The sequence below is a fragment of the Chenopodium quinoa genome, unplaced genomic scaffold (assembly GCF_001683475.1).
Source record: "Chenopodium quinoa cultivar QQ74 unplaced genomic scaffold, ASM168347v1, whole genome shotgun sequence".
Classification (NCBI taxonomy): Eukaryota; Viridiplantae; Streptophyta; class Magnoliopsida; order Caryophyllales; family Amaranthaceae; genus Chenopodium; species Chenopodium quinoa.
The window spans coordinates 623,843-768,021 of NW_018742598.1; the positions used below are offsets into that span (position 1 = coordinate 623,843).

The 144,179-nt window shown below is 36.5% G+C and overlaps 5 protein-coding genes and 1 pseudogene across 8 annotated transcripts; all 6 read left to right on the top strand.

Moving 5' to 3' along the window:
* The first annotated feature begins 13,384 nt into the window (after positions 1-13,384).
* LOC110721177 lies at positions 13,385-31,145 on the top strand. Of its 4 annotated transcripts, none has more exons than XM_021900309.1 (5): positions 13,385-14,281; positions 16,947-17,244; positions 17,421-17,537; positions 17,916-18,328; positions 25,980-31,145. In XM_021900309.1, exon 5 carries the CDS (start codon positions 29,078-29,080, stop codon positions 30,227-30,229), a length of 1,152 nt encoding a protein of 383 aa, XP_021756001.1. In that variant the 5' UTR covers positions 13,385-14,281; positions 16,947-17,244; positions 17,421-17,537; positions 17,916-18,328; positions 25,980-29,077; the 3' UTR covers positions 30,230-31,145. The 4 variants fall into 4 exon arrangements, with proteins under 4 accessions (XP_021756001.1, XP_021756002.1, XP_021756004.1 ...); XM_021900310.1 differs by having other exon boundaries at positions 17,421-17,531; XM_021900312.1 differs by lacking the exon at positions 25,980-31,145 and having other exon boundaries at positions 13,881-14,281; positions 17,421-17,531; positions 17,916-18,579.
* Positions 20,903-21,568, top strand: LOC110721146. Its single transcript, XM_021900278.1, has 2 exons — positions 20,903-21,152; positions 21,318-21,568. Exons 1-2 carry the CDS (start codon positions 20,903-20,905, stop codon positions 21,566-21,568), a joined length of 501 nt encoding a protein of 166 aa, XP_021755970.1.
* A 1,056-nt stretch (positions 31,146-32,201) lies between the features above and the next one.
* LOC110721147 lies at positions 32,202-37,807 on the top strand (annotated as a pseudogene).
* A 72,673-nt stretch (positions 37,808-110,480) lies between these two features.
* Positions 110,481-112,222, top strand: LOC110721158. Its single transcript, XM_021900288.1, has 2 exons — positions 110,481-111,085; positions 111,490-112,222. Exons 1-2 carry the CDS (start codon positions 110,977-110,979, stop codon positions 112,026-112,028), a joined length of 648 nt encoding a protein of 215 aa, XP_021755980.1. The 5' UTR covers positions 110,481-110,976; the 3' UTR covers positions 112,029-112,222.
* A 559-nt stretch (positions 112,223-112,781) lies between these two features.
* LOC110721148 lies at positions 112,782-117,068 on the top strand. The gene is made up of 6 exons (XM_021900280.1): positions 112,782-113,324; positions 113,877-114,147; positions 114,289-115,334; positions 116,097-116,178; positions 116,305-116,432; positions 116,595-117,068. Exons 1-6 carry the CDS (start codon positions 112,782-112,784, stop codon positions 117,066-117,068), a joined length of 2,544 nt encoding a protein of 847 aa, XP_021755972.1.
* Positions 117,069-140,188: 23,120 nt separating this feature from the next.
* Positions 140,189-141,682, top strand: LOC110721178 (dehydrin HIRD11-like). Its single transcript, XM_021900313.1, has 2 exons — positions 140,189-140,671; positions 141,396-141,682. Exon 1 carries the CDS (start codon positions 140,318-140,320, stop codon positions 140,639-140,641), a length of 324 nt encoding a protein of 107 aa, XP_021756005.1. The 5' UTR covers positions 140,189-140,317; the 3' UTR covers positions 140,642-140,671; positions 141,396-141,682.
* The last annotated feature ends 2,497 nt before the right edge of the window (positions 141,683-144,179 follow it).

Here is a 144,179-nt window from a genome sequence, read left to right on the forward strand (position 1 = left end):
CCTTAGCATGCTTTATCCTAGAATCAACCAAACATACTCTCAAACCGTGCACACCATTACCATTTAAGAAGAATAGCATTCAATTATACAAGTCCAAATGTTATTATGTCCAAAGCAAGAATAAAACAAAACACAATGCAAATTTGCCTTGATAGAAAGAAAAATCTTTTTGGAATTTTTCAAATATAAGAACATGGAAAAGCATATACAAATGTGCATAGAATATAAGAATCAACATCCCACCAAACATGATAGCATACCCTCCGATCCCCCAAGCTTGAATGAGACAATACACTCAAACATAAATCAAATAATACATAGGAGGGGAAAACAAGGAGATCAATCCAACAAACAACCATATGTCCAACATGGCATCAACCATTAGAGTAAGAGCAAGGAAGGATATTACCGGATATTAGGTGGGTATAAATACCAACAAATGACCCAATTAAACCTTTCAAGGCTAACAACCTCTAATTTTTAATTTTGCCTTCCATATGCTAGCAATTGTGGCGCCAATCTTCCTTGATTCTTGATCCGAACCAATGCACCAAAGTATATCAAGTCATGTACCTAGAAAAAGGCACACAAACATTTCCATGAGAGAAAATCTATTCTAAATAGAAAAGAAAATGAAAGCAATAAAACACAGGTTACTTCCCGAGAAAGGCTTGCTTAAGGTCCAAGCTTGACCGCTCTAGTAAAATAATATTGTAACGATTGCAAGATCTTGTCAAATGCACTTCTAATCATTTCATAAGATAAAAGGTAGGCAAATGACGGGCTAAGAACGTACAACAAGATTGTTGCACACAAGTGAGGATGGAGGTGCCAAAAGAAAGAAGAAGAAGGATCAAAAGAAAAAACAAGAAAATAAGAAGAAGAAGAAGGGGGAATAAAAGAATGGAAAGAAAAAGAAAAAGGCAAATCCTTCTCACTAAAATATTTTTGGGTGGAAACATCACCCTTTTCCTCAACAATAAACGAATGATGGACATTATGATCATCATAGACAAGGGGGTCCCCAATAGGCTCTTTGAGATAGGATGGGATAAAAATAGGGCAAGAAGGATGTGGTCAAACCTTTGAGAAGAAGGGGTATGAGAAATAGGCAAAGGGGTAGCTACTCCCTCAACAAAAGGTCTCACATTGCCAATGAGGGCATGAAATCAATCATAGGGTCCTTAAATGAAGATTTCTCACAATCTACATCTCCCTCAAGCTCAAAAACTCCAAGGGAATCAACCTCATCCTCCTTTTCACCACAATAAACAACCTTTCCTTCAACTAACTCAAAACCTAAGTCCTCAAAACCGTACATGAGTGGAGGTAGAGTCATCGTAAACTCATCAAAATCCCAAAAAGCTTTGTCGATGAACTCATCCAAAAATCTATAAATCTTCATATGACTCTCACAAAACAAATGGGACATTACCTCAAAAGAGTCTATGTATTCATAGATTGAAGGGTCACAAGCATACACTTGAGGCTCATTATGACAGGAAAGAAGGTTAGGATTTTCAAATTCAACTCTCTCTTCGTCCTCAACTCCTTCACCATCACTCATATGCTCATCAAAGGTATCCTCACACTCTCTTGGTTGCTCAAAATCACCATCATCATCCTCAACACGCACATTGGATTTGTAATTTTCACACACAAGCATCAAAGATGACAATTGACTTTCTAGCTCTTCACTTCTCCTTCTTCTCGATCTCCTCAAGTTGCTGCTCACTCTTTTTCATCACCTTCAATTGAATTCTCATAGAATTAAGAATCGACTCCTTTTTAGGCCCAAGATCATCACTAAGCTCAATATGCCTAATTTGATTTTCCAAAGTAGCAATAAGAGATTCAAAAGGTGTAGAAGATTGAGGCTCAACAAGAGAAGAAGAAGTACAACCAAGATTGGAAGAATCAACATTGAAATAATGAGCATATACATCACATTGGGGAGTGGGGGCACAACGTAACATGTGAGATTTGTCAACTTGAACATGCACCTTATTATCATGACCAAAAGAGGAAATAGAATTGGAAGCATTTGTTCTAGGTTCAACTATGGGATCATGTGACAAATCATGGGAAATCATGCTAACATTAGAAGAATCAACACATTGCACATCAAAATTAGAAACATGATTACCCCTATTATGAACATCCCGAGCAAATCAAACATAGAATTCCCAAGCATCATCAATTGAAAATGCTCTAAATCTACCATTATGCATGCATTCAATTTCATTTTTAAGTTTGTTCATTCAAACCAAGGTAACAAATCTCACAAGCCTCCCAAAGACTACAACAATGATAGTTAAGAAATCCCTCAAGTCTATGGGAATATTCATAAAAAGGCTCATTATCATATTGAGGAAAAGATAGACATGCCAGTTTTTACAAAGAAAACAAAAATCAAAAAAAAGAAAAATATATACAAAGACCTAGACTCAAGCAATAAAAAACACTCAAACATAGATATTGTTCCCCGGCAACGACACCATTTTGACGAAGGGTGAACTAGGTCGTTGACTAATCCTCCCTAAGCCAAACAAAATTTATAATCACTCAACTAACCTAAATACAAGTATTGAGGTAAGTTAAGGGTCGAACCACTAGAACCGGTTATATTCAAGTTCTCTCGATTAGTGCCTAAGCTAGGTCGAAGTCTAGGTATAAAGAGGTGACACTAACAACTTCTACAACGAAGAAACCAAACAAATAAGTACTAGGGAATGGGATTACAAGTAATCATGACAATTATACCAACTCGAAAATACATGCAAATCAATGGTTGCGAAGACTAATGGCAAGCTCAATCAAAAGAGTATGTCAAGATAATCTCCTAGAGGTCAAACTAGCGTCAACTACGAGAGACTCTAGCTAGGAACCTCGCAAACCAACTCAATCGAAAAATGCAAGCCACAAATCAATGGTCCGTATCAATGTGAACTTACAATGCAATCTAGTGTGAATAACTAGGTTGATCACTCCTAAATCAAACACACACATGCAAACTTCCATTAATCAATTTAATCTCAACAATCAATCAACACATTTCCCAATATTAAGCACAATCAATCAATCATACAAGTTTCACCCTATCCCTAGCCAAACAACTACTCAAACATCATCATCTATCAACACACAACTAAAAAAAATCAAGAATCAACAATCTATGAAGAACAATTACACTAATCAAAGATCAAACAACAAAATCAAAATAAAATCAAACCAACCAAACATGAATATTAAACAAAGCAATAAATGAGATAGAGTTTAGAAATGCTCATTGATAATAGAGAAGATCTCCAACACAATTGTCACCATTGAATCTTTAATATCGCAATCACCATTGAAACTCCTCACTTTCTCTCTCTAAAATCTACTCCTAAACTAACCCTAAAACTAGAGAGAGAAGCTCTCAACTAAGCTAAGAATATGATCAAAATTTGATATGAAACTTGCTTCCAAAATCGGGGTTACAAAGGTATTTAAAGAGGGCGCGAAAACAAAAACTGACAAGCAAATACCTAGGGGAGGCGAGCCCGCGCCAGCAGGTGGCGCGCCCACGCCCGCGTCTATCTGGGTTTCTTCGATCTTCTCGCGGCTTCGTGCGTTTGCTAAGGTCTTCGAGTGGAAGCACGATATGATGATGATGAACACTAATAGTGGCAATAGCTAATGCTCTTGACAATGGGTTCAACACCACTTCTTCATGGTAGCACGACATGAGAGCGCAAGAGCTAGGACTTTGGAAATCCACTTCCTTGCACCTTGAGCTTTCCAAATGCCATGAGCTTGCTCCAAAAGCTTCCTCCACCTTAGTAAATCACCAATATCAAGACCCGAACCCCGTAAAATACGTAAAACCACGAAAATGGATCAAATAAAGGAGAAAAGACTAAAAAACCAACGAAATGCACAAAAGCTACAAAATAAGAGAGGAAAGGTAAAACTAAGCAACAAAGCATAAAACTAAGCATTTATTAAGCATAAAAGTCATAAAAGGAAAGTGAAAACTATCTAAATGCTCATCAAATGGGTGCCATTAATGACACCTATTAGTACCCCATCACCCCCTCGATCTAGATGGTATAGGACCATGTTGGGTTGGAAAGTATGGGTAGTTAACCGGGGGAGTGATTTCTCCCCGGTTAACACCCGCATCATAAAGGTGTTGTTGTTGGAGAAACATACCTTGTTGCATCTCTGAAATGCCTCTCATTTGAGATTAGATAGTCTCGTAATCTTGATCATATATCCCTTCAAATCGAATTTGCATCCCCCTCTAATCGGTGTTGTTGTTCTTGATGTTGTTGTTGTGGTTGTTGTTCTTGATGTTGTTGTTATGGTTGTTGTTGTTGTTGTTGTTTTTGTTGACGTTGTTGTTTTTGTTGTGGTTGTTGTTGTTGTTATTGTTGTTCTTCATCATCATCATCTTCTTCTTCTCCTTCACCCATCTCTTTATCATCATCATCAAAGGGGCAGCGGCGACTCAAGGGAACATGCCACACATGAGGCACATTCTCACATTGGATAGAAGTCAAGGAGGGGTTAGGGAGATAGCACCAATGTTTGTTATCCCTAAGCCATTCGAACACCTCATCATCCTCGTTCTTCGCCAAAAAATGCACTTGTTTTAATTGTTTGATGTCGAGGTAGATGGTGTCAAGATCTCCCACCGGAATACAAGAGGGAAAATAGTGGTCGAGTTCAAGGTTGGTCGCGAGCCTCGTGACCATAATACCACACGAGATCTCGCCGGACTCCCTACTTTGCAACCCCTTACAATATCTTCCAAACATGAACCCTAAGTTCAAACGGCCTCGGTATTCTCCTCTAGTAGCTAACCATAGAATTTGAAACTCCAATTGACTAATTTTACCCAATTCTTGCTTTGGAATTACCGAATACCCCAAAAGTTGATGCAGAACTCTCAAACATGGTTGGAAAATCTTGCTAATCAAAGCATACTGAGTGATGAAGTCTTCTTCCCCCGATTTATCATCCCACCAAGAGTTTTGATCATATTCGTTGTTGAAGAAGAATTTGGGGTCCAAAATATCCTCCCTCAGATCAAAGTCAAGAGCCGCATTGAATTCTTCAAGATAAAGATCAAGATGATTGTTGAAAATTTGAAACTTAACCCGGTAGTTGCCACCCTCAACAGCCTCATAAGAAAACGTAGCCAAAAATTCCAAATCGGCTCAACGTAAGTACGTAATCTATGGTTCACAAATGTGTCCATGCGAAGATTGCTAAACAATTCCCTTAAATCCTCAGCAATTCCCAATTTAATCATATCTTGTTGAAAATAATGCCGGGAGGGTTTTGGGGAACAATACTTTTTTAGCTTGGCATATCGAGCACTTTGGATCAGTTCGGTGATTTTTGTTTATGGACAAGGAGTGGGTTGTCGTGGTTGGGAAATAGAAGGGTTAGAAGAGGGTTCCTCAATTGTGAAGTCTGTCTTGCGTTTTTTAGAGGAGAAACCTCGATTGAGAAGGTTCTTCAATTTTTTAGACATGGTGCTTCCTCAAAATTTATCAACTCAAATTCTAATCAAACACACCACTAATCACCACAATAAAACCAAAAAACACTCCCAGTTACCAATATCACACCTCCTTAGCCAAAATCACCAATCACACAATCAACACCTTACTACCAAAATCAATATTCTCAACCTTTCACATTCAGCATCAATTCAACCCAAATGTGCTTCACAATCATTTAACAACACAATATGAGCAAAAATTCAACACTTGGTTCAACCAATCAACTCCAATCACAACTAATACTACCAAAAACCAACTTCCACAATTCACAACAATTTTTCACAATTTTGCTACAAAAATATCAAACAACACAATGTGAGGCAAAAATAATCAACAATCAACACAAATAATAAACCAAAAATCAATTTCAATCAACAAAATCATCAAAACACATACTACCACTATTCACAACCATAAACAATCAAATTCTTGCAACAATATGATATAATTATGTAAATAAGAGTTAAGGAAGATGATTATACCATACTAGAAGCAAGATTGAACCACAATTAGCCACCAATTCTCACCGAAATGAAAAGCCCAAATTTTATTGTTCAATGGAAGAGAGAGATTAGAGATTGAAATGGAGGAAAGTAGTATGATTTTTGTTGAAAATGATGAATTTGTGGAAGGAATTTGATGATTTTTGATTGGATGATGGGAACTGATGGAAATAAGGTTAGGGTTTGGTGTGGTTTCTAGAGTGTGAATGAAGAGGTGCGTGCAAGGATGAGGGTGAAGAGGAAATGAGGGAAAGAAAGGAGAAAGAAAGAAGAAGAAGCCTCGACACAACTAGGCGCGCGGCCGCGCAACCTGGGAGCGTGCTCGCGCCAGCATCACGCTCGCTCGCGCCTCTGCCTAGCGCACCCACGCTAGTGCATTTTTCCCCTTCCTTGAATTCTCTTGGTGAGTTCACTTGTGGGATTATCGTCCAATATCATCCCGGTACTATTGAACCCACCAAATATTGTAGTTTCAAAACATGTTGACAGTGGGTTCAACATCCCAAAATAATGAGAGCACCACAATGAACCCACAAAGTTCAAACTTACTTCAAATTTTAGCATAACTTTCCCTAACTTACCTCACTAAAATTCCTTGCCCGTTTACCTCAAAATTCGATAAAAACGAACATAATCTCATCAAAAACTGCTAAACACCTTTCCATTGCTCATGCTTCACTTAAAATAATCCAACTCCCATGAATTCAACCTATCAATCCAAAAGTAAACAAGTCAAAAGAAAGGAAAAACAAAAGAAAGAAAATTAAGAAAAATAGAAATAAAAAGAAAAGGGTTAGAAAACCGGGTTGCCTCTCGGGAAGCGCTTGCTTAAGGTCCTTAGCTTGACCCTTCCTCCAAATCATGGAGGGTCAAAGAACACCACCTTGTTCAAAGTGGCGGATGGAACAAACTCTTCTTCATTTTTTAGCAACTTCACATTGGTGCTTGATTAAACATCCTTTGATTGAACTTCAAAAGCAAGCCTCTCTTACTTCAACTTCATTATTATCTTTCTAGAAGCTCTCGCCTTCTTCTTTGCCTTGTTCCTTCTAGAAGACGGTTTCTCAGCATCCACATCCTTGGGATCATCCTCCTCCTCTTGAGGGAAAATCCAAACTAATGAGGAATGTCAATCACCTCCTTGTCCATGGGCTTTGAAAACTCCTTTTTATCTTCACTAACTTTCATGCAATCAAAACTCAAAAGCACATCATCATAATTCTCAAGAACATCGTTAGTTGAAGAATCAATCATACAAACATTATCAATGGAGCGAGGGGAATTAGCACTCATCATTCCATTAACAAGGGACAAGGATTCATGCATCACTTTTAGCTCAAAACTTGCCTTATTACTACCAACTCTCAAAGTGATTAGGCCTCCCTTAACATCAATCAAAGCTCCCGAAGTAGCTAAGAAAGGTCTCCCTAGAATGATGGGTATGTGGTCATCTTCTTTAATTTCAAGCACAATAAAATCTACGAGAATTGTAAAACCACCTATCTTAAGGGGAATATCCTTAACTCTTCCTTTGGGAAACTTAATGGATATATCGGCCAATTGTAAAGTCATGTTGGTAGGAAGAAGCTCTTTTAGCTTAAGCTTTTAAAACACTGAATAAGGCATGATACTAACGCTAGCACTAAGGTCACACAATGCATTTTCAAACAATTTTCCCTTGATCTTGCAAGGAATGGAGAAATTGCCCGGATCTTTCATTTTTTTGGGTAAGTCATTGTGAATCAAAGCACTACAACACTCCCCAACCTCTACCAAATCTATCTCATTGCACTCTCTCTTGCCACTCAAGATATCCTTAAGGAAATTGGAGTATCTAGGCATTTGGGTCATGGCTTCGGTCAGAGGGATTGAAAGATAGACCTCCTTCAACATATCAAGGAACCTCCCAAATTGTTCATCCAATTTATTCCTCATAAACTTTTGGGGGTACGGAAGTTAGGTTTTCTCACTTCCTCATGCACTTTTTCAACGCTCTTCTTTTCTCTTGAACTTCCTCTTTGCTCACACACTTTGACACATTTTCCTCTTTTTCCTCACTTGAGTCACTCCTCTTCTCATCCTCCTCTCTCTTCCTAGAAACTCTCTCTTCGAGAACTTTCCCACTCCTTGGGAAATAGAATAAACGGGTTTCTAAGGATTAAATCCTTGATAAGGTAATGAAGAAATGCTAGCACAATCTTTCAAGGTGTTGGCTAGTTGAGTGATTTGGGTTTCAAGCATTTTGTTATGTGTCATCAACTCATTGAACTTCTTGTCACTCACCGCCATGTATGTGTTCAAAATTTCCGTTTGGTTCTCCATCATCTCTTCCAAGTTAGTCTTAGATGATGAGGTTGATAATAGGAATTGTCACCATTGCCTCGAGGTCTTAGAGAACATCCTGGTGGGGGGTCCCCTTTGATTATTTTTAATATTGCCCCTATTTTGGTTGCTCCAATTACCTCGGCCTTAATTGTTGCCATAATTTTGGTATTGGCCACCAAAGCCTTGAGATTGTCTTTGATTTCTATACCCTTGGCCTTCTTTTTTATTACTAAATCCCTGATTATTATAGTTACCTCGGAAACCTAACCACCATTTTTGTAGTTATCAAAACTCCCTTTTTGGTGAGAATTTCTATTCCCAAAATTCCTTGGACCTTCAAATCTTTGTCCATTGTTGTTGTTAGAAACAAAATTCAAATGTTCACAATCATTATCCTCAACATCATCACAATTATCTAATGCATGTGAACAACTAGAAGCACCATGGTCATATGACCCACAAACATCATAAAATACAAATCCATTTGGCATATTATTTGAAGTAGAGTTAGATGGTGTACCTCTCCCCTTAATGTAGGAGGGATGACTCGGTGCATTAGAAGGTGCACTCTCAAGATTAGCCTTAATTGATGTCATCTCCTTCCCCAAATTTGAGATTTGAGAGGACAAGTTTTTGATTACATTAAGATGGTCAACCGAGTAGACTGTTGAGCCACTTTTGCTTGTAGACTCTCTCGCTCCCTCTTGTCAATCCATGTAATGGCAAACTACATCCTCTATGATATCCACAACTTCTTCCTCGGTCTTGTTCATTATCGGGCCTCCGACTCCGGCATCAAGACATGACTTTCCTTAAGGACTTAATCCTCCATAAAAGATTTGGATGATTTGGTAGGTCGGGATTCCATGGTGAGGACATTCTTTTTTATACTCCTTATATCTTTCCTAAGCATCATACAAACTCTCGCTAGGCTTTTGCTTGAAACTTTCTAATAGAGTTCTTGCCTCGGTGGTCTTCTTTTGAGGGTAAAAGCGGGAAAGAAACTCTTTGGTGACCTCATCCCAAGTTCTCAAGGAATTAGGCTTCACTTCCTTATCAAGTCACTCCAAAGCTCCACCAATTAGAGAAAACGGGAATAGCTTGAGCCTTATTTATTCTTGAGAAACCCCATTGACCTTGATTGTGTTGCAATATTTTTAGAACTCTTTGAGATGATTTAGTGGGATTTCGTGCTTGGCACCACTAAATTGCCTTCTCTCAATCATGGTTATCATCGCCGGTCTTATCTCAAAGTCATTAGCCAGTGTTGTTGGTGGAGCAATCCCACTCTCAAATCGATAGGCACCGGGAGTTCCCAACTCTTTTAAAGCAACCCTTGGAACTTCTCCCATGCTTCCTTGTTCTTATTCTTGGAATTCTTCTTCACTTGAAGAGCTAGAACTCAATTAACGTCTACCAACTCTTATCCTTGCGATTGTTCTCTCAATCTCCGGATCAAAAGGCACTAAAGTCCTTCCTCTTGTCCTATGCATACAATCTCAAAGAAATAATATAATTAGTAGCACAGCTACAAGTGTAGCCTAAAAGAGAATTTTTTTTTTTGTATTTTTAAATTAGAATGAAATAGATTCAACAACAATAGCAAAAAACTACACCGTTCCCCAACAACGGCGCCATTTTAACGGAGGGTGGATTATAGGTCGTTGAAACTAAAATCTCTCCGATCAAACAAAATTTATATCACTTAACAAACATAAATACAACTATAGAGGTAGGTCAAGGGTCGAATCACTAGGAATGGGAGATTCTTGCTATGGCTAGAGTTAAGCTACTTCAAAGGGGTGAAATAGAGATGTATGTTATCTAAATCAACTAATCAAACAAGGTAAAATCAATATAACATGGCACTAGGGATTTAGGATACACGTATACTTGCAATGGACACACAAGCTAATCGGGTTGGGAAATGATTGATTCGACCGATGCGAGGGAAGATAGATAATGCAATCAAAAGAGCTTAAAAAGCTATCTCTTAGAGGTCTAACTAGATCCAACTACAGAAGACTCTAACTAGGATCATCACTAAACATGCTCAATCGACAAATGTGAGCTACAAATCAATGGTCTATATCAATGTAAGCACACAATGCAATCTAGTATGACAATTAAAGTTAGCTACTCTTTAACTATTCACACACATGCACAAAATCAATCAACCAATTTAATCACAATGCTAAATCAATCAAAAACCCCAATTAACTATGATACATCACTCATACATGCTTCACCACATCCCTAGCAAGTAAACTAATCACAATCCATGGAATAAATCAAGATCAAAACTAAGCAAATCAACAAATTCATCATCATCATATCAATCAAGCTAAATTCAATCAACTAATCAATTAAACTTGAACAATCAACAAAACAATTGAAATAAAAAAACTAAAGATTGCATTAAAGTAAAAGAAATCCTTACAAACTTGCTTCAAATCAAAGAAAATGTGCTTAGAATCAACAATCATCAATCATGAATTTCTCTCTCTACAACAAGTGTTTCTCTCTCTAATTTTTTATCTAAAATTCTACAATATGAATTCTCTCTCTAAAAATAGAAGAAAAATCTATATATAGTAAAACTAACAAAGAGAAAATAGTTAGATCGTCCAAAGAAGACTCGTACAGGCGTGATCATCTTCAAGAAAATGCGCGGCCGCGCAAAGGAGGGTACGAAACACGGACCTCGAGGCATGCGGCCGCGCCACCAGGCTGCGCGCCCGGGCCTGGGAATAGGGCAGCCACCATTACTTTCATGTTGATGCTCCTTATGCGCTCCACTTGATGTGCTTGATGAACACGGGACATGGCAGATTCCAAGAGGCCTCTATGGTGGGTACAATATCAAGACTGGTGCCCCCATGACTTGAATGCACACCCAAAAGAAACTTGGAACTTGCACATCTCCATTCTTGAGCTTAAAATGGAAGGCACTAGGCATCCTAATCAATGCAAAACTCGGGAAGGAACCTCGAGAATCCTTGGATAACGATCCTCACCTGAAAATAAAAGAAAACAAGCAAATAAAAAGGGAAAATAGCAAAATAAACCTAGAAATACATGAAAATAGAAAATCAACTAAGGAAATGCAAACTAAATAAATATAGAGTAATACTAAGGAAAAATGAGTAAAAAGAGCTATAAAAGAGAATGAAATTCACCCTAAAAGAGAAGAAATGAGTGTCATAAATGAAACTCATCAAATTCCCCCAAGTTAAACTTTTGCTTGTCCTCGAGCAAAACTAAGAAAGCAAGAATAAGGATTTTTGAAGCAATTTTTCGTGTACGTGAAAATTCATACAGAGTGATTAGTCAAATGTGTGAAGCATAAAAAATCATCAAAATTTGAAGAATGACCATTGTATCATTTAACTAACTAGCTTTTTTTAGTAATAGAGTATTAATTATTGTCAATTGGGAGAGACATGTTTGTGATGAGTGGCATTTATGCGACTCTTTTATCCTTTTTGTCTAAGGATTATCCCCTCATTTGCACTTGTTTGAGCCTTTTCCAAGAACTTTGTTGTAGTTTTTTCTATGTTTTGTTCTTTCTTGTGTTTTCCCTTCTTTTCCTTTCTTTTTGCCTTGATTTATCGCTTTTCTTCTCTATTTTGCTTATGTTTGTGTATGATTATTTGATTAGGTTGAATGGAGAGCTTGCGTAATCTTTCTCGAGGCTTCGTTCATCCTTTGGAATGCATTAGAATAGGTGAAGAGAGGAGCATGGACTAAATGAAGAATCTGGAGCATGCATGAGAAGCGGCCGCTCACCCTGATAGGAGCGGTCGCACCATTTGGTGCCTGTCATCCCCTTTTCACAGACTAATGGAGCGGCCGCTCACCCCTAGAGGAGCGCCCGCTCCTGTCTGAGGGAGCGTCCGCTCCCCTTTGGTCGATGTTTTTTGTTATACCCTCTAGAGCAATCGCTCCCCCTTGATTGAGCGGCCGCTCCCGTGGGTATTTCCTTGCATTCTTAATCTCTTTTTAGGGTAATGTGAGGGGCATATAAACACCCCTAGGATTGTAATGAGATGATTATATACATTTTAGCCCTAATCTTACAGAGAGAAAGTGTAGTATTACTCAACTTTCCTTCATTGTATTCAACTTTGTTCAAGTTTATCTTCAATCAATCAAGCAACACTTCAAGTTTTCATCTTTCATTTTTTCCTCTTTAGTAATCTCTAATCCTTTCTCTTAGTTTTATTTATTTGCCTTTTTGTTGCTTATTTTCATTAATCTTATTAGTTCATCTATCATTATTGTTTTCATTGTTCTTAATCATGTTTTGTTTTGTATTTCTTGAGTTTATATCTAATTTTGCTACTATGTTTAACCCCCCTTCGCTAGGCTAATTTCTTAGCTAGGGGAAGGGGGTGGAAAATATGTGTTGATATTGGATGAATGATGATGGTTGGATTGAACTCATACCATAAATTGATGAAAGACATGATTTTTGATAGCTTGAGACTATTGTTGCACTTTATTTGATGTTCTCTAGTTTAAATGCATGAAAGTGATTTGAACTAGTATAAGATCATCTCTATTTTAATGATTGCATGAGAATGAGTTGTTAAAGTGGATTTTGATGGATTATGCTTCTTTATTCTCTTTATTTTCTTGTAACTAATGAGATGCATGAGAATGATCCTAATTAGTATAGACCTATTTCATTGATTTGCCTAGACTATTGCATGAGAATGAATTGTTTAGGTAGAATCTTGTGTTCTTTTGCATGTTCATCATGATAACCATTATTGTTCCCCTCTTTCTAATCATGTTTGACACCCCCGTACCTCTAGTGTCGTTCTCTCCTTATTTTAATCATCTTTATCTTTGCTTATTTGTAGTCTTAGTACTTTTTATCTAAAAACCAACAAAAAATTCCCCATTTTACTCTTTCATTAGTGATATTGATGTTGAATGAGCGAGCTTCCTTAGTGGTTCGACCCTTTACATGCCCCATACTTGTATTAGGGTAGTTTAGGATTATAAATGATTAATTTGATTAGGTTAGTATTCTAACGAACTATCTAATCCCGACCAAATTTTGGGGCCGTTGCCGGAGAAGCGGCTTGTTTAGCGTCTATTTTTTTTTTTGTTAGAGTGATTTTAATTATTTTTTTTGTTTTTCTTATTCTATCATACTTGTCATTGCTAATTGTTTGCTTAGCTTTGGTGAATGCATAGAAGATCTCAAGGACCACCCACACATCAAATTGACCAAGAGATCAACCGACCTCTAAGACAAGTCCGTAGACTTTTTCAAGAAGAAGGAAGAGGTCTTGGTGCCACTACAAGAAAAAGGTGAATTATCAACGGATTTTTGCGGCTACCATAATAATTAGTTGCAAAAATAAATTTAGCGACTGAAATAGACGAGTAGTCGCAAATTTTGCAACCGAATTTGCAGTAGTTGCTATGCAGTCGTTAATTAGCGACTGATTTTTGCGACTACAATAATAATAAATTGCAAAAAATATTTTTGCTATAGAAAAAGACGAATAGTCATAAAATTTGCAACCGAATTTATAATAGTTGCTATGCGGTCGCTAATCTGCGACGCTCTTATAATAATTTGCAACTAACACGATAGTTGCTACTATTATTTTTAATATTTATTAAAAAGAAATAAAAAAACCCTTAGTATAATAAAAAAAATAACCCTTATTCCTAATAAAAAAAAAAGGTTATTGCCGCAAAAAAAAACAAGAATTATCAATCAGTCTTATACTCTTATTCACTGTCAAAAACAAGAACTATCATACTCTTCCTGAAAAAAAAAAAAAAAAAAAAAAAAAGGTTCAGAACTTCAAATCAAGCATCACCGTCGTCTTCCTCTGCTGCCGTTGCGCCACCACTACTTCACCCAGATTAGTACGCGTTCTTCCCCTTCCTACCTTCCATTCAATCTTTCTCTTACTACATTATGTCAATTGCGAATTTTAGGGTTATCTTTGAGTTTTTTGTCCAATTTTTCATTTTAATTTGGTTTCTATTGCGAGTTGATATTAATCTGATTATTGATTGAATTGTGAATTGGTTTTAATATGATAATATCACAGAAGCGAGAATTATTTCTTGAAACTAGAATTAGGAATTATTATTTCTCGATTATGTTTATGGGTTATAAGGTATTATTCTTGAAAATAATATGTAGTAAGTAACTAGAATTAGGAATTGCGAATTAAGGTTATCATTGAGTTTTTTTTGTTCAAACTTTTATTTAAATTTGGTTTCTATTGCCAATTGCGAATCCTGAAACATAGTTTTTTGTTTTTTTTTTACATACTGTCTTCACATAAGAATTACAATTAAGCTTAGAGATTCATCAGTGTTCTCACCTCTTTCTTAAAACTTCAAGGAAAACAACCCTTACTAGCATACTATTTGTTTCTGTGGGAACATGAATCAAAATATGTCACATTGTTATCAGCATTCCTAGTTGTTATCTTCCATACTTTAGTGGTTGGTATTGGTTGAAGCTTTACTAAAATGGAAGGATTGGGCATTTGGGAACCAATTTATTGCTCGGTCTTAGCATTTTTTTTATGCAAGCTGGGGATTAGATTAAAAATAAAAAGATTTAAAGGTTTACAGAGTAGTTAGGGAGGTCTCTCCTCCAATAAAACATCATCTAGAAAGTTAGGACAAGAGTTTAAAGACAGCAGGTTACAATCATTAGTCGCACTAACTCTACAGTTCTTAGCCAAAAGATCAGCTGCCTTGTTACATCTTCTAGGTTCATGGCTGATCTAGACACTAGGTAGCACCTCAAGCAGGTCCCTGCATTGTTTGGCAAGTAACATGTTAGCACCTCTAATTGAATCTTCTTGCTTCACTCTATCAATACCAAATTGAGAATCTGAGCAAATCTGAATGTTAGTCCATCATTATTTCTCAGTCTTAGCATTTTTTGTCGTTGCAGTCTTTGTATTTGTCTGTTCTTCAGTAGCTTGAGTTGTCTAATTCAGTTCAGCTCTCCTACTCTCAATGGCCTGTGTACGTCAGGAACAATGTAGATATTGGTTCATAGATGTAGCAGTAAAGATACTAAAGATAACACATCTCCTGCTACTTCAAATAAAAAACCAAAAGTCTACATAAATTAATTTTAATACATATAACAACTTATGTTTCAAAATTTAGGCTTTTAAATAGGCAACAGAATTTAGGCTTTTAAATAGTCTACATAGATTATTTTCTAATATTTTCCCTTAACACTAGATATCCTATTCTCATATATATGTTGCTTCATATTTTGATTTATGTAGTTTCTGGCTTTCTGTTATTCTGAAATTTTGTTTCTAGATTTGGTAAAATATATTGAGTTGTACCTATCATTGTTTTGTTCTTCTTGTTTCACTATAAGCATATGCAAATCGTGGATATCATACACTGATGCATTAAGTATCATTTTTTTTTGTTCCTATTAAGTTTCTTTTTTGGTTTTCTCTCTATTTATGTTGTCCCACCTAATGAATTGAACACTTCTTTTTCCATTGTTTCAAAAATAAAGAAAAAGGATTGTGTATACACTATATGACTTAATTGCTGCACCTTTTCTTGCTTAAATTTCTTTTGTCTTCTAAGTAATTGCCTAAATAACTAAGTAACGTATATAATAAGAATAAATTACATACATAAGAAGGCTATATAACATATGTGTGTATGATTAACAATGTCGTTTAATAGTTAGGATCATGGATAAATTGAATCGAAAATGGATGTATGAGAGATTAGAAGGTCGACTACTAAGAAAAGAGTTCACAATTGGCGTGCGAGGGTTTATTGAGTTTGCTAAACAACGTCGTGATTTTCAAGAATCTTTGTTCAAAGTGTAAAAATGTTCCTTTTTTAGATGTTGAAAGTGTAAGAGATCATTTGTACAAAAAAGGATTTCTTAGTAACTAATATGAATGGGTTTGTCATGGAGAGGATTTTGATTCTTTAAAAGCATCAGATGAGCCATCGAATTCGTATGTTGACATGATTATTGATGCATTTGGTCAAGTTGATGGTGATCCAATGCATGAAGATATTTGGAATGTTAAAGAAGAACCTAATCCACAAGTGAAGAAGTATTGGGTGGTTGGGGTGTACCTGAGTATTGCAGAAATTGCATGCACCAATCAAGGGATGTTTGCTTTCCTTGGTTGAAACACTTGTATTTTCTTGATTTTTTACTTGTTAAAGTCAGTTTTTTGATTTGTTGAGCTTTTATCGGTAACGGAGGCAAAGTTATTTGACAATTTTCGTTAACTAATAAATAAATGATGCTGTAAATATCAACTGTCGTCTATTCAGAACTAGTGATATACTATGAAAATAATCTGAAGTTGGGATGCTTTTTGTTAAATAAATTAAAAAATAAAAGGTTCTTAGGTCCAATTTCATTATATATACAAGCATACTACAAAAGGTAATACAATCCTAAATTGCATTAATGATAGTACTTGTAAAAAAAAGTTAGAGATTTATTTTATGTATAATATTCTATTTTGAGTTAAAATCATAAACTTTACATGTTAATTATATGCAGCGCACATATACTTGGAGACCCGAGTTTGATGCTAAGGCTAGGAGAGAATTTGATAAAAAAAGCTGGGGACTGACGTAGAGGCACATTGAATGAAGTTTACAAAATGGCTCTCCATAAGCAAGTTAGTTTCATGACTAACATTGTTCGAGCTGAATTCATAAATAAGCGTAAGCATCCTGATTTTTTGAAACGTTCTAACCAAGCGAGAGATAATCGGTTATCTGGCCAAACATTGGAGAATTTTGACCCTGGCCATCGCCAAGGTAGCGTATCTACTTCTCAAGTGGTTAAACAAATGGTAAGTGTATGATTTTAGCAGCAAACTTATGATTTATAATATAAGATAGAAGCAAGTAGAAACTTTTTAGCCACTAATAGAGATGACTAAAACTGGTCTTTATTACAATTGCTCTGTAGTCTATGTCCCCCTATTTTTTGATTTTTTTTAGTGCTAACATTTTCTTCTAATACAAGGCAAAGAAAAAGGATGGAATTTTACCAACTGCTGCTGAAGTCTATGAGAGCACTCATTCTGTTTGTGTGGGCAATGATGAAGTTGAATTGATGGGTGACAAGTCTCAAAAGGTCATGGTATGAGTATACTTCTATATTTTGCTAAGATTACAAAAAAATATGTGGTGGTTAATGTTTGGAGATATTATGGATTGTTTATTTGTTTGTGTGATTGAGTTGGAGGATGAGAATGATTTGCCGGCGTTAGTCATATGATTAATGTGGTATGGCATAATGTGAATTGAAACAGATTTATTTTGAAGCCATACCCTATAGGAGGGAATTCTTCAATTTACAAAGGAGACTCTGTCAAAATTTTTACTAATAACTGCTTACATAAATTATTTTGCTATAAGTATTGCATTTTTTATTTTAACCTTTTTTTAACAAAATGTATTTAGTTTATTTAAGTTTTAACATTTGAGATCATAGTTACTAATACATATCTTAATGCAGGGAGAATATATGGAAAAACTTGAGGAATATAAGAACAAAGAAATTGAGATAAACCTCGACAAAGTCTACTTGGATGTTGTAGGTTGGCAAAAGAAAATGGAAAAGTCTACAGTTTAGGGAGTGCTTCACAAATGTATTACAAGAGTGATCCTACTTCTCAATCTACTGCATCATCTTCCACTCCTTCCATGATTTCTCAATAAGCTCTCAAGTTGAAGAACTAAAGAAGATGGCGGAAGAAAACCATAACAAGGTAGAAGAAAGCTAAAAAATAGCGGCAGAGAGCTTAAAATATGCTAAGAAATTCGTTGAAAATCATGAGATCGAAAAAGCTACATGGAAGAAGGAAAAATTAGCTATGCAGAAAACATTGCAGGAAATGGCATCACTTGTCAAACAATGTTACCGTCCTTGTAAGCCTCCTACGCCTACAGTCACCCGCTCTCGTGATACAACTAAGTGATTTTTATTTTCTTGGTGGTAATTTTATGAACAACTGGTCTTTTACATTGTCATTAGTTCTTATTTGAAGTAGCTTTTTTTATATGGGAGGTGACTTTTTAAGCAATTAGTCATATGAGTTAAATATTGTTTTTTAATACATTGATACAAAATTGATGATATTTTGGATATATGAATAAAATTAACATTTTGGTTATTTGAATTTATGCGAGGGTATCTTTTTTTTTTTGTGATAAATATTGGTCGTCGCTTAATTATGGTCTCAAATATTGATAGTCAGTCGCAAATATTTAGTGACAGCAAATTTGGTTTAGAGACTAATTGGTTAGTTGCAAAATCATTGGTCTTTGTAGTCCCTAATCTGTCACAAATAATTAGTTTTGTAGTCGCAAAAATTGGTCCCGTATGTAGTTGCTATTCCGTCGCAAAAACCATTAGTCTCAATAGTCGCAAATCCGTCACAATATTACTAGTCTCCGTAGTCACAAAAGTTTAGTCTCGTAGTCGCAAAAGTTTGGTCTTGTAGTCGCTAATCCGTTGCAAAAGTAGTCTTAAAACATTCATCTCTGTAGTTTCTAATTTGTTGCAAATATATTACGACGGACAAAAATTTAGTTGCTAAAATTTGAAATTTATTCGCTAAATGGTAGTTGCAAAGGCATTGCAAATCTGTCGCTAAATTTGCGACTGTTCAAAAATTAGTTGCAAAAATGGATTTGTGACGAGGTCTTTGGAAACGAACCAAAGTAGTTGCAAATCCGTCGCAAATCCGTCGTTGCGACGGATTTGCGACTACTTTGGTCGTCGCTAATTACCCTTTTTCTTGTACTTTTTCTTATAGTGTGCTATAGTTGATAGTGGGAGTGATTCTTACTCTTCAAGTTCTCAAAGTGAGTCAATGGCGAGACAAGAAGATGATGTTTTTTTTACTGAGTTCGGAAATTCGAAGGATTATGAGCTCACGGGAGGGATTTTGCTACCCGTCACGGAAACCAACTTCACAATTCATCCCCAATATACAAGAATGGTCCAATCGGAACAATTTTCGGGTTCTCCAAGTGAAGACCCCATCGAGGACCTTGATAGATTCCTTGAGTTGTGTGCCATGATAAAAACCAATCAAGTTTCTCAAGACTACATCCGAATGCATCTTTTTTTACAATCTCTTTCGGGTAGAGCAAAGAAATGGCTAAAGCAAGTGAAGCCTAACTCTCTCACGACATGGAGGGAGGTAGTCAAGGCATTCTTGAAGAGGTTCATTTCCAAGGAAAAGACCTCCAAAATGAGAAGGAAGATTGCATCATTTGAACAAGAAGCGGATGAGAGTCTTAGTGAAGCTTGGGAGAGGTTCAAAGAATTGGTACAAGCGTGTCCTCGCCATGAATACAATCAAAGTTTGCTCATGCGGTTTTTCTATGATGGATTGGAGCCCATGTCTAAAGCTAACTTGGATGCGGGGGCGGGTGGACAATTGATCAAGATCTCCCAAAATCAAGTGGAAGCAACAATTGAGGAGGTAGCGAAGAACTACGCTTGGGGTGGTAGAAGAAGGAATGCACCAAAGAAAGGTGGAATTTATGAATTGGAGAAGTTTGATCAATTACAACATCAAATTGAGCAACTAACATAAGGGATTTCCAAGTTGAACACGAGTGTGAATGTAAGTGCAAGTAGTGGAGCAAGCTCTTCTCAAGTTAACTCTTTCTGTTGTCAAAATTGTGGAGGAACGAACCATGATACATCCTACTGTGGAGGTTTGAGCCCAGAGCATGTAGTGGCATACAACACAAGGCAAGATGGATTTAGAGGAGGCGGCGGTGGAGTAGCTGGAGACAACCACCACCCGGGTTTGCATCTCAACCTCAACAATGGAACCAACAAGCTTAACCTTCCTACAATTCCAACCCTTAATACAAAAATCCACCTCCATCTCAACACCAAAACCCAAGAGGAATCTACCCAAGGAACAACCAATATAATAACCAAAACCAATACAACAATCAAGCCCAAGTGCCTCAAAGAAATCAAGAGCAAGAATCTCAAGCGGAGCTAACACAAACTCAATTCCTTCAAGCCAACATTCACAAATGCAAACTTTTGGGCAACAAATGCAAGAAATAAGAGCTCACAACAAGATGATTGATTCACAACTAGCTCAATTGGCCGAGACAACCCCTTTCAATTCACCATCTACTCTACACGGACAACCACAACCTAACCCTTCTCATAACCCAAAAGTCGATACATGCAAGGCAATTACATTGAGGTCGGGGACTTCCTATGAAGGTCCAAATGAGGGGAATAGTGAGGTAAAGAAGGGAGGAGAAGAGAGTGTAAATGAAGACAAGAGAGGTGAAAAAGAGAAGGTTGATGAGGTAGAAGGAGGTTCGGAGAAGAAGAAGCTTGACAATGAGAAGATAACTTCAATTCCTAGTGAGGCTAGGAATCTTGATGGATCGGTTCCTTTTCCCGGTTGACTTGCGGAGAGGAAGTTGAATGACAAGTTTGCAAAATTTCTTAGTGTAATGAAGAATTTGCACATCAATCTCCCTTTCATTGAAGTTGTGACACAAATGCCATCCTACTCTAAGTTCCTCAAGGATATTCTCACCAACAAAAGGAATCTCAATGATGAGCTTATCACCCTTCCACATCAAGTGAGTGCTCTTATCCAACATAAGATGCCCAAGAAGGAAATAGACTCGGGGAGTTTCACTTTGCCTGTAAAAATTGGGAACATGGAAGCTAGGGGTGCATTGGCCGATCTTGGAGCAAGTGTTAGTTTAATCCCTCTATCCATAGCTCACAAACTCAAAATAGAGATGATCCCTACAAGAAAGACAATTCAATAGGCCGACCGCTCGGTGAAATTACCTTGTGGAGAGCTTGAGGATGTTCCAATTTAAGTGGGACACATCTATGTGCCTTGTGACTTTTTAGTGATGGATAAGGAGGAAGATGTTGACACTCCTTTGATCTTGGGTCGTGAAGCTCTTAAAAATTTGGGGGCGGTCATCAATTGCAAGAACAACACCATCACATGTGAGGTGGCCGATGAGAAGATTGTCTTCGAGTTTTCTAAGTTGCTCAAGACCCCCATGGTTGAAAAATGCTATAGGGTTGACATTATGAATGAGGAAATAGACCGATTAGGGAGGGTCATAATGAAGCCTCGAGATCCAATGGAATAAGCTCTTACATACATACAAAGAAGAGTTCCACTCTCAAGAGGCCAAAGAATTTGTCATGGCAATGGAGGAAACCTCAAAGGAGGAGGTTGAACAACAAGTTGAGATCGAGCTTGAGTCTAAGGAGGGAAATTAGAGGAGATTTCTAAGCCTCCTCCCAAGGTAGAACTTAAGCCCCTTACCCCTTCTTTTAAATATGCTTATCTTGATAAAGGGGGAAAATACCCTATTATTGTCAATGCTACCCTAGATGGTCTTGATTTGGAAAAATTACTTGATGTTTTGAGAAAATATAAGGATGTGATAGGGTATAGCATTGATGATATCAAGGGTATTAGCCCTTCTTTATGCATGCATCGTATTCATCTTGAAGATGATCATTCCACCTCCATTGAACCTCAAAGGTGGTTGAACCCCAACCTCCAAGAGTTTGTCAAGAAAGAAATTTTGAAACTACGTGAGGCGGGCATCATCTATGCTATCTCCGATAGCAAGTGGTTTAGCCCGGTTCATGTAGTCCCAAAATGGGTAGGATGACCATAATCAAAGATGAAAGAGGAGAGGAAATCTCCACCCGGACGGTGACTGGGTGGAGAATGTTTATTGATTATAGGAGGTTGAACAAAAATACAAAGAAAGATCATTTTCCTCTCCCATTCATGGACCAAATGCTTGAGAGACTCCCTCACCATGCTTTCTTTTGTTTCTTGGATGGGTACTCCATATTTTTCCAAATCCCTATCCATCTAAGCAATCAAGAGAAAACTACTTTCACATGTCCATATAGGACATTTGCATACCGAAGAATGCCATTCGGATTATACAATGTTCCCTCTACTTTTCAAAGATGCATGACCTCCATTTTCTTCGAAATGCTTGAAAAGAAATTAAAGTTTTCGTGGACAATTTTAGTGTTGGTGGCTCGTCTTTTGACACTTGTCTTTTTAACCTTGAAAAAGTTTTGAAAAGGTGTCAAGAGACGAGTTTGGTTTTAAATTAGAAAAAGTGCCACTTTATGGTCGAGGAGGGTATTGTCCTCGGACATAAAGATTCAAAAAATGGCATTGAAGTTGATCCGGACAAAGTTTCGGTGATTGAAAAGTTGCCCCCTCCTACTACTATCACGAGAGTACGAGCTTTTCTTGGGCATGCCGATTTCTAACTGAGATTTATCAAATATTTTTCATCAATCGCCAATCCCTTGACTGAATTACTCAAAAGGATGTTGTTTTTAGCTTCAATGAGGCTTGCATTGAGGCATTTCATAAGCTCAAGAAATCTCTCATTTCCTCTCCCGTTGTGCAAGCTCCGGATTGGAGCTTGCCTTTTGAGCTAATGTGCGATGCGAGTGATTTTGCAGTGGGTGTCGTGCTTAAATAAAAGAAAGAAGGAAAATCATGTGTCATCTACTATGAAAGTATGACTCTCAATGAAGCTCAAAAGAATTATACAACAACGGAGAAGGAAATGCTAGCGCTTGTGTTTGCCTTTGATAAGTTTCGGTCCTATCTTATTTGCTCTAAGGTTATTGTGTACACGGATCATATCGCGGTGTGATATCTCATAACTAAGAAGGAAGCAAAGCCTCGCCTAATCCATTGGGTTCTCTCTCTTCAAGACTTGCACATGGAAATGAGGGACAAAAAGGGAGCGGAGAACTATGTTGCGGATTATTTATCTAGGCTACCTTTTGAGAACAAAGAGGATGTACCAATAAATGATGAGATAGGATTCGAAACTCTCATGGCTATGGCTTCAACATCTAGCCCTTGGTATGCGGACATCGCCAACTATCTTGCTTGTGGAGTCGTTCCCCCGGAGTTTTCTGCTCAACAAAAGAAGAGGTATTTCAAGGAAGTGAGGAGATACTTTTGGAATGACCCATATTTGTTCAAACAATGTGGAGATGGCCTTTTTTAAAAATGTGTTCTGGATCATGAAATCGAAGGTGTTCTTGAGCATTGCCACTCACTACCATGTGGAGGACATGGGGGTGTTGATGAGACGGTGGCAAAAATTTATCAATCTCTATTGTGGTGGCCGACGATGCATAAGGATGCCCACAAGTTCGTTTCTCAATGTGATAGGTGTCAAAGAAGTTGTTGCATAACCAAAAGAGATGAAATGCCTCAACAAAGTGTTTTGGAAGTTAAGCCCTTTGATGTTTGGGGGGTGGACTTTATGGGGCTAATTAATTATCTTGGTAGCGGTTGATTATGTGACAAAATAGATTGAAGCAATACCCTCTCCTACCAATGATCACAAGGTTGTGCTTAAGCTTCTAAGAAGATAATTTTTCCTAGATTTGGGGTTCAAAGGGTGTTAATTAGTGATGGAGGCTTCCATTTCACCAAAAAACAATTTGAAGCTCTTCTCAAGAGATATGTCGTTCATCACAAGGTTGGTCTACCTTACCACCCTCAAACTCAAGGACAAGTGGAGGTCTCGAATCATGAAATCAAGAATCTACTTGAAAGGATGGTGAACAAATAAAGGTAAGATTGGTCTATGAAGCTCGATGACACACTATGGGCTCTTAGGACGGCGTATAAGACTCCAATCTGCACGACCCCCTACATGTTGGTCTACGGGAAGGCTTGTCATTTGCCGGTTGAGTTAGAGTATAAAGCTTGGTGGGCTATCAAGGAACTCAATATGGATTTATCTTTGGCCGCTGAGAAGAGATTGTTGAAGCTCAATGAACTTGAAGAGCTTAGGAATGATGCTTATGAGAGCTTAAGAGTGTATAAGGAGAAGACCAAAAAGTGGCATGACCAACATATACGAAACAAGAGCTTTAAGTTTGGAGATAAGGTTTTGCTTTTCAACTCAAGGATTTGTTTGTTTCTGGGTAAACTCAAGTCCAAGTGGTCGGGGCCTTTTGTGGTATCGAAGACTACTCCTTATGGTTCTTTTAAGTTAGATGCGGATGGTAACAAGTTTATGGTCAATGGTAATCCTTTGAAGCATTACTTTTGCAAGGAAGAAGTTGGTCTCATTGAATGTTTAAGGCTTGATCCTTGGGATCCCAAGCCCCCTCCTTGAATGAAAATTTTCTCATGGTCAAGCTAATGACCTTATAAAGAAGCGCTTCTCGGGAGGCAACCCGAGTTTCTCTTTATTTTTAATTTTTCATTTTATTGGTTTGGATTAATTTGGATGTTTGGTTGTTTGAATTTTATGTTGTTTGATGTTGTAGGGTGGGAGTGGAGTCGATAAATGTGGATAAGTGAAGGAAAAGAGCAAAAATTCCATGATTTTAAAGAGCTAAAGAAGAAAAATGGTGCGGTCGCACCACTCACAAGGAGCGCCCGCTCCAGGGGTGGAGCGTCTGCTTCCTACAGAGAAGCGCCCACACCATTCAGGTAAATTAGAGGTAAAATCAGAGGAATGGAGCGGCCGCTCCACCCTATAGGAGCGCCCGCCCCTACCTGATGGAGCGTCCGCTCCCATCAGTGGAGCGCCCGCTCCATTCGACTTTTCAGAAAAAAAATTGGGTTATTAACCCCGATTTTTCCCCCAATTCATCACTCTCCTCATTTCCTCCTTTACTCAAACCCTAAATCTTTCCTCCTAATCTCATCCCCATCAATCCCCTTCACAAATCACTCACACACATAAATCAAAACACTAATTTCAATCCTTATTTCACCTCAAATTTGATTTTTTCCTCCATTTGTGACGAGATCGGTAAATTTTCATCCGTTTGGGTCTGTTCTTTGATTTATTTTGGAGAAATTTGGTATGATTTTCTTACTCTACTGCACTTAACTGTTGATTTTGTAAGTATAATTAGCCGTATTGTTGTTTAATTTGTGAATTGAGGACTCCAATTTCATGAATTGCATGACAACTTTCTAGTTCATGTACTACTAGTTGATAATGTTTGATTGAAGCTAAATTTGAGTAGTATGTGATTAGTATTGTCATGTTTGAGCTACATTGTTTATTTGGATGATGTTTGTAATTAATTTCCCTTGCAAATTTTCATACTTGTATCATGGGATAATTTTTGTTCATACTAGCATAGTGCTTGATTTATGATGTTTGATTTAAGCTCCTTTGCAATTTCTTATGCTAGTATTGTTTGGTATGATATGAAATTGGTATTTGTATGATTTTTGTCAAGGTGAATTGTTTTGATGGAGGATTAATCTATTTGGTTGGTTAATTTTGGTTTAGCATGCTAGATTGGCATCTAGATGGTGTTACAATGTTTCTATCACTTTGATTTTGAATATAGAAATTTTTAGAAGTGGTATTGAACCTCCTCCTATGTCCTTAATTTTTCTTAATATTGCTCATGGAGTGGTTTTTATTTCACCATGTAATGCCTATTTAGCTAGTTGATTTGATTGTGGATAATTGAAATTGTGAGATGAATTTTTGAAGTTGGATTTTTGGTTGTTTGTAGGTACTTATACCGTACCGGAGTGTGTGTGTTGTTGCCATTCGTTTGTCAAAGCCATGTCTCGCCGATTTAGGGATTTGTTGTCAGGGTCTTCTTCCCGAAAATCTCAGAAGGGTTCTTCTTCCCAAGCCCCATCATGTACTACTGCGGTGCCCACCCTTCCTCAACCATACAGGGTGGAATTTGCATCAGCTTATCAAGAGAAATGCTATGGCGAACTTTCGAAGCGCCATATTCGCTCCACAAGGTTCTATGATAAGTCTTGCTGTCAAGCCTTGGGTATCGACTCAGATGTCTGAGATATGGCCAAGTTTTTAGGGTAGGAAACATTCCTTAACATCACGGTCCCTTTAAAGTGGACCAACAACCCTTCGGCCAACCCAAAGCCTCCTTGCACCTACCGAGAGCTCACTCTGTAGTTCCTCTCGTCTTTTAGCCTTCATTCAACTGAAAGGCGGGGTGTGAAAGAGCTTGAACTCCACTTCCGGATGTTCAACAAGCAAAAAAAGGTGACATTGAGGGAGCTCAATCAAATGTTTGGGTGGGACCCGGATAGCCCCGTCCATAGGGTTTTCGATAATGAAAGGATATGGCAAGGGTACGATGAGCAAGAGTGGTGGAGCACCATCACCCAAGGGAACACAAAGTTCAAGTCAAGGTCCGCGAAGGCGTCGGAAATCATCCATCCGGCCCTTCGGTACTTCCTTAGGATGATGGTCTACGCCCTGTTCTCCCGTCAAGAGCTCGGGAAGATTAACCAAGAGGAGCTCACTTTGCTGTGGTTGACCACCGATGGATATATCAACTATGATCACGGTGTCAACTTCTGGGGCCTCCTCGCAGATCACTTCCACGAGACATAGTTAGGTACCTCCCTCAGTGGTGACATCCAATGCGGGAGCATGATCACTTGTATTGCCTACAAGCTCGGGTTTGGAGCGGAGTTGGCTAAGCTTACCCCGGTCGATGAGCTCCCCTATTCATCACTGCTCTCAAGACAGTCGGGATGCTACGCGAGGTGCCTACTCGTATGGGGTTTGATGAGCGGATTTGGATGGTCCGCGATGCTTCATGGTGCCAACTCCCCAACGACTTCATCTCTAACCCGCGTGAAGATGGGAACCAATGGCACATTCCCCGCTTTACTCTTGAGGAGGGTAGCTTGTCGATTAGGGAGAGAGCTCCCTGAGCCCAAGCCAAAGGAAACAACAGCAACAACAACAACAAGAATGTCATCAACACCATTTCGAGCATCAACATTTCCATTATGGGGAAGGTTCGCAATCTTTGCACGTCCCACCCTTTAGTGAGGGAGGTATGGCTTCTTCCTCTTCCTCTTTTAACATTGAAAGTGACGGGTGCATGGAACTTAGTGGAAGACGTGCCACGTGTCGTGACACGAAGTCGGGCCAAGCTCCTTGGAGGTCACCTTTCTGGGCTAACCATCATCACACTTGAAGACAAGAAGCTTATCAATATATGATGCAACTACTTCATTCAGCCATATCTCCTTCATTACAAGTAATTTTTAGGTGATTCAAGTTGGAGGTGAAATTAGAGTTCAAAATCTTTCCAACGACTGGTCACATGCCAAATTTGAGCAAGAAACGAAGAAGTTATGAACGTTTGAAGTTAAGCTGTCCAGGAGTAAGGACGTTCGACCGAACCAAAGCTGGTTCGCCCGAACCTTCCAGGCAGTTTCAAACCTGATACTTGCATCTTTGCAGGAGTGGCCGAACTCCAAAAGTTCGACCGCACCTACCCACAAGTTCGACCGAAATTACCCTAAGTTCAGCCGAACCTTTTCCCTTTTTTCTGTCAGTTTATGCGCACTATTTAAGTTGTTTTTAAGGAGTTTTGCAAGAATTAATGTTGAACTTTGCTTGATTGTAATCAAAGAGACTTTCTCTCTCTACCATAATCTTTGTGATTATTTAGCTTTCTTTGTGATTGCTACCTTGTAATCTTTGTGGTTACACCTTAATCTTAGCTTTACTTGGTGTTAGCTTTGATTAAGACCCCTATTTCATATTTCTTGGTGATTTTGAGATAGGTTTACCTTATCTATTGCATTGAAATTTGTGCTTATTTGAAAGCTTTCCCCTTTTACCTGTCTTTCCTTTGTTATTTCATATCATTTGGTATCAAGAGCCTAGGTTATTAGCCTAGAAAAATCCTACCTTTTTGAATTTCTCTTTCCCCCTCTCAAAAGATCTCTTCTTTTCCTACAAAAAATTTGAAATTTCTCTCAAAAATACAAGCTTTCTATCTTGAAACATGGGTGATAGATACTATTATGAAGATGATGAAGGTTACAATGAGCACTCTAGATTGGATGCTCTAGAAAGGAAGTTTGATAGACTTCTTGAGGTATTGGAGAATAGAAGAAGTCCTAGAAGGAGGAGGAGCCCTAGTGAAGAAGATGACTCTCACTCTCCTCACCGGAGAAGGGAACACCGCCAACGAAACCATGAGGACAATTGTGACTGAGATATCAAGTTGGAATTTCCGGACTTTGAAGGTAATCTTGATCCTAATGAATTTCTTCATTGGGTTAGGAGTATGGAGAATGTGTTTGAATATAAGGGTTATAATGATGAAAAACGTTTCAAATTGGCCATCCTTAAACTCAAAAAACATGCTTCTTTGTGGTGTGAGAACTTAAAGAATCGTAGGAAAAAAGATGGAAAATCAAAAATCACATCTTGGGAGAAATTGAAGAAACATATGAACAAGGCCTTTGTGCCTAAAGATTATTTGCAAGATGCTTATCTTAAATTGAACTCTCTTAAGCAAGGAGCTATGTCGGTAGAGAAGTATACTAGGGAGTTTGAGAAACTTTCTATCATGAGTGGAATTGAAGAAGCACCGGAGCATAAGATTTCTAGGTATATTTGTGGTCTTGAAAGAAAGCTTGGGAAAAAGGTTGATGTGCATGCCCATGGAAGTTTTGATCAAGTGGTGTAAAAAGTTTTGAAGTTTGAGAAGTATGACAAGGTGAGTAGTGCTAGTGGGTATACTAAGCCTACTTCAAGAGTTCTTTTGCTCCAAAGGGTGAGACAAGCAAGCCCATTGCCAAGGATGACAAAGGCAAGGCTCCCATGCACTCTTCCAGCAAAGATGGTCACAAAAAGATGAGAAATCGGAAGACTTGCTACAAGTGTAGGGATTATGGACATTTTGCTAATAAGTGTCCAAATAGTAGAGCTATGATAATTCGTGAAATGGATGATGATGAGTACGAAGATGAGAAGAGGGATTTTGGAGACCCTATTTGTAATCAAATCCTTGTTGTGAGGAGGGCACTTCTATCCATTTCTACCCCTTTGGCGGAAGAGGAAAGGGAAAACATCTTCAAAACTCGTTGCACCATCAAGGATCGAGTTTGCAACCTTATCATTGATAGTGGCTCTTGCACTAATGTGGCTTTAACAAAATTGGTGAGCAAGCTCAATCTTGAAACTACCGATCATCCTACTCCCTACAAGCTTCAATGGCTTAACAATCACAATGAGGTGAAGGTAACGAAACAAACTCTTCTTTCTTTCTCAATTGGCAAGCTATATAAGGATGAGGTGCGTTGTGATGTATTGCCTATGGATGCTTGTCATGTATTGCTTGGTAGACCTTGGCAATTTTATAGAGATGTAATGCATGATGGAAGAATGAACACTTATTCATTCATGATAGATAAGAAGAAGATTGTACTCAACCCCTTGTCCCCCACCATCAAACACAAAGAACCCTTAGGTACGGGAAACACAATCAAAGAGAACCTTCTCATTGGGGAAAATGAGATGGGAAAGGAGATAAATCAAGGACACCTTGTCTTTATTTGTCTTCTTAGGAAAACACAAGAGAGTGAGCGAGAGAACCTAATCCACCCCCTTGTCAAGGATGTATTGGTTGAGTACCATGACATTTTTCCCGATGATCTCCCACCCGGTTTGCCACCTATTAGGGGAATTGAACATCAAATCGATCTTATTCCCGGATCACAACTCCCTAATAGACCGGCTTATAGGTGTATCCCCGATGAAGCAAGAGAGCTTCAAAGACAAGTTGGTGAGTTGATTGAAAGAGGATTTGTGAGGGAATCCCTTAGCCCTTGTTCGGTTCCGGCTCTTTTGGTTCCGAAAAAGGATGGTACATGGAGAATGTGTGTGGATAGTAGGGCCATCAATAACATCACCATCAAGTATCGCTTCCCTATTCCCCGACTTGATGATATGCTTGATGAGTTACATGGGTGACCCAAAATATAACTAAAACAAGCCTTTTATTTTTAAGGAAGATTATGAGTAATAGATATTTTATACATATCATATTTAGACTCACTCTTTGTACCACATATTATTTTAAGCCTCTGCATCCAAGCAATGATTTTTTTTTTTTTTTTTTTTGACGGGATCCAAGCAATGATTTTTATTAATTAATTAATATTAATGTTATTATTCACAATACGTCACATAAACTTTCAATTTAAAATAATTTTTTTTAATCCAATCTAACTTAATTATTTGTAGGATTTATGTCAAACGGTAAATTTTCTTCTTCTTTTGATATAGCTTGGTTGTCAATTAATATGATTAAATTTCTATTACTTTTGGTAAAAATGATCCATAATAACACGTACTATGCATTCTCTTTAAATACTTTTATTGTGCATGCACATACTTATTAATAAGAACCTTAATAATTAGAAAAGATATTAATAATTACTTTTTAATGCAAATTAGATTTTACATTACATTTTTTAATTAATACAATTTTAATATTTAATTTTAAAGTTGAAATTTTTATTAATGATTACAGTTGGTTGATGCGCGACTAGAGCTGTCAATTCGGGTAAACGGGTCGGGTTTGAGTCGGGTTAGTTTGAGTCGGGTCATCTCGGGTCAGGTCAATACGGGTTAATATCATAACATATGCGGGTCGGGTTCGGGTTGGGACATGCTTGACTCGGGTCACGTCGGATCATACATCTTATCGAGTTTGGGTCGGGTTTAGGTCGGGTTAGTAAAAGGTCGGGTTACATTCGGGTCGGGTGAAAAATAGGTCGGGTTAAATTCGAGTCTTTACTGGTTTAAACGAGTTAGGGTCGTTCTCGGGTTCGAGTCGGGTTCGGTTAAAGTTAATTATTTACGGGTTATAATCAGGTTGGGTCATTCTCGGGTCCAAGTCGGGTTCGGTTCAAGTCAATAATTTGCGGGTTATAATCAAGTCGGGTCATTTCCATGTTGGGTCATTCTCGGGTTCGGTTCAAGTCAATAATTTGCTGAAAACATGTTTCGTCCCTGAAATTCGTCCCTAAAAACATGTTGTGAAACTAACCTCTTAAAATTCAAAGTGAAACATTGAAGGAATAGAGTTAGGATTCAATTTTCGTTCCAATACCAACATGAGATAACGACTTATACATATTGATTCAATAACAAGTTGGGTTGAATTTGGGTCGGGTCAATAAAAAGTCAGGTTGATTTGGGTCGGGTTTGTAACAGGTCGGGTGAAATTCGAGTCGGGTTTGTAGCAGGTCGGGTTAAATTAGGGTCGGATTAGGAACAGGTCGGGTTGAATTCGGGTTGGGTTAGGAACAAGTTGGGTTGAATTTGGGTTTTAATGGGTTAAAACGGGCTTGGGTCAATTTCTGTTAAGGTCGGGTTCGATTCAGGTCAATAATTTACGGGTTACATTCGGGTCGGGTCATTTCTAGGTCGGTTAATGTTCGGGTTCAGGTCTCAAATACTCGGGTCTAGGGTTGAATTCAGGTCGAGTTAGGTCGGGTTCTGGTCACCATTTTTTTCGGGTTCAGACGGGTCGGTTAATAGGTCGGGTTAGGGTTGATATTTCGGGTTGGGATAACTTTTGACAGCTCTATGCGCGACCCAACTAGTATCCAATACCAAAATAAACAAAAAAAATAAAAAATTTACCAACGCTATAAGGCCTGCAACGCATTTATTTACTGTTACTTTAACAGTTGAACTCTAGAAGATTTTGTCAAAAAAAATAATAATAAATAAAAAATCTATAGTAATATTTAAAGAGAAAGAGCTTTTTGTTCAAACTTTAATTTGCTAAAATCGGAAAATTTGCAAATTGCAGCCATTTAAAGTTCGTATTTTGCAAATTACAGCCATTAATTTTTTTTTTTTTGCAAATTGCAGCTCAAAAGTTCTTATAAATTGTAAATTGCAGCCTGATTCAATTTTTTCATCGGTTTACATGTTGAAAATTTTCGGTTAAGATTTTAAGGATTATTTTAGCCCTTACGGGTCCGAATTGAGCTCGGAATTAGTAAAAAAATAACGTAAGTGTCTCATATTTACAGTTTCCCATAAATTGATACACTTTTGTTACGCAAAACGGGATACTTGCGTTATTACACTTTTGCCTCGCCAACAAGCTTATTGGTCTGTGGATGACCTCCCAAGAATGGTGGCCTTTACTTTGCACCAAGGCTCTACTGTTACAAGCATGGATTTCCATCCTTCTCATCCCACATTGCTGCTTGGTATGAAGGCTATATAATAATTCATCTATTGTAGTACTTTGTTTTCATATCTTGTGCTAACTTTGATGTTTGGATTAGTTGGTTCATCTAGTGCGGAAATTACCCTTTGGGAGGTTGCGTCTTGTGAGAAATTGGTGTCAAAGCCTTTCAAAGTTTGGGAAATGACCTCATGCTCTTTACAATTCCAGGTTAAGCTATCACCTTGTAGTAATTTTCTTGTTATTAATTTGTGTCTCTCTCTCTCTTGGACTACTCTTTTTCTGGATTTAGAACACTTGTTACTGCGGGCTCCTATAGCTGAACAGCCCAGTTTGTAGGCCTAATGATTGTGAGTTTTACAGGCTGCCTATGTCAAAGATGTTATATCAGTCAGCCGAGTCGCATGGAGTCCTGATGGAAATTACCTGGGTATGTCTGCTAGCTTATATTTGTGTTTGTAAAAAATTATTTCTTGCTGCTGCTGCTTCTATTTCTTATTTAATTATTTTTTCCCTTGTATCCATCATATATGATCTTCATTGTTGCAGGAGCTGCCTTTAGTAAGCACCTGATCCATTTATATGCTTATTCTGGACCAAATGATCTTCGACAACAGTTGGAGGTGAATGAGTATTATCTTGCTTGTTCAAGTTGAACTCTGAACATCAAAGTGACTTGTATATCCTTATGCTTGCAGATTGATGCCCATGCTGGTGGGGTGAATGATCTAGCTTTTGCTTATCCTAACAAGCAATTTTGTGTCCTAACATGTGGAGATGATAAACTTATTAAGGTTAGAATGGAGTAGGTTTTTGATATTCAGGTTCAATTTCACATGGTGGTGATGATTTTTGTGTACTCTTTCTTACTAAAACTCTGCTATCACATAGGTTTGGGACTTATCAGGAAGAAAGTTGTTCAATCTTGAAGGCCATGAAGCACCTGTTTACTCAATATGCTCTCATCAGAAGGAGAACATTTAGGTATCTAGTCAATATCCCTTAAATTGGCAATTGTGATACATATAGTAGACATGATGTTTGGGTTTAAAACTGTGCTCTCTTTTCTATTATAATTTTTGAATTGATCTGACTGATGATGAGTTGTGAACTATGCTCATGCTTCTTAGTAGATTATGAAATCTTGAAAATCTGGAAGACACTATCCTGCTTCCGGTTCTTGTAACACTATGCTCATTTGCTTCCTTTCCTTCTCAATTCATTCTTTCAGCTGCATTTGATAGGAAGATTAAAGCTTGGCTTTATGATAATACGGGTTCTAAAGTTGACTATGATGCTCCTGGACGTTGGTGTACTACAATGCTTTACAGTGCTGATGGAACTAGGTATGGTTAAGATTGTGAAAATTGTCTTTTAAAAAGTATTTTCAATCCATTAGGATTTCTAAATTTAAGATCCCAGAGGAGTTCTGCATTAAAGTGGAAGCTAGCATAACATAGTATTGATGCCATGTGATGGTTTTACCTAAACCTGCCTTTTTGTATTGCAGATTATTTTCATGTGGAACTAGTAAAGATGCAGAATCTGTCCTGGTTGAGTGGAATGAGAGTGAAGGGACAATAAAAAGGACATACACTGGATTTAGAAGGAAATCAAACATCATTGTGCAATTTGACACAACACAAAATCATTTTCTAGCTACAGGGGAAGATCAACATATCAAGTTTTGGGACATGGATAATGTCAGTGTATTCGCTCAAACAGATGCAGACGCAGGGCTTCCGGTTAGCATATTTGGATTTATCTATATATCATGGAAAAGATCAACATATCAAGTTTTGGGACATGGATGTAGTGTTGTTGCTTACGTTATGTTTTGAAATGTGTTTCAGAATCTTCCGCGTTTGAGATTCAACAAGGAAGGGAACCTTCTTGCAGTTTCCACTGCAGATTATGGATTCAAAATTCTCGCAACTGCAACTGGTCTTCGATTATTGAGGACTGTAGAAGCCCCACAATTTGAAGCATTGAGGACACCTATTGAAGCTGCTGCTATCAAGGTAACCTTTCAATGATTCAAATTTATTAAACTTGCCAAGCATATAAGATTAGCTATGTTTGTTTCTGTGCTTGTCCTCCTAACTCTCATATGTTCTTGTCTGAACTCTCTGCAATGATCCATGGACATTTTGTTCAATAGTGGTGAGGGCTTATTGGAATTTTTGGTTTTTGATGTGGCATGTGCTACTGAGAACAATTGTGTATGAGAAACCTTGGACAAAGAAATGAACCATTGTACTTTCCTTTGTAAAGAAAGCCCTCCCATTTCATCGTACTTGGACTATCTTTTCTATACATGTACCTTTGCATTATTGTATTTAACTTAGTTTTGGATTCCCTTTTTCTTCAGAATGGAAAAATGGAAAAGGGTAGGATGGCCGAAGTTGCAATTGAGACTAAAATAAAGCCTTGGCAGTTGACTGAAATCGTGGAGCCTGTTTAGTGTAGGCTGGTGACTTCACCAGAAAGCATGGACAGTTTCAGCAAGGTTTGTTGATTGACTCTTAAGAATCATATGCTATTTACAGAATTTCTTTTATTATCTGAATGTTTTATGCCTCTAGGTTGCTCGACTTCTTTACACCAATATTGGTATTCTGGCGCTTGGTTGAAATGGTATCCTGAAGTTTTGGAGGTGGAGGTGCAGTGAGAAAAACCCTAGCGGGAAGGTAATGGATTAGTAGAAGTTTCTGTTTTCATTAAATATGTTTGTGAATGAACTGCTGTTAAAATTTTGAGTTTCAATTTTCAATAGGCCAGTGTGGTTCCGCAACATTGACAACCAAGCAGCTGTCTTTGCATGACTATTGATGTCCCAGGTGTCAATGCTGAAGAAGTTGTACCATGTTTAGCACTTTCAAAATTTGATGTATACTCTATGTCGGCTGCTGGTAAAAAGGTGTCATTGTTTAACGTGATGGCATACAAGGTATTATATTTATAATTATGTAAAGTATGCCTGTTGTTCTATAGTTTAGCTTTATTATGGCCTTCATGGGCAACTGATCATTTTGCAATTTCAGGTCATGACAACATTCATGCCTCCTGCGCCTGCCTCAACCTTCTTGGAATTCCATCCTTATGACACCGACGTCGTAGAATTGGAAAGGAGGATTCAACCATTCACATTTACAGTATTGGAGTTAATAAGGTAATTATTTTCAAACACACAATAACTTCTTCCTTGTGTTTTCTTATAATAGTATGCCATCTATTTATGGTTTTTTCAACCTCTTAATTTCAGGTTATATCAAGATTGATAGGTCACGTGAAGCGTATAACTGGTTTAGCATTTTCAACCAGTCTTAATATCCTGGTATCATCTGGTGCTGATGCTCAGGTAGGCGTTATTCGTCCTCTTTGGGAAGTTAATAAAATCTTTTGAGGTTGCATTTTGTAGTTTTGGAAATGATATATTGATTTAGACTTTAGAGTGTTTACAAATGAAGTGGCCAGGTCACCAATGAAAAATATTTACTTGGGTTGTATGGTCTAGTCGTTCCTTAGAATTTTTATATCTTTATGTTATCCTTTCTGATGGATTAGACGGCAGTGGCTCTGTATAGGAAGTTTGGAGAACGATTACTCGTTATAACCAAGAATGTTTCTCCATCCTAGTACAATTAAATACCAGTGTGTTGAAATTTTATTTACTTATTTTTTAAATACTCTATTTATGGAATTTATGAAGCATTTAGAGGCATTCAATCTCTCTGTATACGAGGTTTAATTGCTTGCAGATGACAATATATTAACATGATCCTGTTGATGTATGCTATAAATTATATAATAGTGTCTTTTTCACTATTATAATGGTGGATATATATCTACAGCTGTGTGTCTGGGAACTTGAAACCTTTTTGAAGATGCAGACTGTCACAATACAACTTCCAGCTGGTAATGCTGCTACTGGTGATACTCAATTCCAGTTTCACTATGACCATACCCATTTGCTAGTGTTCCATGAAACCCAGCTAGCAATATATGATGCCTCTAAAATGGAATGCATTAGACAGGTATAACAAAATGGCTTAACTTTATTTTGCTTTGAGGTTAGGATTATGGAAGTTCAGTTGTGATTCTTCTATGCCTTCTTAAACTGCAGTGGGTCCCCCAGGATGCATTGTCTGCACCAATATCCTATGCAGCATACTCGTGCAATTGTATGATAGTTTATGCTTCCTTTTGTGATGGCAACATTGGAGTATTTAATGCGGACACTTTGAAACTTTGATGCCCTGTGGGCCCTTCAGCATACCTTTCTCAGCCTCAATTGAATGGGTGAGTTAAAGACTTTACAATATGTGATGTTGAATATTATATTTAGTTATATTGATATGATGAATGTATTATTTTATTTTAGTAAAAATATAATCCATATAGTCAAATTTTGCCTTTAACAATTTTCTTTATTTGTACCTGAACTTCATTGTATGTAACATCTTGTGAGGGTCAATATCACAATGAAGTCCTGAAGTTTTACTTCGCTTTGTAGCCTGTTGTGCACTAGAGTTTATTTTGTTTCTTGGGCATGTGTAATTTTTCTAAATTATACAGTAAAGAAATACCAAGTATCTGAGACATTGACATATGCAATGCTGCTTTGTTTTGAGTTGCTGACCACAAGGGTTATGTGTGTGATGTAGATTCTGTACTTATATTAGTCTCATCATCTAATTTATCTGTACCTTGTGTAAGGAGCCATGTTGTTTATGCCTTAGCGGTAGCTGTTCACCCAGAAGAACCCTTCAAATTTGCTGTAGGGTTGAGTGATGGAACTGTTAAAGTGATAGAGCCTGCCGAGTCAGAAGGCAAGTGGGGTGTCTCCACCTGCTTATAATGGGTTTCTAAATGGCAGAATGGCCTCAATATCTGCACAAGCAGCCACACTCCTGATCAAATGCAAAGATGAAGCTCTCTAGAAAAATCTGTCCATACGGTGTTGAAATTCTTTATTTAGTGTACTAGTCTACTACAGTTTAGTGAGTAGACTCTATGAGATCATTGACCAGCGAGATATCACAAGTTGTGTATGAAACATATTGCGTAAGAAATGCGTCAATTTGCAGGATTATGTTTAAAATAGAAATTTTATTTCTCTTATTTAATTATGGTTTTGGGAATTAAATAAAATGTCCAAAATAATTATGGATTGATGAATGAAATGCCACAGCTGAACAAAATTCATATATTTTTTTTAGGAAAAATACACTTTAATAATCCCAACTATTACCAATTTACCTACAACAATCCCAACTAAAGTTTATTTTTTAACAATCCTAACTATGCACCTAGTTTTCCTCTAGCAGTCCCAAAAACCAGTTGCCTGCTGAAAGGGTAAATTTTTTTTTTGTTTTTTAAATGCCACATGTCATCACATGATTGGCTTAATTTAAAAAAAAAAAAAAAAGAGAGAAATCGATCAGCTTAAAAAAAAAAGAAATTGAATCAACCAACCCAGCCAGGCAGCCACCCCCTCCTCCCTTCACCCACCGTGAAACCCTAAGACAACCCTCAAAACCACCAGCCCCCGGCTGGCTACCTCCCTAACCCCTCTAAAATGGCCGGTCGGTTCTCCCAACCCCCCAAGAACACACATTCGAACCATCTCATCCCCCTAAACCATTCTCCTCCCTTCGCTCCCCTTTCGCCGGAAAAAAAAAAAAAAAAAAAAAACAACCAATGTCGCTCCTCCTCCTTTTCTACACCCTCGAAAGTCGAAACCGCCTAGGGGGCGAATTCGGGGGTTGGGGAAGGGAGGACGATCATTTTTTATGGTGGGAAGGTTGTTTTCAAGGGTCGATTTTAGTGGTTTGGGAATGAGAGTTTTTAGAGGTCGAATTCGGTGGTTTGGGGGTGGGAATGGGCCGGCGACGGTGATTTTTGTGGTTGGGAAGGGCCGGCCGGCCATTTTGGAGGGTCGGGGGAGATGGTCGGCCATTTTTCGACGGGCTGGGGGTTGCCTCTTGTGTTTCATAGTGGCGTAAGGGAGGGGTGGTGGCTGTGAGGATTTTATTTTATTTTATTTTTATTTTTTTAATTTTTTAATTTAGACCAATCACGTGCTGACACGTGTATTGGTTACCTGTTACAACAAGTCATTGACTTGGTGTTGACCGGATGGGTCTGTTGGAGGAAAACTGGGTGCATAGTTAGGATTGTTAAAAAATAAACCTTAGTTGGGATTGTTGTAGGTAAATCGGCAATAGTTGGGTTATTAAAGTGTATTTTTCCTATTTTTTAAGGTCTTAGTTTGAAATCATGAAAGTGGACATAAATGATTTCAACAAACTGACTAGTATGTAAGGTTTATTGGATAACGCAGTTTCATAGGCTATAGGGGCATAGTGATGCTCATTCAATCACTTGGATATGCATGAATGATGCACAATTGAATTACTGTCCTACTTTGAATTTCAAGTATAGAGCTTCCAGGTATATTAGTGAATTCCTTTGACATGAGTGGGACATTGATTCTATTCAATGATTGACTTAACTATGGTACATTCAAACGCCTACCCGTAACTGGAGATTATAAAGGATCGGATGTTTTCTGATTTCTTCAAAAGTTGAGTGGGAGCTTTGGTTGCTACAAGATTGGATTGAGTCTACCTATTAAATTAGGGAATGTTTCATGGCCGCTTGAAGAGGGAGAATTTAGAAAATACGTGGCCGCAGTCAAATGCATTACTTGTTTAGATTTCAAGAAATGATTTGTAGATTAACATGATCTTGACATGTGATGCAATCAAATTATCAAATCAACACATATTGACTTAAGCAATTTGAATATTGCACACTTGTCTCAAAACAGTGGGAGGTTGAATGGTTTAGGTCTTCATCATGTGCAATTACTAGATATATAAATGGTTCAAATCAAAGTTATCAGAATCGGGATTCCACTTTGAATCGGTGAGTAGGAATCGAATCGGTAAAATTGAATAGTAGAATCGTACGATTCTACCAAATTGTAAAATTGGACTTCAAAATGTAACAAATGACTACATACATAATTTTATAACAATGAGAATGATAATAATATATATTGTTAATAACATAATATCGACAATACAAACATAAAATAGTTTTTGAAGTAATTTAGTACGCGCATAACTCAAACAATACACTATAAATTATAAAGTCGGATTATTGATACACATTCTTAACCATGAGAGTACACGACAGTTGTTAAATTATGGAAAAAATAACGTTGTTGACTTGTAAAGTTGTTTCCCTTAGACCCAGCATAATAAAAAAAAACCAGTAATAATAGAAAACTAAGTGTCAATTCAAGTTAGTTCATTTAACGAGATAACTAAAGAATGACAACTACAACAAACTCATGTTATAAAAGTGTTTTTTATATGCCCAAAGTTGAGTGCTTAAGACTCATGAATATATTTTTATGCCCACAAAATTTAAATGGTTAGATAAAATCTTAAAAGTTATTTAAATTGATGTTTCATAAGCTTTATTATGATTTAGATTGAGTAATATATAAGTCATTGACTAAAGTTAGGTTTGACTATGATACCCTTACACTCTTTAGTCTATAGCATAAAATATGTAAATGATATGAGTACGTAACCAATTATATTAGAAAGGAGACTTTAAGAGATTTCCAATGATATATTATAAGCCTAATTCCGACTTCGGAATCAAAAGTTATGGGTTTCGAAAAATCAGGTTTTTTGCAGGAGTGTCAATTCAAGTTAGTTCATTTAACGAGATAACGAAAGAATGATAAGTACAAAAAACTCATGTTATAATAGTGTTTTTTATATGCCCAAAGTTGAGTGCATAAGACCCATGAATATATTTTTATGCCCACAAAATTTAAATGGTTAGATAAAATCTTAAAAGTTATTTGAATTGATGTTTCATAAGCTTTATTATGATTTAGATTGAATAATATATAAGTCATTGACTAAAGTTAGGTTTAACTATGATACCCTTACACTCTTTAGTCTATAACATAAAATATGTAAATGATATGGGTGCGAAACCAACTATATTAGAAAGGAGACTTAAAGAGTTTCCAATGATATATTATAAGCCTAATCCCGACTTCGGATTAAAAAATTATGGGTTTCAAAAAATCAGGTTTTTTGCAGGAGTGGAATCGGTATAGAATCGCAGAATCGGTACCGATTCCACCGATTTTGCCGATTCTCTGACCGATTCTACAACATAATGATTCTACCAACGATTTACATCATTTAGGTAGATTAGGATCGTAGAATCGTACGATTTTACGATCCGAATCGCGATTTTAATAACATTGGTTCAAATTATGGAGATAATTAAGTTTGTACATTTGGGTCGTCGTTATATCTTAGCTAGAGGTACTAATGATCTTTGGGTTTGTAAAATAGACCAAAGCCCAATTGGACGGATCCTATAAGGTCACACAAAGGGCCTATATCGAGCGTGAGAGGACGAGGCCCATCATGGGCCTCAACCCCTATGATGGCCGACCTTATGAAGGGTTTGGAGAGGTTTTGTGTTTTCTAACCCTAGTCAAATTATAATATTATTTTGAGTAGACTAATTTCCTAGGTAATTCTAAAGAACAATTTTACTGTTGAGTAGAAACCCTAATAAGCAAACACGAAACTAGCTTCTTTCAAACCCCTCTCTCACTCTCACGGCTCTCTCTCTTCCCTTGCGCCGGTTGTGGTAGTTCGTGGTGGTGTGTGGTTTGTGGTGGTCAGCTTTGTCCATTATAGGCGGTGATCATTGTTTTCCTCCATAAATAGACCAATCTAGTATCGGTGAACGACTCATTCGAATCCCGTAGACTAAGTAGAGGAGCAACGCTTGGGGCTGTATTCTCTCCCTAATTTGCCGATCGAATAGTTTCATGGAATTCACGCTTCAAAGGTATGGTTATATGTCTTGTGAGTTATGCATGCGATCCTAGTTTAGGTGCTTATGAATATGATTCATGTTTTCCGCATATAGTATCTTATAAATTCCTACATGAATTTGTTCAACTTTCATTTAAATAACAAAGCTTTGTTTGAAAGTGCTTGGCTTTAATTTAATTCAATTAGCTCTATTGAATGCATTTGACTTCTTTTGATTCTAAAAGCGTTGTTTGAATGTGTTTGAACTTGATTTGATTCAATTAGCTTTGTTGAATGTGTTTGACTTTCATTTGATTCGAAAAGCTTGTTTGAATGTGTTTGACTTTCATTTCATTTAATTAACTTTGGTGAATCCATTTGACCTTCATTCGATTCAAAAAGCTTTGTTTGAATATGTTTGACTTTCATTTGATCTGATTCAATTAGCTTTGTCAAATGTATTTGAATTTCATTTGATTTAAAAATATTTGTTTCAATGTGTTTGACTTTCATTAAATTTAATTAGCTTTGTTGAATGCATTTGACATTCATTTAATTTTAAAAGCGTTATTTGAAAGTGTTTGACCTTGATTTTACTCAGTTTGCTTTGTTGAATGTGTTTGCCTTTCATTTGATTATGTTAGCTTTGTTTGATTCACTTGTAGAAAATACATAATGGCAAGCGGTTCAAACCCCCCTAATGGGAAGCGGTTCAAACCCCCTAATGGGAAGCGGTTCTGAACCGCATGCCCTTAGGAGGCTTGTTAATTGGTCTTTAAAATGGCATGTGGTTCAGAACCGCTTGCCAATTGTAGTGAAAGGGCAGAGGTTTTGGCACCAAACCACTGCCCATTAGGGGTATTAAAAATAAAAATAATTTTTTTTTGTTTTTTTTTTCAATTAAACTGATACATAATCAAACCAAATGTAAAAACATTAATATTTTTATTAATTAATTTTTATAATATAACAATTTTTGATTTTCAATTACAAAAAAAAAATTAACAAAAAATTGAAATAATTACAATTTCTTATAGCTCTTTTGTCAAAAAAAAAATTACAATTTGTGATTTCCAACGACCAAACACCACCAGCCACCACCAAACAACAACCACCACCAAACAACAGCCACCAACCACCAGCCACCACCCCACACCACCAGCACCAAGACCCCCTACCCACTCACCCATCACGACCCCCCACCCAAACCACGACCCCAACTGACCCTACCAGACTGAAACTACAACCCTTACCCACCCTCACCGAAACTACAACCCCCAACTGACCCCCACCCACCAAACCCTCACTGAAACACATAACCCCCACCCACCACGACCAGACCTCTCACCCATCAGAACCACCAACTGACCCCTACCCACCAAAACCTTCACCGAAACCCACCAGAACCCCCACTTGACACCCACCCACCAAAACCAGTCCCCACCCACCAAAACCCTCACCGAAACCACGACCCTAACCCAAACCACAACCCCCACCCACCACGACCAGACCCCCACCCAAACAGTGACCAGAAAACGCCGATTTGGACAAAAAAAATTGGACCTACCTTAAAAAATATACTATCTAACCCACAACAACCAGAAAAAAGCCGATTTAGGCTTGAAATTATGGTTTTAAAGGTCAAATTTGACCATAAAAACTCTAAATCTAGGGTTTTCATGGTCGAATTTGACCTAAAAAACTTGAACACCTACACATGCACAAATTTGCTCGAAATTGTTTGAAATTTGCTCGAAATTGTTCAAAATTTGCTCAAAATTTTACTTGGAGTTTTGTTCGATTTTGCTCGAAATTACCCGGTTTTGGTTCGAATTTAAGGAGATGAGAAAGAACAAAGAAAAAGAGAAAGTGAAAGAGAAGCAAGGGGCGAATAAGGGAAGAGAAGAGGAGAGAGAGGGAAAACGGGAGTAAAAATGAAGGAGGAGAGAGATGGAAAACGGCGGAAATGAAAGAGGAGAGAGAGAGAGCTGAGTAAAGAAAGAGGAGAGAGAGAAATAAAAGAAGGGGAAGGTTGCACGGATTTAGGTTTTTTTTTTAATGGCAAGCGGTTTGGTGTTGAACCGCTTGCCAATATATCTAATGGCAAGTGGTTCAACCCCAAACCGCTTGTCATTATTTATATTGGCAAGCGGTTCGCGCTAAAACCGCTTGCCATTTAAAATTACAGGTTTTTTTTTTAAAAAAAAAGGTAAATGGCAAGCGGATTTTTAAAACCGCTTGCCGTTTGTGGCTTCCCATCACATATTTTCTACTAGTGATTGTGTTGGATTTTCATTTGATTCAAAAAGCATTGTTTGAATGTGTTTGACTTTCATTTGATTTGTTGAATGAATTTGACTTTCATTTGATTAAAAAATCTTTGTTTGAATGTAATTGACTATCATTTGATTTAATTAGCTTTGTTAAATGCATTAGACTTTCATTTGATTTAATTAACTTTGTTGAATGCATTTGACATTCATTTGATTCAATTAGCTTTGTTGAATGCATTTAACTTTCATATTATTTAAAAATCTTGGTTTGAATGCATTTGACTTTTATTTGATTCAATTAGCTTTGTTGAATACATTTAACTTTCACTTGATTCAAGATGCTTTGTTAGAATGTTTTTGAGTTTCATTTGATTCAAGATGCTTGTTAGAATGTTTTTTAGTATCATTTGATTCAATTAGCTTTGTTGAATGAATTTGACTTTGATTTGATTAAAAAAGCTTTGTTTGAATGTGATAGACTTTTATTCGATTCAATTAGCTTTGTTGAATGCATTTGATTATCATTTGATTCTGATAGTGTTGTTTGAATGTGTTTGACTTATTTGACTCAATTAGCTTTGTTGAATGCATTTAACTTTCATTTGACTTAAGCTTTGTTCGAATGTGTTTGACTTTCACTTGAATTAATTAGCTTTGTTGACTTCAGTTGTCTTTCATTTGATTTAAAGACTTTTTTGACTGTGTTTGACTTTCATTTGATTTACAAAGCTTTGTTAGAACGTTTTTGGGTTTCATTTGATTCAATTAGCTTTGTTGAATGCATTTTACTTTCATTTTATTTAAAAATCTTTGTTTGAATGTGTTTGAATTTCATTTAATTTAATTAGCTTTGTTGAATGCATTTGATAAGCTTTGTTAGGTGCATTTGACTTTCATTTGATTCACAAAGCTTTTTTTGAATGTGTTTGAGTTTCATTTGATTCAACTAACTTTGTTAAATGTATTTGACTTTCATTTTATTTAAAAATCTTTGTTTGAATGTGTTTGACTTTTATTTAATTCAATTAGCTGTGTTGAATGTATTTAACTTTCATTTATAACTAAAAGCGTTGTTTGAATGTGTTTGACTTTTATTTTACTCAATTAGCTTTGTTGAATGTATTTTAATTTCATTCGATTCAAAAATCTTTGTTTGTATGTGTTTGACTTTCACTTGATTCAATTAGCTTTGTTGAATGCATTTGACTTTCACTTAATTCAAAAAGCGTTGTTTGAATGTGTTTGACTTTGATTTAATTTAATTGACTTTGTTAGAATGTGCTTGACTTTCTTTTAATTTTGATGGCGTTGTTAAATACATTTGACTTTCATTTGAGTAACAAAGCTTTGTTTGAATGTGTTTGACTTTCATTTGATTCAATTAGCTTTGTTGAATGCATTTGACTTTCAAATTATTTAAAAATCTTTGTTTGATTTTGTTTGACTTTAATTTGATTCAATTAGCTTTGCTGAATGCATTTGACTTTCATTCGATTCAAGATGGTTTGTTAAAATGTGTTTGAGTTTCATTTAGTTCATTAGCTCTGTTGAATGCATTCGACTTTCATTTGATTCAAAGAGCTTTTGAATAAGTTTAACTTTTATTTGATTTAATTAGCTTTGTTGAATATATTTGACTTTCATTTGATAATCAAAGCGGTGTTTGAATGTGTTTGACTTTCATTTGATTCTAAAAGCGTTGTTTAAATGTGTTTGACTTTGATTTGATTCAATTAACTTTGTTTGAATCTGTTTGACTTTCATTTGATTCTAATAACTTTGTTGAATGCATTTGACTTTTATTTGATTAAAAAACCTTTGTTTAAATGTGTTCAACTTTCATTTGATTCAATTAACTTTGTTTGAATGTGTCATTTGATTTTTAAAGCTTTGTTTAAATGTGTTTAACTATGATTTGACTTAATTAGCTTTGTTGAATGCATTTCACTTTTATTTGCTTCGAAAAGCTTTGTTTGAATTTGTTTGACTTTCATTTGATTCTTTTTTTTGGTAAGTAAGTAATTGTATTAATATCAAAAAACTGTACAAAATATACATTGTACAAACATGCATAATAAAAGGCTCCCCGCACTACACAAGACCAAAAAGCCAAACAACCACCTAGGAACCTGAGATTCCCCAACAACCTTCCGGGAAGGGTACTGGAGAGAAAACAGAAACCCCTACTGGAAACAGCTAGCCCTAGTACCTTCTAGGAAGGGCACAGGGAGAACAAAACCAGGATAACACACAAAAACAACCAAAAACAAAAATAGAAAAGAACAACAAAGATTACAACTCAGAATAGCAACACAAACAAAAACATACTGACTCAAGACAACAAAATACTACAACTTAGTTCTAAGCTGAAAGAACAATTTACAGTCCTCAGTCTTCCATCTTGCATCAATGAGATGCTGGGCTCTGCCCCAAACTTCCTTTAATGATGACTCTGACTATGAACTTAGGATGCAACACAACATGTTGCCAGAACACATGTTTCCTAGCCAGCCAAACATGATACACAACAGCTGCTAAAGAAGCAAAAAACACATTGATCTGAATCTTGTTCTTCCCTTTCATTCTCCAATGTTTCCAGGCCTCAGCAATAGACTCATGTTGTACTGTAATTCCCAGCCAGTTACATAGACTGTTCAGGCACCATCTGCTATAAGGACAATAAAAAATAGGTGTCTGATAGACTCAGTTCTATCCCCACACAGCAAGCAAAGATCATCACTACAAACCCCATACTGCAGCAGCTTATCCCTTTTTTTTAAGTCTTCCCATGATAGATTGATAGCCATCCATACCACAAAAGAGTGTCTTGGGACATTATACTTATTCCAGACCCAATTACTCCAAGGGACTTTCTCCATATTGCCTTGCAGCCATTTATAACAATCTGCAATTTTGTATTTCTTATGTAACCAATTTTGGCTCATAAAACCTTCCTTGAGTTCCTCCTTCACCTTGCACATCAGTTTCCAACTCCACTCAACATCTTTCTTAGGGGTATAGTGAAGGAAATGTGTCCTCGACTCTAGTGCAATTACTAATATAATATGTATCGTATTATGAAAAAATAAGTTCGTTTAGTTGGGTCTTCTTTATGTCTTGCTAGAGATCAATATTGATCATTATTGGGTTAAACCAATTCCAACTAAATGGATCCTTTGAGGTCAAACGTTACAGTGTTAGGTCGAACAAGAATATTGAGTCCAAAAGTTGGGCTTAGTGAATGACTGACCATAAGGAGTAAGATAGGAATAAGTCTTGGCCTAATTAGATAATATGATTATACAATAAAGGGCTTGGGGAAAAAAATAGATGTTGATCTTTCATAAAGAAACAACGTAATATTTTTTCCCTTCCTCTCTCTCTCTACAACCGGTTAGAAGTTCTCCATAGAAGAGGAGATTAATCCCTCTAGTCCAAGTAGCATTGGTGGAGGTTCGATCTACGCTTGTGGACCAATATTAGAGGAGCCCTTTAGAAGATTTTGTCCTCAAACTTGAATCATCCAAGTATGGTGATAAATCCCCTTGGTTGAAAGTAGCACTAAAACCCATCTACTAATTTGGAAGCTCAATTTTGGTAGCAATATCATTCAGCCTCTCAAGAACTCTAAAAGGACCATCAAAACAAGGCATAAACTTGTTTTTGCGAAGCTTAGGGAACTTCTCCTTCCTCAAATGTAACCAAACAAAGTCTCCGAATGAAAAATAGGCTGTTTGCGTTTCTTATTGGCTCTCTCTTGGTATTTTCATTCATCTCCTCAATTCTTTTCTTCACTTGCTCATAGGTTTTTTGAAAGGTTTCCACCCTCATTTTAGCATCTTTCTCCACAATGTCACTTTTAATCATTAGAACAAGATCTATCCGCACAAATGAATTCACTCCATAAAATACTTTAAACAGAGAACGAGAAGTAGTTAGGATATTGTAAGAAAGCTCCGCATAGGCTAGTTTCATGTCCCAATCCTTTTGTGTTTTGCTCATAAGTCCTCTCAGTAACGTACCCAAATATCTATTTGTCACCTCTGTGTTTTCCCATCAGTTTGGGGATGATGAGAGGTACTAAATAGAAACTTGGTACCAACAAGTTTCCATAGTGTCCTCCAAAAGTGAATGAGGAATTTGAAGTCCTTATCAGATACTATACTTCGAGGAATTCCATGGAGTTTGACAATTTCCTTGAAGTAGAGTTCGGCCACTTTCAACGTGTGCCATTTTAGAAAATCTATATACCACTACCATGATGCTATCTCTTCCCCTTTGCGTCCGTGGCAACCCCATAATGAAATTCATACTAACACTTTCCCATGGAGCATCGGGAACCGGCAATGGAGTGTAGAGACCCTTAGTGAAGTGTGCCTTAGCCTTCTGACAAGTAGCACATCTCTCAACAACATGAGTAACATCCTTGATCATTCTAGGCCAATAGAAGTGTTCGCCTAAAATATTAAGGCTCTTTTGTATCCCAAAATGTCCGGCCAATCCCCCAATATGGACTTATCTCACCAATAACTCCCTTACTCCACTCTTCGAAACACACAACTTGTTACCCTTAAAGAGGTAACCATCTTTCCTTACAAACTCCTTAGTAGGACTTTCCCTCTCACTAGCAAATTCGGGATCATCCTTGTAGCACTCCTTGAGTTGTTCAAAACCCTAGATTTTAGCATCTACCATGGAAAACAAATAGTTTTGACGAGACAATGCATCGGCCACGACATTACTCTTACCATCTTTGTACTTGGAACCGAAAGTAAATGATTGGAGAAAATCCACCCATTTCGCATGCCTCTTGTTGTGCTTTTTTTGCCCATGTATGAAATTTAGAGTCTCGTGATCAGAATGAAGAACAAATGGCTTTGGTCTAATGTAGTCAGACCAACGGTCAAGTGCTCTAACTATATCATAGAACTCACGGTCATAAGTGGAACCATTCAACTTCTCGCTAAAGTAACTCACTGGATTCTTCTCTTGAATCAAAACAACACCTATCCCAATCCCACTTGCATAACACTCCACCTCAAATACCTTGTTAAAAATTCGGAAGCACAAGGTAGGAGCATTGCAAAGAAGAAATTCGACCTTCTCTAAGGCTCTTTGTGCCGCTTCATTACACTCAAAATCACCTTTCTTTGTCAATTCCGTGATTGGAGCCATGATGGTTGAGAAGTTCTTAATGAACTTCTAATAGAAGGAGGTTAGTCCATGAAAACTTCTAACTTCGTGCACATTGGTTGGAGCCAACCAAGATTCAACCGCTTTCACCTTTTTCGGATCTACATGTACCCCTTTTCCTATTACAATGTACCTTAAGAACACGACACTAGGAGTAATGAATACACATTTCTCAAGCTTACCATACAGCTTCACCTCCCTCTATTTTTCAACAACCTCTTTATATGAATTGCATGATCTTCATTGTTTTTACTATACACAAGAATGTCATCTAAGTAAACCACAATAAAATCATGAAGAAAAGGACGGAGGACTTTATACATTAATATCATGAAGGATCTTGGGGCGTTGCAAAGGCAAAATGGCATCACCAACCACTCATACAACCCTTGATTTATTTTGAAATTAAAGTCGTTTTCCACTCATCTCCCTTTCTAATTCTCATTTGTTGGTAACTACTCCTTAAGTCTATTTTCGAAAAGACTAAGGCACCACTCAACTCATTTAATATATCATGCAAATGAGGCACACGGAAACGATATTTCATGGTTATATTGTTAATGGAACGACTATCAACACACAGTCTCCAAGTACCATCTTACTTTTGTACTAAGAGGGCAAGAACGACGCAAGGACTAAGGCTCTCTTTCACATAGCCCCTCTCTATCAATTCATTCACTTGCTTTTCAAGTTCCTTACTTTCCTTCGGATTACACCAATAAGCAGCCTTGTTGGGAAAAAGTGCTCTAGGAATCAAGTCAATGGCGTGCTTAATGCCCCTTATAGGTGGGAGGCCATTGGGCAAGTCATCGGGAAAAACATCCTTGTACTCTTCTAACAACTCATTTAGTGTGGATGAGTCATTAAAAGTAGTACCAAGTTCATCTTTGGTTCTCACAACCAAAGCATACCCTCCCCCATTCTCATCCATTATTTTCTCAAATTCATTACAAGTTACAAGATAGTTGCTTTTCTCTTTTTCTTTTGTAGCAACTTTGGGGGGGGGGGGGGTAAAGGCAATTATCTAACTCTCCTACCATCTCTAAAAGTTATAACATACATATTAGATCTACCTTTATGCTTTGAATCATGATCAAATTGCCATGGTCTTCCAAGTAGAAAATGACAAGCATCCATAGGTAGTATGTCGCACCACCTCTCATCTTCAAAGCCTTCAATGGAGTAGGACGCCAAAGCTTGATTCTTGACCCTTATCCCCGTGCCATCATTCAAACAATTCAACTTGTATGGCTCATCATGATCTAATAGTAAGTTTCAACTTACTCACAGCTTCGGAAGAGATTACATTCGGTTTGTGCACCACCATCAACAATCACATTGCAAGTCTTCTCTCCAATCTTGCGTCTAGAATGGAACAAATTTTTCCTTTGGTTCTCATCAAATTTCGGTTCACTAAATAATATTTTCCGAAACACCATCATATTCATTCCACTCTCCGAAGGTATATCCTCATCATACTCTTCATCAAACTCTTCATCTTCCTCTTGTGTAACAAAATTATAGAATATTTCTTCTTCGTCAAATAGGGCACATTGTGAGGCAGTCAACACATTTTTGTTAGGGCTTTTGGATGCTATATGTCCTCTACCATGACACTTGAAACACTTTCTCCTAGTATCAAGTTCACTAGGTGAATTATATTATTTTCTTTCCCTTTTTCAAAATTAGAACCAGAAGAGGAAGACTTATTTTAAAAGGAACCACCTGTTTTGTTTTGAAACCTACTCCCTTTTGAGTAAGTAGGAGTAAACTTCACAGGACTTTTGAAAGAATAAGTTTTAGGCTTCTCTTCTTTCAATTGAGTTTCGTAATGAATAGCCAATTTGCAAACATCACTAAAAGTGGTATAATGAGCCATTTCCATCTTTTGGCCTATACTTTTCGAAAGACCTTTTACAAAACGAGGATTTTAAAGGTCTCCTTCTATTGCAAGTCACACACCAAACACAAATTCTCAAACTCCTTAATGTAATCTTCTACACTCATGTTTTCTTGGGAGAGATGGGTCAATTTTAGGTTTTGTTCTTGTTCATACTCCCTATTTACCCACTTATCCCGCATCTTCTTTTTCAACTTCTCCCATGAGTCAATTTTTTATTTTCCCTCTTTCCTTCTATTTTCCTTGAGGTTTTCATACCATAGGGCAGCGAGTTTAGTGAATTTTAGAACAGACAATTTGAATTTTTTTTTTATCATCAAACCCCTTATACTTAAAAACAGTTTCAATTTGCCTCATTCAATCTAGAAAGGCCTCACTATCATGCCCCCCATCAAATTCTGGTAGGTCAATGTTTACGCCCCCTATCTTCATCAAATTGCCTAAGATTTCTCCCACTACCCACATCCTCATTTTCTAATTCGTTCAGTTTTCTATTTGCTTGCAACACCATATCGACAATTACATCCATCCTAGTATTTTGCCTAGCCTTCTCCTCCTTACTTTCCTCCGTTTTTTCTTCAAGTTCTCCAATTTTTTAGTAATTGCTTGCAACATTCTAGCAATCTCCTCACTAGCCATGATTTTCCATTATTTTGCTAGACTATTACAATTACAAGTAGTGAAAACTGCCGAAATTAGAGAAAAAATGTAAAATAAAATTTTCCTCGAGACTCTCAAAGGCTTACAAATTCAAAAAAATTCAGATCAAAACAACCAATTTGAAAAAAAGAAACTCCTCAAAAGCTCTTCGGATGAGGGAGGAATCTTCTATTAAAATCTGCCTTCCTAATTTTGCCCCTTTTCTGCGCTGCTTTGAAATACATGCCCAATTTATTAGCAGACAAAATCTAAAAAATCTGAAAATTTTTGTGCGTACTCTACACAAAAAATATCCAGATTCAAAAAATAATCACTCAATTTGGACAGAAAACGAAGGAGATATCGCCTTTACAAACCGCAACTCCAAACTGACCGAATCTGCTGCTTTGTTCAAAACTCCTCACCAGAATCCTTACCTAGGATTTGATACCAGATGATTTAATTCTAATATACTCCTCCAACAATTTGTTATGTTATTTAGACTCGAATGAAAAGCAACTCACCTTCTTTTATTTTTTTATTTTTTTTTATTTTTTTTTATTTTTGAATGGAAAAGAACTCACCTTGAGACAACTTAAAAATTGTGAAATTAACCAAAACTCAAGAACACACTCAAAGTTCTGGGTTGTGAGGCTAGAGACAAGAGACACTCAATCTCTCCCTAATCTTGTCACTTAATAACTAACACAAAGCAACAAGGAACAACACTCATACTTTGGATAAACACAAAGAAGAATGCTAGGCAACCTCACTGTTTTTATGTATAACTCCAAAACTGATTATATTTCTGGTTAACTCTCAAATATATAGTCATAAGCAGCAGCTAATGACCAGACAAAACACACCAAAATACAAGGACAAGAACCGTCCCACAAGGGAAGCAATTAGCCAACAATCCTCCTTAATTAAAGCTAACATAGAATACCTTAAATAGTTAGTGATGATCAGCTAAAAATAAGGCCTAAAAAACCTCCTACATAACCAGCCATTAAGAGGGACTTTAAGAATAACTCTTGGCATTATTACAACCAAAATTAAACTAAAAATAAGCTAGAAAACAGACGCCTAAATCAGCAACTTAATGGACCAAATGTGTACCTTCATTTAGAATTTTACCTTGGACCTTCAATCAACCCTTGAAATGCAACACTTGAATCCGAACTTATTAGAAAACGGATAAAACCCAAGAGATTCCAAGACTAGTGCAACTGGTTCATGAGACAAAGAAGTTGACTTCAGATCAGTGTGATTCCATTATCTTTGTTGAATGCATTTGACTTTCATTTGATTATTCAAAAATCTTTTTTTTTGAATGTGTTTGACTTTGATTTGATTCAATTAGTTTTGTTGGATTCATTACACTTTCATTCTATTCAAAAACTTTGTTTGAATGTGTTTGCCTTTCATTTAATTCAATTAGCTTTGTTGAATACATTTAACTTTCATTTGATTCAAAAAGCTTTGTTAGAATGTGTTTGAGTTTTATTTTTATTTAATTAGCTTTGTTGAATGCGTCCGACTTTCATATGATTCAAAAAGCTTTGTTTGAATGTGTTTGACTTTCATTTGATTCAATTTGCTTTGTTGAATGCATTTGACTTTCATTTTATACAAAAAGCTTTGGTTGAATGTAATTGACTTTTATGTTATTCAGCTTTGTTGAATACATTTGACTTTCATTTGACTATTCAAAAATTTTTGTTTGAATGTGTTTGACTTTAATTTAATTCAATTAGATTTGTTGAATGTATTGACTTTCATTTTATTCAAAAACCTTTGTTTGCATGTGTTTGACTTTCATTTGATTTAATTAGCTTTGTTGAATGCATTTGATTTTTATTTGATTTTGAAAGCGTTGTTTGAATGCGTTTAACTTTGATTTGACTCATTTAGCTTTGTTGAATGCATTTCACTTTCATTTGATTCAAAAAGCTTTGTTAAAATGTGTTTGACTTTCATTTGATTTAATTAAGTTTGTTGAATGCGTTTGACTTTTATTTGATTCTAAAAGTGTTGTTTGAATGTATTTGACTTAGTTAGCTTTATTGAATGCATTTCACTATTATTTGATTAAAAAATCTTTGTTTGAATGTCTTTGATTTTCAATTGATTCAATTAGCTTTGTTAAATGCATTTGACTTTCATTTGACCCTAAAAGGGTTGTTTGAATGTGTTTGACTTTTATTTGATTTAGTTAGCTTTTATTAATGTGTTTGACTTTCATTTGATTATATTAGCTTTGTTTGAATGTGTTAGGATTTTATTTGATTCAAAAATCTTTGTTTAAATGTGTTTGACTTTCATTTGATTGAATTAGATTTGTTGAATGAATTTGACTTTCATTTAATTCAAAAAGTTTTGTTTGAATGTGTTTAATTTGCATTTGTGTTGAATGCATTAGACTTTCATTTAATTCAATTTGCTTTGTTGAATGCATTTGATTTTCTTTTGATATAAAAAATCTTGTTTGAATTTGTCTGAGTTTCATTTGATTCAAAAAGCTTTATTTGATTGTGTTTGACTTTCATTTTATTCAACTAGCTTTGGTGAATGCATTTCACTTTCATTTGATTTAAAAAACTTTGTTGGAATGTATTTGAATTTGATTTGATTCAATTAGCTTTGTTGAATGCATTTGACTTTCAAGTGATTAAAAAAGATTAGTTTGAATGTGTTTTACTTTCATTAAATTCAATTAACTTTGTTGAATGCATTTAACTTCCATTTAATATGAAAACCTTTTTTTAAATGTGTTTGACTTTTATTTTATTTAATTAGTCTTGCTGAATACATTTGACTTTCATTTGATTATCAAAGAATCTTTATTTGAATAAGTTATACTTTCATTTGATTCAATTAGCTTTGTTGAATGCATTAGACTTTCATTTGTTTCAAAAAGCTTTGTTTGAATGTGTTTGACTTTTATTTGATTTAATTAGCTTTGTTGAATGCATTTAAATTTGATTTGATTCAAAAAGCTTTGTTAGAATTTGTTTGAGTTTTATTTGATTCAATTAGCTTTGTTAAATGCATTTGAATTTCATTTTATTCAAGAAGCTTTGTTTGGATGTGTTTGACATTCATTTGATTCAATTAGCTTTGTTGAATGCATTTGATTTTCATTTGATTCAAAAAGCTTTTTTGAATGTGTTTGACTTTTATTTGATTTTATTAGCTCTGTTGAATGCATTAGACTTTTATTTTATTCTAAAACCGTTGTTTAAATGTGTTTGACTTGGATTTGACTGAATTAGCTTTGTTCAATGCATTTCACTTTCATTTGATGAAAAAAACATTGTTTGAATGTGTTTGCCTTTCATTTGATTTAATTAGCTTTGTTGAATGGATTTAACTTTCAATTGATGAAGAAACCTTAGTTTGAATGTGTTTTACTTTCATTAAATTCAATTAACTTAGTTGAATGCATTTAGCTTTCATTTTATTTAAAAAGCTTTGTTCAAATGTGTATGACTTACATTTAATTTAAATAGTCTTTCTGAATACATTTGACTTTCATTTGATTATTAAAAAATCTTTGTTTGAATAATTTAAACTTTCATTTGATTAAATTAGCTTTGTTGAATGCATTAGACTTTCATTTGTTTCAAAAAGCGTTGTTTGAATGTGTTTGACTTTCATTTGATTCTAAAAGCGTTGTTTGAATGTGTTTGACTTTGATTTGACTCAATTAGCTTTATATGAATGTGTTTGACTTTGATTTGACTCAATTAGCTTTATATGAATGTGTTAGACTTTCATTTGATTCAAAAATCTTTGTTTTAATGTGTTAGACTTTCATTTGATTCAATTAGATTTGTTGAATGAATTTGACTTTGCTTTGATTCAAAAAGTTTTGTTTGAATGTGTTTAATTTGCATTTGATTCAATTAGCATTGTTGAATACATTTAACTTTCATATTATTCAAAAAGAGTTTTCGAATGTGTTTGACTTTCATTTGATTTTATTAGCTTTGTTGAATGCATTAGGCTTTTATTTAATTGTAAAATCGTAGTTTAAATGTGTTTGACTTTGATTTGACTCAATTAGCTTTGTTCAATGCATTTCATTTTCATTTGATTCAAAAAACTTTGTTTGAATGTGTTTGACTTTCATTTCATTTAATTAGCTTTGTTGAATGCATTTGACTTTCAATTGATTAAAAAAGCTTAGTTTGAATGTGTTTACTTTCATTAAATTCAATTAACTTTGTTGAATACATTTAACTTTCATTTTATTTAAAAATCTTTGTTTAAATGTGTTTTACTTTCATATAATTTAACTAGTCTTTCTGAATACATATGACTTTCATTTAATTAATATAATAATCTTTGTTTGAATAAGTTAGACTTTCATATGATTCAATTAGATTTTTAAATGCATTAGACTTTCATTTGTTTCAAAAAGCTTTGTTTGAATGTGTTTGACTTTCATTTGATTCTATTAGCTTTGTTGAATGAATTTGACTTTAATTTGATTTAAAAAGCTTTGTTTGAATGTGTTTTACTTTCATTTATTTCGATCAATTAGCTTTTTTTAAATGTGTTTGACTTTCATTTAATTCTAAAAGTGTTGTTTTAATGTGTTTGACTTTAATTTGACTCAAATAGCTTTATTTGAATGTGTTAGACTTTCATTTTAATCAAAACGCTTTGTTTGAATGTGTTTGACTTTCATTTGATTCAATTAGATTTGTTGAATGCATGTGATTTTCATTTGATTCTATTAGCTTTGTTGAACGCATTTGACTTTAATTTGATTCAAAAAGCTTTGTTTGAATGTGTTTTACTTTCATTTATTTCGATCAATTAGCTTTTTTTAAATGTGTTTGACTTTCATTTAATTCTAAAAGTGTTGTTTTAATGTGTTTGACTTTGATTTGACTCAAATAGCTTTATTTAAATGTGTTAGACTTTCATTTAATTCAAAACGCTTTGTTTGAATATGTTTGACTTTCATTTGATTCAATTAGATTTGTTGAATGCATTTGATTTTCATTTGATTCTAAAAGTGTTGTTTTAATGTGTTTGACTTTGATTTGATTATATTAGCTTTGTTGAATGCATTTGACTTTCATTTTATTCATTTAGCTTTGGTGAATGCATTTCACTTTCATTTGATTTAAAAAGCTTTGTTTGAATGTGTTTGACTTTCATTTGATTCAATTAGCTTTGTTGAATGCATTTGACTTTTTTTTTTGGTAAATAGAGAATTTTATTACCAAAAGGAAAGAAGTTACAACTTACAAAAGCTAAGTCATAACTAGCACAAACCCCACAAGATCTGAAAACAGGCCACACACCCCCCAAAAGCTCCAGATTCTGCCCTAGCCACCTTCTTGGAAGGGTTCTAGAGAGAACCAGGAGCAACAGCTAGACCCAGCCCCCATCCACCTTCTATGAAGGGTTTTGGAGACCAAGACTAGACAAGACAAAGAAACACCAAGCAGGAGTGACAAACCTTCAACTGCACCAGCAAACAAAAAAGGCAGCCCCAGACTCAACTACAGGAAATCCTTACAGTAGGACTGGACAACAAAAGCCAAACTGACAGCCTGAGCTAAGCAAGAATGAACTTATAATCAGCTTCATTACATCTACAAGCTATCTTAAACAACATCTCTTAACAACTACATTGACAGCCTGACAAGTGCCATTAAACATATATGGCAGAATTTCTCTGAATCCAAATACTGTAGACAGTCTCAGTAAAATCCATAAGTAGCATCTTCTTTTTAATGCCAGTTTTCCTACAATACTTTTTAATCCAAAAAATATCATCCTCAAACTGCATAATTTGCCTATTGATCTTGAACTTCTGAACATTCTTCCAAATTTCTTGAGCATAAGAACACTGAAAAAAGAAATGCTGAACAAATTCATCACTCACGGTACAAAGCAAGCAAACAGGATCACAAAGCATATTCCATTGAATAAGCCTTTCCTTAGTAACCATTCTATTCCAAATGGCATGCCACAAAATGAAAACACTTTTTGGAGTATCTTTATTATTGCAAATCAATCTTCTCCAATCCACTTTAGGTTGCTGAGGTCTAATCAAGGAATAAAGCTTTTTGATCTTCATCTTCCCACCTTGAATAATAGAACTCCAACCACCAACACTATCAACAATTTCTCTACACTTGAGAATCCTTTTAAGGACCTAGGAACACTTTTAAGGGACAGAAACATCCCAACAAATTTTGCCTTTGAAATAATAGGTATGGACCCACTTAACCCAAAGGTTGTCAGCTTTATGAGCTATGTCCTACAACAGCTTAGTAATGGCAGCTTTATTCCAGTCAACAAGAGCTAGAACATTCCACCCACCACTCTCTCTAGGGATATAAACAGTGTTCCAAGCTACCAATACTTTCTTAGAAACTGAAGCATGCTCAGTCCAAAGAAAAGCTCTTAACCTAGCTTCAATTTCCTTCAAGATTTTCTTTGGCAAAAGGAAAATCTGAGCCCAATAAGTCTGCACACCAAAGAGAACCCCTTTTACCAATTGCAACTACCTGCATAGGACAGGATTTTAGCTGCCCAACCAGTGATTTTAGAAGTAACCCTACTAACCAAAGGCTTACACTGATTAATAGTCAACTTCTAAGAAGACAAAGGTGTTTCGGGGTAATTTTACCCCCTTTTATAAACAAATGAGATGAAGGAGTAATTTATTGTTGTTAATCATCAATGCTAGATTAATTTCCTATTGATTGATTTAATGCTCTGTGACTATATTAGGCCTGATCTTTTATGCATGAGTTTGACAATATTGATTCGAGATTCGAGAGATGAGAATTGATGTTAAGGTCTAGTTTCAATAGGCAGGTTAATTTATAAATGGTTAAGTCGAGATTCGAGAGATGAGATTTAATACCGGTAGATTAATTGTGTGATTGTAATACGTAGCGAAAGCCCTTTATGAGCTGATTAATTGATGCATTGATATTTGATTATTATGCTTTACCCTGGAATGTTATTTATTGGTGAACCTATGCCCTAGGTCTTTTATTCATTGATTTTCTATATTCTTATTCTTCCCTACTTTTACTCTTATAGTTTAGTTATCCTTTGATTATAATATATTGTTTACTTTATAATTTAGATTGCTTTAATTAATTAGGAATAGAACAACCAGTTTACGTGTGGATTCGACCCTACTTCCCTATCTAATTTAGTTAGAGGATTTAGGAATTACTTTTGACTAGTTGATACGACTTTAGCCTGTCAAATTTTGGCGCCGTTGCCGGGGAAACAATTTTATTTTTATTTCTGATTATTTTTGTAGTCTAGGTTATTTCTTTTTGTCTCATAGAACGTTAGTTCTTTGAGGCAAGTCTCATATTTTCTTTTAATTCTTTGTTTATGCCGAGGTATTCCAGATCAGGTTATATCCCATTCGATTCTAAGATCGAACAATCCTTCCATAGACAAAAGAAATTTTACAAGCAAATTCTGGCGGGTTCTGGTGATAATAATAATCACCGAGACCCTCCAACTGATTCTAGCAATTTAGAGGTATCTTCAGATCCAGAATCGGAGATGGCGGTACCTAAGAAGCTCAGTGATTATTCACAGCCAAAGCTTACAGATTTTCAACACCTTACTCCTACTCCAGCACTTGATGGGGTACAATTTGAGATTAAACCCCAATTTATCACGATGATAGAAAGGAAGCAATTTAGTGGAGCTAAGGGTGAAGACCCAAATCTTTATATTGCAGACTATTACTTTCAGTACTGCAATACCATCAGGCAAGCTCGGGTCACACAAGATCAAATCAGGGAGATTCTCTTTCCTTTCTCTTTAAGTGGAAAAGCCAAATTATGGTTTAAGGATTAAATAGAACTGCACTTGGTATAACTGACTGGGAAACTCTTGTTTTGAATTTTTATAATAAATATTATCCTGCAGAGAGAACAGCTGTACTACGGAGTGCTATTCAGAACTTTGCCCAAGAGGCCGATGAAACTTTATATGAGGCTTGGGAGAGGTTCAAGGATCTACAAATAGAATGCCCCCACCACAATCTGGCACAATGGCAGTTGATCCAAGCCTTTTACAATGGGATTGGAAATTCATCTAGAATAATATTGGATTCTGCAGCTAGTGGGAGGTTTATGAACCTAAATGTTGATGATGCAGGTCAAGTTATTGAAGATATGGAATTACATAATTCCCAATATTGATTCCATTAAACCTGAGAATGTAGCTAATAGCCCTGCAGGGCTAAAGAGTAGTACTAATATTTCTGAAAATACATTGCAGGGTACGACTCCACGGAAGGTAGTAGCTCCAGATAAGAGCAGTAATGCTCCAAAGCAAGTTATCAAACTTCCATTCCCAAATCGTCACTTAAAAACAAATTTGGATAAGCAGTTTGGTAAGTTTCTTGAGATGGTTAAAGATTTGCAGGTAACAGTTCCCTTCACTGAATTAATTACAAAAATTCTTGCATATGCAAAATTCGTGAAGGAAATATTGACAAGAAAAAGGTCTATTAGTGAGGTAGTGACAGTAGCTTTCACTGCAGAATGTAGTGTCGTACTTCAAAATAAATCTCCACCTAAACTGAAAGATCCAGGTAGTTTTTCTATCCCTTGTCATATTGGCAAACTAATGATTGATAATGCATTATGTGATTTGGGCGCTAGTGTTAATGTTATACCATTGTTTGTGTGTTCCAAGCTAAATATGGGTAAATTAAAAGCTACTAATATTACTCTACAAATGGCCGACCGTTCTTTTAAGTACCCCTTAGATGTTTTAGAGGATGTTCCTGTTATAGTAGGTAAATTTTATATACCTGTTGATTTTGTTGTTCTTGATATCGATGAGGATATGCAAACCCCAATTATTTTGGGTAGACCATTCCTTAACACTGCAGGAGCAATTATAGATGTGAGATGTGGCAAATTGACACTATCAGTAGGGGATGATAAAATTATTTTTAATCTTAATAATACCCCTAAAAGCCCCATGACATAGGAGAAGTGTTTTAGTGTTGATGTGGTTCAAAATTATTCTAATAAGCCCTAAGCTCTTGTAAAAGATCCCTTGGAGGCGGTATCTTGTGTTACATCCTTTACAGATGAAATAGACAAATGGAAAAAGTAAGTTGATGCAATAGAAAGAGCCCTCTACACTGTCGGTCTTGGCTTTGGGGATGAGAAGGTGGAATTAAAAAAGCAAGCTATGGAAATTGAGCCTACAGTAAGTGTTCCGCCAGATCGAGTTGCAAGTGCTAATTGTAGTGACAATTTGAAGCAACCATCGATCAAAGAGGGATCTTTAGTGTGTAGCATTGATGAACCCCCAGTCCAAGTCAAGGAGGATCCACCAGATAAGGTGAATTGGTGTCCCACAGGGTATGTCAGGAAGCCGCGTCGTGGCCTAAACACCACTCGACCGGGTGAGAAACCACCCGACACACCCTAGCATGTCACTAAGCAATAAAAATCAAAGCTTTAACCCTAACATTTTACTAACATGGATATTAGGAAAGAATATAGGAAGCAACACAATTGTCATATTTGATATTAAAGTTACCCTAAACATGATACTAGGAAGATCAAAACGCCCTAACATGATACTAGGAATCATAATAACAACCTAGACATGATTTCTATATCATAATATCAATAAAACCATTAAAGCACTTACTTGGATGCCTCGTACCTCTTTCTAATAACGAAATACACACATTATTAACTTCAAGGAAAATAATAATATCAAACCAATTAAATTAAATAATTGAAATAAAGATTTGGGACTAAACCCTCAAAAATTAAAACCTTTCACGTCTAGGGTGAAGGCAACTTCGAATTATGCTAGGTGTTTCTAGGTCTTGTGAATGCGGAATTTTGTATGTAAAATTAGAGAAGGAAGAGAATTCTTAAAACTAGAGAGAATAAGAAAACTAGAGAATTAGAGAGAATTGATGATAGTTGATGATGAAAAAAGGAGGTTTTAAGAGGCTATTTATAGAGAAAATCAGCCCAACGGATAGAAAAACAAATCAGAGTTTCGACGAGGATAAAATAGATTAGCGCCAGGCGCTGAACATTTGCGCCAGGCGCTGAACATTAGCGCCAGGCGCTAATGTCTATCGTTAGGCGCTAATTATTATTTTCACGCGTTTTCTTAATTCAGATAAAATTTAGCCGTACAGAAGGGCAAAATCGTATTTTCCTTAAAAACACTTTTTTATTCAGATTAAAACTCTAAAAAGTCAACCAAAGTCAATTTATCAATGCTAAATTAATCAGGAATGAAAAGAACCTTCTAGAAGAATCTAGAAAACTAAAATTAATTCTAATTGCATTAGGAATGATAAATCCATATTAGGCCCTCCTCTAGATCATTGTGCCGCATATAAGTATTAAACCGAGCCCAGTTTAGTAATTTGACCATAACTTCCTCATTATTCATCGGAATTAGGCTTATAATATATTGTTATAAAAGCTCTTTTTAAGCCCCATCCAACTACACCATTATTGGACCCTTTCTATGGACCAACCAAACTAGATTGGCTGTTTTCTTAAAATACGTTTTCAAAAACAGAGAGACAAGAAAAGAAATTAAAACTATCCGCAATACTAGACTTTCCACACTTTCACTTCATTCGATTATGATTTGACGTGAAAGGTACTCATCACCGGATTTGGTTCTGGGGAGACACAAATGGGTGTCTACAGAAGCCCCCACTTTGACTGAGTTTGGAGAAACGCAAGTTTCGAAAAGAAATGTCAAAATATCGATTGGGACGGAGAATGACTCAGAACGTTTTGCGATCTTTAATCATTCTTTTAACGCCGATACCTGAAAAACTTGCATTAGTTAAAACATATAAGAGAGTTTAGAAACGCGTATCTTGCACCGTCGAGCACACGTCTCTGGGAGTAACCGATTTGTTGTTGTTATTGTGACAACCTTCCACAATCTAGAGAACGCCATTTTGCTGCTTGTTTTGACGATCTTCAGCAATCTTGGGAACGCTGTCGATCAATGTTACTACATCTCGAGCCCTTTCTTGAATCATAGTGATAACCTTTCCAATCATAGCAAAAGTCGTCGAAGACCGCCTCATCACTAACCGTCCTTTTCAAATCTTGGCGAAAACCTCCACAATCTTAGCGAATGTCGTCGAAGACCGCCCATCTCGTGCCATCTTCTCAAATCTTGGTGACAACCTCCACAATCTTAGATAATGTCGTCGAAGACCGCCCATCTCGTGCTATCTTCTCAAATCTTGGTGACAACCTCCACAATCTCAGCGAATGTCGTCGAAAATAACTTTACTTGAAGTCATCCTCAGTTGTTGCGAAAATATTCCGAAGAAAATCACCGAAGACCAACGCTTGTCGATCTTTAAAGCTCGCTTAAACTTGCTTTAGCCAGTGCATCTGCGCTTTTGCTGCTTGTAAACCACTATGTCGGTACTTTGAATTGTGAACCTGTATGTCGGTGCTGTGAACCATTACGTCGGTGCTTCCGAACCAGTATGTTGGTGCCTTTGTGATGAGCCAATGTATAGGCGCTTTAAGCTAAGTGAGACGATCTTTCGTCAGGTCGATCACTTATTGCGGTTGTAATCAAATCGTCTACTCAATAATGTTAAATTGCTTATAGGGGATAATTGGCGTACCAAGGAACCCGAAATTGTTGTTCGAGGTCAAAATAACCGTTCTGAGAGGCTTCGAGCTCTGTCGCTGATGAAATATCTCTGGCGCCAGACGCTGGGATTTAGCGCCAGGCGCTAAAATCTGCTGGCAGATGCTGGATGTCGTTGTCTGGCGCTGGAGTCGGTTCTTCCCTATTCTGCTCTTACTGCCGATGTTACTTGATTTCGCTTTGAACTTTGAACTTGGTCGTTTCCTTTCAACCAAATTTGCTCAAATCTCTTGTAAATTAAAGCTCTTCATCTCTAATTTATTGATCCATGTAATTTTTCTCAAACTCCTCTCATCTTGGAAGAATCTCATTCGGTCATATTTGCGGTTTTTTTTTCGAAAAAAAAAAGATCCGGGAATGTCCTTGCTTGCTGGGATGTAGCTGCATTTATATCTTTGACTATAGGACTTTGCTTATCTTTCTTTAGGGTTGACTTAAGACTTAGTGTTGCTTGACTTATTGACTTGACACAACTCAAGGTATAAACTTGACTCAGTGTGATTGACTGACTCGGGGTTGACTCGACTCAAAGTATTTGACACACGTGTTAGACTCAAATCAAGGTGATATGACACGACATGACTAGACGTGTACATGACTCATGTGTGCATTGTAATGTGATCGTGCGACTCAAAAATGCAAAAAGCAAAAATTTTCTTTCATTTTTGTGGAGGGTACCGACTCTCTCCCAAAAAAGAAAGACGTGAAAAAAGAATCGAAGTTTTCGAATGCATGTTGAATGAGCTTAGTCAAAAAAATTTTGATACTATCTCTCAAGGTGCAAGGATTAATCCATCATTGGCTATCTCAATGGTTGACTCAATGATGAAAGTATTTGGGTAACTTAGGCATGGAGGCTAAGCACTTCATACTTCGTGATGCAATGACAATTATGATGGATGAGTGATGTTGATATGACAAGGCATGCTTTAACGTTGTGTTAAGATTCCATGACAAAAGGTTCCTAGGGGAAGGTATATTTGGTCATGTATCTGTGATGTGTGTGAAAGTGATTCTAAAGTTAGGCCGCAAAGGCTAAGTGTGTGGAAAGATATTATTTTTTTAAAAGAGTCAAATGGTGGTGACTCTTAGGCTAGGTAAGCTAATGACGTAAGGATCAAGCCCTCAAGTCTAGCTCTAAGTAGATAGGGATGAGCATTGGAGATCCCTTGATATGATCATGATGTGTGAATATGAATGCATGTTTATTACGGCAACACCTCGATGTGAGGTTGCCTACGTATCCGTTAGGAATAAGGCTGAACATAGCTCTAGCCGAACCTCGCACAAGTGTGTATACCTCAAAAAGGTCTTTTTAAGGGTTGTAACGTGGTTAGGCTAAAGGTTTGAAGAAGAAGGGTATAAAGGCTCAAGACCTTAGATAAGCCCCCAAGGTGTGCAACTTTGCTTTTGGATATTTGTATTTTCATGCTTGAGGTTTTCTACTCTTTTTTAGCTTTTTCTTTTACTTTAGCATTTATTTCATTTTTATAAGTGTGGGAAATCCCGATCATGCGGTCTATCACTCACTTGGCATTTATGTTTCTTAGGCACGGTACCGAGCATTCGATAAGAGACGCAATCTGAGACGTGTTCTTATCAAAGACATTGGAACACTTGCCCTTTTGTACACTTTTATTTATTTTTGCTATTTTATTTATTTGCGCTATTTTAATCTTTTGATATACTTAAGATTTGGTTCTTTGAAAAATGCATAAGTTGCACACCATCCCATCCCCAGGTTAGGTAGATATAGGTTGAAAAAGAAGGGTATATCGTTAGACGAGGCTCAAAGTGGTTTATGAAGAAAGGATTGTAAATTAGAGGGTGAAAGGTGATATGATGTGGCTATAAGGGGTGCCTCAAATCATTGTTATACCTTGTGCTTAGTTTGTCATGGTTTTTTTTTTTTTTTAATGCAATGTAATGAAGTGATCATATGCAAAGAAATAAATGCTCATTTTATTAAAAGGGGAAAAAAAAGAATCTACAAAATTAATATAAGGGGAAAGAGAGGTGCCTATTCTAGACTTATTGGGGAAAGGGTAAATAAAAGAAATAGAAAAAAAAGGAGGTCAAGAAATCTCGTCGTTGAAGCTCGCCTCTTGTCTTGTGTCGTTTGCTTTATCATCACTCGCTCTTCTTGCTAGCTGGAGGCATAAGAAGCTTGTTATTATCAATCAAATGTTGGATAGCCTCCTTTAGCTTCCAACAGCTCTCATTAGCATGACCCCTACCTTGATGGTACTTGCAGTGTTCATCTGGATTACAACTAGGCAATCTCTTTTTAGGTGCGGGATCTTGAATAGGTCCAATGGGAGTAATGAGTCCCTTAGCATGGAGTCGATTGGAGGCAGTATCATAACTCATCCCAATGGGGGTGAAGTCTTTCCTTAGTTTCTTCTTAGATCCTTGGTTATCTATGGATAAAACTTCACTGAAATCAAAGGTACTAACATTGTTACTAGAGTGGGCGTTATCGGAAGAAGAAGGAATGTCGTTCTTCTTTCCTTTCCAGCCACCGTGGTTACTATTGTTAGTAGCTTTTTGTTTTGCGAGGTCATCTTCGATCTCGATGCCTATGTCATAGATGGATTTGAAAGTATTCAAGTTGTGTTGATATTTTAAGTGCTTTGAATACTTTTCTTGGAGATTCTTGATAAACATCCTCACAGACTCTTTTTCGATGGGGACCTCATTCATCTTAGAGGAATTTTCCCTTCACTCATTGAAGAAAGAAGTAAATCCTTCATTCTCTTTTTGTCTTAGAATTTCGAGTTGTCTATAATCGATTTTGAATTGGATATTGTATTTATTTCTATCAATGAAAGCGTTAACTATCGATTCCCAGGTAGAGGTTTTCTCTTTGTCAAGGGAGAAGAACCATTGTTGGCAAACGGTTTCAAGAGATAAAGAAAACAAGGAATGAAAGACTTTCTTATCAATCCCCTTAATGTTCATTATAGTTTCAAAGGCCCTTAAGTGAAGGTAAGGATTATCTGTTGCCTTGAATTTTGGGATGTCGTTGGCTTTGAACTTATGAGGAAGAAGTTCCTTGTCCACTAAGACCCCTTGTGAACTAATGCCTTGAAACTTGTAATCACTAGATAGCTTGCTCAAGCTTTCTTGTATAAGGTCCATTTGTTGTTGCTTCACAGGGTCATTGATTTTGAGGACTAAAGCCTTCAACGCCTTAGTCACGTCAGTCAATTGATTCCTAAGCTCGTCGACTTCTTCTTGAGTTGCCATTATCTTTTTAGCTTTCCTCTTTTGACGAATCGGTTTATCAAAAAGTAAGACTTGAATAAAGAGGTTATCCTTGATTAATTGCCCTTCTCTCCTTGACCAAGTACTGTGGAAAGGGAAATTAGGGATATTCATTGTTAATTACTTGAGTCAACTCTATTCAACATGCATAGATGGAAGAAGGTAGGAAGAATGAAGGTTTTGATGTGAATAAAGATGATGTAGATGGAGGGATATGAAAAAATTAGGAATAGAATGTGCCCCCAACTCAAATAACGGAAAAAACTGAATCATGCATGAACCTAAGACATGTTCATGGTGTGAAAAGAGTATTTACAAAGTGTGTGCTAAGACTAGTGAGTGTAGGAGACATGTTAAGACTCGTGTCATGACCATGTGGCTAGACTATGTGACTAGACTCGAACAAAGACTAAGTTAAGACCTCACGTATATGCATTAAACTGGACAGGCTTTGGTATTTTAGTCATAACTTTGATCTGTGACTCTGATTGGGATGAAACCAACGCCAAATTAAAGATAAAACTCGGGGCTACAGATGCATAGGTTTTAGACTATGACCAAAACGAGTTGACGTTTGTGCAGTGTACGGGAATAAAAATCCGGGTTGACTTAAAGGAACTATGACTCCATATTAAGTATATTTTTTAGCTCAAATTAATTAATTAATTAATTAATTAAACAAAGTTCTTTAGTCATTAATTAGTTTATTACGACTTATTTACAAACACAAGTCAAACCAAACGGTTAGTTTAGTCACACATAATAAGTATGTACAAGTAAGAGATGTATAAGTAGTCAAGTAGTCACAACATGATGCAATGAGTTTGCAACCTAACCATGACTCTAGTTCTCTAAAGTTCGGGATATGGGTTAGTCAAAGAGGGTCCATGGTTAATTGTCCAGATGCACCGTGCGGAAGCCTAACCGTGAAGGGTTGGCACGAGTGGATGGGACACCGCGAGTTAAAAAAAACTCGCTTCCATGGTTTGGTGAATTCAACATTCTCGGATGTACCCTTTGTTACACAGAGCGTTCAATCAGGTTGATGGAGCATGAATTCCTAGAGGGTTATGTTCATATGTAGAACACATATGGGTTTCAGAAAAGTGAGAAAAACTCAATCAGGAAGTAGGATCGAGCAAACAATGCTAAAAACTGGTCAAAACTAGAACGCATATTTCTGGCTCGGTATTGGAAGAACTTGACGCCAGCAAACAGAGGCTAGCTCCATAATTTGGCTTTAGCGCCTGGCGACAGATGCTGTCGCCTAGCGCTAACGTCAAATAATTGGCGCTAGACTTTGTTCCCTGACGCTAGTTCCTACATGCCTCAGCAGCTTTCTGTGCTCGATAAAATTTTCCAGTTCCGCGTAGCATTTTTTCGGTCCTAGTTGTGAAAGATATTCCTCAAATTTCCTACTTGTAAAAATCCTATGTTTTAACTCATTACAGATGGTCTTTCCAATGAGATCTTTATTATGCATATGCCAATAACGTAAATCAAAATTACGCACACAAAATACTTAGAACTTTTCGAGTCTCATCCACTCATTCTAAATCATTGCCAAAATTAATTTCAGGGATTAAAATAGAAATCCTCCCAGTGGAGTCGCCAAAAAATGTAGGGAATATTTCAAGCATTACGCCTAACTTGAACCCCATTGTTATCATACACTAAAGTACGGTGGCGTCCAAAGGGAAAGAAGATAGACCTTGTAAACCTTGTAAACCTTTCACGAGGTGAAGGTTACACCCCTTAACGATTCAGGAGATCGTTAAATCCAATAGCTCTTGAACCATGACTGGAAGTTCGGGGATGAAGGTACAAATCCAACCTAAAAAAGATTGAACCTGCCCTAATAATAGGTCTCTACTTTATTCTGCTCGAACTCATGTGCGCTTTCTGACTAACATGCAATCGATAGGATTAACCTAAACCTGTTTAATCTATGTTGGTTGAATATTAATGCACAAATAAAACTATTATTGGCGATCACTTGGATTATAATCAAATTAACCCTAAAAAAGATTATTAATTATCTTATTAAGCGTGATTACAAGTACAAATTCCCTTTAAACATGCATAAAAGGTGTGATCAAGCAATAACAATAAAATAAATATCAAGCAACATAATAATCATCATAACAATAATCATAATCATGTTAAAGCATAATAATAAGAGCAAGATCCTGGGCATGATACTAACAAGATTAATAACACACCCTAGCATGCCACTAAGCAATAAAAATCTAAGCTTTAACCCTAACATGATACTAACATGAATATTAGGAAAGAATATAGGAAGCATCACAATTGTCATATTTGATATTAAAGTTACCCTAAACATGATACTAGGAAGATCAAAGTGCCATAACATGATACTAGGAATCATAATAACAACCGAGACATGATTTCAATATCATAATATCAATGAAACCATTAAAGCACTTACTTGGATGTCTCGTACCTCTTTCTAATAACAAAATACACACGTTAGTAATTTAAAGGAAAATAATAATATCAAAACAATTAAATTAAATAATTGAAATAGAGATTTGGGACCAAACCCTCATAAATTAAAACCTTTCACGTCTAGGGCGAAGGCAACTTCGAATTATGCTAGGTGTTTCTTGTTCTTGTGAATGCGGAATTTTGTATGTAAAATTATAGAGAGAAGAGAATTCTTAAAACTAGAGAGAATAAGAAAACTAGAGAATATATGAGAATTAGAGAGAATTGATGATAGTTGATGATGAAAAACGGAGGTTTTATGAGGCTATTTATAGAGAAAATCAGCCAAACGAATAGAAAAACAAATCAGAGTTTCGACGAGGATAAAAACAGATTAGCGCCAGGCACTGAACATTAGCACCAGGCGCCAAGCATTAGCACCAGGCGCTAATGTCTGTTGTTAGGCGCTAATGATTATTTTCACGCGTTTTCTTAATCCAGATAAAATTTAGCCGTACAGAAGGGCAAAATTGTATTTTCCTTAAAAACACTTTTTTTATTCTGATTAAAACTTTAAAAAGTCAACCAATGTCAATTTATCAATGCTAATTGAATTAGGAATAAAAAGAACCTTGTAGAAGAATCTAGAAGACAAAAATCAATTTTTATTGCATTAGGAATGATAAATCCATATTAGGCCCTCCTCTAGATCATTGGGCCGCATATAAGTATTAAACCGAGCCCAGTTTAGTGATTTGGCCATAACTTCACCATTATTCATTGGAATTGGGCTTATAATAGATCGTTGGAAAGCTCTTTTTAAACCCCATCCAACTACACCATTATTTGACCCTTGCTATAGACCAAAAAAACTGGATTGGCTGTTTTCTTAAAATATTATTTTAAAAATAGAGAAACAAGAAAAGAAATTAAAACTATCCGCAATACTAGACTTTCCACACTTTCACTTCATTCGATTATGATTCGACGTGAAAGGTACTCATCATCGGGTTTGGTTTTGGGGAGACACAAATGGGTTTCTACAGTTATCCTTTGATTATAATATATTGGTTACTTTATAATTTAGATTGCTTTAATTAGTTAGGAATAGAAAGACCAGTTTTCCTATGGATTCGACCCTATTTCCCTATCTACTTTAGTTAGAGGATTTAGGAATTAGTTTTGACTAGGTGATATGACTTTAACCTGTTTAGCCTGTCAGATACATATTAATTAATAAATATAATCTGTTCTAGAGATCTGTTCATATGTATCACCTTGTAATATTATTGTTAATAATTGCTCCTTTCCTATTTGAAGTTTCTTATCTTTGGAATCCATTAGGCTATCACACTTTAGGTGTTCTTTAAGTTCATTAGAGCTTTTATAGCTGATATATAGTCGATGACATTTATTCTTATCCATCTTCAGGATGGTATCATTACAAAATATTTAATTAACATGTGGCCACTTCTATTGTATAAATCGTTGATATTTAGGTTAAAGATGTACCAATTAAACTGACCATCAATAAATTTTATTATTTATGTGAAAGGATTACATAAAATAATGGAATGACTACAAAAATCTCCCCCTAATCCTTACATATGGGGCATAAAATGAATCTAACATTAAATGTCATCCAAATTTTAAGGCATAAATTCTTTTAGCAATGCATGTATCAAACATAATAAATTTATTTTTATAAACTTGTTCTTACTCGTAACTATTGCCCAATTATATTAATCTCTTATAAGTACGGGCATAATAAATATATTTTATAAGTAAGTTGCTCATAATGTCATGATTAATTTCTTAAACTCATAACACTATTTCTTGTTCAAATAGATAAAAGAACATCATGCAAATATGCTTATTAGTTTTCTTTCGATCATGAAATTTCTCATTCACTTCTGGGAATGAGCTAGTGAGTCTAGTTAGCTATCATTCATTAATTTGATCTCACACAGAGTTTTCTATAGAAAAAATATTCAACCAAAAGAAAGATACATCAACTCCTTATTTATATATTTTAACATGACAGATAAAAAAAATATTCAACCAAAAGAAAGAGTTCAATGCGGCTCTAGACTTCGATCCAAACACAAATATTTTGGATCCCTAGCTCTTTTTCAATGATGAATATGATCAAAATTCATGGTGAGATGAAATTTTTGGATGTGGTGACTTTGTGACCCGGTATGCCAAGATTAGTAAGGTGTAAAAGCCATGTCACCGAGTTCTCCACCGGCTTTTGGGGTATTCGGTGTTTTCGAAGCAAGAATTGGGAAAGATGAGTCAGTTGGAGCTTCGGATTCTTTGGGTGGCTACTCGTGTGGAGTACCGAGGTCGCCTAAATTTGGGGTACACTTTTGTCAAGTATTGCCAAGGAATGCAAGATAGGGATTCCGGCGAGATCCCTTGTGGGAGCATGGTCACAAGGCTAGTGACTAACCTTGAGCTCGGGCACTATTTGCCGTCTTGCACTCCGGTGGGGGATGTTGATTATCTCTACCTCGACGTCTGGCAATTGACGCAAATCCAGTTCTTAGCAAAGAATGATGACGACGAGGTGTTTGACTGGCTAAGGGATAACACACATTGGTGCTATCTCCCTAACCCCTCCTTGACTTCTCTCAACCGCGAGAATGTGGCAAACATTTCGCATGTCTCCAAAAGTCACCGCCCTCCCCACTATGGTGGTGATGAGGAGATGGGTGAAGATGAGGAAGAAGAGCCGCAACAACATCAACATCAACAACAACAACGTCAACAACAACAACAACAACATCAAGAGCAACATCACCATTTTGCTAACTTCGACTTGGATGCCCTTGGTGCTCAAATGAAGGGCATGCAAATCCGCTTGAAGGGTATGTATGATCAAGACTTTAAGGCCCTCTATTCTCATATGTGAGGGATTTCGAAGATGCAACAAGGTATGTTTCTCCAACAACAACATTTGCATGATGCGGGTGTTAACCGGGGAGACATCACTCCCTCGGTTAACTACCCTTACTTTCCACCCCAATATGGTCCTATACCAACTTTAGGGGGTGATGGGGTACCTACGTACCCATATTGGCAAGGACCCACGAGGTCCAACACTAAGACTCGCTCATTCCCCGATGAGCACGGTAACTATGATTACCGTGTTCCCGGTGGGAGTGACTTTAGGGGTGATCCTAACTACCCCTATGTACACCCCGATCACCCACTACCGCTCACCTTGCCCGAGAAATTCTCTCCTCTTTCCCCTTGGCAACAAGATAACTTTAGGGGGCATTATAGTTGGCCACCCGGTTACACCGAGGGATGGGATCCTTATGGTCCCCCATCCGGGTTTTCCTATGATAGGGATAACAATGATGGCTCCAGGCCAAGTGGTAGTGGTAGCTAGTTCCCTCACTTTTGTGCCATGTGCCTCCATCCCTTGTCTTATGTGTGCTTGCTTTGTATTGTTGGGATGTTGAGATGTTTCTATGATTAGCTTGGGGGAACTTTTCCTTTTCTTAGGGGTTTGTCTCGGTGGTCAATTTGTTGTTGAAATTCACCTTGTTTCTTTTGCCTCTTTGCATGATGGTCTCTTTCTTGATTTCTCTTTGATGGTGTTTGCTTATTCTTAATCTTGTTGTTGTTGTGATGATGATGCGTGAGTTGTTCCCTAGAATCCAAACCCCTAATATCCGAATCCCATGAATCCAAACCCTTGAATCCAAATTTTGTATTTTAGTACTTTGTTGATTGGTTAGATGTTTAGTTGGTTCTTTAGTTCTTAGTTTCTTATTTTTTCTTTCTTAATAGTTAAGTATCGCTTATTTTTTCTTTTTATTTTCTTTCCTTTTCGTTTTCTTTTCTTTTCTTTTGTTTTGAAGTTACTAACCGTTTTCTTTGTCCATAGTTCTCTTTTCCATTTTTGTTCTCATATGGCTTTGATGGTGATGCTTTGTTTCTTGGAGCTTCATGAGGTAGTTGATTCTTCACCTTACTATTTTAGCATTGCTCGGAAGCCGGTGAGATCTTTCTTATTTTTCTTTATTCTCTTTTATTTTCTTGGATGCATAGTTTAGGATTAGTTTTAGGGAAAGTTTAATGGTTCGAGGACGGATGCTTTTAACACCTAGAGTGTTTAGGATCATTGGCGATGTTGTCATTTGATCACTTGTTTGTTGATTGGGAATTACATGTTTAACTTGCATAGTCGTTCCATTCTTTATTTTCCATCTTTTCCTTTATCTATGTTTTTCCTTTTTCTCTTTTCTTATCTTTTATTTTTCTTTCTTCTTGTTTTTGGTTTTTGGTATGTTTTGAGGCTTTATTGGTCACTTTTTGTTTTTCTTTTGAATTGGACTATATACAACCAATTTTTGCTTTTGAATGAATATCTTCCTAAATGGTATGGGTATGCACGGTTTAAGAATATGCTTGGTTGACTCTAGCATAGGTGTATGCTAAGGTAGCATGTTTTAGAACTAGGAGGATCATGAAACCAGATTCTACTTGTTTGTGGCATGTTGGTAGTTTCTTCCTATGGTCGATTTGACACCTATAGTGAGTTTTTGCTACAACCATGTGAGGTTCATCACTTTTCAAGCCTTCTACATATCTTGCATGAGTGGTATGGATCCTTGACTATTGCGGACCTAATCTTGAATATTGACTCATAATTCTCAAACACAAGACCGAACCATCTAGGGATGACAAAGGCATCTTTTCGGGGTGGTAATTTTTCTTTTTCTAGGTTAAATCTTCTTTATTTTAGTTCATTGGGTTTACATTTTCCTTCTTGCTAACCATTTAAGCCTTTTCCCTTCTTTTCAAGCCATATCTTTAGAACTTTGAGCCTTTTGTTTCTTTTTGTTCCATTTTTTGTTTTTGTGAAGAAAATGGCCATGTTTTTGGAGTTTGTGGTTAAAGTATGGATATTGGTTCCTTTTGTAAGCAAGCTTGTGTTTTGTGAACATTTCGTGAATAATGGAAAATGATTGATGGAAAAAGACATCCAAAGTGTAAAAAGGGCAAGGAATTAATAAATGTAAATTTATAAAAGTCGTCCTAAGTTAAAGAGGCATGGACATTTGCTTTGAAAGAATAAAAAATGAAAAATAATAAAAAAAATAATAGAAAATAAGAAAAATCAAAAATATTTTGATGTGATTCTTTTCCCCTTTTCAAGCATTGAGGACAATGCTTCCTTTAAGCTTGGGGGAGAAGCGTTTATGCTTTTTGTATATATGATTGTGGTTATGGCTTTGAATAAGCTTGGGGAGTTAGTTTGTTTTTGTTTGGCGATTTCTTGGTGATGAGGAGAAGGTTTGATCCCCCTTTGCTTCACTAATTTGGAATACCACCAAATTCTAAAATTTTAGCCAACCCCTTACCCTTTTTGCCCTTACGTTACAACCATTGGGAAAGACCTTTCGACCTAGAGGTTGAGTCAAATTTAGAGGGAGGGCATTATGAGTTAAAGCCTAAAGAGAGGGGATGCATAGTCAAGATGTCGTGTAGCCCAAAAATGTGTTACTTTCTGGCTCATTCGATGAGCTATTGAGATGCTCATTATAGGGAGATTTGAGACTATAGGGAGAACGCGGTAAGAGCAAACGGGATGAAGGTGAATTCTGATAACTAGTTCTCTATGCTTAGCATACTCTATGTTTCAATCAACCTCGGATATCTTGAATCGTGCATACCTCTATTGCTTAAGAAATATGTTTATTCATTTAAAATGTGGTCATTTTGTAAATTCCAATTCGTAAAGGTTTCAATTTTGTTTTTCTTTCTTTTATTTTCCTTTTTGTGGTTTGCCTCATATATGTTGGTGGAGAGTTATAGGTTAAGCTCTTTGGATACCTTTACTAGACCTCATTCGTCCTCATAGGCGACTTTGGGGTTTAAAGGGCTTGTTGTAGCTAAAACCAACCGTGATTCCTACGTTAGTGAGTCTTAGTGTATATTCCTGTCTTATGTCTTTCTTTTTCTTTTTAAATAAGTCTTTCATCCTTATTATTTCTTGCTTTGTTTTGCTCGAGGACGAGCAAAAGTTTAGCTTGGGGGAATTTTATGAGTGTCATTTATGGCACTCATTTGGTTCTTTTTAGGGTGAATTCATGTTATTCTATAGCTCTTTTACTTAGCTTTTCCTTAATTTTACTCTTTATTTCTTTTAGTTTGCAATGTTTTAGTTGGATTTCTTTCTTTATGCATTTCTTAGTTTATTTTGTTATTTTCTCTTTTATTTGCTTGTTTTCCTTTATTTTTTTCAGTTAAAGGTCGTTATCCAAGTTTCTCGATGCATCTTCCCAAGTTTGGCATTGATTAGGAAGTCATCTTCATCATTATCATGGTTTATTTCCAAAAGTGATTGGTCATTTATGGCTATTTTGAGTGGAGAAGCATGTATAGTCATAGGAAGCCCTTGATAGTTCAACCTAATCATTTGATGAAGTGAGGATGGTATTGCACCAAGCTCATGTATCCAAGGACATCCAAGTAGAAGGTTGAATGTAGGTTTAATGTCCATAACATGGAATTCAACCATCTTTTGAATTGGGCCTGTGGTAATTGGTAGCTTAACAGTTCCACACACCGATCTTCTTGAGTTGTCATAGGCCCTAATACTTTGTGTTGTTGATTGAAAGTCCTTTTCCCAATTAAGGCCTAAGTATTTTGCAGTTTGCGATGGGCATACGTTTACAGCTGACCCATTATCTACCAAAGTAAGAGGGATATTGTATCCCTTGCACCCCACAGTTAGGTATAATACATTGTTGTGGGTAGTGTTTTTTGAAGGCAAATCATCATTAGTGAAAATGATTGATTTGTCGGATTTCTCGCTAGTAAGCAAGCTAACGAGATCCTGAGGGGTCGTGTCAGTGCTTACAGACAAAGTCGTTAGAGCATTCATAAGAGAATTCCTATGTTCTTTAGAAGTACTTAAGAGTTCCCAAATGCTAACATTTGCCTTGGATTGGCGAAGTTGTTTAAATATTGGATCTTCCACCTGAAGTGGAGGTGGTATTGTGTTTTGCATTTGACCTTGAGTTTGATTTTCTGTGGTCGAAGATCCATTTGGTGGTGGTGGTGCTTGATAAACTCGCCCAGAACGTTAGATGATCTATCTCGTTTGGATTAGTTGTAGGACTCACAAACCAACTTTCTTCTAGAGGATTTGGATGTGCCTCCATTTCAAGATGTTTCATGAGTTGTGCTTGATGCCATTGTTCATCCAAGGAAAGATTTGATAGGACTTGTGACTTCCCCAAGAAATGATCCCAATCAAGCGCTCCATTTGTCTCATTTTTTAAACAAGATGGAGGTGGGACGGTGGCATAATTAGAGACATATAAGTCTTAAAAGACATCGTCCCATAGTCCACATACGTCGTTACTTGCCCCTAAAGGTATTGTGGCTAGAGGTTTTTCTATAGGTTGGATATAGTTCAAAGGATTGAACGTACCACTTCCCATATGGTCCTCATCAATATGAAACACCCCTAATGGGGATGCATTATTGTTACGTTTAGGCGTGAGAATTCTCCCATCGTCTACTAAATCTTGTAATTTGTGCTTTAAGACGTAGCAACGTTCAGTATCGTGCCCAATGTCTCTATGATAAGCACAATAAGCATTACCATCCCATTGAGGGAACCTTCTTTTTGGTGGAGTGGGTGGTGTCGGCCCTGTTAGCAAGTAAGCCTTTTTCGCTTAATTTTTCTAATAACTCTTTATACCTTACAGAAAATGGTGTAAATTTTCTTTCTTTTGTCCATCTCCTTCTAAGATCATTATCGTTGTATTGATTTGTATTATTGTATTGCGTGGTGGTCACAAATACATCAAAAGAGGATGATGTATTATCATTCCTCATTTTGTATTTATTCTTAGGTTGATGATAATGGGGTTGATTTGCTTTCTCTTTAGCAAGATCATTTTCAAACCTAGTAGCCATAGAATAGACCTTTTGAAAAGTGTCTAAACCAAGGTAGCGTAGTGTAGGGAATATTTCAAGCATTACCCCAAACTTGAACCCCATTGTGATCATAAACTTAAGCATGGTGGCGTCCAAAGGGAAGGAAGCTAGAGCAAAAGAGTGGCCAACAAGTTTTAGGAACTTGTAAACCGTTCATAGGGTGAAGGTTACACCCCTTAACGATCCAGGAGATCGTTAACTCCAATAGGTCTGGAACCATGACTGGAAGTTCGGGGATGAAGGTACAAATCCAATCTAAAAGAGAAAGAACTTGCCCTAATAATAGGCCTCTACTTTATTCTTCTCGTATTCATGTGCGCTTTCTGACTAACATGCAATCAATAGGTTTACCCTAAACCTTTAATCTATGTTGGTTGAATATTAATGCATAAAAAAATCTATTATTGGCGATCACTTGAATTATAATCATATTAACCCTAAACAAGATTATTAATTATCTTATTAAGTGTGACTACAAGTACAAATTCCCTTTAAACATGCAAGGTGGGATCAAGAAATAACAACAATATAATCAAGCAACATGATAATAATAAAAATAATAATCATTATAAAAATAAGCATGTTAACGATAAAGCATAATAATAGCAAGATCCTAGGCATGATACTAACAAGATTAATAACAAACCCTAGCATTCCAATAAACATCAAAAATCAAAGCTTTAGCCTTAACATGGTACTAACATAATATTAGGAAAGAAAATAGGAAGCATCACATAAATCATAATTGATATAAGGAACTTATTGTTGTCACCCTAAACATCATACTAAGAAAAGCATCCTAACATGATACAAGGAAAAACATCCTAAACAAGATACTAGGAATCAAAAGAACAATCTAAACATGATTTCTATATCATAATATCAATTAAACAATTATAAAGTACTTACTTGGATGCCTAGTATCTCTTTCTAATAAAAAAAATACACACGTTAGTAACTTCAAGGAAAATATAAAATAAAGAATTAAATTAAATAATTGAAAGAGAGAATTAAGAAAGTTTAGACTAGATTTGGGACCAAACCCTCAGATTTCAAACCTTTCACGTCTAGGGCGAAGGCAAATTCGAATTATGCTAGGTATGTCTAGATCTTGTGAATGCGGAATTTTGTATTTGTAAAAAGGGTTGGTTTAGAAAAAGAGAGAGAGAAGTATCAAGAATTTCTTGATGAGAGTTAGTGATTAAAAATGGAGGTTTTAGGAGACTATTTATAACGAAAATCAGCCGTAATATGAGAAAAAAGAATTAGAGTTTCGAGAAGAATAAAACACGACGTTGTCGCCATACACACCTCTATCGCCAAACGACAGAGCCTGTCACCGAGCGACAGACGTGCCGCCGCAGCGGCAGGCCTGTCGCCAGGCGACAACCTGTAGTGCGGCACAGCAAACAGTTTTTCCACGCGTTTTTATATCTTGATAAAATTTAAGCGTACGGAGGGTAAAACTGTAATTTCCTTTAAAACACTTCTTTTATTCCAAATAAACACTTAAAACTCAATTATCAGTGCGAATCACATTAGAATTCAAAAGAACCTTCTAGAAGATTCTAGAAGACCATAATCAATCCTAATTCCATTAGGAATGATAAATCTTAATAGGCCCTCCTCTGGATCATTGGGCCACATATAAAGACCAAACCGGCCAAGTTTAGTAATTTGGCCATAACTTCCTCATTATTCATCGGAATTGGGCTTATAATATATCGTTGGAAAGCTCTATTCAAGCCCAATACAACTACAATATTATTGGACCCTTGCTATGGACCAAACTAAATTGGATTGACTATTTTCATAAAATAGGTTTTCAAAAACAGAGTGAAAGAAGAGAATTAAAAACTAACCGTAGCACTAGACTTTTCACACTTTCACTTCATTCGATTATGATTCGATGTGAAATTTATTCATCACCGGGTTTTGTTTTTGGGGAGACACAAATGGGTGTCTATAGAAGCCCCCACTTTGACTGAGTTTGGAGAAACTTAAGTTTCGAAAACAACATTCAAAGTATCGATAGGGACGGAGAATGATTCAATTCAGAACGTTCTGCGATCCTAAATCATCCTTTGTAACGCAGATACCTGCAAAACTACCGTTAGTTAAAATAGATAAGAGAGTTAAGAAACGCGTATATTACACCGTCGAGCGCACGTCTCTAGAGTAACCGATTTGTTGCTGTTTTTTGCTGTTGAAAATTATCCACAAGCTAGGAAACGTCATCCTGCTGTTTTTATGTTGATATGTCCACGCGTCTCTGAACAAAGAGCTTTTTTGAATGATATTCCCACGCGTCTCTGAGCAAAGAGCTTCTTTTTGTTTGACGATCTTCCTCAAGCTAGGGGGGCAATTGACCATATTGGTATAAAAGTTAACACCCTTATGACATATTGGTATAAAAGTTATTGCCGGCGACATATTGGTATAAAAATTAACATGTGGCGACATATTGGTATATAAGTCAACAAATTGCGACATTTACCCCTATTTTCTCATCGGAGGATATGCGTATGATACACGTGCTTAATTTTAGTGCTAATAACTTTTATTTGACATTTTTTTTTGTACTTTTCTCTACTTTTTATATTAATTTAAAAAATTATGAAGTAAAAATCCCCAAAAAAAAAAAGTTGAAAGCCCAAAAGTGATGAGAAAGAAGCTAGGGGAAAACGAATAGGAAAGCTTGAGCAAAGGGATATAAGGTTGAATTTATTGAGGGCGTTGGTCATTGAAGCATCACAAGGGTAGATTCTTCTTTTTTTTTTAAAAAAAAAAAAACACTCATATATATATATTTTTTCTTATTATATTGTTGATTTACAAAGTTGTGGGTATAATACAAATGAAGTAATAATGAAAGTTAGCGTCTACTAGTAATTGGTTTTGAAATTAAATAACTAATATTGAGATTTTGTTTATTGTTTATTAGTTCTTTGGGGTTTTATCGTTTGATTGATTTATCAAAGTTATTGTATTGGAAGGGAAGAGGGAAAAATTATTATTTGGTGTTGAATAAGTATATTATGATAATAAATAAGATTTCAAAAGTAATTAAAACAAATTTTTGAAGTATACAACACGCTTTTTCATCTGAAGAAAAAATAGGGGTAAATGTCACAATTTGTTAATTTATATACCAATATGTCGCCACATGTTAATTTTTAGGAAAAATTTGTTAGAAAGGTACTTATATATTCACTTTTTTGTGAATAAGGACCTTATACGTTCAAAGTGGTGAAAAAAGGCCTTATAAGTCACTTTTGTTGTGAGGAGGGACCTTGACATCGGAATATGGCCATTAATTTTACTTTTCCGGTGTTGACCATCACTCACATGGCACGTGATGTTTTAAAAAGGCCCTTTCGTTCATTTTTTCCCCAAGTTTTCACATTTTCTCTCTTACTATCCCCAAATTTTCTCACAAAATCCCTTCTCTTTCCTTAAAATCAAGAGAAAAAAGTAGGAAAATACATTTTTAAAACATCACCTGCATATTGCATGATGGTCAATGCCGGAAAAGTGAAGTCGGTGGTCATATTCCGATGTCAAGGTCCCTCCTCATAACAAAAGTAACTTATAAGGACCTTTTTCACCACTTTAAACATATAAGACCCTTTTTCACAAAAAGGTAAACATATAAGTATCTTTTAGACAAATTTTCCTAATTTTTATACCAATATGTCACCGGCAATAATTTATATACCAATATGTCATAAGGGTGTTAACTTATATACCAATACGGTCAATTGGCCAAGCTAGGGGATACCGCCTAAAGACTACTATGAAAGGAATGGTGTCCTTCGAACAAGTGTATTATTCTAATAGCGGGTTCAAAATTATTAGAAAACTAATATATTAAGCAAGGTCAAGTGATCGGAATGTTTGGGTGGAGCCGCTTTCGATCAGTAATATTAATGTATAATTAATATTACAGCTTAATCTTGACTAAACCCTTTGGGTCACACCCTAGCAAATATACGAACCGACTCGACGAATTAATTCAGAAGAAATTAATTCGTCGCCCTAGTATTAAATATTTAGACGTCAAAAATTCGAGCTTAGAGCGTCGAAACCGAGCGTTGGAAGTCGAGTCAAAATAATAAAAGAAGAGACACGAAAATAATAAATCAACAAGACCAAAATACCCCTAGCATCGGAATGCCTCGAGCAAACCGAGTGTTAGGGGCATTTGGTATAGCATGGTGGCTAGCATGCGCAACAAGCCGGGCCTAGGCTGGCTAGTGCGTTCTAGCGCACCAATGCTAAGATAGCGTGCCTGCAGCGCTGGGCCAACGCGCGCAAGGTGCAAGGCACTCAGCAAGCAGCCCGCATCATTAATGCGCGGCTTGCTGGCCGAGTGCGCAAGCAGCCTGCAGAAGCTATGCTGGGCGTGCTGGCCAGCAGCGCCAAGCAGCCTGCACGCTTGTGCTGGGCCTGCTGGCAGCCGCACATGGAAGCCCACCTTAAGGTGTCTTGGTGCCCAAGTGTGGTGCCATGTGGAGCATTGTGAGGGGAGGCTTGAGGTATGAGGTGGCTGGTTTTTGGAGAGGGAGTGGGGAGCAAGTTTGGTCCCCCCTCCTCCATATGGTCCTCACCTAACCTCTCTCATGAGCTTGCCACTTGTTGATTTATTATTAGTTTGATTATTTATTTTATTTTAGCTTTAAAATAAAATGGAGAGCTTTTTCACTATCTTGTTTTCCCTATAAATACCCAAGTTGGGGTATTGGGAAAATCACTTGAGTGAGAGTTGAAAAAGGCATCACCATTGTGAAAACCTTTGAACTCATTTAATCACTCGGGTTTTGGTCGGACCTTGCTAACTCCAAGGTAGCGGACCTAAAAGTTCGGTGTTCGTCCTTTGCGGGTGGATACCGTTGGAGGCTCTCGTGTGAGCGGAGCTAAAGCTTTCAAGTAAGAGCCCATTAGGTCGGGCGAAGCACGCGTCAAAGGTAAATTATGATTCTATCCTTTTATGTTTATTTGTTATGCTTTATGGTTTTATTAATTGCGAGTGGTTATTTGGGTCGGGGTCGTTTCCGCGGTAAGTTGGACTTACCAAACCCCAACAACGGTATCGGAGCCACGCTCGTTTATTTTTAAAATCATAATATTTTTCAAGGTGATTTTTATGGCTTAATTTTTCTGGCTTAAGTTTCTAATTAGATTGGTAGCTTGTATTATCTATTTTAACCTCGTATTTAAGCTACCTTCAGCCCCGAACCTAGATTTCGTCTCCAAAATAGTGAATTTTGGGTGGAAAATGTGTTCTGGAAATGGTTTATCCTTCCAGATAGCGATTTTTAGCCAAAAAACGACCAGAAATGCTATTTTCGAGGGTTTTTTTGTTTTTACGAAAAAATTTATGTCTTTCCAATCTTGAAAATTAATTGCATATTTATGGTGGTTATGTAATTGGTTAAATACATATTTTATATGCAATTTTAAACCCCTTTAGGCTTGGTTATTTTGTAGTAATTTGTGCTTGAATGTTTGGTTTTATTTTTCACATAATTGCAAACTAATTGCATTAAGTGTGAAATTGTTGTTTTTTGAGGCTTCCAAGTATTAAAGATTCAATATTTAATTATGTTAAGTGATTGAAACTTTATATTACTAAATTCCATGAATTTTTGTTAAACTTTATTGATTTAATAATTTTTTAATAATTGGAATCATAAAGTTTGAAACTTTGTGATAGAAAAATGGTTTATCTTCATATTGGAAGATATACTTTTTCAAGGATTCACAAGTATTAAAGTTGGAATCTTTATTGAGTTTATGTTCATTTTTCCAACTTTCTCTTATTTTGTCAAAACTCAAAGTTAATTTAAAATTAATTAAATTAATAGTGAGTATTTGCCCTATTATTTTTGTTGCACCAAGTTAAACCAATTTAATTAAAGAATGGTTCTTGGGAATTATTTTGGTTACATGAACTTTTAAAATATTTTATTTGAGTTAGACTTATTTAAATTTTAATTTTGCTCATTAAAATTAGTTCTAAAATTAATTTAGAATTAATTTCGAAAGTCACGCAAAAATTTTTGGGGATCAAATCCCGAAGCTAAAGGCACGTAAAACAAGGCATGAACGCCCTTGGCTAGCTGGGCTGCACAGCAGCCCGCATGTGGCTGCCAAGGGATTGTCATTCCCTGTGCGTGCAGCCATTGCGTGGCTGGTGCGCGCGGCCACAAGCAGCAGCGCAGCACAACAGGAGCACGCTGCCATGTGCGTGCGTGCGTGTGTGTTGTGTTGCGTGCACTTGGGGCTGCTGTGGCGCAGTAATGCGGGGCATGAGCCCATGGTGCATCGTTTGGACTTGGTGCATACATTATGTAATTAGGGGTATGCGTAGACGTTGCTCGCGAAGCAATGTAGTGGAATGAATTCGTTCAACATGGCCATTAAGGGCCATATTTTTTATGTGTGAAAGTTCGCTGATGTGGGCGGTGTAACGCTTAGCGACATCGGGCCCACTCCCACGTTCATTGAGCATCTAACGGTTGTGCAAAATGTGAGCACTCCGTGTCTTGGTGCTAGGCACTTAGACACTTTGGACTACGTATTTTTGCTTAAAAATTGTCGTTTTAATTATTTTATTAATCTAATTTGTTTCAATTATTTTAATAAATTTTTGGAGGCTAGGCCTAGGTTTTGAGCGGCATTGGTAAAATTTATTTTGACAAATTTTGGGAATTACCGGCTTAATTAATTGGATTAATTAAGTTGGATGCGGAATTTAGTGGGAGTTTCAAATATTAAATTGCGCTTATTTACATAACCGGTTAAAACAACTTTGACTAGTTTTAATTAGGCGTGTTAATTGGATTAACCACCTAGATTAGTTACTAGTTCACTCGTGTTTTTTGCATTGTTACTTGTTTACCATTGTAAAATGCATGGGCCATTCACAAATAGTGAATGGATGAATGGAATGTATATTCTCTCACAGGTTTTATGAAATGGCAACTAGTGGGGTCCGATTAGGACAGAAAATACCGACTGCGATCCGTGATGTATTTTTGTAAATCTAAATACGGTCTGCGTACCATTGAGTATTTTTGTAACTTAATATTTAGATTAGTCCTAATCGTAGATACTAGTAATTGCATTTAATTATGGTCAAGTCTTGAAGATGGAGTTTCTTGGAAGACGTAGCCATGAAGTTGCAAATGAAGACCTTTTGAAGATTTGAAGATCTCAAGGGGTCATGCAAGTTGCCAGATGCATCTATATTTATGTTTTTCGATATATATATGTTTATGTATATGAATTATATGTTAGATGCATGTTTAGGATTTTGAATGTTGTGATGAATGTTGTGATGATTAATTAAGTTCACTTAAATCAACCAACATAGAAACCCTAGGTCCCTAAATATTGAGTAAAAACTTGCCATTCCAAAACAACACTTACCGGCTGAACGACGGTAGTGGTGGGCTATGCCAAAGCAAGGCATCACTACCTCTCCTAGGAAGTAAGGCATACTGGGTATGCAAGTTGATTTTGGTTGTACTCAACGATATGAGTGATGGAGTCCTAACATGTCGTGGCAAAGTGAATAAATTGTTGAGAGAGCATTAGATGAGACGATTTATTCAACCAAGAGTGGCCTGGAGCTATTAGCAAAGCGTTGCTTACCTTAGGAGATTGAGTGTTAAGACAAGCTAAAGCATGCTTAACCACTCTTTGTTTCTTCGGGTCTTGGAATCGACTTATTCTCACCAAATTGGGGACAACTTTAAATGTGTGAATAAGACGTTTGAAATAAGTTTGAATAAAATGCATGCATTCAATCTTATTTAAATTTCATGAATGGTTTTTCATTTCAAAAATTCTTTCAATTGTAGAATCATGTCTTCAAATAACTCAAACAACCAATTCTCGTTACGCTCAATTCTCGACAAGGAGAAGTTGGGTGGTCCATATTTTCTTGATTGGCAAAGGAACTTGCAAATTGTTCTCATGCAAGAGCAAAAGGAATATGTCCTTGATGAGGAAATGCCCGAGGCTCCCAATGAGGAGGTGACTCAGGCTGCCCTAAATCGATGGCAAAGTGCCAATCGAGATGTCAAATGCATCATGTTGGCCACAATGTCTCCAGAGCTTCAAAAAACTTTCTTTGATAAGGAGACAACTTTTGAGATCATTTCTGAATTTCATAATATGTTTCAAGAGCAGGCCTGAATTGAAAGGTTTGAATCCCACACGCAGATCCTTGAGAGCAAGCTCAAGAAAAAAGAGCCATTCGGCCCACATGTACTCAAAATGATATGATTGTTTGAGAATATGGGAAGGCTTGATGTAGGGTATTCAACCGAGATGGCAATTGACATCATTCTCTACTCGCTGCACAAAGGCTATGATTAGTTCAAGATGAACTATAACATGCACAACACGGAGAAAACCCTCACCGAGCTTCATGGTATGTTGAAGCAAGCAGAGCAAAAGGATGAGGGGAAACATGATATGCTCATGATAAAAAAGGGCAAGCCGTTCAAATTCTCAGGAAAAAAGAAGAAAGGCTTTAAGGGGAAGGTCAAGAAGAAAACCTTTCCGCCTAAGCCTAAAGCTACCAAGGATAACAAAGAGAAGAAGGTAGCATCTTCTAAATCTGATTCTAAATGCTTCTACTGTAAGAAGAAGGGACATTGGAAGAGAGATTGCCTCAAGTTCAAGGAAGATAAGAAAAAGGGAACCGTTGCTTCTGAATTAGGTATATTCGTTATAGACTTTAACTTCAGTGGCTTAGTATCATGGGTATTAGATACCGGATGTGGCTCACACCTTTGTTCCAATTCTCAGGGATTAAGGAACGCTAGAAGGATAGAGAAGGGAGAGGTTGAACTCCGGGTCGGCAATGGAGCCAAAATTAGTGTCGTATCCGTAGGAACTCTCAGTTTGTCTTTTCCCACCGGGCTTTTTTTGGAACTAGATAATGTTTATTATGTTCCCAACATTACCAAAAACATCATTTCAATTTCGGCGTTGGACGCTAAGGGTTTTGAATTTCGAGTAAAAGACAATGAATGTTCGTTTTATCTCGATAATGTTTTATATGGTATTGCACATTCTGAAAATGGTCTTTATGTGCTTGATCTAGACAAACAAGTTTATAATGTGAATAATATTACCAAAAGAGCTAAGACCATGGAGTGAAACCAAACTTACTTGTGGCATTGTCGTCTTGGCCACATTAACATCAAACACATCAAGAGACTTCTACAAGAAGGTGTTCTTGACTCTTTTTATTTAGAATCGTTCGAGAATTGCGAGGGATTTTTATTAGGCAAGATGATTAAGCAGCCATTCTCCAAGCTAGGAGAAAGGGCAGGAGACTTATTAGGTCTAATACACACTGATGTGTGTGGACCAATGAGCTCAACCACAAGAAATGGACATCGATAATTTATTACATTCACAAATGACTATAGTAGATATGGTTATGTCTACCTAATTTCACATAAATCTAAATCATTTGAAAAGTTCAAAGAATTTCAGAGTGAAGTTAAAAATCAGCTTGGCAAGAAAATCAAAGCCCTTCGATCGGATCAAGGTGGTGAATACTTGAGCCAAGAATTCGATGACCATCTAAAAGAAAAAGGTATACTTTCATAATTGACACCTCTAGGAAATCCTCAATGGAACAGAGTATCCGAAAGAAGAAATCGAACCTTGTTGGACATGGTACGATCAACAATGGGTCTTAGTGATCTTCCTATCTCTTTCTAGGGACACGCACTTCTAACTGCGGCACTAACACTGAACCGTGCACCATCAAAAGCTGTAGAAAAGACTCCATATGAATTATGGACAAAGAAACCTCCTAGGTTGTCTTTTCTAAAGATATGGGGATGCGTAGCATATGTCAAGAAATTAATTTCTGACAAACTTCATCCCAAATCTGACAAGGTTTATTTTATGGGCTACCCAAAAGAAACCAAAGGGTATTACTTCTACAATAAATCGGAGAACAAAATTTTTTTCATCCTCGCGATGGTTTCTTTTTGGAGAAGGAACACGTTTCCAAAATGACAAGTGGGAGGAAAATCGAACTCGACGAAGTTCGTGAGGATGACCAACAAAATCAGAATGACAGTCAAAGTGCTCAAACAACATTTGTTGACGCAGGTCAAAATAATCAAAATGTGCAAAGTCAAACCGATAATGCAAATGCTCAATCCATTACCCTACGTAGGTCTCAGAGGCCGAGATCTCAACCTGATAGATATCTAGGTTTAGTATTAACCGAGATATCAGAGGACATCCTGATTATGGATGGAGATGAACCGACAATCTACAAGCAAGAGATGGCAGGCATCGACTCTGCTAAATGGCATGAGGCCATGAGATCTGAAATGGATTCTATGTTTGGAAATCAAGTCTGGGACTTGGTTGACTTACCCGAAGGTTATACACCTATCGGATGTAAGTGGATTTTCAAGATGAAAATCGACAAATATGGAAATGTATTGATTTACAAAGCTAGATTGGTGGCAAAAGGTTATAGATAAGTTCATGGTATTGATTACGATGAAACCTTTTCACTAATCGCAATGCTTAAATCCGTTCGGATCCTCCTAGCGATAGCTGCATAATATAACTATGAAATATGGCTGATAGATGTCAAAACCTCCTTTTTAAATGGTATTTTGGAATAAACTGTGTACATGACACATCCAAAAGGTTTTGTCGACCAAAACAATGTTGGGAAGGTTTGTAAGCTTAAGAATTCCATTTATGGACTAAAGCAAGCTAGCAGAAGTTGGAATCTGCGATTCAATGAAGCCATCGATAAGTTTGGTTTTATCAAGAATCCAGATGAATCTTGTGTTTACAAGAAGGTCAGTAGGAGTGACATCGCCTTCTTAGTCTTATATGTCGATGACATATTGCTCATTGGAAACAACATTTCGTTGTTAGTGTATGTAAAGGCCTGGCTTGGAAAATGTTTCTCAATGAAAGACTTAGGAGAGGCTCAATACATACTAGGCATCAAGATCTATAGGGATAGATCAAAAAGGATGATTGGATTGAGTCAAAATACTTATATTGATAAGGTACTTGCTCGATTTAGCATGGAAGGGGCCAAAAGAGGTCACCTGCCAATGTCACATGGCATAACCCTGAGCAAGAAGCAGTGTCCACAGACACCTAATGAGCGGGAAAGAATGAATGTGATTCCATATGCTTCGCTTATTGGATCAATCAGGTATGCCATGATATGTACTAGGCCATATGTATTGTATTCCTTGAGTGCTATGAGTCGTTACCATTTAGATCCATGAGAGGCCCATTGGACTATGGCCAAGAATATCCTAAAGTACATGAAAAGGAACAAGGATAAATTCCTGGTATATGGTGGTTCAGAAGAATTAGTTGTTGAAGGTTATACCGACGCAAGCTTTCAGACAGACATAGACGATTTCAAATCGCAATCTGGATATGTGTTCTGTCTGAATGGAGGAGCGTTCAGTTGGAAGAGTGCCAAGCAGAGTACAACTGCAGATTCTACGACTGAAGCCGAGTACTTAGCAGCTGCTGAAGCGGCTAAGGAGGCTGTTTGGATTCGTAAGTTCATTGGTGAACTTAATGTTGTACCCTTCATAAAGGGTCCAATAGCTCTCTATTGCTCAGGCTAGAGAGCCAAAGGAACATCAGAAAGTCAAACATGTCCAACGGCGGTTTCACATAATTCGAGAATGGAAATCAGAAGGTGAAATCAGAATTTGGAAAGTTGGAACGGATGACAACGTAGCCGATCCAGTTACTAAACCTTTACCTCAAGTGAAGCACAACAAGCACGTTGAGGCAATGGGAATCAGGCATGTAGGAGACTGGCTTTGATTTCCCTGTTTAGTGTTTTAGTTAAATTTTGAACATTTAATGTAAGACACTAAGAAAAATTATTTAAGTTTTGAAGTAATATAAATTTCATGCAATATTTTATTACTCCATTTGCTATTTAATTGTGGTTTAGGATTAAATAATGAGTCCATTCGATTCTTGGAATATTCAAAATAGGGTATCAAGACTAGTCTTGATAAGGAAACACCTATTAAGTGAACATTGAATATTATAATTGAAAATTGTCCCTAATCGAGGTCATTTAAACGATAGACGATTAATAACCAATTGAGATTAGTATGTAGTTTGATTTATAGCACTGTTTCTTGTGCTACGAGGACATGATTGTCATAAATCATTTGCACAGGTATTGGTTTAGAACCGTACTGGATCGACCTATGAGAATACTTTAAAAGATTAAAAATCATCATAAGATGTAGACACCCATTTGTGTCTCCCCAAAACCAAACCCAGTGATGAGTACCTTTCACGTCGAATCATAATCGAATGAAACGAAAGTGTGGAAAGGTCTAGTGTTGCGAAAAAGTTTTAATTTCTTATCTCTTCTCTCTATTTTTAAAACTTTATTTTAAGAAAACAGCCAATCCAGTTTGCTTGGTCCATGATATGGTTGCAATAGTAGTGTAGTTGGATGGGGCTTGCAAAGACCTTTCCAATGATATATTATAAGCCCAATTCCGATGAATATTGAGGAAGTTATGGCCAATTTACCAAACTGGGCCCGGTTTGAGCCTTATGTGCGGCCCAATGATCTAGGGGAGGGCCTAATATGATTTATCATTCCTAATGCAATTAGGAATGGTTTTGGTCTTCTAGAATCTTCTAGAAGGTTCTTTTCATTCCTAATTCAATTAGCATTGATAAGCTGACTTTGTTGACTTTTCAGAGTTTTAATCAAAATCAAATAGCATTTTCGAAGAAATTATATTATTTTATCCTCCAGTACGGGAAATTTATCAGATTTTCGAAAACGCGTTGAAATCCAGTTTGGCGTCCAACCCCATGCATTGGCGCCTGGAACCAGGCTTGGCGCCAAGCGCTAGCCATTGGCGCCTGGCGCTAGCCATTGGTGCCTGGCTCCAGCTAGCAAGGGTTGGCGCCAACCTTGTTTTGCGTGCGTCAGACTCTGTTTTGTTAAATTATCTTTTTTGGCTGACTTTCTCTATAAATATCGTAGCAAAAACCTCCGTTTTGATTCATCTATAATTCATGATCTACAATTCATCATCATTCATCATCTTTCATTCACGAATTCTCATCAATAATTAGTTTTAATTAGCTTTCATCAACAATCATTAATTCTTTAGCATTCTTTCATTCATTCAATTCTTTCTTCTTACTTTGTTTTCATACAAAATTCCGCACTCACAAGATCTAGAAACACCTAGCCATATTCGAAGTTGCCTTCGCCCTAGACGTGAAAGGTTTTAATTTCTGAGGGTTTGGTCCCAAATCTCTATTTCAATTATTTAATTTAATTTCTTTGATTATTATTTTTTCCTTGAAGTTACTAACGTGTGTATTTTGTTATTAGAAAGAGGTACGAAGCATCCAAGTAAGTACTTTAATGTTTAAATTGATATTATGATGTAGAAATCATGTTTATATTGTTATCATGATATTCCTAGTATCATGTTTAGGGAAAAGGTTATAATATCAAATATATTAAATATGATTGTTACGATGCTTCCTATGTTATTCCTAATATTTATGATTGTTAGTATCATGTTAGGGCTAAAGTTTTGATTTTTATTGCGTAGTGACATGCTAGGGTTTGTTATTAATCTTGTTAGTATCATGCCTAGGATCTTGCTATTATTATGCTTTAATATTAACATGATCAAGATTATGATTGTTGCTATGATTATGAATATTATTATTATTATTATAACTATTATTCATGTTATTGATTATTATTATGTTGCTTGATATTTATTCTTTATTGCTTGATCACCTTTTATTGCATGCTTAAAGCGAATTTGTACTTGTAATTACGCTTAATAAGATAATTAATAATCTTGTTAGGGTTAATGTGATTATAATTCAAGTGATCGCCAATAATAGTTTGTTTGTGCATTATATTCAACCAACATAGATTAAACAGGTTTAGGGTTAATCCTATGGATTGCATGTTAATTAAAAAACGCACATGAATACGATCAGAATAAAGTAGAGGCCTATTATTAGGGCAGATTCAATCTCTTTTAGGTTGGATTTGTACATTCATCCCCGAACCCTTATTTGGTTCATGACCTTATGGATTTGACGATCTCTTGGATCGTTAAGGGGTGTAACCTTCATCCTGTGAACGGTTTACAAGTTTCTAAAAAACTTGTTGGCGACTCTTTTGCTCTATCTTCTTCTCTTTTGGACGCCGCCGTACTTTAGTGTATGATCACAGTGGGGTTCAAGCTAGTGGGATTAAAAGGCTTGAAATTATTCCGTACAGTTTTTGGCGACTCCACTGGGGAGGATTTCTATTTTAATTCCTGAATTTGTTTCGGCAATGATTTAGAATGAGTGGATGAGACTCGAAAAGTTCTAAGTATTTCATGTGCGTAATTTTGATTAACATTATTGTCATATACATAAAAAGGATCTCATTGGAAAGACCATCCGTAATGAGTAAAAAACATAAGATTTTACACGTAGGAAATTTGAGGAATGTCCTTCACAACTAGGACTGAAATAACACCGCGCGAAACTAGAAGATTTTATCGAGCACAGAAAGCTGCTGAGGCATGTGGGAAGTAGCGTCAGGGGCCAGAGCTTGGCGCCAGTATTTTAGTCGTAGCGCCAGACGCCAGTATTGGCGTCAGGCGCTACAGTTAAAAGCTGGTGCCAGTCTCTGATTGCTGGCGCCAATTTCCCCCAATACCGAGCCAGAAATATGCGTTCTAATTTCAACCCGTTTTTCGTATTGTTTGCTCGATCCTACTTCCTGATTGAATTTTTCCTCACTTTTCTGAAACCCATATGTGTTCTACATATGGACATAACCCTCTGGGAATTCATGCTCCATCTACCCAATTGAACGCTCCGTGCAACAAAGGGTACATCCGAGATGTTGAATTCACCAAACCATGGAAGCGAGTTTTTTCTAAAACTCGCAGTGTCCCATCCACTCGCGCCAACCTTTCACGGTTAGGCTTCCGCGCGGTGCATCTGAACAATTAACCATGGACCCTCTTTGACTAGAGCCATGGTTAGGTTGCGAACGCATTGCATCATATTGTGCCTACTTGACTAATTGTGCATTATTTATTGCGCATATATATTCTATGTTTCTCTTAACCGTTTGTTGATTTGTGTTGAGAATAAATCAATTAATGACTTAAAGAACTTTGCCTAATTAATTAATTAATTAATTATTTAATTTGAGTCAATAAAGTCTAACTTTTCAATCGGAATTGACCTAGTACGACTTTAGGCATACTCCAGTTCACTAATAATACCGAAAACAGTCCCAGACCGAAGCTCCACTATTGGCACCAAGGTCTGAGCTGTAGGTCCACACTATGGTGTGTAGCGCCTGGCGACAGCTATGTTGTCTGGCGCCAAGTTCCACAGTGTGACGCCAGTCCTGTCGCTTAACCGACAGTTCGGATTATTGGTCGAGTCATCACCTAAGGTCTAATTAACCAGTTTGCTAATTAATTCGGTTAATTTTCGCTGTCAATAACACATTGTCAAGTCATTAATCGAGTCTTGGTCACATAGTCTAGCGACATGGTCATGACATGAGTCTTAATATGTCACCTACACTCACTAATCTTAGCACACACTTTGAGTACACATCACCATGACCATGTCGTAGGTCCATGCATGAGTCGGTCTTTCCGTCATTTGAGTTGGGGGGTACATTCTATTCCTAATTCTTCATATCCCTCCATTTAAATCTTCTTTCACATTTTATTCCAATTTTTCTTCATTTCCTCCATCCATTGCATGTTGAATAAAGTTTGAGTCAATAATTAACAATAAGTATCCCCAAATTCCTTTTCCACAGTACTTGGTCGAGGAGAGAAGGGCGATTAATCAAGGACAACCTCTTTATTCAAGTCTCGTTTTTTGATAAACCAATTCGCCAAAGGAGGAAGGCTAAGAAGATAATGGCAACTCAAGAAGTCAATGATCTTGAGAACCAATTGGCTACTGTGACTGAGACACTGAAACTTCTCGCACTTAGGGTCGATGACCCCGTAAAGCAACAACAGATGAACCTCATGCAAGAGAGTCTCAGCAAGATATCTAGTGACTATAAACTCCAGGGCATGAGTTCACAAGGGGTCTCGCTGGACAAGGAACTTCTTCCACATAAGTTCAACGCCACTGACATCCTAAAATTCAAGGCAACATATAACCCTTACTTCCATTTAAGAGCTTTCGAAACAATAATGAACATTAAGGGTATCGATAAGAAGGTTTTTCCCTCTCTGTTCCCACTATCTCTTGAAACTGTTTGCCAACAATGGTTTTTCTCCCTTGACAAAGAAAAAACCTCTACCTAGGAATCAATAGTGAACGCTTTTGTTGATAGGTACAACTGCAATATCCAAGTTGAAACCGACCATAGACAACTTGAGATGCTAAGACAAAAAGAGAATGAAGTCTTTACTTCTTTCTTTAATAAGTGGTGGGAAACTTGCTCCAAGATGATTGAGGTCCCCACTGAAAAAGAATCCGTGAGGATGTTTATCAAAAATCTCCAAGAAAAGTATTCAAAGCACTTAAAATATCAACACAACTTGAATACTTTCAAGGCCGTCTATGACATAGGTATCGATATCGAAGATGACCTCGCAAAGCAAAAAGCTACTAACAATAGCAACCACGGTGGCTGGAAAGGAAAGAAGAGCGACAATCCTTCTTCTTCCAAAAACGCCCACTCTAGTAATTATGTTAATACCTTTGACCATATTGATGTCTTAGCCATGGACAATCAAGGATCTAAAAGGAAACCCAGGCGAGAGTTCACATCCATTGGAATGACCTACGATGCTACTTTCGATCGTCTCTATGATCGAGGATTAATCAAACCTATTGGCCCTACCGAGGATCCAACACCAGAAAATCGATCTTCGAGATGGAATCCAAATTCCTATTGCAAGTACCATCGAGGAAACGGTCATACCACTGATGAATGCTACAGGTTTCAAAATCTCATTCAAGACCTCATAGAAGCAAACAAGGTCCCATTGCCTCTAGCTAGCGAGAAGACTGGGTGATGATGAAGCAAATGACATAAGACAAGAGGCGAGCTGCAACGACAAGATTTCATGGCCTCTTTTTCTATTTCTTTTTTCATTTTTTTTTCCTTTCCCCAATAAGTCTAGCATAGGCACCTTTTCCTTTCCTTCGATTAATTTTGTAGATTCTTTATTTTCTTTTAATAAAATGAGCATTTATTTTCTTGCATATGATCATTGCATTAATATTGCATTAAAAAAAATGTTGAATTAAGCACAAGGTATACCAATGATTTAAGGCAACCCTTGTAGCCACATCATATCTCATTTCACCCTTCAATTATACATCCTTTCTTCATAAACCACTTTGAGCCTCGTCTAATGATAGATTTTTCTTTTTTTCAACCCACATCTATCTAACCTTGGGATAGGATGGTGTGCAGCTTATGCAATTTTCAAAGAACAAAGCTTGAGTGATTTGACTAATTCAAGAGATAGAAAAAGCAAAAAATAAATAAAAGTGTACGAAAGGGCAAGTGTTCCAATGTCTTTGATATGAAAGTATCTTCGATAAGAACACGTCTCAGATTGCGTCTCTTATCGAGTGCTCGGTACCGTGCCTGAGAAACATGAATGCCAAGTGAGTGATAGACCGCATGATCGAGATTTCTCACACTTATAAAAATGAAATAAATGCTAAAGCGAAAAAAAGAGAGCTAAAAAAGAGTAAAACCTCAAGCATGAAAATACAAATATTCAAAAGCAAGGTTGCACACCTTGGGGGCTTATCTAGGGTCTTGAGCCTTTATCCCCTTCTTCTTTAAACCTTTAGCCTAACCACGTTACAACCCTTAAAAATACCTTTTTGAGGTATACACACTTGTGCGAGGTTTGGCTAGAGCTACGTTCGGCCTGATTCCTAACAGATACGTAGGCAACCTCACATCGAGGTGCGGCCGTAATAAAAATGCATTCATATTCACATTCACACACTTGCACCATGATCATATTAAAGGATATCCTACGCTCATCCCTATTTACTTAGAGTTAGACTTGGGGGCTTGATCCCTACATCATTAGCTTACCTAGCCTAAGAGTCACCACCATTTGACTCTTTTAACAAATAACATCTTTCCACACACTTAGCTCTTGCGGCCTAGCTTTAGTGTCACTTTCACACACTGCACAAATACATGACCAAATATATTTCCCTTATAAACCCTTTGTCATGAAATCACAACGTTGAAGCATGCTTTGTCATATCAACATCACTCATCAATCATAATTGTCATTACATAGAAGTATGAAGTGCTTAGCCTCCGTGCCTAAGTTACCCAAATACTTTCATCATGGAGTCAACAGTTAAGATAGCCTAGGATGAATTAATCCTTGAACCTTGAGAGATAGTATCAAACAACATTTGACTAAGCTCATTCAACATGCATCTTCAAACTTTTGATTTTCTTTTTCACGTCTTTCTTTTTCGGGAGAAAGTCGGTACCCTCCACAAAATTGACGGAAAATTTTTGCTTTTTTGCATTTTTTCGAGTCGCACGATCACATTACAATGCACACACTAGTCATGTACACATTGAGTCATGTCGTGCCATATCACTTTGATTTGAGTCTAACACATGTGTCATTACACTTCGAGTCGAGTCAACCTCGAGTCAGTCAAACATATCGAGTCAAGTTTATACCTTGAGTCATTTCAAGTCGATGAGTCAAGCAACATTAAACCTTAGTTCAACCCTAAGATAATTAAAGAAATAGGCAAAGTTCTATAGTCAAAATAATACAGGTGCAGCAGAACTGGGAAGACCCTACTCCAGCGCCTGGCGCCAGAAATATCTCAGCAACGACAGAGCTCGAAGCCTCTCAGAAAGGTCATTTCGACCTCATGCAGCAATTTCAGGTTCCTTGGTACGCCAGTTAGCCCCTATAAGCAATTTGACATGATTAGTAGTCGGCTCGATTACAATCGTAGTAAGTGATTGACTTGACAAAAAATTGTCTCACTTAGCTTAAGCACCTAAAACACTGGCTCATTACAACCGGTTCAAAAGCAAGCACTTAAACGACAATATTTCCAAATATGGATTGTCGCGCATTCTTATTAAACGACAAAGTTTTCCAAAAATTGGATTGTCATCCCCAACTGACAATATTTCTAAAAATGGATTGTCGTGCCTCTTCTTCAACGACAATTTTTCCAAGATTGGATTGTCATCTCTGGAAAAGTTTCCAAGCGTGGATTGTTATGCTCCTTCTCTGTTTGGCAAGTTTTTCCAAGTTCGGATTGTCATACATTCATAGATCGCTCGCAAGTTTTCCGAGATTGGATTGTCATACACTCAGTTCTCTATAGCAAAATTCCCCAAAGGATTGTTGTAGGTTTCTATTCATCATAAATATCGGCAAAAGTTCCTCAACGTGGATTGTCATTCATTTCAGTAAGTGGAAAATTTTCCCGAAGTGGATTGTCGGTCGACTCTTTTTTGCAAATGTTCCAAGACGCGGATTGTCAATAGTGGCAATATTTTCCCAAAAGGATTGTCGCATAGCGTTGGCAAATTTCCAAGGTGGATTGCTTTCAAGAGTTATATTCCAAGATGTGGATTGTTGATCGTAGCAAAGTTCTTATGAAAGATTGTTACGAAGCATTGGCAACTTTTCCAAAAATTGGATTTTGGCAAATTTTCCGAGGTACGGATTGTCGCTTCATCGTGACATCATTTCCAAGGATGGATTGTTACGTAGCATTGGCAACTTTCCCTATATCGGATTGTCATACATCATACAAGAGTTGTGTTGGCAACTATTCCCAAAGAAAAGAGGATTGTCATCACAGCAAAAGCACCGACATACTGGTTCACAACCAGCAAAGCGCCGACGTACTGGCATAGCAAATATTATAAAGCAGTGATCTTTTCGAAGACTATCACAACGGAAAAAAGAACCTCTTTGTTCAGAACGTCAAAGCAGCAAAGAGGCATTCCCTAGCTTGCGGAAAGTTGTCACAAACAACTGAAGGTAATTTCGGGCGAAGTTGTCTCCGATTATATTCCCTTAGGCATGGAAGATGATCATAATGCGGATGAGGATTATTTCAAGAGAAATAATCTTCGATGGTATTCCCTTGGACATGGAATATTGTCAATGTGGATGAGGATTGTTTCAAGAGAAATAATCTTCGATAATATTCCCTATGATTTGGAATATTATCAATGCGGAGGAGGATAGTTTCAGGCGAAGCAATCTTCTAACTTGGAAGCAGTTACAGGCATAGCGGTTTTCAAGCGGAATGAAATTCTCTAGCTTGTAGAAGGTCATCAAAACAACAGTAAAGCGGCAGCAAATCGGTTACTTTTAGAGACGTGTGCTCGACGGTGCAAGATACGCGTTTCTTAACTCTTTTATCTGTTTAACTAACGCTAGTTTTGCAGATATCGGCGTTACAAGAGTAATTTAGGATCGCAGAACGTTCTGAATCATTCTCCGTCCCTATCGATACTTTGACTTTTGTTTTCAAAACTTGCGTTTCTCCAAACTCAGTCAAAGTGGGGGCTTCTATAGACACCCAATTGTGTCTCCCCAAAACCAAACCCAGTGATGAGTACCTTTCACATCGAATCATAATCGAATAAAACGAAAGTGTGGAAAGGTCTAGTGTTGCGGAAAGTTTTAATTTCTTTTCTCTTCTCTCTATTTTTAAAACTTTTTTTTAAGAAAACAGCCAATCCAGTTTGCTTGGTCCATGATATGGTTGCAATAGTAGTGTAGTTGGATGGGGCTTGCAAAGACCTTTCCAATGATATATTATAAGCCCAATTCCGATGAATATTGAGGAAGTTATGGCCAATTTACCAAACTGGGCCCGGTTTGAGCCTTATGTGCGGCCCAATGATCTAGGGGAGGGCCTAATATGATTTATCATTCCTAATGCAATTAGGAATGGTTTTGGTCTTCTAGAATCTTCTAGAAGGTTCTTTTCATTCCTAATTCAATTAGCATTGATAAGCTGACTTTGTTTACTTTTCAGAGTTTTAATCAAAATCAAATAGCATTTTCGAAGAAATTATATTATTTTATCCTCCAGTACGGGAAATTTATCAGATTTTCGAAAACGCGTTGAAATCCAGTTTGGCGTCCAACCCCAGGCAATGGCGCCTGGAACCAGGCTTGGCGCCTCTGGCGCTAGCCATTGGTGCCTTGCTCCAGCTAGCAAGGGTTGGTGCCAACCTTGTTTTGCGTGCGTCAGACTCTGTTTTGTTAAATTATCTTTTTTGGCTGATTTTCTCTATAAATATCGTAGCAAAAACCTCCGTTTTGATTCATCTATAATTCATGATCTACAGTTCATCATCATTCATCATTTTTCATTCACGAATTCTCATCAATAATTAGTTTTAATTAGCTTTCATCAACAATCATTAATTCTTTAGCATTCTTTCATTCATTCAATTCTTTCTTCTTACTTTGTTTTCATACAAAATTCCGCACTCACAAGATCTAGAAACACCTAGCCATATTCGAAGTTTCCTTTTCCCTAGACGTGAAAGGTTTTAATTTATGAGGGTTTGGTCCCAAATCTCTATTTCAATTATTTAATTTAATTTTTTTGATTATTATTTTTTCCTTGAAGTTACTAACATGTGTATTTTGTTATTAGAAAGAGGTACGAAGCATCCAAGTAAGTACTTTAATGTTTTAATTGATATTATGATGTAGAAATCATGTTTATATTGTTATCATGATATTCCTAGTATCATGTTTAGGGAAAAGGTTATAATATCAAATATATTAAATATGATTGTTACGATGCTTCCTATGTTCTTCCTAATATTTATGATTGTTAGTATCATGTTAGGGCTAAAGCTTTGATTTTTATTGCCTAGTGACATGCTAGGGTTTGTTATTAATCTTGTTAGTATCATGCCTAGGATCTTGCTATTATTATGCTTTTATATTAACATGATCATGATTATGATTGTTGCTATGATTATGAATATTATTATTATTATTATAATTATTATTCATGTTATTGATTATTATTATGTTGCTTGATATTTATTCTTTATTGCTTGATCACATTTTATTGCATGCTTAAAGGGAATTTGTACTTGTAATCACGCTTAATAAGATAATTAATAATCTTGTTAGGGTTAATGTGATTATAATTCATGTGATCGCCAATAATAGTTTGTTTGTGCATTATATTCAACCAACATAGATTAAACAGGTTTAGGGTTAATCCTATGGATTGCATGTTAATTAAAAAGCGCACATGAATACGATCAGAATAAAGTAGAGGCCTATTATTAGGGTAGATTAAATCTCTTTTAGGTTGGATTTGTACCTTCATCCCCGAACCCTTATTTGGTTCATGACCTTATGGAGTTGACGATCTCTTGGATTGTTAAGGGGTGTAACCTTCATCCTGTGAACGGTTAACAAGTTCCTAAAAAACTTGTTGGCGACTCTTTTGCTCTATATCTTCTTCCCTTTTGGACGCCACCGTACTTTAGTGTATGATCACAGTGGGGTTTGAGCTAGTGGGATTAAAAGGCTTGAAATTATTCCTTACATAAGTATTCTTCTCATTATGGCTATTAGAACCTATTTCCTTGACCATGAGTATTGTGAGTTCTTTTGTTTGAGTACTAGTTCGTTTTGATGTTGTCAAACGTCTACCGTAATAGGGGATCATAACGGAAACACTCAGGCGGCTAGGCACTCTCAATAAGAGGAGCAACATTACAAGATTGGGAATGTCCCCCTACTAAAATAGGGCAGATGTCTTTGTTGTATACAAGGCCTCTCGTAGAGCGAGACTGTAAAATGCATGGCCGTGCTCGGATTGATTTTAGAAATCATATGTGTATTGACAGTTGGACTTGGAATCGAGAAACACTTCAGGACGTAATAAGGATGACATAATAATCTTACCTTATAATTCATGAAGAGACTTTAAGCGGCATGGAAAAAAGGGTGTACACTAAATGCGCACTTGTCCGGAAGGACAAGTGGGAGATTGAAAGGAATGGTATCCTTTGAACAAGTGTGTTATTCTAATAGCGGGTTCAGAATTATTAGAAAGCTAATATATTTAGCAAGGTCAAGTGATCAGAATGCCTGGGTGGAGGTCGCTTCTAATTAGTAATATTAATGTATAATTAATATTACAACTTAATCTTGATTTAAACCTTCGGGTCACACCCTAGCAAATATACGAACCGACTCGACGAATTAATTCGGAAGAAATTAATGCGTCGCCCAAGTATTAAATATTTAGACGTCGGAAATACGACCTAAGAGCCACGAAACCGAGCGTCGGAAGTCGAGTAAAAATAATAAAAGACGAGACACAAAAATAATAAATCAACAAGACCAAAATACCCCTAGCTTTGGAATTCCCCGAGCAAACCGAGTGCTAGGGGCATTTGGTATACCATGGTGGCTAGCATGCGCACCAAGCCAAGCCTAGGCTGGCTGGTGCGTGCTAGCGCACCAATGCTAGCATAGTGTCCTAGCAGCGCTGGGCCAACGCGCGCAAGGTGCAAGGCACTCAGCAAGCAGCCATCATCATTGATGCGCGGCTTGCTGGCTGAGTGCGCAAGCAGCCCGCATAAGCTGTGCTGGACGTGCTGGCCAGCAGCGCCAAGCAGCCCGCACGCTTGTGTAGGGCCTGTATAACACCCCAATAATTCTCTCTTTAAACCTGTGAGGACCCTGAACAATATTGAACAGAATTACTGGCGTGCCACCGCCACGTGTTCAAACGTTAAGGCTTTACCAGAAAATAGCAGCGGAAAAACTAACTCAGTTATAAATAAGTTTCAAAACCAATAACCAAAACCAAATTAAATGATACAAGCTGGAACCATTAAGGCCCTTATTCAAAACCCAACAAAAGTAGTAAATAAATAAAATCAGAGTTTAAATAAATTCAAACTTATGAAAAGAAATAAATTGCGAATAATAACCAACTCTCCACTCAAAATCCCACAACCCTGATGCGAATGCTGCATGTGTAAGAAACTGTGGTTAATCTGCTCCCCAATATTACAAGTGTAAAAATTGGATCGTCACAGAGTCATTGAAAGGAGAAGGCCATGACCAAAGAAAGACACACATAAAAGCACGCAGTCAGCAAAGCTGAGTACATACAAGCTGCGAAATAAATTAAGAAAATACCTAACATGCTACTAATAGTCAAGCACAAGCATCATTAAATACAGACTCAATTCATGACTCGATTATTAAATTTATTAAGACCTCACTAATTGATATTGACTGACTCATTTATTTAATTCATTGGATTTAGCAATAGACAAGGTTGTCCAACCCATGTCCCATTTGGAACATCAATAAAAGAAAAACCCCATGCCTCCTTTCGGAAACATCAATAAACATCCAACGACCACGGGCGCGACTCCGTGACCGTAGTTAGTATGAGATCTCACCTAACTCCTAGTTTTGAAAAATATTTGAAATACGAGACTCGTAGATCAGACGGCCTCGATAAAAGTACACGGCTAATACCCCATGTACCCCAACCCCTGATTGTCATTACTCCAGATGTGCACCAATCCAGAGATTTATTGCTCATCCATCTTGCACTTTACGTGATTTACAAGTTTAGACTTAGTGATGACTCATATACATTACAATACAAACATTACAAACACAATTCAATCCAACATGGCAAATTCCCAATTTAAATTCTTGATTTATTATTAGTGACAAACAACATTTATTGATTATTCCTTTACTACCTCGGTGTATAAACACCTTGAGTGCATAAGGCACCCCAAAACCTTAACCTCGTCTTACAAGACTTGAATTCCTCATTTACTCATCCTGTTTGCATAATCATGAATGAGTAATAATTTAATCTTTACACCAATCACATACCTTTGCCTTTAATCGCACCTTGCATAATTAGAGCACAAATAATACTTGCATTATAAACTAGTGCACATCATTTGAAATTCACAATGTATAACCAAACAATTTAACCCAGTCAATCCTATACATGATACTAAGTTATCGATCCGTCCTTAAACATGCACCTAAAAGAAAGGTTTCGTAACTCGTACGTACCTTGAATAATAAACGAATTGGTCTGCCACTTTACTATCTAGAAATCACCTTCAATAAACTCCTCTCCTAAACCAAACAATAACATCTCAATCAATACCCAATCAATCAAATTTACAGCAATACTAACTTACTTTAAAACCTTTAAAATCCAAATCAAACAACACTTTAAAACCTTCCCTTTAGTTAAAATTAAAGGCTTATATATAGTTCTTTAAATTTTCTTCATTAAAACCTTAAAATACACACTTATACATGAAATTACAGCAAGTTTAAAGTTTAATAAAAATCTTTAAATTATTTAAACACCCGTAATAATCTCCCTTTTTAATGGGTGATTAAACCCTCTTTATAAAACATCAAAAGTAATACTTAGAAACTATTTCTAACACTTAAAACTTCAATAAAATCATATATTTATGCTTAATTAACTTTAAACATAATTAATTTTATCAATCAAACTCAAGGATAATAATATAATTATAAAAAAAACTTCGTCAAAATAAAAAAACTATCCGAAAATCATATTTAGAAGCTGAATTTGGCCATGAGAGGGTGGTGATCATTACCTAAGTAGTGAGTCTTTCTTAAAACATTGTTTCCACATGAAAAACACTAATTTTTTGTCAAAATCGGATGAGTTTAGAACCTGATCGGGATTAAAACGGGATTAATATTAACGAACGTAAATCTAAAAATTAAAACATGAATTTACATGTTCAAAATAATATGGAATTAAGTTAAACTAATCATTAGTTATAATCACCAAAATTTAAAAACATCATTACTATAAAAGCCCTAAATCAATTGTTCATAAAAACCCTAAAATCATGATTTTCAATAATTAAAAACCCTAGGTTATAAAATTTACAAAATCTGAAAATTATGACATTATAAAATCTGAAATTATAAAGTTTAATCATCAAAATACAACTTGATACTAATTAAATTACTTTCAAACAATAAAATCAAAATCCATAAATCAATAATTATAATTATACAAATTAATAAAACAAGGGAGAGAGAAAATAAGACTAACCTTTTTGTGTGGGAAATTTTTGGGGATTAATGAAGTATTTATAGGAGAGAATGTTGTAGGGTAAGTAAGAAGATTGGGCCTCATAAAATTAATGGGCCAATTAGGTAAATGAAATGGACTAGGCTTTGTTTGTATTGAAATAAATTATAAAATGAAGGTTCATAAAATAATTTGTACCAAAATAATTTTTGACCCAAATTAATAATTTGAATATTTTGAAATTAAATTACGGAAAAATACAAAACAATATTATAAATAAAATCAAATTTCATTTATAACATATTTAAAAATACGGGGGATTACAGCCTGCTGGTAGCCGCACATGGCAGCCCACCTTAGGGTGCCTTTGTGCCCAAGTGTGGTGCCATGTGGAGCATTGTGAGGGGAGGCTTGAGGTATGAGGTGGCCGGTTTTTGGCGAGGGAGTGGGGAGCAAGTTTGGTCCCCCCTCCTCCAAATGGTCCTCACCTAACCTCTCTCATGAGCTTGCCACTTGTTGATTTATTATTAGTTCGATTATTTATTTTATTTTAGCTTTAAAATAAAATGGAAAATTCAAATTCTCCCACATTGATGGGAGAGCTTTTTCACTATCTTGTTTTCCCTATAAATATCCAAGATGGGGTATTAGGAAAATCACTTGAGTGAGAGTTGAAAATGGCATCACCATTGTGAAAAGCTTTGAACTCATTTAATAACTCGGGTTTTGGTCGGACCTTGTTAACTCCAAGGTAGCGGACCTAAAAAGTCGGTGTTCGTCCTTTGTGGGTGGATACCGTTGGAGGCTCTCGTGTGAGGGGAGCTAAAGCTTTCAAGTAAGAACCCATTAGGTTGGGCGAAACACGCGTCAAAGGTAAATTACGATTCTATCCTTTTGTGTTTATTTGTTATGCTTTATGGTTTTATTAATTGCGAGTGGTTCTTTGGGTCGGGGTCATTTCCGCGGTAAGTTGGTACCAAACCCCAACATGTTACGCCTGTAACTGCCTCTAATTATGTTGTGATAGTCATTTGCAAGCTAAGAACCCTATCGAAGATTGCTTCGCTTGAAACGATCTTCTAGCGTTTTGTGACCACCTTCCGCAAGCCAAGGAACATGATCGAAGATTGCTTCGACTGAAGCCGTTCTCATTTGTTGCGGTAATACTCTGAAAAGTATCACCGAAGACCAACGCTTGTCGATCCTTTAAAGTTCGCTTGAACTTTGCTTTGGCTATGCCAGTGCGTTGGCACTTTTGCTGCTTGTGAACCAGTATGTCGGTGCTTCTGAATTGTGAAACAGTATGTCGACGCTTTTGTTATTTGTGAACCAGTATGTCGGGGCCTTTGCAGTGAGCTAATGTTTAGGCGCGTTAAGCTAAGTAAGATGATCTTTATCAGGTCGATCACTTAATGTAATAGTAACCGAGCCGATTACATAATCATGTCAAATTGCTTAGAGGGGCTAACTGGCGTACCAAGGAACCCAAAATTGTTGTACGAGGCCGAAATAATCATTCTGAGAGGCTTCGCATTTTGTCGCCGCTGCAATGTCACTGGGGCCGCGATTTCTCCCTGTCGCTCGGTGATAGAGCTGTCGTGCGACGCTGCAGTCGGGATTTTCGCATAAATCCCCTTTCATCCTCATTTCGTTGCTACTTCTCTCATTTGTTCAAGTTCGCTTCGAAAAACTTCAAAATGCTTATTCTCGCTAATTTCACAACCAAATTCACTCAAATTTGTTGCAAATCAAAGCTTTGTTCATCTAGTTTGCTGATCTATGTAAGTTTTTTCCCAACTCACTCGAATTTTGATGAATTTTGCACATGTTTATTCACAAATTTATTGAAAATTCGAAACTTATATTGATGAATTCGCGTTGTTTGTTAAATTTTATGCCATGAAATTGCTTGATTTTGTTTGTATAATGCCTTGGAAGTATTTTGTGACTTGTTTAACTTATTTTGGTGAAGAAACGAGCGATTCACCATTGTTGAACCTCTTAAGGTTGGGAGAACAATGTGGCTCGTTCTTTGATTTTTTGCTAACAATTCTTGTTCAATTTATCACAATAATTTTCATAATATTGTAAGAAATTATTTGATTGCTTGAAAAATGCCATACATGTTTGAATTTGAAATTGTGCTCTGTTTTAGTACTACGTACTATTGTTTTTGCGAACATAGTATCATGCGGCTAGGCGAACCTTAGATACTATAAACCCTTAATTTTTATCAATTTTGCACAATGTAGTATGGCTAGACAGCGAGGTTCCGGTTCTCGGTCCTGAGACACACGACGGGAGCACGAGCCTGTTCAGGAGGACGCCGATCCGTTTAACTCTCTCGGTCCCTTCCCTGAGTGGGATGAGCGGACGTTGTTCTTTGCCCCCGAGCACCACATCTATGAGAGGGTGCGTCGCGGGATTATTATTGGTAGGACGCGCAGCCATGGCTCGGACAATGACACCCTGGGTAAACGGTACGATAAGTATTTCAGCGGCGATGAGGGGTTGCACCTTCTTTGGAAGTCTTGTGGGCTGACTGCCCTGTTTCGAGCTACGCAGGCCACGTACTCATTCGATGCGAGCCACCACGTGGTTCGCACTTAGGTGGAGTTCTTCTGGGACACCACTAACAATTTTCGCTTTCCTTGGGATAAGATGACTGTTACCCCAGCCGACTTCAGTCTCATCTTGGGAGTGGAGTTTAGCTCAATTGCGCTACCGTTTGACAGCTCCATCAGCGTTTTCTCTCATGTGGTTGACGAGTTGTTGGGTCCGATTGCAGTTCGGGCCCGTGCTGAGGTGGAGCCATCACGATTCAGCTCTAAGTGCATTCGCCGGTCGACTCTAGGGATGTCTTTTGAGGGTGATGCGACCACCCGAGAGCAGCGGGTGCGCATCTTTGCACTTATTTTGCTGTCAGGGACATTTTACCCTGACAAGGGTAGTCGGGTGCTGCTTTACTACCTTCCTGCTGTCCACGATCTTCAGCTGATCGGGAGTTACAATTGGGCCAACTTAGCCTATGCTGACTTTCTACGAGGATTGCGAGACTCCTCTCCACATCGGTCTTACACAGGAGACATCGCTCTCTCTCTCTAGCTTCTAGAGAGTCGTAGAGGTATACTTTATCTCTTAAAAGTTAGCTTTAAACTCTTGCTGATATCTTTTTTATCTTTGTAGATCTGGTTTTACGAGTACTTTCCTTCGCTTGCGCCGGCGAGACCATCTCCACGCGAGTTCCCTGTTGGCGCCTGTTTGGGTGGTGGTTTTAGTAACCAGACAACTACTGGCCGTGTTCGAGAGATGATCCTCTCGGTATGTTCTTTTGCATAGTTGACATCTTTATGTTGCTTTTGGTAGAGCTTTATCTTATAGACATTCTTTGCAGGAGCCTGATGTATTATACCAGCCATGGGGCGGTTTGGTTATTCCTGCGCTGGCTGCGCAGTACACTGCTGAGCGTCGCTACGTTCAGGGGACGTATGAGGCGGCGGTGTACCTAGGAGAGAGAGTTGCTATTCAGCACTCCTTAGAGATTTTTGTCATCCCTGCTCCTCCGCCACGCCACATGTTCCATGACGCGATGCTGCTTAACTTATCAGAGAGGTCGCCTGCTGGTACCCCTTGGCGATTTCATGCCAGCTCGGGGCGATGCTACGAGGAGGATCTGTTGGCGTTATTAGCTCCGGCCCCTGTTTTGTCTGAGGAGGCGACGGTATGATTTTATCTTTTTGCTAAGTAGCCCCCAAGTGGTATGTTATTCACTTTGGTTTGCCTTTTGCCAGACCGAGCCTACTGAGTTCGTTCCCCCTCGTATGTCCATCCGCTATCAGGGGACATACGAGCCTATTGAGGAGATGATCCCTCTGGCTCTCGAGGATCAACATTTCGTTAAGCGATCTATCCCTCGTCACCAAACTCGGGTGAGTTATTTATTTGTTGTTTGTTTATATTTGTTTTGTATTGAGACTGATTTTATTTCTTTGACAGTTCTCGCGCGAGGTGGTTATGGCGATGGCGAGGTGCATAGACGCCTTACGGAGCCAGCTCGTGCGGAAGAGGAACGTGGCTTCTTGTCGCCGCGACGACACTGTTCGGGAGGTAGCTTTTCCCTCTTTATTTCTGCATTGTTTATATTTCTATTTTCTTTGCATATGACTTGATTTCTTTTTGCAGGGACAACATAATCCTTCCCGTACTCGGACGAGACTTGAGGTTCCGAGAGAGCCGGCTAGGTCTAGATCGAGGCGTCGCCGCACTACTTCTCGTGGTTGGGGTGGCTGATCTGATGCTGCTCGGACTGAGGTGGTAGAGTGCTCGGGCTCTTCATCTGAGAATGCATAGGCTGGGCCGATGGGCCAAGGAGAGGAGACATCGGCTCCGAGAGTTGGTGGGACGTACGAGGCCGGCTCGTCATCGTAGCAGCCTCCGCAGCCTCAACCTCTGCTGATTTATCACCAGGGCGACCTTGGGTGGACTGGTCCTGAGTTGAGTTTCCCTCCTCCTCGTGAGACCTGAGCTGGTGGGAGTATACTCCTTGATCTGCACAATTCTTTAATATGATGAAAATTCCTCATCATTTGCATCCTCCAGCGCCGTAGTTGTACTTGTGTTTATTATTCTGACTTTTATAGGACTTTGCATGACTGACACTTTTGTTAGACATCTTTTGTATATACAAACTTTTATCTATTATGATTGTATTATTTCTTTGCATTTATTTTTCATTTTATGTGCATATGTGCGTGTGCAAAAATTGTGATTAATTTTGCGCAAAAATTTCCGTCATTTTTATTATTATTGGAGGGTATCCAACTTTCTCCCCCAAAAAGAAAAAATGAAAAATAAATTGAACTTAAAAAAACTTAAATTTGATTAATTTTGAATATATACAAAATGAAAATAGAAGGAAAATATATTAAATTAATAAATATGGGATATTTGGACAAAGGGCGAAATTGTAATGTCATTGTACGAATTCGATTCATAGCCAGAAAAAACGCGGTTTGCTTAGTGTAGGGAATATATTTCAAGCATTACCCCAAACTTGAACCCCACTGTGATCATACACTTAAGCATGGTGGCGTCCAAAGGGAAGAAAGCTAGAGCAAAAGAGTCGCCAACAAGTTTTAGGAACTTGTAAACCGTTCACAGGGTGAAGGTTACACCCCTTAACGATCCAAGAGATCGTTAACTCCAATAGGTCTGGAACCAAGACTAAAAGTTTGGGGATGAAGGTACAAATCCAACCTAAAAAATATTATGATGAAGAGGACATCCTAATCAATGCCAAACTTGGGAATAATTATCTTTCCACGATTTTTATCTGTAATCTCATGTAAGGATTTTTTTATTTTTTTTTTTGTAATTACACCATACAATATGTTGATTAAATTATTGTGTTGATTAGGAAAAGGTTAATTTTTATTATTTAACATAATTTAAAAAAGATCTTATTTGTTGGTGCTAAACTGCTAATTATGTGAAAAATAAATCTATAATTAATAAAAAAATTATAAATATGATATCTTATTTGTCGGATAATAGAAGAAAAAAAAAAGATAAAATATAAGTTTTTTTTAAAAAAAAAAAAAAACTAAATCACTAATTATGATGGACCCTCCCCTAACCCTTCCAAAATTCATTATCACTAATTAAGCATTTACCAAAGTTGCCGGATAAAACTTTTAACATTAAAAGATATATTTTAAAAAAATAATTTTAATCTTAAATCAATATTGGTATATTTATTACATGACACGTCAAATTAAACACTCATATCTCATTCGTGAAGATTTCTTATGGGGTAATTAATTATTTTAAAAAATTAAATTGTGATTTATTTTTTATTGATTGACTCTCAAATCTCATTCATTAATTTTTCTCAAGTGGTGATTGATTTTTTAATTCTAAATTACAATAAATTGTAATATTTTTTTTTATCATTTGTATACCTTTTTATATGTTATTTAATCTATCGGATATTAGAATAAGATATTAATGTTAAATTAAAATAGTTTAAATTATAAATCATTGTTCGTATTTATCTAAAGATAATTAAATAAAAAGAAAACTTTTAGTTTTTTTTAATAATTTAAATCCTAATTAATTACTATTCATTTAATTTTAAAATAAATACGAATTTAATTTTTAATTTGTCAAGATATTATTTTGCTTTTTTAAATAATTGAAATCATAAATCCTCTTTTTTTCAACTATGATTCGTTTGTAAACGAAAGTAAATTGTTGTTCTATACATGTATAGTTATAAAACTATTATATTCTTTCACAAACAATAACTTAGACCATCATTATTCTTTTACTCCATATCAACTTTATACAATGAAAAATTAGTAAAATAAACCCAAAACAATAAGGTAAGATCGAATAAAGATGGTGAGAGTAATAATAAAAAGATATGACTTTATAAATTTTTAAATAGTTAAATAAAAAGTATATACCAAGAATGTTGCATTACTGAAATTAATCTAATTGAATAAAATTAAATCTTTATAATGAAATTTCATTACCACACTACTATAATGATTTTACAACAATTATACATATATTCTACCAGAAACTATAATACACAAATCAAAATTATTACAGACATCTCTTACAATTTTTAAATTTTTTCCCTTATATTATAAGACTATATTTGCAAACTTACTTTTCCAATCTACACATTCCTCTTTTGGAACGGTTCTAGTAGAATCATTTTATTTAATTTAAAATTTTTATATTTATGAATTTCATTCATTAAAAATGTATGGATAAAAATCCTAATATCATAAGATAATTTTAAATGTTAACACTAAAGTTATCTTTTATTGTTTTATTTATTTTATGTGAAGCTTGAATTTAAAATCTCAAACCTTATTTACTCATTTTGCTTATGTGACTATTTAAATTTTTAATTCAAAAAAGAAATGACAAATCTCGTTTTTTGTTGATCAAAATAAGTCTTTTGCATATGTGTTTATTTAATATACTCGTTCGGTTTAAAATTTTAGTATCAATTATGATCGTTTAACTATTAAATGGGGAATTAGTCATGTGAGATTTAGTTTTATTCGTCTCGATGAGTACATTATTAAAATCAAACTTTTATAATATTTGCTATGGAGAGATTAATGATATTTGCGATAAAAAATTTACATCCATATATGTAAAAAAAGATAATTATTACTTAAGTTTTTTTTAGACAGAATACAATGATTGGTTTTTTTGAAATAATTTAAATTTTAATTACTCTATTCGTTGTTTTTACCTATGTGTCAAAATTCTTAAATCTTATTCGTCACTTTTGCTTAGGTGGCGCATAAATTTTTTTAATTCTAAAATAAATTAATAATCTAATTTTTCATTGGACAAAATAATACCTTTTCTTATGTGGCTCGCCAAATGCTCCCGAAAAATGCTTACTTTATTTATATGTATTAGATTAGATTTTATTAGTATTATTTTTGTATATTTTTTACACGTATAAAATTTGAAATGTATTCGTTTTAAGATATAACTTTAATCTGAAGACCAAGATATATAAAATGGGGAAAAATAAAATAGATAGAGGGAGTAATAGTTTAGTGCCATAAACAACATTATTCTTGTCAATATCTTAAAACTAAATAAACCAAATTAAACATGATTACCTATAAAAAAAACGAGACAATAAACTAACATAATTTGTTATATTTTAGAATTAATAGGGTATAATAGTTAGGCAACACAACAAGAATAGGCCAGCCAACATAGATTTAGGCAAAGCCATAAAGCAACTTGAAACTCAAGAAAGAATACAGGAAATCTCAACCCAAAAATACTAAAGATGCCCTTCATATTAACGACTATAAATAGAAGATGGTTTTTCTTGCATAATCATACAATCAAACAATAATCCTTCTCTGAGAGTGAGGGGTAGCTCAAGTGGCGATTCTCACCCCGCCCTTGTGGCTCTCTAAACACCAAAAAAAACAGTATTCCTTCTCTCAACCATTTGTTCTATTGCATAGCATTGTGCATAATTAAGCTTACTTCAAGGAAAAAGAATGGCAATCAAAACAAATAACTCAGCAGCACCTTCTTACGTCGATTTCGATCCTTCATGTGATTTGCACACAGAGGAAGGTCTTGAAACTTTGATCATCATCCTCCCTGGTATAGTTGAATACTTATCTTCTTTTCTTGTTTTTATGTTTTTGTTTCGATAAAGGGAATTTAAGAAGTAATTAATGATAGAGGTAATTATCACAATTTGGTTTTTGGCACGTACTTCATTTAATTTGTGTCTCAAAAATTAGTCAAAACAAGAAGAAATTTTCGTGGTAGAGGGAGTACTATTCCACTATTCAATCTTTCATGTTTTTTGATTGATATACATTCTAGTAACGTTAACCAGATACCATGCACTGTAAGAGCAATTTGTACGAGAGAAGTCAAATAGAGCAAGTAATTTGAAACAGAGTGCGTTTATTAACGTCAACTATTTACAGTGTGAGCATATACACTCCATCATTTCATGCATTGAATGGTAAAACTAATTGGGTTTTTTTGCCTTGTAGACTTTAAGAAAAATCAACTAAAGGTACAAGTTAACAAAGATGGAGTCCTTAGAGTGAGTGGCGAGAGGCCAACAAATGCAGATGGAACAAAGACGTGCCGATTCGTTAAGGACACAAAAATTCCAGAGAGTTGTGACGTAAACGGGATTCGAGCTAAGTTCACTGAAGGACGTCTTCATGTTATGATACCAAAGAAAGTTACACCTACGACTCCTCAAGTCGTCCAACAACCACACCCTGCATCAACATCTCCGGCTCCTCCTCTTCAAGCAGAGGAGGTTACAGAGGATCAAAAGTTGAAACAACCCGAGGCCACCACGAATTCGGACGACCATAAAACAAAGGATAACAATACAAGTGCTGAAAATAAAACAATGGCCGAGACACGTACGAGTGATGATCATGTAAAGGGTGATCATCATATGTTTGAGCATGGAAGTATCATGCAAAGGTTGCACTTACAAGGAAGAAGGGTGGCGTTGGGAGTTGGAGTTGCTGTTGTTACAATGGTAGCAATTGGAGCTTTTGTGACTTCTTAATTTAAAAATATGGGTTAATATAATTGAAGTTGTTGTTTAATTAAGTTGTATATGGAAGAGTAATGGGTAATCTAAGCTCTTCTTGTTGTGCATTGTTCTAAATTAATATTGGGTTAAGGGAATATGTATACATATGCTTGATTAAGTGTAAAGAAATTTCAAAGCATGAATAAAGAAATTTGTGATTAAATTGATGAAATTTCTTATGAATGAATGATTATAAAATTCTTTTTAATAGTAATTGATAAGGAGAATATTGTGGGATATACTTTGAAATATTTTGGGAATATTATAGGATATATTTTGTTACCTAAATCATGCCTAGAATGTCTTGTGTATATCTTTTAGGTAGTTTCCTAATTCTATCAAATTAGGGAATATCTTGTATTATATATTTGCCATGAGAGTAATCAATGAGATCAAGCTTTGATGTTTTATGCAATTTAACATGGTATCAAGAGCAGGTTGAATTCCTTGCGTTTTTTTTAACCCACAACAATGGCCGGAGATGATGTTCCTCCACCGCCACCCCCTCCAACAGAAATCAAACCCAACTCACCCTTTTACCTTGGGTCTCAAGATCCACCCGGGGATTTCATAACTCCTACTCACTTAAAATCTGACAATTATGATGATTGGGCTGCTGATATGCAAATGGCTTTGGAGGCTTGACGCAAATTTGGTTTTTTAGATGGCAGCATCACTGATCCTGTTGCTCCGTGTACACAATCAGACTAGACAGCGATCAACGCTATGTTGATCTCCTGGATTACGAATACCATTGATCCTGAGGTACGTTCTTCTATTTCTAAATTTCGTGAGGCTCGGTTTCTGTGGGAACACCTTAAGAAACGTTATGCTCAGACCAATGGACCTAGAATACAACAATTAAAATCATCAATTGCTAAATGTGAACAAAATCGTGATATATCTATCTCTGTTTATTATGGCAAATTGCATTCTGTTTGGCAAGAATTGGATCATCACAAGCCTTTAATATCATGTTCTTGTTGTACGAATTGTGTTGCGGGTTTGCTTGAGGTTCGGCGTGAACAATCAAAATTACATGACTTTCTTATGGGATTATATTCTGATTTTTATGCACCCTTGCGATCTAATATATTGTCTCAAGATCCACTCCCAAGTCTGGATCGTGCATATCAGTTGGTTGTGCAGGATGAACGGGTACGAGCAGCAACACCTAAGCAGGTTCATAGGCGCTATGAGGCTCTCGGGTTTGCTTTCCGTACGGTTGCACCTCGTAGCTATGATTCTTCTGATCGGGGTCAAGCTTCGGTGTGTGCTAAGTACAAAAAGGTGGGACATGAGACCTCGAAGTGTTGGTCAGACAAAACGTGTAATTATTGCAAGAAAAAGGGTCATGTGGAGGCGAAGTGTTTTGACTTACATGGCCGACCTCCCCCGAGAGATGGCAGCCAGGGGGGAAATATGCGGCTGGTCGTGGTCAAGGCTCGGTGAGATCCAATGCGGTTTCGGGTTCTAATGCTTCAACCAATAGCTCCTCTTCTCATGGTCAAGTTTTCTCTGCCGAGCAATGGAAAGCTATAACATACGGGATTGTTTGGTAATGCTAATATTCCCGAAACGCGATTGAATGGTAAGTTTGATGATACGTCATGGATTATTGATACAGGAGCCACGCATCATGTTACTAGTGAAAAATCTTAGTTGTTTGATACTAAGAGTTTCGATTGTCCTGTTGGTTTGCCTAATGGTCAAACCCTGGTGGCTTCTTTGGTTGGTTCGGTTCACTTGTCGAATAAGATTACTCTTACAGGGGTTCTTTTTGTACCTCAATTGAGTTGTAATTTGATTTCTGTGTCTCAGCTTATTGATGAGCTTAATTACATTATCCAATTTAATTCTTACATATGTGTTATACAGGACCAAACGAAGGAGCTGATTGGAACGGGAGCTAGGAGAGACGAATTATATTATTTTAGCAATTCGGAATCGGTGCATCATGTCGACATTGGTGAAGCATCCTCAACTTTGAAGTTATGGCATCGTCGAGTGGGGCATCCTTCCAAGAAAGTAGTTAAGTTGCTTCCTCATGTTAGTAGTAATAAAGATTATCTAGATAAGGGGTATAAAGTATGTATGTGTGCTAAACATCCTAGAAACAAGTTTCCTTTGAGTGATAGTAGGGCTTCGAGAATTTTTGAAAAAATACATTGTGATTTGTGGGGTCCTTAACGACATGTTTCATCGTGTGGCGCTCGTTATTTTTTGACAATAGTTGATGATTATTCTAGAGCTGTTTGGATGTATTTGTTGGTTGATAAAACAGAGGTTTTACGAATGTTTTTGGCTTTTGTTGCAATGGTTGATAGAAAATTTTCACAAACCATTAAGATTATGCAAAGTAATAATGGTACTGAGTTTAATTGCTTGCATGATTATTTTGTTGCTTCGGGAATTCTTTTTCAAACCTCTTGTGTCGGAACTCCACAACAAAATGGGAGGGTTGAGAGAAAACACAAACATATTCTTAATGTTGGGGGAGCTTTGAGATTTGAAGCCAATTTACCTATTTATTTTTGGGGTGAGTGTATTCTTGCTCCTGCTCATCTTATTAACCGTACACCCACACCCTTGCTCCAAAATAAAACTCCTTTTGAAATACTTTTCAATAAACCTCCTTCTTTTGATGCAATTCGTACCTTTGGATGTTTGTGTTTTGCACATAATCAGAAAACTAATGGCGATAAATTTGTAAGTCGGAGTAGAAAATGTGTTTTTGTGGGCTATCCCTTTAGGAAGAAAGGATGGAAAGTGTATGACCTTGAGTCGAAGGTTTACTTTGTTTCTTGTGATGTGAAATTTGTAGAGGGAGTGTTCCCATTTGATGCCCCAAATGATGTTAATATAGAGTCTACTTCCTATGATAATGGAGAAATACATGAGGATTTTTCGGAGTGTGTGGTTTTTTATGAAAATGTGGTGAATTATAATGATGGTGAAGTAGCTTGTGATGATGCTTTGGTGGTAGTTGATGATCCGGTGGCTGCCGACCACGACCCAGCTGAACCCGTGGCTGCCAAGCCAAGGCAGACCGCAAATGAGCAGCCCGCACCCAGCTTGGCAGACAGCTCCGCAGCCACCCCGTGGCAGCCTTCCATAAATCGCAGGGGGGCTGCGGAGGGGCCTGTTTTTCCACCACAAGCAGCCAGCCCCACAGCTACCCCGCGGCAGCCTGCCACAGACCGCAGGGGGGCGCGGAGGGGACTGCCTCATAGCGGCAACAACTCGAAGAGTAGTCCGACACCTACATTGAGGCCTTGGGTAAGGGCCAACGTGAGAAATTTCCGTCGATTAAGCTTCGTGATTATGTGAGTTACTCTGTTTTTGCTAATAATCCGTCTTCGTCCTCTCCGTCATCCAACACCCCTTCAGGTACGCCTTATCCTTTAGCACACTATATAAATTATGACATGTTTTTTGTAAATTATCGAAAATTTCTTGCAGCTGTAGTTCAAGGAAAGGACCCAAAATTATTTAAAGAGGCCATGAAATATGAAGGTTGGCGTCATTCTATGAAGGAGGAAATACGAGCATTGAAGATTTTTTAATGGGACTTGGACATTAGAGCACCTTCCTCCCATAAAGAAGGCTTTAGGTAGTCAATGGGTGTACAAGATGAAATTTTTGTCTAATAGTGATATTGAACGTCTCAAGTCTCGATTGGTTTTCTTTGGTAATCATCAACAAGATTGATTATGGTGAGACTTTTGCTCCGGTTGCGAAAATGACTACGGTGCGTGCTTTTCTTGCTATTGTTGTTGCTAAGAATTGAGAACTTCAACAAATGGATGTTTAGAATGCCTTTTACATGAAGATTTGGATGAGGAGGTGTACATGAAATTACCTCCTGGTTTTGAGAGTTCGGATCCGAGTTTGGTTTGTCGATTGAGAAAGACTTTGTATGGATTGAAGCAAGCTCCACGGTGTTAGTTTGCTAAATTAACTGCGGCTCTAAAAGGGTATGGTTTTCTACAATCTTACTCTGATTACTCTCTTTTTACATACACTAAAGGCACTGTTCAGATTAATGTCTTAGTCTATGTTGATGATCTTATTGTTTCTGGGAACGATTCCGCTGCATTGACTGTTTTCAAGGCTTATCTTGGTGATTGTTTCAAAATGAAGGACCTTGGTCCTTTCAAATATTTTTTGGGCATTAAGGTTGCTCGTATTAAATCAGAATTGTTTTTGTGTCAATGAAAATACACCTTGGATATTATTTCTGAAGCAGGGTTATTAGGTGCGAAACCAAGTGGTTTTCCAATTGAGCAAAACCACAAACTTAGCCTTGCTAGTGGAGCATTGCTTGTGAATCCTGAGTCTTATTGCAGATTGGTAGGACGGTTGATTTATCTCTCGGTAACTAGGCCATATTTGGCTTATTCGGTTCACATTCTATCACAATTTATGCACGAACCTCGGATTGAGCACTGGGAAGCCGCTCTAAGGGTGGTTCGTTATTTGAAGGGTACCCCGTGACAGGGTATTTTGTTGAGTACATACAGTGATCTGACTTTGCAGGGTTGGTGTGATTCAGATTGGGAGGCGGGTCCTCTTACTCGTCGTTCGTTGACCGGTTGGATCGTGTTTCTTGGTAAATCTCCTATTTCATGGAAGACCAAGAAACAACCCACAGTTGCTACATCTTCTTCTGAGGCTGAGTATCGTTGTATGTCTTCTACTACACATGAGTTGAAGTGGTTGAAGGCCTTGCTTTTGAGTATGGGTGTCCAACATCCTAAGGCGATCAAATTGTTTTGTGATAATCAATCTACTATACATATTGCTCGAAATCCAGTTTTTCATGAACGTACCAAGCACATTGACATTAATTGTCATATTGTTCGTGATGCCATTATAGAGGGCTTAATTGCTCCTTCCTATGTCTCTACTAAGGAGCAACTTGCAGATATTTTCACTAAAGCGCTTGGGAAGACTCAATTTGATCATCTTCTTTCCAAGTTGTGCATTTACGATCCGCATGCTCCAACTTGAGGGGGAGTTATTGTGGGATATACTTTGAAATATTTTGGGAATATTATAGGATATATTTTGTTACCTAAATCATGCCTAGAATATCTTGTGTATATCTTTTAGGTAGTTTCCTAATTCTATCAAATTAGGGAATAGCTTGTATTATATATTTTCCATGAGAGTAATCAATGAGATCAAGCTGTGATGTTTTATGCAATTTAACAGAGAAAGATATTGTTGTAATGGGACTTATCATTGGTAAACTAGTTTTGCTACTCAGACGACTTTTAAGGGGGTGATAAGGGAATTCCCCAACCCATATAACTATATAAGAACCTAAAACTTGATTTTAAAAATTTGAGGTCAAAAGGTGAAATCCTTATAGACTACACATGTGCTGATGTACTAATGTATGTAACTTATTATTGGCCATTAGTTTAGATATATTTTATGGAACATATTTTATATAAATTTGGGTGCCTTCCGCACATAAAGGTAGGTTCATCCAAGTAGAGCTTGCAAAAAGTCGTGCTGTGTCATATTTGTGTTCGATCTAGTGTCAATTTCGTATTTTTTACAAAATCTATCAAAAACTATGAATTTCGGATAATTGCATAATTTGACCACATTATCCAAACGGACCGTGTTCGAGTTGGTTATGTGTCGTGTCATGCTGTGTTGACTTTGTTTTTTCTCTCAGTAACTTCGTGTTTGTGTCGTGCCGATTTCGGTCGTGTCGTATCAGAGATTAAATGCCAACTCTACATCAAAGGTTAGGGGTGAAACAAATACAGTTCAAAATCAAAATCAAGCCACAAAGCAAACTGCATTATTGATCCAGTTCGGATTTTAATTTTAATTTTATTTTTATTATGGTTCAGTTTGATTAGGGAAATTTGAAAAATCCGGTTTACCAAACCAAAATTTTGACTTATATATATCTAAATTATAGCTCAATTTTGATTTTCTGTCCTACCTATATAAGACAAAAAAAAACCCCCCTAATTTAATCTTCTTCAATTTTATAGGTTTTGAAAAATCAAGCCCAAAAAAATTACAAATCAACGCCCATATCACTAGGATCAAAAATGCAATTTGGTCGCAAATTTTAAGATGCACCACACATACACTTTTGAATATTTGGTTTAAAAATCTAAACAATTACAATTTTGAACATTTAGTAAAAAAACTTGAACATCGCAAATTTTTACCATTTAGCATAAAATCTGAACAATCGCAATGCACCACACCTATACTTTTGAACATTAAGTAAAACAACTGAATAATCACAGGTTTTGAATATTAAAAAAAATTCTAAACGTTGCAAATTTTGACCATATAGTAAAAAAAATCTGAACAATCGCAATGCCCCACGCTTATAGTTCTAAAATTTTAAAGTGTGTTTCTATCCACCTGATTTTTACTGATATGAACTTATCTGGACTTATTTAAACTAACCTGAATTTATCTAACCTTATTAGACTTTATGTAAACTTATTTTAGTTGTAATTTGTACTTGGATAACCCTTATCAGAAAAATATAAAACCTGAACTAAACTTATCAGAACTTAACGGAACTAATTTGAACTTATTACACCTGAAATAAGTGAAAATAAGATGAACATAACAGAACCTTTATAAAAAAACTGAACAATAGCAAATTTTGAACATGTAGTATATTACGTACAACACTATATTATAAACATCAATTTTTTGAAAGATACATCCGACTCATAGTACAATAGTTTTGTAATATAAACTGGACATTTACATAAAAAATGAACATTTCTTTATAAATTATGAACATATAAAATTGCATGTTTACATGTGTACAAATTTTTTTTTACTAAATATTCAAAAATATAGACGTTGCTGCACATAATGACAATTGCATTTTGTTTTTTTTTTTTTTGTTTTTACTAAATGTTCATGCCGCATATGATGACAATTGCATTTTTTTTTTTTTTTGACAAAAGATGCTATTAAAGAAAAACAGAATTTCAACCTAATACTAACTAAAACAAGAACACTTAAAAACCTACACACACTAAGTAACATTGAAGATCGAAGAGAACTTAACATTTAAGGGTCTTGCAACAAGCTGCGAAGTCCGGACAACCATAAGAACCGAACCACATCCAAAATGTGGGCCAAGAGAAGACAAATGAACAGAAGCAGTCGAGATGGACCAAAAGCGCAGATCACTAACATTGAAGCTAAGAAAACCCTAGTTGGAACTTAAAGCGAAGGGAACTCGTGATGGAAATTGTTAGGAGACAGAAGAACCCGGAGTATGCACCCTGTAGATAAGGAATGGACTTGAGAAACCATTTCACTCCTAGGGAACAGAAAACATAACTGCATCCTAGGAGTTTGGGAACAAAACCTATAGAGTCATATACCTCAATGACTCTATGAGAAACCATGCATCCAAATGCAGGTTCTCCTCTTACAATTTTACCAACGGAGAATGCAAGAAAATGAAAGACTTTGCTTAACCCAAACATTAAAGATGGGTAGCCTCCTTCAAGATATTGATTAATAGCGATGATTGACCTTGTCATCACCCAAACTAACACAGGGATGATAGCAATTGACTGAATGCCCATATCATCCCCCCACAAACGAGAAACAAGACCTACAAACCAAACTCCTCCCTTAAAACCACCCTCCTCCTACAAACTCCATATGCAAGGAAACCTATCCAACTGCGCAAATAACTTCCCCCCTGGAGAACTATTTCACTACCAGGAGAACACAATCACACCTCGGCAAGACTACTAGTAGGACCACCCACCTAACGTAAAAGGGTTTGCTTAAACTTACAACCCTCAAAACCCAGCAACAAGGCTCCAAAGACCACGACAACACTTCGACAACTTCCAAAACTAGAACTACTTTAAGATACTCTAACTCAAGACTAAATAGAGAAAGAGAATTATTAAGCAACAACAACAACCTAAGCAACAAAACATACATCTTATACAAAAACATCATAATTAAACTAAAGCAAAGCTAATAACAACTAAAAGAAACAATCAAACAAACTAGCTAAAGAACAGAGGAGAAGCCCGTGAAAACCTAAAAAACCTCAACGGCAGCAACCCCACCCAACACCACGAACAACCGTCCACGACAACACAAGAACCTTTCACTAAACCGAACATTTGATACGTGAGGAAACCCTAACCTTAACTTCACCTTTATCGTCGGGAATTAATTAATGAAATTTCTTTCGACGGCGGCGTTAAAGCTAGCCTTTGGTTCTTGATTTATGGAAGCAAGCCGCAAAACACTAAAACGCAACCACGACCGACCGAAGAGGACCCCTGATTATACACCAAACGACCCAAATAATACAAAAATTAAAAGTAAGAACGGAAAATTTAAAGCTGAAAGTGAAAGACACGACAAGACTAGGCTAGGCGAAGCGCGCCAATCGCCGGCGAGCAAGGGCTGAGAAATAGGAGGGCGGTGGAGGCGGTGGAAGATAAGAATGAGGTTAGAGAGAGAAAGGGACGATAGAATTTTTTTTTTGTATATCGAATTAAAAACGGTGTGGTCTGGTTTTGACTGAATAGTAATATATATAGTGTGGTGCCGTTTGAAAAATCTCAAACCGTATCAATATGATTTGGTTTCGGTTTAGGCTATAAACCATACCATAAATCGAAATAAGGTTGTTTTTAAATTTGTTCATCTGATATATTGTTTATTATTCACTTCAAGATTATAAAATGAACAAAAAGTATTAAATGTGCAAAAAAATGCCCTTAGGTGCACACCTTGCACTCAGGTGTATACTTTTTTTTTATATTCCATCACGATTAGAAGATTTACCAATTGGTACCACTTTTTCTTTTAAACGTGCGGAAGGATTGTAGTAATATCATTCATTGGTGAATCTTTAATATACATCTGTTAAAACTTAATTATGTGCAACTTTTACAAAAAATGAATGCTAAAAATTATGTGCAACTTTCCAAAATATTAACTATATTTCTTAAAGTTCAACTGACTTACTATGCATGTGGGCAAAATAAAATAATTTTGATCACATTTTATGATTTATACAATAGAAATAAATTAGCATGTGAAATCTTGTTAGATTCACCTTATTATAAATTTTCCAAATAACAATGTTTAATAATTTTTACTTATACATTGCCGAAACTATTCATGATTAAAGATATTCATTAAAGACTGTGCAAATGCAAAGTAAGCCAAAATTTCAAGAACAGATGGTGTATATAAGATTACTAATTACATTATAGTAAAGCAAATATTCAAAGTATCGACCCAAGACATTATCCGGGCCAAATATTAGTTCATCCCTTGAAACAATATATATGCCAAAACCGAAAGGAGTATCATTTTTTGTTTTATACCGAGTTAAAAATGGCTGGTTTGACTTGGACCGAATAGTAATATGGTGTGGTAAATTTCAAAAATCTCAAAATGAATTAATATGATTAATTTCGGTTTAGACTATAAACCACACCGTAAATTGAACTAAGTTTGTTTTTTTATTTGTTCATTTGATAAGCTACCTATATTTTGTTTATTAATTTTAAAATTATAAAAGGATAAATTTGTCAAAAATAAGCCAACCTTTCAATTAACTCAAAATAAGCCGACTTTTATTAGATATCTTCTCAAAATGAGTCAAAACTGGTTAGATTAGAAGGTAACTGGTAGTTAAGGTAAAGAATGACATGTGTCATTATGTCATTGGTCATTCTTTTAAAAAAAATAATTAAGATTAATTTTTGATTAATTATTTTAAAATAAATTCAATTTACAATGAAATAAAAAGAAATTAAAAATTAAAAATCCCACCCTCACCTTTCCAGCGGCCGATGGCCGGCGCTGGAAGCTCCCTCCCCCGTCGGCGGTGACTCCGTCCCCTCCCTTCCCCATTTCCTTTCCTAAACCTAACCCTCGAAACCACCCCAATAAACGACACCCAACTCGTTTAGGGTGAGTTCGGGGGTCGGGTTTAAGGTTTTGGGGTGGCGTTTCTTGCTCGGTAAGGGTGAGGGGGATTGATTCATGTGGGGGATGGGGGTGGGGGGACGGGCGATAGGGGGAAAGAAGGAAATTGGTGGTGTCGGGGTAGGGGAAACGGGAATGAAAACTGTTAAACTAAAGCAGGATTGGGTGGGGGAAAGGAAGGGGAGTGGGGTCACCGGCTCCGAGGGATGGTGATGGTCGAGCGGCGCCGGGATGGTGTGGTCACCGACACCAGGGGATGGTGGTGGTCAGCAGCAACGGCCGCTGACAGTGGTTGGGGGAAGGAGGTGGCTGTTTTTTTTTACAAAAAAATTCCTAATTTATTTTTTATTTAATGTTTATAATTTGTTTTATTTAATATAATTACGGAAATATAATTATAGTTTAGCTATTTAACACTTAATTAAATTTAATGAAGCATTTTTAATTGAAAACTGACTTGTTTGTAGGTTGTAAGTCACTTGGCCCAAAAGAAAATACTTACTCCCTCCGTGTTTTTTTAAGTATTACACTTTTGTTTTTTGGCAAAAAGCTACATTAAAATATTATATCTCTATCATCTCATGGTCCCCACCTAAACCTACTACTATCTTTTTATTATATATTTTCTCTCACATTCATTACTTTTTAATAAACTATTAACTCCACTATCTTTCTTTTACAATTTTTTAATACTCCAAATACCCCACTTATCTCTTATTTTATTTAATTCAATTAAATTGACTAAAACTATGTGACGGTCAAACTGTAACACTTTAAAAAACACGGATGGAGTATTAAAGTTTTAAAGATCGACTTATTTTGAGTAAATTGAAAAGTTGACTTATTTTGAGCTAATCACGCAAAAGTTGGCTTATTCTTGACAAAATTTCCATTATAAAATAGGCAAAAAGTATAAATGAGCAAAAACTTTTTAAAACAGATGGATTATATAAATTTATTATCAACATTATAGTAAAACAAATATTCAAAGTATCAACCAAAGACGTTGCCTGAGTCAAACACTAGTTCATCGCTTGAAACAATATGCCAAAATCATCTTTGGATGAAGTATCATTCTGATAATGAAGCGTTACATAGGATATTGAAGGACTTGAATACCACTTATTTATGGCAAACAGTTTATATTTTGTTCTTTATTGATCTACCGACCTATGGTATCTATAGACGTGGAACCAAATAATTTGCTAGAGAATCGCAAGACAAGTGGTATTTAATTTAAACATTAATTAAAGGGAAGAATGATACTTCTTGGATGGTTGTAAATTGGTCGTGCATCGCTTGGAAAGGCAAAGAGGATCCACAACTTTTAACATTGATATTTTTGCATTATTATGTTCCTATTGACCTCACCTCTTCCTTTCCATGCACTCTCTTCAACCACGGTCACGTCACGTCGACATTGCTATTGTAGTATTATTATACCATAGTCAGTTGTGCATTGCCAGGTTAGGTTATCTCTTATCCATTAGTAATTTTGGATGGAAAGTTTATACTACCTCCGTTAACTGTTATGTGTAACTTTGGGGTAAAAAAAAAATGAATCATCATAAGATTCGAATATACGTAGTAGTATAGTTGTATTGCCAATATGTCAAATTCTATGCAGTTTAATATCTTTGCAACAAAATAGTCTAATTCAAGAGTTTGGGGCCTCATCAGATTTTGGGCCCTGAGCAACAGCTCACCCTGCACACCATAAGGGCCGGCTATGTAAAATATTCCAAAGTTGCACATAACATTTAACGAAGGTAGTATGATTTTTGAAAGATTATGAGTTTACATACATTAAATTAGTTTTTTATTTATATATTTTAAGTATGTAATTGCGGTTATAAAGTTTTAAGTAAAGGGTATTTTGGTCAATTTGTTGAAAAAGGTTTTACATATGAAAAATAATTTGTTGTACATAATGTTAGCATTTATTTATAGTATACTAGGTTAATCCCGTACGATGCACGGTTTAAATAATTAAAAACTTACTCATATGTGTGTAATATAAATATTTTAAGCAATACATAACAAATTGTGATCGATCCCTTTAGTTAGATAAATTAAGCTAAAAAATATTCTAATTAACTTCATAGTTATAATAAATTTTTTAAAAGGTTAGCAATCGTTTTTGATTCATTATAGAAAATTTGAAGAATTAATAAAAAAAGGGAAAAATAATCCAAACTCTACTATCACTAATAAATTGTGTAATTAGTCATATTAGCCATAAAAGTTAAGAGAATGATGTCACAAATAGTTTAGAAGGAAAATTTTTTTTATAAGAAAGGGACACATGTACAGTGGTGATGTCAGCGGTAATTACTTTAGTATTAGTAGTTATAGATTTTGAAATAGTAGTTAACGGAGAAAGTAATATGACATGTTCAGCGCTAGCTTTTGAGTAACTTTTAAATACTCCCTCCGTCCCTAATTTTTTGCCCCATTTGACTTTTCGTTGTCTCCAACAAGCGTTTTAAAACGGTTATATCTTTATTTTCACATGTGTAAATATTATAGGGAAATTATCACTGGTACACTCGAACTTCTGGCTTTTATCTTTGGTACACCTCATTAAATTTTCATTATCAGCGGTAGACCCATAATTAACAACTAATTACTACAGTAACTACACTGTTAATCAAACGTTAATTGAAGGTTAATTTTAGGTTAATCTAATTAAAATGAAATGACTAATTTGCCCCCCTACCCCACCATAGACACCTAAAAATGTCTCCCCAAAACTAAACCCGATGATGAACAACCTTTCACCGCCACTATTGGTCAAGTTCAGTATTTAATCCCGAGAGTTCTTACAAAATCGTATTTAATTAAAATCAATTTTTGAATAGTCCATGGATCAGTCTTGATGTTTAGTCAAAGCATAGTTTTTAATTTCAGCCCAAACCCTTTTTATTTTATTGTTTTATTATTTATTTTGGCCCAAACATTTTATTTATTTTATTTACTTATTTTCTTATTTTATCCCAAATAATAATAATAAATCAGAAATGGCCCGAAATTATCAATCAACACTTAAAATGCTGAGCAAAATTAGGGTTAAAAATGAATTTAAACGGAAAAACGGACCACAGACTCCCGCGTCACGGGAGCTGTCCACCGTGTCACGGGAAACTGTCCCGTCTGACGGTGGGATTCCCCGTAACACGAGGCACCTGCTGTGACACGGGAATTTTCGTGTCCTTTCCGCGTAAACCCTTAACACGTTTTCTCCCCCGTTCACTAAATATTTCCCGCGTCACACAGCAGTATACCGTGTCACGGGAATGTTCCCCGTCTTACGGTAGGATATCCCGTTTCACGGTACACTTTGTCGTGTCGCGGTATACTTTTTTAAGGTTTTTATCTTTTTAGGGTTCCGTGTGTTCCCTCAGCACATTTTTTTCTATAAATACCCCCTCATTTTTGATGAACGGGACATAAATTAATTCTCTATTTTTCTCTCCTCTATGTTCTAGCCTAAAAACCATCCTACCCTCCTTCTTTCAAAATTCCTTCTTCAAGCACTCCAAGGAGTCCATACTTTACTCATGGTTCTGTCCTTAAGCCAAGGCGTGAAAAGTAGAACTGTTTGAGGGTTTGGCCCCCAAATCAACTGTACTTAATTTAATTATTATTTTATTATTATTTCCTTGAAGTTACTAACTCGTTTATTATTTTATAGTTGCAAGCAAACAGAATCAAAGTAAGAAATATGTTCCTTTTATTTCTATTATTTTTCCAACGATTTTATATTGTTGGAATTATTGCTAAATTGCTTCCAATATTAATGTTTATTCTATTATTATTATTATCACCATATTGCATGTTTAAAGGGAATATGTAATTGAAAATCACAACTAATAAGATAATTTGGACAACCGGTTTAGGTTCCTTTTTAATCTTATTGTTAAATCAAGTGATGACAATATTTTAGAATTATGTGTTGCATTAATATTTAACCAATTTAGCTTAATAATAGTTTGGAGAAAATTGAATATTTAGTTTGCATGCCTTTGAGATCGCAGGAATCACTTTTCACTATAAGAATCGAGTAGAGGCCAATACGGGCAATGTGACTCCGTGACTCACTTCGTACCATCATCCGCGATCCTCCTTTCGTGGTTCCGAACCATATGAAGTTAGTAATCTCATGGATTATGAATGGGGTGTAACCTTCACGGGTCAATCGTTGTTGCCTATTGTTGTCCCTTTATCGTGGTTGCCTTTTCTAATACGTGAACGGTTTACAAGTTCCTTAAAAACTTGTTGGCGACTCCCTACTTTCCTTGTCCCTAATCGTTGACTCTATCGTATATGTCAATTCCCACTTTCTATGAGTGCCAAACATATTCACCACATGCTTTCACGTAGGCGCACTTCGAGCGACGCCTACAATTTGACGACTTCACTGGGGAGGATTCTTGGTTATTTATCGATTTGAGTTATCGGTATTTAATTAAGATGAGTGGATGAGACTTGAAAGATTCTTGAAAAATATTCCTGTGATTAATTTGGCATTTTTGCATAAGCATAGACGTTTTAACGTCGCATTAAGGTATGCCCCATAGGATAAGTTAAATAACTTGATTGTGTACGAAGGAAATAAGGGCAACAGTCAGATCTTCTGACTGCCGTGCCACGGTAGAATTTGTCGTGTCACAGTGCAGTTCACCGTTAGACGGTGGGCTGCACTGTGTCACGGCAGTCCTAAAATCAGTCCGGTGGCTTGTTTTATCTTCTCACAGTCAACTTCCTTCGATTTTTCTAAAAAACGTATGTGTTCTACATGCGTCTTAGCCCCGGGGGATTTAAGCTCTATCAATTCAAAAACGCTCATGGAAATAAGGGTTCATCCGAGTTATTAAATCCACCAAACCATGGAGTTGAGTTCGATTTCATCATGAACTCGCGGAGCCGCCCGTTGGCATACACCCTCAAGGGAAGCTGCCTTGCTAAAGCGTCCAAACTCTTAACCATGGTACCCTATTGACACCAAATAAACTTGACCATAGTCGAACATAGAACTTGACCTTAGGTTGCGAACTATTCTTTGCATCATTGTGCCTACGTGTTTTATGTGTTTATATTTGGTCGTTTTGATCCTAACCCTAACGATCTTTCTTTGTCTACGCTAGATTATTTTATGACTAACGATTGTCAATGGACCATACTCACTGAGTAATTAGCGCAAAAAAAAATTAAAAAAATAAAACAAATTTCTCGTGCCACGTCAGCATCCACCGTGTCACGGGAAAGTTCACTGTGTCACTGAAATTTCCACCGTGGCACGGTGGATTTCCTGGAAAAAAAATTCTTGTGCCACGTCAGCATCCACCGTGTCACAGAAAGTTCCACCGTGGCACGGTGGATTTCCAGCAAAACAAAAAATCCGTGCCACGGTGAACTTTCCCGTGACAAGTCAGCATCCACCGTGCCACGTGAAAGTTCACCGTGTCACGGCAGTTTCCACCGTGGCACGGTGGAAACCCAGCACAAAAAAAAAGTAAAAAAAAAAACAAAAAACCACCGCGTCACGGCAGCTTGTACTGTGACACGGTACAGTTTTCCGTGTCACGGTGCCCTTGAAATAAGTCCAGTTAGCTTTTTTTTAGTCTTCCGTGTTAATTTGGTCCTCGTGTCAGTCATTTTGGTTATTGTTCACATGTCTAGCCATACGATCATACCACGATTCTTATAACATCACTTAGTCAATCACGAGTCAAGTATAGTCCACACACTTTCTTTATGTTCCGACTCGAGTCGTGCTCTAGGTCGTTTATGATTGTATACTAGGTTCATGCACCCTTTTTTCGTCATAATAAAAAAATGAGTGGAGTTTTCTCACCTGTTTTCAAATGTCTATTTTTTCCTTCCTTACCTATCTTGAGCAATGAGTCAAACAATTAAGTGAATTATTTTATTTCACAGTACAGGGATAAATTAATACGGTTCGAGTCATTACCGCAACAATCTATTAGATCTAGCTAATAGGCGTTCAAGGAGAACTTTTCCATCTCCACATTACTTATCACCTTTCAATGGCCTCTAAAGAAGATATTGAGAACATCAACAAATCCATCGAGGCACTGTCTGCCATGATGTAAACCCTTACCACTAGGGTCACTACCATGGAACAAAACAAGGTCACTGTTTCCACCCTTGACAAATTGAAGGAACAAACGAGTAAGATTTTTGAAGAATTCACTTATGTGGAACGGCCTCCCACTCCTTTGGATGTGAATTACAGACTCCTTGAAAAGTTCTCCACTGCTGATATTCCAAAGTTCAAGCCTACTAACAATCCAATATTCCATTCGAAGGCGTTCTCTGCAACCATGGCTCTTAAGGGATTGGACATAACACTCTTCCCTACGGTGTTCCCTCTCTCCTTAGAACATGCTTGCCAACAATGGTTTTATTCCCTAGATTCCAAGCATACTGCGAATTGGCAAGATGTCACCGATAGTTTCATGAATCGTTACAAGTGTAACATTCAAACTAAAACTTCTGAACGTGAACTCTCCATTCTCAAACAGAAAGAGAATGAAGGCTTCACCGCTTACCTGAACAGGTGGAGGGAAACAACTTCACTCTTGGTAGATCCTCCCAAAGAAAGAGAGATGGTTCGCCTCTTTATTCAAAATCTGACTCATAAATATAGGAAACATCTCAAATTTCTTCCACTGAACACTTTTGAAGCTGTATACGACATCGGCATCAATATCGAGGATGAGCTAATAAAGACTGCTGGTAGTAACAATAATAACACTTGGAAAAACAAGAAGAACGACCATCCTTCTTCTTCGTCTTCTAAGCACAAAAATACTACCAACAATATATGCCAAGTTGATCTCAATGAAGTGTTAGCTCTTGATGCTCCATTGCCCAAGAAAAAAAGAACTTACACTCCTTTAGGAATGAATTATGATGCGGCCTTTGATCGCCTTTACAGTCAAGGCTTGATCACACCTATTGGGCCATTTCCAGAGCCAAAACCTGAAGAAAGGAGCGCCAAATGGAATCTCAATGCCCATTGCAAGTACCATCAAGGAAGGGGACACACTATGGAGCAATGTTGGAATTTGAAGGACGTCATTCAAGACTTGGTGGATGCAAACAAACTTCCTGTCCCTCCAGGCAGCAAGAAGTAATGAACACAAGGCGCACAACAGATCCTTCATGCAAGATTTCATTCTTCTCCATTCCCCCATTCATGTCTAGCATAGGTTTTCCATTTTGAATTTTTATATGTTTCATGTGTTTCGTTCACCTTTTCCATTAATAAAATGAGCAAATTTCCTTTACATCTCGATCATAGAATTTTTCATTCATTCATTCATTCTCAAAAAATAAAAAAAATAAAAAATCAATTACCGAACTAAATCCAAGGCACCAATGACTTGAGGCACCTTTGCAACCCTGTCATTCCCTGTTAACCGTTCAATCACATTCCATTTCTTCATCAAACATTTTGAGATTTGTCTAACGTTTGGCCTTCATTTCTTCAACCCACATTTACTTAACCCTGGGATTGGAAGATGTGTAATTGTATAACATTCAAAAAGCAAGTAAAAAAAAGAAAGCAGCAAAGCAACAATAAAACAATGTCTAAAGGTAAGTGTACCAATGTCTTTGATATGATCTGAACACGTCTCAAATTGCGTCTCTCATCGAGTGCTCGGTACCGTGCCTGAGAAACATGAATGCTAAGTGAGTGATGGACCACATGATGTGAGATTGCCTACATTGATTCAAAAGAATAAAAAAAAAGAAGAAGAAAAGAAATTCAAAACAAAAAAATAAATAAAAAAATAAACTTGCAAAGTCCAATACATAATTGCATATCTTGGGGGGCGTTTCTCGGGTCTTGAGCCTTTTACCCCTTTCTTCCTTACACCATCAACTTAACCATATTACAACCCTTGAAAGACCTCTTTGAGGTGTACACACACTTGTGCAAAGTTCGGTTAGAGCTACGTTCGGATTGATTCCTAAAGGATACGTAGGCAACCTCACATTGAGGTGCGGCCACATTCGTATTCATATCTATGCATGATCGAGTCAAAGAATATCCAATGCTTATCTCTATATCCCTACCCATTTAGAGCTAGACTTGGGGGTTTGAACCCACATCACATTATCTTACCCAGTCTAAAGAGTCATCATCTTTGACTCTTCACACATATATTTCAATCACCATAACCTTTGCAGCCTCACCTTAGTATCAATTTCACACACTTCTTTCACGCATACATATCCATATAATCTTTTCCTTAGGAACCCTTTATCATGAAATCTTGTTTCCTTACCGCGCATGCTTCATCATCTTTCAAGACAACATTCATCAGAAGAAACGTTGTATACTTGCTTAGCTTCTTGACCTGAGCACTGTTCATTGTTTCATGCATCGCATAATGTGTTGAGTAACATTTCTATACCAATGATTTTTAATAATACAAAGCATATTATTCTTAGCTCCTTGACCTAAGCAACATTCATAATCACTTCATCTATATACGTGCTTAGCTTTCAGACCTAAGTGACGTTCAAGATCGCTTATTTACACCATATATGATGCTTAGCTCCATGACTTAAGTTCATTCATCTATCGTGTCACATGCACTACAAGAAAATAACCTTTTTGCAGCAATTATTTTAACCTTTAGTATCGATTGTAATTGCAACAAAAAGCTTTCCCAACGAATGCTCATTCGATACAATATCTCCCGTTGCCTTAGCCTTTAGTAGTGGTTTTCAATATCGCTGGGGTTGGCCTCAATAATCAATACGAAAAACTACATCCAATCGTGGTGATTATTGTAGCGATTACAATCGCTATAAATGTTTAACTCATTTTCTTCAAAAAAAAAATGTGTATGATCTTTACAAGATTCGAACATGCAACCTCAAACTCTTATATTAAATGTTTCACCAATAAGCTATGACATATTTTATGTACTCTTTGTCAAACAATATTTATATATCTAGTGTTGAAAAGGCTTTTCGTATCGATTTTTAAGATTTAGTGGCGATTGTAAATGATACAATTTCTCAAAATTATATAAATGTGTAAAAATAGTGTGGATATGTATTATTATGCTTTCCGTATCGATTTTATATGGGAAAACCATGGCGATTGTAAAAATGATACGACATCCTTAGTTATTTCACAAACATACTTGCATATTGTAGCGAATGTACAATCGCTACGAAATAATCGCTACGAAAAGTGATTTTTCTTGTAGTGATGATGTAATTGTCCTTAGCCTCCTAGATTAAGAACATGCATCATACATACATTATTTTCAGGACAAGCAATTCAATCCATACGATTCATTTCGTCTTGCTCAAGGAGGAAGTTCAAAACTTCTTCCCTTTTTCATTATTTTATTTTGGGGAAGTTCAAAAACTTTTTCAAAATTTTTATCGAGGGAAGTTCGAAAATAAAATTTCATTTTTCACGTCTTTCTTTTTCGGGAGAAAGTCGGTACCCTCCACTCGTTTCATGACAAAAATGAAGGAAATTTTTTGCTTTTGCATTATCGGTTGCTTGTGTCTGCACACTCACACTCAAACTATACACACACAATCACAAGTCATACTCATGTCATGTCATGTCGTGTCAAGTCAAACTTGGTCAAGTCAGTTGGTTAAGTCAATCATAGTCTATACGAGTCCCCTAGCAAATTTTATTTTGCAGGTCTCAATTACAGCCCATGTCCGGGGACAAGCGGACCATATACAGCCCACGTCCGGGGACAAGCGAACCAGTTACAGCCCACGTCCGGGGACATGCGGACCATTTACAACTAGCCCACGTCCGGGGATAAGCGGACCATCTACAGGCCGCGTCCAGGGACAAGCGGACCATCTACAGCCCACGTCCGGGGACAAGCAGACCATTTACAACCAGCCCACGTCCAGGGACAAGCGGACCATTTACAACCAGCCCACGTCCGGGGACAAGCAGACCATCTACAGCCCACGTCGGGGGACAAGCGGACCATCTACAGCCCACGTCCGGGGACAAGCGGACCATTTACAGCCCACGTCTGGGGACAAGCGGACCATCTACCGCCCACGTTCGGGGACAAGCGAACTAACTACAGCCCACGCTCGGGGACAATCGAACCACCATCATTTCATGACGCAAGGTTCTCGATACACAGAGACTTACAATCTCATCGTCTGTCGACTTTCCTCAAGCATGGAAAGTATTATCCGGTGGATTTCTTCAAGCATAGAAAACCGCCAAATTCATATGTCGGCTTTCCTCAAGCATGGAAAGTATCATCCGGTAGGTTTCTTCAGGCTTAGAAAGCTACCAAATTCCTCAGTCGGCTTTCCTTAGGCATGGAAAGCGTTTCAACAAACGTCATCCGGTGGATTCCTTCAAGCATAGAAAGCTGCCAAACTCATTTGTCACCGATACACTAGTGCCAGATACGTATTCTATCCTTTTACTCTTTTATCTATGGAATTAACATTTTTCTGCAGGTATCGGCGTATACAGAGTGATTTAAGATCGCCGAACGTCTTAAATCATTCTCTGTCCCTATCGGCTTCTTTGACTATCGTTTTCGAAACTGACGTTTCTACAAACTCAGCCAAAGTGGGGGATTTTGTAGACACCTAAAAATGTCTCCCCAAAAACAAACCCGATGATGAACAACCTTTCAGCGCCACTATTGGTCGGGTTCAGTATTTAATCCCGAGAGTGCTTAAAAAATCGTATTTAATTAAATTCAAATTTTGAATAGTCCATAAATCAATCTTGATGTTTAGTCAAAGCATAATTTTTAATTTTAGCCCAAACCCTTTTTATTTTATTATTTTATTATTTATTTTGGCCCAAACCTTTTATTTATTTTATTTACTTATTTTCTTATTTTTACCCAAATAATAATAATAAATCAGAAATGGCCCGAAATTATCAATCGACACTTAAAATGCTGAGCGAAATTAAGGTTAAAAATGATTTTAGACGGAAAAAACGGACCACAGACTCCCGCGTCACGGGAGCTGTCCACCGTGTCACGGGAAACTATCCCGTCTGATGGTGGGATTCCCTGTGACACGGGGCACCTGCAGTGACACGGGGGTTTCCATGTCCTTTGCGCGTAAACCCTTAACGCGTTTTCTCCCCCGTTCACTAAATATTTCCCGCGTCACACAGTAGTATACCGTGTCACGCGAATGTCCCCGTCTGATGGTAGGATTTCCCGTGTCACGGTACACTTTCCCGTGTCGCGGTATACTTTTTTAAGGTTTTTATCTTTTTAGGGTTCTGTGTGTTCCCTCAGCACATTTTTTCTATAAATACCCCCTCATTTTTTATGAATGGGACATCAATTAATTCTCTATTTTTCTCTCCTCTATGTTCTAGCCTAAACACCATCCTACCCTCCTTCTTTCAAAATTCCTTCTTCAAGCACTCTAAGGAGTCCATACTTTACTCGTGGTTCTGTCCTTAAGCCAAGGCGTGAAAGGTAGAACTGTTTGAGGGTTTGGCCCCAAATCAACTCTACTTTATTTAATTTAATTTAATTATTGTTTATTTATTATTTCCTTTAAGTTACTAACTCGTTTATTATTTTTATAGTTGCAAGCAAACAGAATCAAAGTAAGAATTATGTTCCTTTTTTTTCTATTATTTTTCTAACGATTTTATATTGTTGGAATTATTGCTAAATTTCTTCCAATATTAATGTTTATTCTATTATTATTATGATCACCAAATTGCATGTTTAAAGGGAATATGTAATTGAAAATCACGCCTAATAAGATAATTTGGACGACCGGTTTAGGTTCCTTTTTAATCTTATTGTTAAATCAAGTGATCACAATATTTTAGAATTATGTGTTGCATTAATATTTAACCAATTTAGCTTAATAATAGCTTGGAGAAAATTGAATATTTTGTTTGCATGCCTTTGAGATCGCAGGAATCACATCTCACTATAAGAATCGAGTAGAGGCCAATACGGGCGAATGTGACTCCGTGACTCACTTCGTACCGTCATCCCCGATCCTTCTTTCGTGGTTCCGAACCATATGTAGTTAGTAATCTCATGGATTATGAATGGGGTATAACCTTCACGTGTCAATCGTTTTTGTGTATCGTTGTCCCTTTATCGTGGTTGCCTTTTCTGATCCGTGAACGGTTTACGAGTTCCATAAAAACTTGTTGGAGGCTCCCTACTTTCCTTGTCCCTAATCGTATTATGGCAATTCCCACTTCCTATGAGTGTCAAGTATATGCACCACATGCTGTCACGTAGGCGCACTTCGAGCGACGCCTACACCCACATACATTAAATCTCTCCCTCCAAATTCCAACTACCTAAATAGAAACACCCTAACTCCGAAGATCGTTCATCTTCTTCTTCCTTCTCACTCTCTCCCTTGTTTATGCTGCTGTGAGGTTCCATAATTGATGGGCGATTTGAACAAAATTCTAGCATATTATGCACTTCATTATTGATCGCTTAAGGTAAGTGTTCATCTGAGCCTTTGATTTTCTTAATTTCGTTTAGTTTTGGTAGTATATGAATTTTTTGTTTAAATGGTTGAATTATGGTTTCCATGTACAATTATTAGAGAATTATGGTTTAAACTATGCACAATATGCCTGTGATTATTATTTGTTGCTTTATTGTTGTATTTTTTGTACAAATAATTCAAATTGGGTGTGTTTGAGTAGGTATATGTATGTTTGTGTGTGATAGGTAACTCTAGGTCAGATTATTTGTTATGCATTGTTGCATGGCATGTTAAATTGATACTGGGATTGAAATGTGGTGTTTTGACCTAATTTTGCAGAATGGATGACAAGGTTTTGTTTAGATTTAAGTATAAGGTTCATATTATTGATATTGAAGTGGATCCTGATCTTTGCAATCTCATGGATTTAAGAATTGAGTTTGAAGATAGGCTACAGAAAAAAGGTGTAGTATTAGTGAACCCTATCTTTGCATATGCATATAGAGGGAAGCATTGGCCTATTGAAGATGGTGGTGGTGTACAGAGGATGTTTAGGACATTTCTTGGGGCTAAAATATTTGAGATTTTAGTTGGAACTAATCCTTTGAAATCTAGTTACATAAATGACCTAGAGTCTGAGTTTAGGAGAAGAAATATAGTTGGTGAACTAGCTAATCAAGCACCTCATTTAGATGAACGAGAAACACCTCCACCTGTGAATGAACTAGACTCACCTTCACTATTCATTCAACACATAATTCGACCTAGCAATGAAGAACCTCTTAATGAACCACATCCTGACCAGCCTCTGAATGAACCACATCCTCACCAACCTTCGAATGCACCAATGACCAAACTCAAACCTAAGAGGAGATTGATAAAGAAATATCAGTTCTTCAATGATGCTGATGCTACTGACCCATCTTTGAATGACATTGCTACTGACCCTTTAGTAGATGAGATGTTCCGTACATAATTTAACTATGATCCAGATGTTACTACTGCTGATTTGCAAAATGAACTTGAGGATATTGGTGTAGACATGTCTAGTAAGGAATATACTAAGGGTAGGAAGGCATTTGAGAAGGTAGAGGAAAAAAGTGCAGCAGGTAAGGGAAAGGGAAAGGGTAGGGGGAAGGGTGAAACTTCTGCTGTAGGTAAGGGAATGAGTGAGGAAAAGGGTAAGGGCAAGGGAAAATCCAAAGAGTCAGTGTCAGTTGGGCATGGGAGTGACAAGTTACCACCTAGCTTCTCCAATTTCACCACACACTTTGTTCAAAGAGTTACCTTTGAGAAGAATTCCTAGATTTTCACCTTCCCAAATCACAACTAAGCACATCACTCTCCTACCTAGATCAAGTCTAAATAACCAACCATCACATATAATCACTGACCCTACCCTATTTGCTAGAAAAATTCCTAAAACTACTTAATTTAGGAAGGGTATATGAAGTGGTTAGAAAGAAACAGTGCCTAAACAGGGTATAAAAAGTTAGGGGAGATTAGTGCACCTAGTGCTAGAAGAAAGGTTTCTTTTGGTTTGGGTGGTGTTGGTGGTGATCCAGATGGTTTTGGTGATGATTCTGAAGATGAATAGGGATATCATGATTCTATTGATGAGGATTATGTTGTTGGTGAGGATTCTGGTTATTTTGTAGACTCAGATGGAGAAATATTACCTGATGGTGATGTCCCTGAAGATGAGTTGATTGAATTAAACAATGTTCCCCATATAGAAGACAACTGAGAACCTAACTTTTGGTCAGCTTTCATTGATGACTCTGATGATGATAATTACCTAGACAAGCTTTATAAGCATGGAGAGATGTATGAAGAAGTCAAATTTGGGAAGATAGTGCTTAGACCTTGGATGATATTCATTAACAAGGGTCATTTGAGAGAGACGTTGAAAGACTATGTAGTTCAAGAAGGATTTGCAATAGATGTGGTTGTTGTAGACAACAAGAGGTACACTGTCACATGCTTGGCACAATGCTATGAATGGAGGATGCATGCTAGTAGGCTGCCTGAGGGAAAGGCTTGGGCTATTAAGAAGATTTGGCCAGATGTGCATAAATGTAGGGGGTTAGAAATGTATAATCCAATATGTACAATAAGATGCGCTTCTCCTAAAGTGATAGAAGACATAAGGGAAAATCCAGATATTTCAGGGAAGGCACTTAATGAGCTTCTTTTTTTGAGGTTTGGCATTTACTTGAAGCAAGCAACTTTGTATAGGCTGAAGAGATATGTTGTTCATGAGATATTTAGAGGACATGATGAGTATGTCATATAGACACTTGCCTAGATATGCTGAAGTTGTTATGAGCACCAACTTAGGATCTAAAGCTTTTGTGGCATGGAATCAAAGTGAGAGCATTCCAAGGGTTAACTTGTTCACAAGCATATTCATATCCTTTGCAGGACAGTGGCAAGGCTTCCTAGCAGGCTGTAGGCCATTGATTGGAGTTGATGGTGCTCATCTAAAGGGAAATTACGGTGGAATTTTGTTGTCTTCTGTAGCATTATATCTAAACAATAAGATCTATCCACTTACATATGCAATTGTGAGCAGTGAAGACAAAGAGAGTTGGAGTTTTTTTTTGGCACATTCACAACATAGTGAAAGATTCGGAGAGAAAAGATTGGATAATAATATCTCACAGGCAGAAGGTGAGATTACTTTTCCTTTTTCTTGTTTGTTTTCCTAACATTAATTGCATTTTATGGCACACATTGATAAAGTTTTATGTTTTAGGGGGTTGATGTGGCATTGAAAGATGTTTGACCTGAAGTTAAGAGAAGGTACTGCTGTAGACATCTATCTAGAAAATACAAGAAAGCTTTCCCAGGTCCACTAATGTATATCATTTTCTGGAGAGCTTACAATGCAACAAACAAATTCACATTCAGAAAGGCAATGGAAAGACTTCAAAAGGAAGGAGGGGTGGATGTCTTGACATGGTTTGTAGATCTAGGAAACCAGTCTAAGTGGAGTAAGCACAAGTTTGATCCCAATGTGTGCAATGACTCCAACACTTCAAACTTTGTTGAGAGTTTTAACTCAACACTTGGAGCTGACAGTTGCAGGCCAGTACTGACCTTATTAGAAGGTAATGACCTCCACTTTTATGTCTTTCTTTTTACACTTGTTTGGAATTATTACATGTCTAATTGTGTTGTGCTCTGCTAGGTATAAGGAGAGTTTGCATGGTCAGGATAGCTTCAAGGCATGAGGCTGCAATGGCCTTGAGTGATGATGAATTGTGCCCCAAAATAACAAAGCTAGTAAAAGACATTAGTAAAGCCACTACAACATGTAGAGCTTTTCAGTCTAGCCCAGGAGAATATGAGATTCATGAGGGCAAATCACAGTTCCCACTCAGCCTTAACACTAAGATTTGCTCATGTGGAGCGTGGTAGTTGTCTGGCATACCTTGCAGACATGCTTTAAAGGCAATGACTCATGCAAAAGTTGACCCTCACAAGTATGTAAGTTCCTGGTATTCTGCACAGACCTACAAAAAGGTGTATAGCCTTTGCATTGCTCCTATACCAGACCTTAGTTAGTGGCCTGAATCTGCTGCTGAGAACCCTGTTGATGTTCATCCACCAAAGATGAAAAGGGGAGTTGGTAGACCTAGCAAAAACAGAAAAAGGGAAGCAGGAGAAGAGCAGCCAAGCAAAAGGGCAAGGACTGTGAGATGCTCAACCTGTGGTTGTTTTGGACATAACAAAGCCACTTGCAAAGGAGAGCTTACTAAAAAAGAGTTAAGGGCTGGAGAAGCACTTATGATCCAAAACCCAAGGGTTAGAGATCAGACAAATGCTGTAAAAGAAGCCAGAGCAAAGTCAAAGGGTGAAGGGTCAGGTGCAACTGAGTTCACAAGTTCACAACACTCAAGTCAGCCACGGGACTTGTCAAAATCCCAGTTTTGAGTATGATGCTCACAAGTTCTATTGTAGTTGCTTTTTTGTCTAATTTAAGTATGTACTTGGAAGTTTACTGATGTTTTGAATAGAATTTGGATAGATTTTTTATTTGGAGAAAAAAAGTCTAGTTATTTTTGAACAAAAATTGGATATTTTTACATTAAGTGTAGGAATTACTTTTGATGTAACCTTTTGAAACAATATGTTTGGGCTGCAGTCCTGTTGCTATAGCAGTTAATATATGACTTCTGTCTATGTTACTTCTTTTACCCTTATTGTATTACCATCTTTTTGTTATTGAAGTATTAGCTGTTAATAATTAAAGATACAGCAGAAATAACATAAATCAAACACCTTTATTAATCAATCCAAATTACATATCATAACTAAGTTCTCATTGCAACTCAAACTGCTACTACTTCAAAATAACTAATAAGACTAAATACATAACAATAGCAATTTTTACAACCATATGAGCAAAATCAGCAAAGTCATCTGTCTTGTTCATGAACTCATTGAATTCTGCCCTAAGTAGTTGAATACATGATTCTTCTGACATGTCACCAGGTCCGCCACCAACATCCCTCACACTGTGTGCATCACTAACCCACAAGAAAAAGTCACAGAGCCTGCACTTGAAATAGGGCCTCCCGGCATTTGTAATTGAGTTTGAGAACCGGATGTCAGCAGCTATTGGAGGATCACAGTTGCAGGTAATGCTTTTAACCCACAAGCCTCTGATGTTTCTGTTGCTTGAAATGAATCTTGTTGCAGAAGAGGAAGCCATTGAAGAAAAACTGAGCAAGCAAAAAAAACAAAAAACAAAAAACAAAAAAAAAAGAAAGAGGTTGCAAAATAAAGTTTAAAGAAAAGATCTTGTATTTATAAGAGAAAATGTGGTGGAAGTTTTATTTTTTATTTATTTATTTATTTTTAAATAAGGAGGGAAAGGTTGGAGGGCTTTGAGGTCTTTTCCTCTTTTTATCAATAGAAACGTGTTAGATTAAGAGTACTTAACGTTTGATTAACGATGTAGTTACTGTAGTAATTAGTTGTTGATTATGAGTGTATCGCTGATAATGAAAATTTAATGAGGTGTACCAAAAATAAAAGCCAAAAGTTAGAGTGTACCAGTGATAACTTCCCAAAATTATAAAACTAAATATCAATAAAATGTACAATGAGACGCATCCAACAACATCTCACATGACTATATTATCACTTATAGATTAAGAGTAATTTATGGTTAAAGTTTATAAAAGTTGACCAAATTTTTGCAATGGGGCAAAAATTTAAGGAAAGAGGGAGTAGATTTTAATACAACATAAAATTGATTATTAAGTAAAGAGAAACTTTAAATAGTTATAATTGACATATTTTCCTTTAAATTAAGTAAAATTAATTATTTTAATATTATTTACATTAATTTTATAGCAAATTGGTGTCAATAATAGTAAAACAACATATAATTGGTGCTAATGAGAGTAATTTTTTAACCGGATTTGCGCAAGGGTGAAAAGTAGAGTACGCGGCATACACGTAGCGGCCCATGTGAAGTAAATTACGATATCAACGCGGATAATCTATCTAACATTATCTATTTACACATCTCGTACTAAAATAATTATTATATCATCCTATCCAAAGTTTACAAGTTGCATAAGAATAAAAAAGATATTAAAATTTCTTAATATAATAAATGAAAAGAGATAATTTTCAACTAAAAAAAAGAAAGAGAATCCGTTTTATGAGCCTATAAATACTTACGACCCCAAGATGTAATAATTCATTCATATAAACCATATAATACATACATCATCAAACATTATCCAAATCACAAAGAAAAAATGGCAGGTTTCATTGAAAAGATAGGAGAGAAACTTCATATGGGAGGTGACAAGAAAGATGAGCATCATAAGAAAGATGATGGTCATCATAGCAAAGATGGTGAACATAAAGAAGGAGGAATGATGTCTAAGATCCTTGGTCATGGTGATGATCATAAGAAACATGATGGTGATCATCATAAAGATCATGATAAACATGATGGTAAGGATCATAAGAAGGATGATGGTCATGGTGAGAAGAAGAAGAAAAAGAAGGATAAGAAGAAGAAGGAACATGGTCATGATCATGATGGTAGCAGCAGCAGCAGCAGCGACAGCGATTAGATCATCGCCATCATCATCCGCTCGTCTAAGGTAGTTATTTATTTATTTATTTTTTTAAATCTAAGGTGTTGGTAATCTGAAGATAGAACTTAAAAGTAATTTTTATGTCCGTGTTAGTTGACTTTTAATTATGGGCATAATATATTTGATAATTAATTTGTAATTAAGCATGGATTTGTCTGTGGAAAAAAAAATGACTATGGAGCATATTACTCGTAACGGAGAGAGTATTACATATTACTCGCAACAAAAAAATATTATTTATTAGACATCAAATATTCCTTTATTGCGAGTAATATGTAATAGAGGGAGTATTTATTTTTATAGGTACTTCGTAATTCATTTTGTTATCACCCCCGATAGATCTAATCAAATACATATGAATTAAATATATATGGAGCAGAGATTCGGAGTAGTTGACATTTATAATTTAAAGCACTTTGTTTTAAGACCATACTACTCCAGGCCATCCAGCTATCCAATCTCATTTGATACTACCTCCGTTTCAATGTAATGGTTGAACTTCAAATTTCTCATTTTGACGATTGTTTGTGATCCATGAAAAAAATTAGTTAGCTAGGTGAGATCTTGTTATATTAGACTCAATTTGCATATTTAGTCTTCAAATAATATTATATCTTCTACTAGTACATACTAATAAGTGAATGAATTTTTACATTGACAAGTATAAAATTAAAAGCGTAACTGTATGGACATATGGTATTAATTATAATAAAATCTCAATGTTTTGCAGATCCTAAGTATGAGAGAATAAATGAAAGGAGCTAGTAGAAGCCGTAATTACATTGTTTACAAAGAAATGGAGAAATTACTTACGAGTTACCTCGTTTTAGCTATCCATTTCTTAACATAGTTTGTAGGAAACTTCTTTTTTTTTTTTCTTTTTTTTTTTTAAATTGTGGATTTTATCCATGAATATGTGTAAAAGCTCTTTCTTTTTAAAAGAAAAGGGTTTGTTCATGTAATCTCTTATCTATTATTATAATGATATAAATATAATCTCATGTTTGCTTTATTTGAGATTGGTTCGTGTATTTACCGACAATTTCTTTGTTTGGATTATGCAAAAAAATTAATATATCGCACCGACTATATCGCACATCGCGGAGATCACAAATTAAATTGCTTGGGTTTTTCGGGGGACGGGAGGGTAATGACTACACATATAATTGTTGTATGTGGTCCCTACATACAACTCTAATTTATCATGTTTCTATTGACTAAAATAATAGGCACAAGTTCCATTAAATTCAATTTATATTTGACTCCTTATTTTCTCCCACTTTATGTTGATGTGTCAAATTTCTAATGGTGTTGTATGTAGGGACAACATACAATGGTTGTATGTGTATAAGCTCTCGGGAAGGGAGGGAGGGAGTCACCACAATTGATTATCCCAATGACTTAATAATATTATACAACCTCAATGATCTATCTGGACTTGATTACTAATTCCTTATCCTAATGACTTAATAATATTATACTCCAAACCAATCTATCTTAACTTGATTATTAATTTCTTATCCAAATGATTTAATAATACTTCCTCCGTTTCACAATGATGTTCTTGTTTAAAATCTTTAACGTTTTTAAAAAAAGAGATAATATTCTAAATTTCTCTTAAATTTATAATATTAAAAATAGTCATGTGGGAGCTAGTTTGGTTCGTCTTGGTGAGTAGATTAAAGATATTTGCGGTCGAAGATGGGTAAAAATTTGCATCAATTTACGAAACAGTAATATCATTATGAAAAAACAAAGGGAGTATTGATACAACCTGAACCGACCTATCTCGACTTGATTAATTATTCCATGGACGTGAACTTTTTCTTACTTTGGTTTTTTAAAGCGTTACAATTAATTAACATATAATTTTTGGAGGTTTAGGCGTTCAACCTATATTTAATCATCTGATCTAATTCGATTATTTGATCTGAACTATATATCAAATCAAATATTTCAAATCTTTATTCATAATTGTACATTTATTTGTAGTATAAAAGTTAATTAAATGAGATGTTATGAAATTCGTGTTAATAATGTACACAACTATCCACTTTTCAAATATGGAATTTTTATAGTTTATGAAATATTCCCTCCGTTTTTAAATACTTGCTCCATTTCTCTTGGACACGTATACCGATGTTAATTTTTGATCACTAATACATTTAATTATCCTTTAGTATAAATTCTAACAATTGAAAATTAATAATCTATTCATTGAGATGATTCCAACAAGTACCCACAAAACTATATTATTTCTTATGTATAAATCACAAACATTAGTCAAAGTAGGACAAATAAATAGTACAAAAAATAAAAATGGAGCAAGTATTTAAAATTGAAGGGAGTATATTTAACTATTAATAAACACAAATAAAAAGATATGGCATAGCAAATGCTCAGAATAATTAATGCATTGCTCGTCTTTTGATCATTTCAAAATAATACACACTATTAGAAACCACCATTATTAAATCACCTTATCATAGTTATCATGTCCCACTACTTTTCCTCACTTTCAAAAGTCTTTTTTTTTTTTACTCTCTCTACTTTTTCAAATGTTTTGATCAGTTCATATACATTTATCAATACAAAATTTTAACAAATCATATTTTTATTTTACAATAAGTATAAATTAAATTATAAACATTGATATTTAGGAATTTACACATTGAGATGATTGTAACAATTACTCACATGACTATGCTTAATCTTACACAAAGTCAATATTTCATACGGCAACAATATTTCCTTCCCTGCTATAGTGCTATTACTCTCTGTGGGGGGGGGGGGGGGGGGCGGGGATAACGATATCTTGTAAAGTGCCAATATTTACTCATTTGCGGCCTAAGCGGGTTTGGATTTATAGTGATAAAACCCATATCGGTAACGTCACATAACGACATTGATATCGGCACCTCTTAAAACTGAGCATGTGGCGTTGGTTAATCAACACTGGCATAAAGTGGTTTGCATGGCATGCAACCACATGGCAGTTCAATCTGTATAAATAGGTAGGATTCTCCAAATCAAAAGGTAGCATTTATTACACACACACACACACACTCTCTCTCTCTCTCTCTCTCTCTCACTCTCTCTCTCTCCCTCTCTCTCTCTCTCTCTCTATTTCTCTCTCTTCATATCGTCTCTTGTTTTCTCTCAAGCACTTTCTAACTTTATCATCGGAATGGTTAAACCCGGATTCACCCTGGGGCTAGTTAGCTAATCCTCTCTTCCTGTGTAGGTGCTTAGCCAGACGATAGGGTCTTCACGGATCTCGTATACGGGCAATCAGATCTGTACAAGAACATTTGGCGCTAGAAGGAGGGGACAGTGATTACTTCTATTGCCTAAGGAAGTTACCTAGAGAAACCATGGCCGGTAACAAAAAAACACCTGGAAGTAACGATGGGGCAAGCAGGATAATTAATCCTGGGATTGGAGCGCAACTAGAGGTTGAGATAGAGGATGAAACTCGCACCTTGGAAGGAAATCATTTTAATATGTCGATAAC

Excerpts from the sequence above, each read along its gene's own strand:
- LOC110721146 (XM_021900278.1), top strand. The coding sequence starts at position 20,903 with ATGAAGAATTTGCACATCAATCTCCCTTTCATTGAAGTTGTGACACAA. Across the intron at positions 21,153-21,317 it reads ATTGGCCGATCTTGGAGCAA|TGATGGATAAGGAGGAAGAT; the intron begins GTGTTAGTTTAA and ends GTGACTTTTTAG.
- LOC110721177 (XM_021900309.1), top strand. The coding sequence starts at position 29,078 with ATGCACTCTTCCAGCAAAGATGGTCACAAAAAGATGAGAAATCGGAAG.
- LOC110721158 (XM_021900288.1), top strand. The coding sequence starts at position 110,977 with ATGGCAATCAAAACAAATAACTCAGCAGCACCTTCTTACGTCGATTTC. Across the intron at positions 111,086-111,489 it reads TTTGATCATCATCCTCCCTG|ACTTTAAGAAAAATCAACTA; the intron begins GTATAGTTGAAT and ends TTTGCCTTGTAG.
- LOC110721148 (XM_021900280.1), top strand. The coding sequence starts at position 112,782 with ATGTTGATCTCCTGGATTACGAATACCATTGATCCTGAGGTACGTTCT. Across the intron at positions 115,335-116,096 it reads CACCTACATTGAGGCCTTGG|ATTAATGTCTTAGTCTATGT; the intron begins GTAAGGGCCAAC and ends GGCACTGTTCAG. Across the intron at positions 116,179-116,304 it reads TGTTTTCAAGGCTTATCTTG|GGTTATTAGGTGCGAAACCA; the intron begins GTGATTGTTTCA and ends TTTCTGAAGCAG.
- LOC110721178 (XM_021900313.1), top strand. The coding sequence starts at position 140,318 with ATGGCAGGTTTCATTGAAAAGATAGGAGAGAAACTTCATATGGGAGGT.